Source organism: Erinaceus europaeus, chromosome 9, assembly GCF_950295315.1.
Source record: "Erinaceus europaeus chromosome 9, mEriEur2.1, whole genome shotgun sequence".
Lineage (NCBI taxonomy): Eukaryota > Metazoa > Chordata > Mammalia > Eulipotyphla > Erinaceidae > Erinaceus > Erinaceus europaeus.
In genome coordinates this window covers 103,693,966-103,837,208 of record NC_080170.1, presented here as the reverse complement: position 1 = coordinate 103,837,208, position 143,243 = coordinate 103,693,966, and the positions used below count along the sequence as shown (strand labels likewise).

Sequence of the window (143,243 nt, the reverse complement as noted above, 5' to 3'; positions counted from 1 at the left end):
TCACCAAGTCCTGTGACAAACTGTCATGGACCTGTGGCTTCAAACAACACAAATGGGCTAAGGAGGAGACAGAATAATGGTAATGTTGAGGGACAGGAAGTATCTGGAGGGTACTGCCTAAGAAAATGGAGTGGGGACTGGTGTAGCTTGGAAAAGTGACGGTGGGGCTTGAGTAGTATAGCGACACCTGTGGGCGCCACCCTGCCTAGGTCACCATGTGAGCAAGCTGTCTTTGGCTCTGGATCTCTCTCTGCTACTTGAGCCTCCTGTTGCGATGTGAGTAAGGGGCCTCTCTCTCTCTGTCTTTCTCTCTTCCTCTCTCTCTTGGCCTAATATGTGAATATTCTCAATTTTCATGAATTTAAATTTCATGAAAGTTTAAAAGTCCTGAAAATCGTGCTTTTTTCTCAATTCTTTGTTGAGATTTATGTGTCAAGGACTTTTAAATGTTGGGGAAATAGTTGGTCAATTCCCCCCCCAATACATACATTTATGTAAAAGATTTCTATGCCTGAAGCTCTGAGACCCCAGGTTCAATTCCCAGCGCCACCATAAATCAGAGATGAGCAGTGCTCTAGACTCTCTCTCTCCATATATATATATATATATATATATATATATATATATATATATATATATATGTCTTTCATTAAAATAGATATTTTTAAAAAGTGGGAGCTGGAGTAGCACAGGGGATTAAGCACACATGGCTCCTATAATTGCTTCTTTGATGGACATGGGTATTGACAGGTTGAGCCATAACCCTTGCCTGTTTCTATCTTTCCCTAGTGGGATAGGGGGTTGGGGAGGTAAGGTTCCAGGACACATTGGTGAGGTTGTCTGCCCAGGAAAGTCAGGTTGGCATCCTGGTAGCATCTGCAACTTAGTGGCTGAAAAGCACTAAGATATATAAAGCAGAACAAATTGTTCAGGAATCAGGAGCCAGAAGGTAAGACTATAACAGGTAAGGTTTGGGGTCTTTATGTGAGAAGAAGCTAGGAAGTCTATTTTAGGTATATTCCAAAGGGTCCATGACTTCACTAAATTTGCCTGAGCCTGACAGCTAACACGCTGGTGGGCTGATAGTATTGTTTGGGGAGATGGTATTCCTTTGTGCTTCTTCCAGCCAGGAGGAGAGCACTTGCCTGTCTCCAGAGTTGTCTCCAGGGCTCCATGTCTTTTAGACACCACAGTTTACTTTGTGAAAAACAACCAAACCTAGTAAAAAGGAAAGACAGCTAATCCTGGGGCCGCAGGGCAGCCCCAGGGCACCGTGGAAAGAGTTTAAACTCCACAGATGGCCAGACTGAAGTCTGGTCCCAATTCAGGAATTACCCCACTCTCCCAAGCCTGCTTCAAATGTAGAACAGGTCAAGGCCCTAGGCCTTAAGGGCCACTTGAGAGGAAATGACATCTTCAACCTCCAACAAACTCCATACTGGAGAACTGTAGTATGGTCAGTATTCCTCCAGGCCCCAAGGACCCAGCAGGAGACAAGACCAGGCCCTGACCATCCTCAGCATGCATGGTCATGACAAGGGTTAAGTGCCAGTTTCTGGAACACGGTAGAAGCTCAATTAACTGAAGGTGTCTCTGGGGGTGTTCAAGGCAGTAATTCTCAAGGAAATAGTCCTTTTTCATTGTTGAATGACTTATACAAGAATGCAATCAGAAGTACTGTCTCATTTGATAACCCTGAAAGATAAGTCCCACAGCAGTCCACTTCCTAATTCCTCCTGCAGCCCTGGTATGACCTGTGCTCAGGCAAACATCCCCAACCACACAGAGGAGGCCTGTCTCACATCCCTACTTCTCTTAGGCAGGAGATTGCTGAGAAGTAAAAATTTGATGATGATGATGACAACAACAATAATAAAAAGAACAGAACAGTTCTCTAGAGCTACAGATGCTGCAAAATACTTTAATGCCATGGTCTCACCTGGTATAAATATTTAATCAAAATTGAGGGCTCACCTTTCTCTCTTTCTTTCTCTCTTCCTTTCTCTCTCTCTCTCTCCTCCCTTCCTTCTTTTTCTGCATTCAGCATGCAAGTTTCCTTGGCCCTCACTCCTGCAGAGAGAGAACTCATCACCTAAGGGGCCAAAAAACCACAAGGTGCTTTGCAATTATTTAGAAGCCAGCAGGAAGACAATTGATAAGCCAGCCTCCTCTCCCACCCCTAGGCTTGGTGGAGCAGATCCCAGAGATTTTCCACTGGATCCTCAGGTAGGGAGCCTTTGCATGACAATCCTCTCTTAACTCTGTTGTTAGCCTCTGACTGGCAGGTGGGAGCTGCAGCCAGATGGCCGATGCACCCTGTTGAGGCAGGCTAGCCTACCTTCTAACCCCCATTGTTCCCTTGACTTGGCACGTGTCTCCCACACTCTGTGGGCCCTCCCCTTCTGCTGGCCCTCTCTCCCTCCCTCCATCACTTGCGAGATCTCCTGGCTCACCAGGCTCTGTGCCACCATTCTCCAGAAGAGTGAAAACATTCTAGGTTGGACAAGTCCAGCATCTTCGTGTCCATATTCGAAGCAATACCCATCTGGGGGGATCAAACTTTTTTTTATTTTTTATTTTTACTCTCTCCTCATTCAACCCAAAGTATGAAAACATTCTCAACATAGTTACCAGAAAAAGGATTTCTAAGGAGAAAAATGCCATCCATAGCCTGGGACTGCAGTGACTGAATGTAAAAAATTCCTAAAGTGAATGGGGTGGAGAAGACAAAAGGAAAGGGAGAGAAAAAAAAAAATCTCTTTAGTCAAATAGTTTGATTTTTTTTTTTTTCTTTTTGCCTCCAGGGTTATTTGGGGCTGTGCTATGGCTCCACTGCTCCTGGAGGCCATTTTTTTCCCATTTTGTTGTCCTTGTTGTTGTTATTGTTGCCAGTGCTGTTGTTGTTGCTGCTGGACAGGACAGAGAGAAATCCAGAGAGGAGGGGAAGACAGAGAAAGAGAAAGATTAGACACCTGCAGACCTGCTTTACTGCTTGTTGTTGTTGGACAGGACAGAGAGAAATCCAGAGAGGAGGGGAAGACAGAGAGAGAGAAAGAGAAAGATTAGACACCTGCAGACCTGCTTTACTGCTTGTGAAGCGACACCCCCCACACACACACACACCGCAGGTGGGGAGCTGGGGGCTCAAACTAGGATCCTTGCACTGGTTCTTGTGCTTTGCGCCATGTGTGCTTAACCCGGTGTGCTACCACCTGACCCCCAGTTTGCTCATTTTTAAGATTTATTCACTAATGAGAAAATGAGAGGCGCGTGAGGGAAGAAGGAAGAGAAGGAGGGAGGAAGAAAGGGAAGGAGAGTGAAACTAGAGTGCCACTCAGTTCTAGTGTACTGTGTGTGGTTCCTGGGAATTAATCTGCATGCAAGACTGGTGTTCTAACAGGCTGAGGTTTCTCCCCAGCCCTTATTTAGAATGTTAGCTCTAAAGTGACCTATGCATGAGCTTTTGTTCTAGTCTCAGGAAATGTATGTCCTGGTGTGTGTGTTTCATCATTCTCTGTTCTCTCTTCACAGAGGAGCTCAACAAATATAATTCCCTTGCCCAAGAAACAGGGCAAGGGGCCAGTATAAGCCTAAGTCCAGAGCTCAGAGACACTAGCTGAGAAAGGAGAGACAGAGCACTGGAGCATTCACACTCCATGGGTCTTGGACTAGCCAAGCATTCAAATGCTCTGCGTTGGAGAGAAAAGGAAAATCTAGAAGTCTTGCTCCTTGTGCTATCCTCTGGTCTACTCGTAGCATGAGGAGAATTGATGGAAGATGACTTGAGAAAAGCCCAAAGTGGGTGAGTTGTCTACATTATTCTAGATTTTAGCTTAAGGTGATTTCCACAAAGGTCAACTCTTCTCAGTCAGGTTGGGAAGATGATAGACACATAAGCCTGTTGCCACTGTCCCAAGGAAGATGGAGCTACACCCAAGAGAGAGGTGGAGGACTGAGCACCTAATCCAGGTGGTGAATGTAGCAAAGGTAATTTGAATGATTTTTTAAAAAATATTTTTATTGGGAGTTGGGTGGTAGTGCAGCAGGTTAAGCTCATGTGGTGCAAAGCACAAGGACCTGCATAAGGATCCCGTTTTGAACCCCTGGCTCCCCACCTGCAGGAGAGTCTCTTCACAGGAGGTGAAGCAGGTCTTCAGGTGTCTAGCTTTCTCTCCCCCTCTCTGTCTTCCCCTCCTCTCTCCATTTCTCTCTGTCCTATCCAACAATGACAACATCAGTAACAATAACAATAATAACTATGACAACAATAAAAAAACAATGGCAACAAAAGGGAAAATAAATAAATGCTAAATATATATGTATATACATATTATCTATGTATTATGAGATAGAAACAGAGAGACATTGAGAGGGGAGATGAAGAGGGAGAGAGACAGAGAGACACCTGCTGCCTTACTTCACCACTTGTGCTTTCCCCTGCATGTGGGGACCGGGGGCTCAAACCTTGGTCCTTGTGCACTGTAATGTGAACGTTTAACCAGGTGCACTACTGCCTGGCCCCTGAAATTTGAATGATTTGAAGGCAAAGGGAACTGGAGCTGGACAATGACTCACTCAGTAGAGCACACATATTAATTACCTTGTTGAAGGACCCTGGTTCAAGCTCCAGGTCCTCACCTGCAGGAGGGAAGCTTCACAAGAGTAGAACAGTGTTGCAGGTGTCTCCCTTCTCTCTATTTATCATCCTCTATACAAGGGGAGAAAGGAAAGAATGAAGGAAGGGAGGGAGGGAGGGGGGAGGAAAAAGGGAGGGGGAGGGAGGGAGAGAGAGAGGGCGGACCACTGGGAGCAATGGAGTCATTATGCAGGCATAACCCTGGAAAGAAAAGAAAAGAAAATGAAATTGCCCTTGATAAAAATAATCCACTCATCCATCCATCTCTCCACCCACCCATCCATTCATTCCTTCATTCATTCAACAATTGAGCATCTGTGGTGGACAAGGCCCCATATTAAATGGTGAGTCCCTTTAACCTTGAGTTAAACCATGTAACCCTAGAAAGAAGAGCCTGTGGGAAGATGGAGACAATTTGCTGGTTGACTATGGCAGGGCTGGGGTCCACATCTGGTACAAATTCCAGAGACAAGGGGTCCCCATCCAACTGTGGGTCTGTCAGGACAGTTTCAAAAGGAAAGCAAGGTTGGGGGGAGCCAGAAGAAAGGATCCCTTTAATACAGGACTATGGGGTGAGCCCACCTTGGCTTGAGGGAAGGGGAGAGGGACACTGAAGCGGAGCCCAGTGCCACCACCTTTATGCCTCCACCCGGAACAGTTGAATTTCGCCATTCTCCCCAGGTGCCTGCTAGAGCAACATGTGAGACGGATTTCTCTCCTGGGTTTTCTGTCTGCATCCAGCCTCCTGCAGCACAGAAACTGATCCTGGAGGGCAGCCACAGTGTAATGCCGGCTGACAGGCTTTAGAGAAGGGGAAACCAGGGAGACTGACCTGTGAGGGGGACATCTGACCCTAATCCTGCCCCTTGAAAGGAGAGCATGGAGACCCCAAGGCATTCAGCGGAAGGTGGTATAGGTTAAAGTCCATTCCACACCCCACACCACCTGCATCTCTCCCACCCCAGCTCCCACTAGACCACCCAGTTCTGCTCCATGCTGAACTGATTAGTCACTCCTAACACTTAAGTCATTAATTCAGGAAGGAAGCCACGCTAGCTGCCTCCTCTTCTCACCCAGGAGTTTGCTGCCATTGCAAAACAGATGAGTAATCAGACATTCCCAGAGGCCAGAGTGCTCGTTAAGCTCATTGCCAAGAGAGGTGTCTTGCAGCTCATTTGCTGGTGGGAAGCCACGCTGCTGGCCCTGAATCATGCTGGACCCAGGAAAGAAGAGCAAGGCCAAACTTGCCTGAGTACAGTATTACATCACCACATCACCAACCCAACCCATAGCTGCAGCTGGGGCTGACCCTCTGCGGGGTGCTCTGCTACCTCTGAGGTTTGGGGTGACTCTGGGGTTCATAGTTGGAAGTGCTGAGAGGGACACAAGATGCAGAGCCTAGAGTCTCTATTTGACAGAGAGACCTAAGGAAGCAGTAGTTCTTGCCCAAAGCCAAATTCTTGATACAGATTAGGGTAGACTGCTCTTGCACCATATGGCTACTCCGTGCTACAGATGTGCTAGCATGCTTGGGTGTTAAGAAAACTACATGAATGACAATGTAGTGAAAACCACCACCCAGTGTCCATCTCTGCACACGGGGTTTTCAAAAATCATGTGTACCGGCTGAGGAGCTAGCACAACGGTTATGCAAATGCACTCATACCTGAGACTTCAGAGCTCCCAGGTTTAGACCTTATCACCACTCTACGCTAGAGCTGAGCAGTGCTCCGGAAAAATGAAATAAACGAATGAAAGCAAATGTGTAGGGAGTCAGAGGCAGCGCAGTGGGTTAAGTGCACATTGCACCAAGCGCAAGGATCCCGGTGTAAGGATCCCGGTTGGAGCCCCCTCTCCTCCCTCCCCACCTGCAGGGGAGTCACTTCACAGGCGGTGAAGCAGGTCTGCAGGTGCCTATCTTTCTCTTCCCCTCTCTGTCTTCCCCTCCTCTCTACATTTCTCTCTGTCCTATCCAACAACGATGACACCAATAACAACAATAATAACTACAACAATAAAACAACAAGGGCAACAAAAAGAAATAAGTAAAAATAATTAGAAAAATTTTTTAAAAAAGAAAGAAAACAAATGTGTAGATTAAATAAAATGGAATCCTACGAAGACATTTAGAAACATTGGCATGAGTCTGCATTCTGACATGAAGCTAACACCACTGATAATTTTAAAAGCAAGATACAGAAGTAAGAGGGATAGTTTGTTACCATTTTGAAAAGAGGGAAGTGGGTTGTGTGTGTTTATATGTACATAGATTCTCTGAAAGATATACAAAAAAGTAGCAACGGATTCTGTGTCTGAGACAGAGTGTCATGAATTAGAGGCAAGGGGCTGACTTTACCCATTTCTCCTACACCTTGGATTGCTTGACATGGACCTGCACAGTCTATGTAAATACCTCGGAGATAATGGCAATGGTGCAACTGGTTGTGCATACAAATTACCATGTGCAAGGACCTAGACTCAAGCCCCCCAGTGAAGCCAGTGCTGCGAGTGTCTTTCCTTCTCTCTCCCTATCTTGCCTCCCCTCTCAATTTCTTTCAGTCCTATCAAGTAAAATAAATAAATATTAAAAATCTAAAAAGCAGAGCCAAAAGATAGTTCACCCAGCAGAGTGCACACCTTACCATATGCAAGAGCAGAGCTCTAGAGTTCTAGTCCCGACACAGGAGAACCTGCACGGGGGAAGCTTCACAAGTGGGTGGGTGGTGTTCTTTCTTCCACACCCCCACCCCCCATTGTACCAGTGCACTGCTCAGCTCTGGCTTGTGGTGGTATTGGGAACTGAACCTGAGAACTCAGTGAGTTGCTCCAGATGCACAGGAAAGTCTTTTGCATAACCACTGTGCCCAGACTCTCCCTGGCTTCTTCCCTTCTCCCTTTGTCTCTCTTCGTCCTCTCTATTTCACCCTTGATTTAGAAAAAAACAGTGATTCCACTGAAAGCAGTGGAATTATATAGGTACAGAGCCCAAGTGACAATCCTGGTGGCAGAAAATATATATATTTCACAGCTAACCTAGCCCAAAATTGAGAGTCAGGAATCCTGATCAATTGCCAACAAGTTGCAGCTTCTCAGGAAATGTGAGCTCAATAAACAATGAATTGGTGATTGGAAGATGCATGAATGAACAATAATGTCTTGTCTGTCTTTCCTCAGCTCCAGGATAATAATTCAAAACCCGGCATCACTTCTGGAAAAGAATGGAAACCTTGATCAAAGTGGCACACAAGAGCCAAAAGAAATGTAAGGGCCATTGTGGGCAACCTCTCCCTGGGCAGAGGGTAAGAGTGAGAATTTCGGCTCAAGTCCTTGCTAGTGAAAACCTCAGTTTCCTCATCAGCAAAATGGGAATAACGAGATTGCCCTCCTAGAAAGTTTCTGTGGAACAAATGAGATAATGAAAGAACATCATGATGTTCGGTGTTTGGAAAAGGCTGGAGATTATGGTTATTAATAATACTAGTCTTTTTTTTTTTTTCCAGAATATGCTGCCTCCAACCAGAGCCATTAGTCAAGTTTCCCAGAGCAACTCCAATTCATTGCCCCTGAGCCTGGCAAAACCTCATATCTGTCCTCTATTCCCTTCTTCCTCCCTGCAGGTCTGTGTTTGTCCCTGACATCTGCCACTTCAGTGCTCAGTGCCTCAGTCTCCACATGCCAGGGGAAAGCTCTGGGGGGTGCCCCCATGATGCCTCTGCCAGCCTGCTTCCTCAGGTGACAACCCTTCCCAGCCCACCCCATACACACAATTTGCTGTGGTCTAGGGAGATAGCATAATGGCTATGCAGAAAGGTCTTCAGGCTTGTGACACCAAAAGTTCCAGGTTCAAATCCCAGTACCAGCAGGAGCCAGAGTTTAACAGAGTTCTAGTAAGAAAAAACAAAACAACAACAACAACAAAAAAAATGTTATTGTGGTAACAAGAGACACAAGGGTAGCAAGGGAGGGAATGACCTTGCTTCTTCATGCCTTAGAAGCTTCCAGTCTTTGTGAGTTGTCAGGTCACATGCTGAGACCCTGAGGTAAACCACACTGTGAGTGGGACTAGAATGGGAACCACCTCATTAATGACTCGCATCCCTGGGAAGGGATTAACTGACATCCGGGAACTGCAAACTCTTAGGAAAGGACCTAGACACTGGCATGTGACTGCATTGGACAGTTCCCACTCTGGGACCAGAGAGGAAAGGCCATCTGAGCTCTGTTTGGCAGTCATATTGGAAGAATAGTTCCCCAGACACCAAGGCTGCAGGGAAGTCAAAAGGAAAGAAGGGACAGGAGAGGAGAGGCACACCTACTCAAGTGCACACATTGCAGTGGGAAAGAATCAGGTTTAAGCCTTCTGTCCGTGTGTGTGTGTGTGTGTGTGTGTGTGTGTGTGTGTGTGTGTGTCTGTGTGTGTCTGTGTGTGTGTGCTGGGGGAGGCGGTTAGAGGAGGAGGAGAAGGAGGAGGAAGAGGAAAGAAAATGGCCACCAGGAGTGGCAGCACCAAGTCCCAGCGATAACCCTGGTGGCTATAAAAAATTAAAGGAAAGAAAAAAGTCTTCCATCAGGAAGTCTCCCCACAGCTACCCGGAAAAGGGACCCCAGGAATCCCTACTATCTCTCTCACTCTCCTGTCATTGAGGAGCTGCCCTCTTTACCCTCCATCTGACCTCAGGTGAGCTTACCACCTTACAGATGAGACCTGAGGCACAGAGAGAAGGGATGTAAGTCTAGCTTTACAGCCAGTCTCCCGCCTGCACTGCAGCTACTTCCACTGCATCCCGAGCAAAATGGCACTTGGAAGTAGCAGCCATTCAGTCAGCCATGATGGTGCTTGGGACACCAGTCGCTTTAGGCATTACATGTTCGTGGTGTGGATGGAAGAATGTGTGGCAGTGCTGTGGAGCCACTAGCTAGCACTCAGTAAGAAAACGCAAGCAGAGTTTGGGGGAAGTAACCATGTACTATTTGTGGAACTAACATCCCATCAGGGTCACAAGAGATCCTGAGTTCTGTGCTCCCCTTAACCCTGTTTTTTTTTATATTTATTTATTCCCTTTTATTGCCCTTGTTGTTTTATTGTTGTAGTTATTATTGATGTCGTTGTTGTTGGATAGGACAGAGAGAAATGGAGAGAGGAGGGGAAGACAGATGGGGACAGAAAGACAGACACCTGCAGACCTGCTTCACCGCCTGTGAAGCGACTCCCCTGCAGGTGGGGAGCCGGGGGCTCGAACCAGGATCCTTATGCCGGTCCTTGGGCTTTGCGCCACATGCACTTAACCCGCTGCGCTACCGCCAACTCCCAACCCTGTTTTTCTTTAAACCTGTACACCCAGTTCTAATTTTCATGACTTCTTTCTCTCTTCCCTCTCCCCCATCTTTATCAGCACTGTCACTCTTTCCCTTCTTTTTTCTTCTTTTAATTTATTTTTATGCTGAGATTTTTTTATTGTCAAAGCTTACTGAGGCTTCATGCCTGTGTATTTCCATCACCTCCAGTGGACTCTTATCTTTTTCTCCAGGGTCATTATAGATAGAGGGTAAAAGACAAAGAAAGAGGGAAAGATGGAGAGAGAAGGAGGGGCATTGCAGCAGCTCTGTGTCAGTCATGCTTCTCCTTTGTACAGTGTTCCTCTGTAGTGGCCAGGGGCTCAAACCTGGGTCCTCATGAAAGTGTGCACTCTAGCTCATGAGCTATCTCCCAGCCCCTGCTTTCCCTTATTTTTCTCTTCAGTGTCACAAACCTCACTCCCAGCAGGAGCTGGTCTTGTCCTTCACACTGTAGCGATGTTCCCTGCAGGCACAGAGCTATCTTGTTGTTTGTTTGTTTGTTTTTTACTTTATACCAGAACACTGGTCAGCTCTGGCTTATGGTGGTGCTGGGGATTGAACCTTGACCTCAGAGCCTCAGGCATGAGGGACTTGTGCATGCCCATCATGCTGTCTCCCCAGTCAGGCAGACAACTTTCCTTCTGGGTGTGCATTGCTCATTTATTATTCACCCATCTAACATTTATCCACCACTTACATGTGGGCACCCCACCAGCACCCATTTGGGAGCGGGGGAAGGAAAACTTCTTCTTCTGCTGCTGCTTCTTTTTTTAGTACTTGTTGATGTTTATTTACCGAGTGAAATATTTCTTATTAAGTATTCATGCTTCATAGTTCAGAATCACTGACAAACTTCCTTGATGTCAACCGAAAAATTCTTTACCCTCCAGAATCATTTTGAACTCTAAAAGCTACCCACCTTCCCCATCTCCTCAAAAATCTTTCATGGAGGGGCCGGGTGGTGGCACACCAGGTTAAGTGCACATGTTACAGTGCACAAGGACCCGAGTTCAAGCCCCTGGTCCCTACATCGGGAAAGCTTTGCAAGTGGTGAAGCAGTGTTACAGGCATTTCTCTGTCTCTCTTTCTCTCTATCATTCCATTCCCTCTCCACTTCTGGCTGTTACTATCCAATAAATTTAAAAAAATTAAAAACAAATCTTTCATGGAATCATAATTTCTGTAGACATCTGCATATGACCTCTTTTTGGGTTTAGCCACAGCAAACTTACAGAATGTTGCAACCTCCAGAGATACAACGAAAGCTCCAGCAATGTCAAAGTCTAGTGGACACTTGGCCAGAAGGCCACGCATCTGAGTTTCTGCCAAAGCACGGGAAGCCACGGCTGTTACCCTCCTTGACAACAACATCCTTGCAGACTCGAAAACCATTCTTTAAAAAAAAAAAAAGGTTAAAATTGAGGTCTTTTCTAAGCAAACTAGGCTAGCTATAAGAAGCTTGAGCTGATGTAATAGCTACTTATTAATATAGTCCTGTGTTAAATTTCTCCACATTACCACAATAGCATCAATAAATGGGAACATTTTGCCCTGTGACATTCTTTTTTAATATTTATTTATTTATTCCCTTTTGTTGCCCTTGCTGTTTTATTGTTGTAGTTATTATTATTGTTGTTATTGATGTTGCTGTTGTTGGATAGGACAGAGAGAAATGGAGAGAGGAGGGGAAGACAGAGGGGGAGAGAAAGATGCCTGCAGACCTGCTTCACCACCTGTGAAGCGACTCCCCTGCAGGTGGGGAGCCGGGGTGTGTGTGTGCTGGACTGGGATCCTTGTGCTGGTCCTTGTGCTTTGCCCCACCTGCGTTTAACCCGCTGTGTTACCTCCCGACTCCTGCCCTGTGACATTCTTAAACCAGGCTACAAATGCCTGGAGCTTTTGATTTCATGTGCATTCATTTCTGGGTCTCGGTTTCTTTGTTTTGTTTTGTTTTTCTCCTCAATGCAGATAAATGAGTTTCTAAACTATGGATAATAAGGCTTAGCAGTGAAGTGCTTTTGAAAAAGTGAATCATTTTTCAGTTCTCCCTTTGCTAATCTCTCTTGGTAACATTAATTATGAGTTTGTGCAGTGTGCCCCAAGGCAAGCTCAGCTTTCCCAGGACAATTAAAGTTACTTAATTATTAAAAACTGTGTGTGCTGCTGCTGCCGGGAAAGAAAGAGGCAACCTGCCCAGCTCCCACAACCCCCAGGAGTGACCGGACATGCAGTGGGAGCTCAGCTCCCTTCCCTCACCATTGTCCTTCTCTGCATATTATCTCTGAAAACCCCCTCTGCTGAGTGGGACCTGCTGGCTCCTCACTGCCTCAGGGCTGGGCTTCAGCTTCTCCAAGCCAGCAGCCTAGGGCAGGGAGCCAGCCTGGGGATTCTCTCTGCATGAAGACCTGGGTCCTACATGGCTTTCTGTCCATTTTCATCTCAGGGGAGAGGGAGAAGTCACCCCACACCCTGCAAATGAGCAGGAGAAAGCCAAGGCTCCTTCTACAGACACTAGCAAAGAAAAAAAGAAAAGAAAAGTCATTTATGTAGGTTTTTTTAAAAGCATATTTCATTTTCTCTCTTTCTTTCTTTCTTTCTTTCTTTCTTTCTTTCTTTCTTTCTTTCTTTCTTTCTTTTTTAAACCAGAGCACAGCTCAGCTCTAGCTGATGGTGGTATGGGGTGTTGAATCTGGGACTCTGAAGTCTCAAGCATCATGAGGATCTCTTTGCATAACCACTATGCTATCTCCTCCAACCCTCATTTATTTTATTTTAATGAGAAATAGAGGGAAGGACCAGAGCACTACTCAGCTTTGGTGATACCAGGGATTGAACCTGTGACCTCTAGGTATTATTATCTGTCTAGCCCTAAAAGTCACTTACCTGTAACAGCCTGCTTTCTGGGTGGTTCTCTGGTTCTAGATTGAGGAAACCAAAGGTAGTTTCTGGGTTCTGCCATTAGCACCTGCCCCTAAAGTCTTAGGCAAGTCATTCTTGCATTTTGAGGCTTGGTGTCACAGTCTGAAGCACCCTCTCATCTCTAGAACCCCTCCCCCCAAGTCCTGACACCCTACTGGGTCTCACATGGGCCTTAAAAGAAAGACACAGATATTCCATTTCACACTTTGATTTATGCACTCCACTCTACTCTCTCTGGGCCAGGTACAGCTGCTGGGAGAGCACAGGGAGCAAGTCAGAGAAATCTTGGAGGCAACACTGGTTCTGGAGGCAACACAGGTTCTGGAATCTTCACAGAAAGAGACCCAGGCCTGGGAGAGAAGAGGTGGGACCTGAGGTCTCTCAGGCGAGGTGCAGTGCTCCTAATGGGCACAGAGGGTTCCTGTCAGCCCCATCCCTTGTGCCTGTCTCCCATCTGCTCTACTTTGCATCTGCCTGCCCTGCTCCCTCCCTAGGCTCCACAGTTCCAAAGCAGCACAGCCTAGCAGAAACATGCAGTCTGAAAATGTCAGCAACCTACCGCATTTCACACATTCCAGTAGGGGCCGGCTGGTGGCGCACCTGGTTGAGAGCACATTTTACAGTGCACAAGGACCTGGGTTTGAGTCCTCAGTCCCCACCTGCAGTGGGAAAGCTTTGCGAGTGGTGAAGCAGTGCAGCAGGTGTCTCTCTGTCTCTCTCCCTCTCTATCTCCCCCTTCCCTCTGGATTTCTGGTTATCTCTAGCCAATATATAGAGATAATACCAAAAAGATTTAATAAGAAATAAATACAACATTCCAGTAGCTGTATTTTTGAAGTCAAAAGTCTATATACAAACAGGTCAGCGAGCGGACTGACTCAGCAGATTCGGCTCATTCTTTGTATCCGTGACTCATGACTCACTGACACCATATGTGGCAGAATGGGTTGGTACTCTAGTCTCTCTCTCTCCATCTAAATAAATAAATAAATAAACAAACAAACAAATACCAAGGGGACAGCATAGTGGTTATGCAAAAACACTTTCATGCCTGAGGCTTCCAGGTACCAGGTTCAATCCCAAGCACCACCATAAACTAGAGCTGAGTAGTGCTCTGGCAACAATATAATAATAACCAATCTTTTTTTAAACATGGGAAGTATATTTCTTAAAATGTCTTTTATTGTTAATTTTTTAAATCTTTATTTTTTTACTGGATAGAGACAGCCAGAAATTGAGAGGGAAGAAGGTGATAGAGAGGGCGAGAGACAGAGAGACCCCTGCAACACTGCTTCACCACTCGCAGAGCTTTCCCCCTGCAGGTGGGGACCGGGGGCTTGACCTGGGTCCTTGCGCATTGCAACATGTGCTCTCAACCAGGTGCGCCAACACCTGGTCCCAAAATACCTTTTGTTTATTCATTATTGGATAGAGACAGAGAGAAACTGAGAGTGGGGGGGATACAGAAGAAGAGAGAAAGAGATACCTGCAACACTACTTCACCACTTGTGAAGCTTTCACCCTACAGGTGGAGACCAGAGGCTTGAACCTGAATATTTGCACACTATAACATGAAGTGACCCTGAGGAAAATGTATTTTAATGATATATTTTATTTAACTAATATATTAAAAAATTGTAGTTTCGACTTGTAATAAATATAAAGCATTCTAAAATTATGTGCATGTTTAAAGTGTAATCTTCAAAATCAAGGGAACACTTGACATTTGAAGTACAACTCTACTCAGCCAGCTTTACTTCCAGTTCTCAGTAGCCAGGGTGACTAGCAATGATTCTCCTGGGCAGCACCGTTCAAAGCCCCTCCGGTTCTGACTCTCCCTCACCCCTCAGCATGCAATGCGATGCAGTGCCATGCCATGCGGAAACAGAAGTGTGTTGTTCAGCTACACAATATGGTGGAAAGCTGGAGCACAGTCTTGGATGTGTCAGGCTTTGCCCTCAGTTCCCTGGCACTATGGAAAACTATACAGTCAAGATAAAAGTAAAGACACTATTTTTGTAGACATATGGGAAGTAAGCCAAGATACGATGCAAACCTAGATGGTACAACATACTACTTCCAAGCATCTATCACAGGCTACGGGGACCACAGTAGCATCTGAAGTTATAAATGCTTATTGTTAAATGATGTGTGACTAACTGCTTATCATTAAATGAGAAAAGCAAGGGGTCAGGTGGTGGATTATGCCATACAGCACACATTTTGCCATGCTCAAAGACCCAGGTTCAAGGTCCCGGTCCCCAACCTGCAGGGGGGATTTTTCACAAGCAGTGAAGCAGTGCTGCAAGTATCTTTCTATCTCCCTCTCCCTCTCTCTTTCTGTCTTATCAAATAAATAACTGAATAAGTAAATTAAAAATATTTAATGGAAGGAAAGAAGGAAGGAAGGAAGCTCCAGTGCTTACTCAGAGAAATGCCCGGAGCCTCAGTTCCTACAGAAAGCAGGGACTCCTGAGCCAGGCTGGAGCTGCTGGGGTGGGAAGGAAGGAGGGGGCTGACCTGAGCCCTGGGGGACATTCTGGCTGGTGGGCTGTCACCACTGCCTGGGCAAGCATCTCCATCTGTGGCTGACACAGACCACCCCAACGCCCCACCCTGCCCCCAAGGGAAGGCTCCTCACAGGGAGTGGTTGGGAGTCAGGGTGGAGCCCCTCTCCTGGCCTGTGAGCTCAGAATTCCTGGCCTGTGCAGCTCCTCTCAGTGGGATTTGAGAGCCATTCTCCTAATGAGAACTGTCAATTTTGCCTCAGGAAAAGGCTGGCTGCCCATCAGGAAAAATGCTCAGGGCCTGGCTGAACCAAGGGGGTCACCCCCTCTGAGCTTAGGAACCACAAAATCCACAGCCAGACTGGGACCAAGCTGGGTCCTCAGTCTTCTGAGCTCAGACCGGGCAATGCACATTTTAAAAGAGCTTCTAGGTGGTGATTCATCTTCAGTGTTGTGACCACTGGCCTAGAGACCCTCTGGGATCCTGTGACAGGGCGCGTGACTGGGAAGAAAGTCTTGAGGCTGAGATAAGCAGACTGGCTGTGTATTCCTTGCCTCCTGGGCATGAACTTGATAACAGCTTCTCCAGGCCAGCCGCCTTGGCCCGCACAGCTGGCTGTGTCTGGGAAGGGCAACGCCCGGCCAGGCCTCAGTGTGAATGTACAGCCCTCTCCCTGCAGCAGGCAGCCCTCAGTGCCAGCAGCTCAAGTTCTCCCTGGGCGGAGGGGCGTGGGGGGTGGGGGAAAGGCAGAAGGCAAACTCCGAGGTGGAAAGAGCACAGCTGTGGCTCTGCCAGGTGCACCCCAGTTGAAGACTCAGACAGGGGTTCAGCTGCTGCTCAAGCCTGGGAGCTGCCCTGGCTGAGGGCCTGGCTCCTTACCCCTTCTTATCCACAGCCTGGGTTTCTCCTCCCTCTCCAGGGCCTCCAACTTGTTTTCTTTCACTCCAGTTACTCACAGCCCTCAAGGATCACGCTGCCCACACCACATCGGTGGTGGCTTCTTAAGTTTCTAGGAAAACACTGAGGCCCCAGGCCCTGAAGGCTTAGCTCTCCTGTCATTACACAGTGAGATTCCTGGGTCAGAAACTGGGTCTGATGGGGCACCCTGCTCCCCCTGCCCAATACTTAGCACTCAGCACTCAGCGCTACCCTAGGCAAACAGCAGTTTGTGTGGGGGGGGGGGGGGCAGGAGGGGCAAAGAGGAAGGAAGATGGGGGAGGGAGGGAGGAACAGAGGAAGGAAGTTGGGCTGCAATAACTCTGCAATAAAACTCACTTCTTAATTGACCCCACCACATCGGAGCTCTCCCCAGGGCCTGTTTCAGGAAAGGTCCTCAGTCAAATCCAGTTCCGAATTACCTCCCTGCCTACCCCTCACTCCAGGAGGCCTCCTGCCAGGGGAGAGTGTGGACTTTATAAATGATTCTCCAGATGTAAGAAGACCCACCCACTGAGAAGGAGTAACAGGCTGATGTTGGAACCGTGACAAACTGGCCAGTCAATCGGATTGTTTTGAGAGACTTGGAGGTAGTCACCTCCCCAGTGAAGGCTTCCTGGATTTCTCCACCTGGAGGTAATGTCTCCCTCCTAGAAAGCTACACAGAGTGGCAGCCATTCTTCTTTGAGTAAACAGCTAGTTTCTTGCTTTGTAATTTGGTCATGCTGTGTACACAATGGGGTGCGGGGGGTGGGGCACAGGGGTGGGTGGGAGCTCTGCCATCAAGCTACCCCAAGTTCAAAAGCCACATGTACCTCTTATGAAATGGAGGAGGTACTCCTCACCTACTTCGTACAGAAAAATCAAGATAATAACTAGGTCCAGGTTTGCTGTAAGGGCAATCTGGTTGAAATCAAGAGCAACCCTATTCTTTCCTCATTGCCTTTCTGGGAGGCCCAAGGACAGATTATACTTCTCTACCCTGGGCTTGAAACTGGGTGTGGCAAAGACACCCTCTGATCAATGAAGCGTGAGCAGCAGTGGTGCCTGTAGTTTCAGCAGCTGGTGCGAGATTCTCCATGCACCCCTCCCCCTTGACTAGGACCCCACTCCCTGACTCCCTGCAGAAGTATGGCCTCATAAGATGGAGTGTACCCATTAGCTTGACAGTCATGAGCAGATTGCTTCCCTGGGAGTTGAACTGAGAATACAACCTCAGAAAGAAATAAGCCCACACTTCTCACAGTTCATGAGATGTGATGGGTGGCCTCTGGGACACATTCCTGCAAAGTCAGCCATGCAGCCATCCCTCCTTCCCAAAGCTACCAAATACTGTGCTATCATCTTGAACTGGGGTCCAGATAGGAGTTGGGTTCCTTAATCTAGGCGTTGTTTTGCTGTGGGAGATGCCACAGTAACCCTTGAGAATATTGTTGGGCAAAGCCACCCAAAAAGGCACACTGTTTCTGAGAGTAGAGCTTGAGGAAAGGGCATCATCAGGGAAGAAAGGGGAGGGGAGATAGCATAATGGTTATGTAAATAGGCTCTAATGCCTAAGGCTTCAAGGTCCCAAGTTCAGTCCCCCATACCACCATAAGTCAAAGCTGAGCAGATAATAAAAAAGAAAGGGGGTCAGGGAGACTTGTGTTCTCTAGCCTAAAAGCTGAGGTGCCTCTGGGAAGATCAGCTCAGCACAAATGGGACTCAGGCAACCGAAGACACACAGACCTGAGCACGGCGTACAGCACTTCACAGCTTGCCAAGTGTCTCCTCTCCCAGCAGCTGCTGAGCTCCAGATAGCAGCCTGGTGAAGTCAGTGAAGATTGGAAATGTTACTGTTCCCAGAAAAGAAAATTAAGGTTCACAGCAGGGAAATGGATATTTTGTGACACCCCAAAGCATTCCCTGCCTGCCCATTTCAGCCCTTTTTTAAATCACTGCCTGCAGTTTTATGCTGCACCTAGAATCAAACTCAGGACGGCCAGTGCACCAGGCTGGTGCTATAACACTGAGCTGCCTCCCCACCCCCACCCTCTCTTATTTCCTCTTGAAATTATTTTATTTATTTTGGGAGGAGGAAGGTGTGTGAGAATGGGGGGGAGGCCAGAAGGGAGGAGGGAGACACAGGAAAAAAGAGAGGGAGGGAAGGAGGGAGGCAAGGAAGGGGGGAGAGTTACAGAGTGCTACTCAGCCCCAGCATAAAGTGAGGGGGGGGATTGAACCTGCAGCCTCTGGGGCCTCAGACATGCAAGACAATGTTCTAATAAGCTGAACTAGCTCCCTTACTTATTTTTCCACATCATATTAAAACATTCTATTTATTTATTTATTTATTGTTTTGGATAGAAGCAGAGAGTCAGAGAGAATGAAAGAGACCACAGCACTGAAACCTCTTTCAATGCAGTAGGGGTCAGACTTGAACCTGGAAAAGCAGTGCACTAGCAAGGGAGCTATTTTGCCTGATTTGTTGATGTTGTTGCCCTTGCTGCTTTTATCACTGTTGTGGTTATTATTGTTGTTGTTATTGATGTCATTGTTGCCGGATAGGACAGAGAGAAATGGAGAAAGGAGGGGAAGACAGAGAGGGGGAGAGATAGATACCTGCAGACCTGCTTCACTGCTTGTGAAGCGACCCCCCTGCAGGTGGGGTGCCGGGGGCTAAGAACCAGGATCTTTATGCCTGTCCTGAACTTTCGAGCCATGTGGGCTTAAACCACTGCGCTATAGCCAGACCCCCAAGGCATTTTTTTAAATATTTGTTTGTTTGTTTGTTTGTTCGTTTATTTATTTTAACTGTCACCAGGGTTATTGCTCAGTGCCTGCACCATGAATCCACCATTCCCAGTGACCATTTTTTCCTTCTTTAATTCGACAGGACAGAGAGAAGTTGCGGGGGGGGGGGGGACACACAGAGGGAGGAAGGTAGACATCTGCAGACCTGCTTCACTACTTGTGAAGTGGAATCCCTGAAGACAGGGAGGAAGGCTGGACCCAGGTCCTTCTGCATGATGATTTGTGTGCACCACCACCTGGCCCCTTTAGGCATCTTTTTTCAAAAAAGGAAAAAGACAACCTTTTTTTTCCCTGCTGTTGGCTGCCACTTCTTGGATGAAGCTGATATTGAAGCATGTTCAGTCTCAGATACTCAGTTTGTTCCCCCACCCACAGCTTGAAAAAAGAAAACAGGAGGGATGGTGTCCTCGTCACTTCAGGTGAATGGGGAGAGGGCGCCCTCCCAGCCTCACTGTCAAGGTAGATGTGTGGGCACCACTGTCTGAGCAGAGGCACCGCTGTGCGGACTTGAGGCCAGAGAGCTAGGAAGTCACAAGGTCACATCCAAAAGTCAAGATAAGTGGAGCCCAGAGGGGGAAGGCCAAGTCAGGGGAGGGAACCGGTGGTGGTGCCAAGAATAGGCTCAGGAAACCCCAGGCAGGGGCTGCCAGTGGGTGTGTTTGTGTGGGCTGACTACAGGCGTGGTGGCAGCCCAGCAGGGCGGGGTGTTCCTGCCTGCAGTTTCTTTTTCTGGCTGATGAAGGGTTGAGCCGAGGTCCCTGTGCCTGCTCCAGCTCTCACACCATCTGCACCCGCCTGATCTGGGGGCTGGGTAACAGACATGTCCCGGGTGGATAAGCAAGCTCAGGTGCTGTCACTGTTCTGCATCCCTGTGGTCCTCAGGAATCAACATGGAGGACAGGTCACTCCTGTGAAACTGGTGGGGAAATGAGGCACTTTCTGAAGTATGGGTGGAGGCGCACAGATCTGAAACCAGACCAAACAGGCTGCCTTCTCCAGCTCTGTTAATGACCTGCCCCTAGGGACAAGCCCCTGGGGTGATTTTTTTTTTTTTTCTCTTGGCCACCAACTTCCATCAACAGAGCTGAAAGGGACCAGTGACAAGGGAAGGCTTGGTCTCTCTCATCTGTCCAGAAGAATACACAGTAGCACGGAGGGTGACGGTGTAGGAAGCCATTTGCTCCAAAGTCCTTGCCAGAGACAGACAGCTCTAACTTGCCAGTTTAGTTAAATATTAACTAAGCACCCAAGGATGCTGTCCCATACAAGTGAGATAAAGGCCTTGTGTTAGTTTCAGAGCTCAGAATTGAGCAAAAGGCAATACCCTCCCACATAACACACCCCATGCAGCTACCCTCACACAGAGGACCACCACTGCCTGGACAGCACCCCCCCTTCCCCCACCCTACAGCTGCATTAAGACACAGCCTTAGGGCCAGCAAAACACACACTCTACCAGGAGCCAGTACCCCAGGCCCTGGCACCACATGGGAGTACCTGCACAGGGAAGCCTTACAAAGCAGTGGAGCTATGTCGTAGTGTCTCTCCTTTCATCCAGAGAGAGGCGGTGGTGATGGGGGAGATGTCACCTGGAGCAGCAGTAGAATTGTATAGACACAGATCGCCAGCAAAATCCCTGGTAGCAAAAGAAGAAGAGGATGAGCAATTCCCTGACCTGCAACTCAGATTGTACCCTGTCCCTCCTCTGCTCCGGGCCACTCACTCTCCGGGACCTATGTCACAGCCAGGCTGAGTAAGGGACTCCTGGTTGCTTTGGCTGGAAGGCTACCTCTCGAAGCTTGCATCTGTGTCTTCTGCATCCTCACAGGCTCTCCTGACCTCTGTCCCTTGCACACTAGTGGTCACATTCCCATGAGCCTGTGAGCACTGTCAGTACAGACACAGCGGAATGACAGAGGCAAGCAGGACAGTAATGAACCTCAGTGGTGCTGAAGGAGGACTTTGGCCATTTCCCAACCACGCTGACATCCCAGTTCTCAGTGTTCATAGTGGCCATATCTTGCCCTCTGACTGGAAAAAAGAAATGCTCTATGTGGAAAACCTACTTCCCTCTCTCAACTAAAGTTAGGCTACTCAGTGTTAAGGACAAAACTTAGGACATGGGACCATGGTGTTGGCAATAAGAACAGATGAGGAATGAAAAAGAGCATCTTTCTCTCTTTCTCTCACAGTGTAGAGAAGACAATGACTTCCAGATTGATGACTCCCATCACAAGACTAGAACCTAAAAGCAGACAACGGGCACTGAAAAAGCAAACAAGCAGATGCCACTTGCCCATAGAGACTGGTCAAGTCACAGGGACCCTCTGCAAATTCACTGTTATTCTAATCATCCTTCCTAGACCCTGGGACTAATGATTACCTTCCAAATCCCCCAACTCTTCCATACCACCAACTTTCCACTTCCTGAAAGAGCCTTCTCTACCTTCTCTCTCTCTCCCCCTCATCCCAACAAAAGCCCAATACTACCCCCTCAACAGAGCCTCTCCCAACCTACCCAGCCATGAACTTTAAAATAGCCATACTTCCTATATCAGCTTCTATTTTCAGTGTAACTGTTTGACAGCACATTCTATTCTTTTTCCTCTCTTCCTTATCCTCTTCCTCCTTCTTCTCCTTATTTATTTATTTACCTGTTTTTTCCAGAACACTTCTCAGCTCTGATTTATAGTGGTGCTGAAGATTGAACCTGACAGCTCAAAACCTCAGGCTAAAAAGTCACTTGTATAGTCATTAGGCTGTCTCCCCAACCCAGCATTCTGTTCTAAACTCAGTTCTTTTAAAAAACAGAGTTGGGGGGGGGGGGAATCACAGCACTGCATGGTTGCGCCAAGACACAGGGTACCCTCCAGTGTTGTGGTCTCTCTCCCTCCCCGTCTGTCTGTGCCTGCCTGCCTGCCTGCCTGCCTGTCTGTCTGTTTATCTGAATGAAATAGCTGGCCCACGAGCAGTGAAAAACAGGCATAAATGAAGCCCTGGCTCAACAAAGAAACAACAACAACAAAAGTCAGACTTGTAATTCTGTAAATGGTTCCAAAGCAGAGAAGTGATTTTTGCAAATTCTAAACCTGTCTCTTACCAGCCACTCAGCAGATGTTTAGACAAAGCAACCTTACAATGGTAAGCTCTTTGTGTATCTGATCTTCACTGCACCCCTTGCTCAGGAAAGATTACTATCCCCATTCACCAGGGGAGAACTGGGACACCAGAGGCCCTCTCCATTTCATCAATGTTTACCATACACAAGTTTCAGTGGAGAGCAACTAGTGTTTCCCAAATATTAACTGCACATGAATCACCCCAGCCTTGAATGCAATAGACTCTGACTCAGGGGGTCTGGGTGGGACCTAAGATCCACTCCATACAGGCTCCTTGCACACACAGCCTACTGGGGCAAACACTACACTTAGCCACTCAGTAAAGCGGCAGAGAGAAAGAAAATGCCCAATTAGCCTGAGCTTGTAGCTCAAGAAGGCTAGACAGAAGCTTGCCCATCTGACAGACAGAGGCAGGGGCATCAAGAAACCAAGTGACTTCTTCAAATCCATTCTGTCACAGTACTGTGTGCTGGCTGAAAGCAGAGGTGGAGCCCAGGACAGGAGAAGGGAGCTGCCCCCAGTCTCAGGGACCCACAATTCAAAGGGTCAGGAGGCCAGAGGCCGATGAGCAGAGCCAGTCAGCTTTTACCCCCCAAGCACCTCATCTTGTTTCTGCCCACAGCCCAATTAGACTGCGGGTGGGGCCTTCTCCCATCCACCCAGTCAGTGTCTTTAAAAGGAAGGGGGGGAGGGGTGACCATGGCTGCAGGATTTTTCTTTTAAGGTCCCTGAACCTCTTCAGTGGAAAGCGCCGCCCTCCCGACCTATTGATGTAATTGCCATAATTGAAGATTCCAGGCCCCATGTGGGTGGACAGGGCCCCATTCAGCCATCGGGTCAGCCAAGTGGAAACCCACTGAGTCCTTCAGATGCCCCCGCCCGCCAGGGCTCCCTTTCCTCCGCCCCCCAGCCCTGCAGGCTGGGCTCCCCGCCTGGCAGGGGCAGCCAGGCCCAGCCGGACGCCGCCTAATTAAGGGGCCTGTTCTCATCTCCACGGCCGACTTAAGGCCTCCTGACAGTAATGAGAGCCACACGTGTGGGGGCTGGGGGCCAGGGAGAGACACCCCCCTGCTGGTTTTGCACCCTGTTAAGCAGCCAGTTTAACAGAGCGCGCAGGCAGGCACTCCTCCACCCCGCTCCTGGGCCCGAGCTCTGCAAGCTTCCTCCCCAATTTTGAAAGAGGAAGCAATCGGGGAGCAGAGATCACCTGGCCCTCCTCCACCCCCCAGGGCACTTGGTGAGTCACTGGACTCAGGTGTCCTGTTGCACCTCGGGGCACTGACTTCCCTTAGGAGGGTGGGGAGTCCACCTCTGCCTCCCGGGAATAGATAGAAGCGGGGTGGGGAGGTTGGGGGGGGGTGGAGACAGGCCCGCAGCCCGCCCGCATCTCACCTCACCCTGCTGGAGCAGCCGGTTTCCCAGAGGCCAGAGCAGGCCAGAAAGGAACGTTAGCAGGGTTGGGGGGTGCTGGTGGCTGGGGGACACCCTTTGATCTCACGACAAAGGCAACCTCAGTGGGGACTTTCATGGCTGCTGCTGACGGACCCAGACCTAATCCTTGCCCTGCTGGGCCTCCTAGTGTGAAAAGAAGACTGCTGTCTTGAAAGCGCGCTCCTGCATTCTTTGTGTCCCAGTCTCACCCCTACTCTGTCCTGCCTGCTACTCACTCCAGCCTCCCTCCTGTACTGCCCACAGCCCAACACCTATCAAACTGCTTTGCCACCCCTTCACTCTGTCTCATCAATAGGGGACACTGCGCAGTGCTTAATGCATACATAGCTCGTTCTCAGCAATAGTTACCATTTAAAGTTAATTAATTTATAACATGGGGAGACAGCATAATGGTTATGGAAAAGACTTTGATGCCTGAGGCTCTGAAGTCCCAGGTTTAGTCCCCATCACCACCATAAACCAGAACTGAGCAGTGCTCTGGTCCTTCCCATCTCTCAAAGAAAAGAAATACATATTTTTAATAAGATTAATTTATCAATGAGAGAGAGAGAGAAGGAGAGAAGAAAAAATAGAGCATTGCTCCAGTACAGGTGATGCTAGGGGTGTTGAATTCAGGCCTTCATGGGGTTCATTCCCTGATGTTATATTAAAAAAAGAAAAAAGAGTGGTCCCGGAGGTAGTGTAGTGGATACAGTGTTGGACTCTCAAGCATGAGGTCCTGAGTCCGGTCCCCGGCAACACATGTACTAGAGTGATGTCTGGTTCTTTCTCTCCTCCTATCACTCTCATTAAAAAAAAAAAAAAAAGCAACTGTTTCCATCTAATTATGATTGTTCCCACCTCCAGCACTGCTTTTGACTCTCAGATCAGATATGGCCAACTCAAACGCTGCCCCCTCCATGAAAACCCTGCCTCTTCGCTGAGTTTTTACAGCCTCATCCATAAAATGTCTTGAATTGTTCCCTGTCTTGCACGTGTTAGCAGTAGAACTCCAAGTTTACTTACTTGTGAGGAGTTACATAGCCTTCCCCTGATCCATAAAGGATATGCTCCAAGACCTCCCAGGAAGCCTGAAATAGCAGATAATACCCAACCCTATCCATAGGAAGTCTTCTGTGGTGGTTTAATTCATTAATTAATTAGGCACCGCAAAAAATGAACAAGAACTAATAGTAAACAGAACAACTATAATGACGCTCCAGTAAGTTTTGTGAATGTTGTCTCTTGCTTTCCAATCATATTACTCTGGGTCACATTTTCAGACCTCCCTTAACTGTGGGTAGCTGGAAAAACAGAGAGAAATAAGGGTAAGAAAGGCTGCTGTGCATCCTGGTGTGGAAGAGAGTGAGAAACCAGGAGTTCCCCCTCTCCCTCCCCCCCCTTTTTTTGGCTTGTTGCTGCTTGGATGAAATGAATTTCAAAGGATATGTGTTCAGGTGTATGGTTTCTAAATACGTTCTTTATTAGTCATACAAAGTAAAGTTAAGAAAAAGATTTGGATAAATTTCCTGAGGGTTTCTGGGCCCAAAAACCCAAGCTAAAACCTAATGTCAGTGACCAAGGCCCAAGACCCCACTTTGTCTAAGACCTTCCTCCTCTTCTTCTCCTTCTTCTTTTTCTTCTTCTTCTTCTTCTTCTACTTCTCCTCCTCCTCCTCCTCCTCCTCCTCCTCCTCCTCCTCCTCCTCCTCCTCCTCCTTCTCTTCCTTATTCTTCTTTTGCCTCCAGGTTATTGCTGGGGCTCAGTGCCTGCGCTATGAATCCACTGCTCCCGGAGACCATTTTTTCCCATTTTTGTTGCCCTTGTTGTTGCGCTTGTTGTAGTTGTTATTGTTCTGTTGTTATAGCTGTTGTTGTTGGAAAGGACAGAGAGAAATTGAGAGAGGAGGGGAAGACAGAGAGGAGAGAAAGATAGACACCTGCAGACCTGCTTCACTGCCTGTGAAGTGACCCCCCCCCCTACAGATGGGGAGCCGGGGGCTCAAACCGGGATCCCGACACGGATCCTTGCGCTTTGTGCCATGTGCGCTTAACCCTCTGCACTACCACCCAGCTCCTGGACCCTCTTCTTTTATAACCCTTCTTACATCACACTGGGGCCCAATGAAGTAAGCTCCCTGTTCACATAGTGAAAAAAAAAAAAAAGGAAAAGGGAATCCTTCACCAAGTGAGTCTGTGAAAACCAAATATGCTGGTGTGCATCCCAGTTCCATGTGTGCAAACCTTGTGAAAACAAAATGTACCCTCTAGGATGCTCTGTGTTCTGTATTTTCCCTCAACACTAGGATACAGAAATTCGGGTCACGTGCAAGTTAAATAAATACATCTGCAGGCAAGCTCAAGATACATGTTGGGGGCTTCGAGCCCTGGGCTCCCCACCTGTGGGGGGGGGGACACTTCATAAGCAGTGAGGCATGTCTGTAGGTGTATATTTTTCACTCTCCTTCTCTCTCTCTCTCTCTCAAAGTTCTCCATGCTTGAGGCACCAAAGGTCTCCTGTTTAGTCTTATTTTAAATTTTTGTTTATTTATTAGATAGAGACAGAGAAATTAATTGAGAGGGGAGCAAGAGATAGAAACGGAGAAAGACAGACACCTGCAGTTCTACTTCACCACTCATGAAGCTTTCCCCCTGCATGAGGGGATCAGGGACTTGAACCTGGACCTTGCACACTGTAATGTGTGCGCTTAACCAGGTGCACCACCACCTGACCCATTCTCTCTCCCTCTCTATCTCCCCCTCCTCTCTCAGTTTCTTTTTGTCTTATTCAATAAAATGGGAAAAAATGGCTGCCAGAAGCAGTAGACTCATAGTGCTATAACCAGGCCCCAGCAATAACCATGAAGAAGGAGGAGGAGGAGGAGGAGGAGGAGGAGGAGGAGGAGGAGGAGGAGGAGGAGGAAGGGGAGGTGGGGGAGGGGAGGGGGAGGGGGAGGAGGAGGAGGAGGAGAAGAAAGATACATGTGGGGCCATACTCAGAAATATCACCCAGGGAGGAAAGGTTGAACTGGTGACTGGAGCCAAGTATACATGAGGTGACTGTCCTCCTTTTTCACTTCTGTCTTTCTGTAGAGGTTTCATTCTCAGCCCACAAGGCAGAGGGTTGCTGTGGGAGCAGCTCACTTTCCATTGCTGGGGAGGGAGCAGCTTTGAAATGGAGATGCCATGTTTTCCAGGTGAGGGTCACAGCCCCAAGGTCACTGTGCTTGAATAAGTGGAGTCAGCACCTGTTTGACAGGATAAGTGGAGTCCCAAAGTCTGCTTGGGGAGGGAGCAGGAAGCCCCACCCAATGCCCAGCACCAGGGCTAACAGAGAGCCTGGCCTTTGCAAGTTGATGTACCTGCTGAGCTGACACTCTGTGCCTCTGGCAAGTGGTCCTATAGCCTGTTCTCAATCACCTCACCCCCCCCCAAAAAAAAAAAAAAGAGAAGAGGGTGGGAAGTAGGTGTAGAGAGAACTCTTTATTTCTCTTGTGCACAAAGGAGAACGGTGGGTCTCTTAGCAGTCTAAGCATCATCATGTGATTTTAAAAATATGGGAAACATGCTTCATAGAAGAATATGTTCTTATAAGAGGGACATTGACTAGCACAGTAAGTGAGGTCTTCAATGAGCAGTTAGCAGAAGATGCCAAAAAAAAAAAGTGATTTTTGCTTTGTATTGTAATAACCCATCATAAAATTTAAGGGCATAGTACTAATTTTTAATTCAGTATAAAGGAACTAAATGAACATAATTTAAATCTATTTCTTAGTGTTGACCTTATCAGATACATTCATACATAGTTCATTTTCTCCCTTATTTTTTTGGTAGAAGATAAACAGGAAATATGTTAGAATTAAACTTCTACACTCCCATATGGAAGTAAAACCAAAAATTACTCTTTGAAAAACTGTGCATGTTGAGAGTCTTGATGATACTTTCCTCTATTATGTCAATGTCTGAGAATTTAACCTTATGAAAAAAGATGTCTTCAAGTTATATGCTCCAAATATATTGAGTAAATGATGATGAAATCTGTTGTCATTTGAAATGCTTATGTTGCTATGCTGTTAAACAAACAAGCAAAAAAAGCAGATTCTAAAATTGTGTATAAGACCAGTTCAGCAGATAGGGTATCTGCACTGCCACAAGCATGACCAGGCTTTGAGCCTCAGCACCACATGGGAGATACTATAGCCGCGGTGGAAGTTTCAGTGTGGTGGTCTCTCTCTTTCTCTCTCTCTCTCTCTTTCTCTCTCTCTCTCTCTGTCTGTCTGTCTCTCCCTCTCCTTCTCCCTCTCCCTCTCCCTCTCCCTCTCCCTCTCTCTCAAGAAAAAAGTGGCCAAGAGTGGTAAAATTGTACATGCACAAGATGCTGGTTTCCATATAAATAAATAAATAAATAAATAAATAAATAGATAAAGTTGTAAGTATGCAATGGCCATAGCCATTAACATTATAAATGAAAAGTAGCAAGGCAGGTTGGGCAGTGTCACACCTGGTTAGTGCATTTATTACCATGCACAGAGACCTGGGTTCAAGCCCCTGTCCCCCCCTGCATGGGGGGACACTTCATGAGCAGTGAAGCAGATCTGCATGTGTCTATATCTCTCCCTCTATCTCACCCCCCCCCAATATCTTTCTATCCTGTCAAATAAAATAGAAAGGGGAGGAGGGGAAAAGTGGATTCTGGGAGAAGTAGATTTGTCATGTAGGCACCAAGTCCCAGCAATAACCCTGGTAGGAAAAACAAACAAACAAAAACCACAGTTAGAAAAAGGAAGAAAAGTAGCAAGTAATGAAAGTGGCTATCTTCTTTGAACACTTTTTTCTTTTTTGTTTTTTTCAGTGAATAAATATTGTAGTGCAAAATAAAATTACAGGGGGTTGCATGGTGATGCAGCCAGCTAAGTGCATATATCATCATGCACAAGGACCTAGGTTCTAGGCCCCGCTCCTGACTTGCAGGGGGAAGGAAGCTTCTCAAGCAGTGAAGCAGGTCTGTAAGTGTCTCTGTTTTCTCTCCCTCTATCTTCCCCTCCCCTCTCAAATTTCCCACTGTCCTGTCAAGAATAATAGAAAGAAAAAAAGGGCCACCTGGAATGGTGAATTCGTAGTGCAGGCACCAAACCTCAGTGATAAATCTTGTGGCAAAAAATAAATAAATAAATAAATAAATAAATAAATAAATAAATAAATATAAAAAAGAAAATTAAATGAACTTTACTTTCATAGATAATATAAATCACATATATGAAAAGTAGTGATAAACATATACTATGTAATAATGTATATATAATAATGAACACATACTTAATATAAATTATATATATATATAAAATGAACATTATATACATATATTTGTGTATCTAGACTTTGTGTGTGTGTTACTCTGTACCATTCTAGCAGCTGGCAGCACTGGAATTCTACTATAAAAACGCAGAGATGTTTTTACTGTTTCACACAACAGCATCCCACTTGCACTGTTGATAATGGGAAGGGCTTGCCTTTTCCTAAAATGAGCTTTGGAGGTGACTGGGTACTAGGTGGCTAGCCCAGTGCAGCTATAAACTTCCTGGAGGCAACACAGATTTCCTTACTTCTCTTTTGTCCTCAGGGCTGCCCTTTCTGCTGCCCTGTCTGTGCTGTTTATTGAGAGCTAAGGAGCCTGAGGTGTAGAGCCTTCCCCCAGGGAAAAAAGACAGAATAATGGCAGGTTGTTACCTACTTGGAGATCAGTAAGTTCCTAGACAGGCGCTGATCCCGTCAACTGTATAGATCATGTATTAAGGACGGACAGGCACAGGCTGTGCTCGCTGCTGGCAGCTCTGATTTAACCTGACTGGGAAGCACTGCAAGAATGAATAACTCCTGTGTTTGCTTCTAGGTGCAGCTCAGGGGTCCCTGCATGGCCACTCTGTCTTTGCTATACCCCCTCCACCCCTCCCACAACCCCTTGTGGCCTGGCAGAGGCCGTGCTGGCACACCTGAGGCTTTACCTCAGCCTCCATGTGACTGTCTACTCACCTGGCTGCCTCACTTAGCTCTAAGCTCCTTGGTAAAAAAAGCCTTTCCTTTCCTTTCCTTTCCTTTCCTTTCCTTTCCTTTCCTTTCCTTTCCTTTCCTTTCCTTTCCTTTCCTTTCCTTTCCTTTCCTTTCCTTCCCTTCCCTTCCCTTCCCTTCCCTTCCCTTCCCTTCCCTTCCCTTCCCTTCCCTTCCCTTCCCTTCCCTTCCCTTCCCTTTCCTTTTCTCTCTTCTTAGTATTTTTCTTTCCATTTGTCTTTATCTGCCTCTGAGGCTATTAGCACAGAGTACACAATCTACTCGATGTGGCACATTGGAGGCTAACAAATGTTTACAAGTGAAAGCATAAAGGGGCACAGGATAAGGGTGTCTGTCTCCAGTACCTGTGAGGCCTCCAGCCTAGGCTCATGCAGTCTCTGAGGGCCTGGAAGAACACAGAGAGCCCGACTGACTCTCAAGTTGCTACAGTCCAACATTCCCTCACAGACTGTAAACACCATGAGAACAGGGTGTACCTGGCACAGTACCATGAAAGGGACTCCACAGGCTTCCATGGAAGGAGGAAAAGGATGACAACAGTAGCCCCATTTCAGGTGCAGCTTCCTCCAGCTGTGCTCACTTCCAAGTCCAGCTGTGCTAGGCAGCCTGCCTCTCTGCTGCCCTGTCTGTACTGTTTATTGAGAGCTAAGGAGCCAGAGGTGTGGAGCCTTCCCCCAGAGACTGAGGAGAGAGTAATGACAGGCACCTTACAAAAGGAGCCTCAGAGGCTGTCACTCCTCCCCAGGCAGGTACCAGTAGCAGATACCAGAACTATCTACTTATGTCTTCAGACCTCCTTAATGCAAAGGACAGAGAAACAATGAATGAAATTCCCCAGAGCTTTGAGGCAAATCAGTGACAGGACATCTTGCTAAGAGACAGCGTAGACTGCCCTCCTTTAGTTTTGCATGAGTTGAGGTCTCAGTCATAAGTGTCTCTATACATATATGGAGTTCTGGGCCTCTTCCCTGGACTGTCTCCCAGGCTCCCCTGGTTTTGTATGCATTGGCTGTCTCCCTCTTTTACCAGGAATCCTGGTGATAGAGCAGCCTACAGTGTGCTAAAGCAGATGTGGTATCCCTCACTGACTCCAGAGAAGCTAGCTGTGTAGGTTTGTGCTGGGAACCTGGAGCCTGCATTTTGAGTAACCTCCTCTGGGTAATTCTGTGGTAGAGTACCTAAAGGCATATACTGAAGGGGGGGGTGTTAAACAATTATTTATTTATTAGTAGCTAAATTTTATATGTGTAAATTTTATTTTAATTTATTGTTTTTTATTTATATAGCGAAACAGAAAATGAAGGGGGGAGATAGGGAGACAGAGAGACACCTATAACACTGCTACAGTGCTCATGAAGTTTACCCTCTGCAGGTGTGAACCAGCGTTTTGAGCCTGGGTCTTCGCACATGGCAATGTGTGCTCTGCCACCCAGCCCCTGATTGATTGATTGACTGATTTTTGCCTCCGGGGTTATTGCCAGGACTGGGTGCCGGCACTATGAATCTGCTGCTTCTGGCAGCCATTTTTTCCATTTGATTAGATAGGACAGAGAGACACCTGTAGACCTGTTTCACAGCTTGTTTGAAGCCCTGCAGGAGGGGGGGGGGGGGTTTACTATGTACTATGTGTGCTCAATCAGCTATGCCACCACCCAGCCCCAGTTTATTTATTTTTATGAGGGTGACAGAGAACCAGAGCATTACTCTCTTGTCCAGGATCAAACTCAGGACCTTATGTGTGAGAGTCCAGTGTTTTATCCATTGTGCCAGCTCCTGGGCCACTCAGTTCTATCTCCAGTACCACACATACCAGAGAGTGCTCTACACCCCCCTTCCTCCCTTTCTCACATGTAGTTAATAAAATAACTTAAAAGAAAACTACAGGGGGATGGGCGGTGGTGCAACAAGTTAAGTGCACGTGACGCAAAGCACAAGGAACTGCTTAAGGATCCCAGTTTGAGACCCCGGATCCCGACCTGCAGGGAAGTCGCTTCACAGGCAGTGAGGCAGGTCTGCAGGTGTCTATCTTTCTCTCCCCCCTCTGTCTTCCCCTCCTCTCTCCATTTCTCTCTGTCCTATCCAACAACAGACGACATCAACAATAACAATAATAACCACAACAAGGCTACAACACCAAGGACAACAAAAGGAGTTAAAATGGCCTCCAAGAGTAGTGGATTCATGGTGCAGACACTGAGCCCCAGCAACAACCCCGGAAGCAAAGAAAAGAAAAGAAAAGAAAAGAAAAGAAAAGAAAAGAAAAGAAAAGAAAAGAAAACTACAATATACCCCTAGTTCCTTTTCCATTCATAGTTTCTGCTGTTGAGCCTGAAAAAGGCAACCCCTTTCCCTGTGCAAGTCACCGTCCGCTGCTGGCTGGTGCTCACCCCTACTGTATGTACAATGACCACGATCAGGCTAGGTGGCTAGAACAGTAGGCATGCAAGTGGGGGCTGGTGATGAAAGAGTCGCTGACAGACACTGCAAGGCGACACCATGGGAACAGCCTGAGCTGTGAGGTCATTTGGTCCAACAGGTAGGCCAGTGTGTTTTCTTAGCTCTGACATCCGATGCCCCGCCAGTTATTCAATAACCAGAAGCGAGGCGGGTCTCACACATTCCTGAGTCTCCTTGGGGATAGAGCAGGAAGGACTGTGTTCCTTGATCAAGGGCAGTGAGGAGAAGCCCTGGCTGGAGAGCTGCCCTTGGGAGGGTGGGCTGATGAAACAAGGGTGTGTGTGTGTTTGTGTGTCTCTGTGTGTGAGTGTGTGTGTCTGTGTGTGTGAGTGTGTGTGTGTGTGTGTGTGTGTGTGTGTGAGAGAGAGAGAGAGAGAGAGAGAGAGAGAGAGAGGCAACATTTGTACAGGGAGAGGAGCAAGGTCCCCAGTGCACTCTGACATAATTTCACTCCCTCCCAGAGGAAAAAGGAAAATGATTGGTCCCCAGACAGAATAAGCCTGCAGACACTAAAGTCAAAGGAAGCATCTAGTTCTCAGCAAATATGTTTTAAAGGAATAGGTAGGAGCTATTTGTTTGTGGGGGAGGTTGATTTACTTACTATCCAATTATTACCACGAATGTGACTCAGCATACAAAGAGTTTACAGCTTTGTTTGTGTGTTTATTTACTTTTATTGCCAGCAGGATTGTCTGTCACTGGGGCTTGGTGCCTGCAGGTCCTTGAACATGGTAATGTGTGTGCCCTACTCGGCCCCCTTCATAGCTTTAAATACATGAAATTTGGGGGTGAGGGCTGGGGAGAAAGCATAATGGCTAATGCTCCCTCCCTCCTTCCCTCCCTTCCTTCCCTTGCTTTACAGCTGCTCAACTCCAATCTTCTCTACCTTATCTCTCTACGTCTCTCCCTTTCTTCTTCTAAAGACACCAGTCACAATGGATTAGGGACTAGTAACCCATAGTGTGTATTAGCTACTTAGGGTTTTAAGTCTTTTCTTCTTTTATCTAATTTTTTTTTATTCCAGAGTTATTGCTAGGGCTTATTGCCAGCACTATGAATCCACTGCTCCTGGTGGCTATTTTTTTCTGTTTTATTGGATAGAAGAGAGAGAAAATGAGAGGGGAGGGGAGGATAGAGAGGTTGGGGAGAAAGATAGACACCTGCAGACCTGCTTCAGCTCTTGTGAAGCAACCCCTTGCAGATGGGAAGCCAGGGCCTCGAACATTGATCTTTATGCCAGTCCTTGAGCTTTGTATTATGTGTGCTTAATGCAGTGTGCCACCACCCAACCCCTTTTATCTATTTCTTTTTTAAAAAATATTTATTTATTCCCTTTTGTTGCCCTTGGTGTTTTTTTTACTGTTATAGTTATTGCTATTGTTGTTACTGATGTCAACATTGTTGGATAGGACAGAGAGAAATGGAGAGAAGAGGGGAAGACAGAGAGGGGGAGAGAAAGACACCTGCAGACCTGCTTCACCACTTGTGAAGCTACTCCCCTGCAGGTGGGGAGCCGGGGGATCGAACCGGGATCTTTATGCTGGTCCTTGCACTTTGTGCCACATGTGCTTAACCTGCTGCACTACCATCCGACTCCCAAAAAAGATCTTTTTTAATTTTTACAATATAGTATTTCAATTTTTTCTTTTTTTTAAAACCTTTAAGAAATTATCTTTATTTATTGGCTAGAGATAGCCAGAGATCGAGAGGGTAGGAGGAGACAGAGGGAGAAAAAGGAAGACACCTGTAGCACTGCTTCACCGCTCACAAAGCTTTCCCCTTGCAGGTGAGGACCAGCAGCTCAAACTGGGGTCCTTATGCATTATAATATGTGTGTTCAAACAGGTGTGCCACCACCTGGCCCCTCAATATTTTTTTTCAACAACACAGTGCATAAACAGTCAGTCCACCTCACAGAAGCAAAGTAAAGAGCCTGTGGAGCTCACAAGAGCTCCTGAGCTTCAGATGCACCTGTGGTCCCTCCCAGAGACTGGCACAGGCCATTCACTGGTCAGTTTTCTCACCCAATGTTTACTAAGCACCTCCGAAGTCCTGCATGTGCTGAGTGTGGGTGAGAGAAACAAGACAGGGTCCCAGCTACTGAAGAAGAACCTTGGACGTGAACTGCTGCATGGCTTTACAATGCTCTGTGCACTCAACCAGGTAAGCCACCATCAGGCACCTCTTCTTATATCTAATCACTCATGGTCTTTTGGCTAAGATCAAGTGAAAGGCCTCATCATGCTTGGAGGCCCAATGTTTTATTCACTGCTGCACCACTTCCAGGCCACCCTAATTCTGATTTCACTAACTCTCCTCTTTGAAGGCAAGAGCTCCCATTCATTCATCCATTCATTTCTATAGTCAGAGTGGTTGTTGAGTACCTACTATGGGCTTGACTCTGCTGCAGATACAGGGTGGAGAAAAGTTCATTCCAGTCCCCCTTTTTAAAATACTATTTTAAATATTATTTAAATAAAATACATTTTATTGATTTTATTTGAGGGGTATGAGGAGAGAGAAATACAGAAAGACCAGACAGAGCACTGCTCAGATCTGGTTTATGGTAGTGCTAGGGATTGAATCTGGGACTTTAGAGCCTCAGGTATGAGAGTCTTTTGCATAACCATTATGCTGTCTCCCCAGTCTGCCATTCCCCCTTTTTTTTCTTTAAAATATTTATTTATTTTCCCTTTTGTTGCCCTTGTTGTTTTATTGTTGTAGTTATTAATGTCCTTGTAGTTGGATAGGACAGAGAGAAATGTAGAGAGGAGGTGAAGACAGAGAGGGGGAGAGAAAGACACACACCTGCAGACCTGCTTCACTGCCTGTGAAGCGACTCCCCTCCAGGTGGGGAGCCAGGGGCTCGAACCATGATCCTTACTTGGGTCCTTGCACCTCGTGCGCTTAACCCACTGGGCTACCGCCCGACTCCCCATTCCTCATTTCTAAAGGGTAAGTGATCAATGCCTCTATTTGTGGACTATGGTTTTCCAATTGCCAGCAAAGACATCAAAATGTGAGATAGGATGGAAAATGTAAGGTCTAATCACATTGTGTATTTCTGTGTGGCGGTAGTGGGGTGTGTGTGTGGGAGGGGACATAAATTAGAGAAGGAGGCCTGGGGAGATAAAGGACATACCGAGGAAAATCCTTGTCCCCTGCAGAGGGACACCATGTCTGCTGAGCCTTGTCCAGATTCTTAGCGGCCTGGCCCTCACAGCTCAATTTCCTCCCCCTGTGCACTGCTCTGCACTGACCCTGCACCTCACAGGTTCCAAAGGCTCCAGAAACCTTTGCTGAAATCACGTGAGCAAACCAACAAGTATAAGGAGGAGGCAGGTTCAAACACAATCAGGGCATCTGCCTCAAGTAGCCTGGGGGATGGTGGCAGAGTCTGGGTCTGCATTCTGAGGTCTGGAATCCACATACCCAATGTCCTCCATCCCATTTAGAGGAGAGGAGTTACTGGAGATTTTGCTAGATTGAGACAAAAAAAGCTAAGGGTGGACTTAGCAGGGGCGTTGTTTCACAAGTGGTGAAGCAGGTCTGCAGGTGTCTGTCTTTCTCTCACCCTCTCTGTCTTCCCCTCCTCTCTCCATTTCTCTCTGTCCTATCTAATAATGATGACATCAATAACAACAACAATAACTACAACAACAATAAAAAAGGGCAACAAAAGGGAAAATATATAACTATTAAAAATATATAGTAAAGATAAATAAAAAGAAAAGGAGTAAGGGGAAGGACCTCTTTCCCATGAGTTTATTTCGCCCCCGTCCCAACAGATGAGTATCCTCTCCTGCTCTTTGCTGATGACCTCAAATGTCCTGGGCTGGGCCTCCCTCTGAGTGCGGCATGGAAGCCCTTTGGGCCTAGTGGAAACTTCATGCTGCCCAGAAGCCTCCTGACAGCTTCCTCCCACACCACTCACACAAGAGAGAAGGAGCAGGCGCGCTGGTGTCCCCTGCCACCCGTGCTCCCCAGCAGCGGTCAGAGGAACGCCTCACCCAACCCTTGTCCCCCATGCTTTTCTTCCTCTAAGCTTCTTCTTGTGATAAAAGCTGAAGCAAATTGAAATTGGCAGCTCCATGGTCTTGGAGCAATAGGAAAAGTACTAGAGATCATGTGAACCACAGTTTGGAAAACTTAAAAAAAAAAATCTAATCTTGCCTCAATAAATATGCCATCATGTCAGTACAATCAGCAGGGGGAAGGCGGGAGGGCTGCTGGCAGTCGCCCAGCGGAGTTCAGGGGCTCCTCGGGCTGGGCTGGATTCCCACGGGAAAGGTAAAGAGAGTGCTGATTTCAGGTGCACCGTGAGGTCCCATGAGGAGTGGGGAGGCACCATAAAGCTCCCCGTGAAAGTGCCTTCTAATCTCTGCTCTGCACTGCTGTAATCACAGCTGGCCCAGGCTCCCCACCCCTTCTCCCACCTGCCTCTCTTTCTGGTGGTGCTTTTGGCTGCGCTCCTCCCTCTGGCTGACAGGCCTGGAGAGAGAGGCATCAACCAACCTGAGAAATCTCTTGATGACAACAAATCGCCCTGTGAGAGCACAGAGCCAGAGCCAAAGAGGGTGGGACCACATGCCCTGACTCCACTCGAGGGCGGTGTCTTGGAAGACTCGCCCCTATGTGGTCTGTGCCAAAGATAACAGGAAAAATGACAGGTTGGCCACGCCGTAGCCAGACAGTCTGCAGGGGTGTAGGGGGTGGGGAGCTGCCCGAGTTCAGGCAAGGGCGTGGCTGGGGGCTGATGTGCACGGTGCCTCAGTTTCCCTTCAACTGCTTGTCACTGTCTACTGTAGTCATGCTCCTATGCAATCTCTGGAATGGCTGCATATGATTCTAGTAAGTGGCCCAGGAGGTGGTACAGTGACTATAGTTTTGGACTTAAAGGCTCAGGGTCCTGAGTATGATCCCTGGCATTACACGTGTCAGTGATACTTTGGATCTCTCTCTCATGTATTAATACATTTAAAAAATTTTGGGGGTGGGGCAGATAGCATAATGGTTATGCAAAGAGATTCTCATGCCTGAGGGTCCAAAGTCCTAGGTTCAATCCCCCCATATCACCATAAACCAGAGCTGAGCAGTGCTCTGGTAAAAAAAAAAAAAAAAAGTTAAGAATGAGATAAAAGTGACTGCTTTCTGGGACAGGACTTTGAGGGGTGGTAACACATGGAAAAGTGATTTCTCTGGGTCTGTGTAGCTAGGAAATTGTGAATCAACCCACAGAGACAGAAATCCACTAGCAGCAAATAACTCCTCAGTGACCTCTGCTTCTCCTTCTCTCCACACCCCCACCCCACTGGCTCCTCAAACTGGGGTACATAGCCCTTCCCCATGGACAGAGTGGCCCAACAAGAGGAAATCTGGAATGTTCGATGTGAAACATACTGGGATGAGGAAGAAGCAACTTAATATTTTCTTACAAGAGGCCATATACCAACTACCCAACCATAGGACTAATGGGGCAAGCAGGGGCCAGTGGTCAAATGTAAGGGGCCCTGAAGCCACACAGGTGTGTGAGGTTGGGTTTGTCTCTGGGGGCAGCACATGGTAAAGTAAAGCCTAGTCAGTATGCCTGGCTGGTTGAATGGAGTGGGGTACCCTAGACTGAAGCATTAAGCAGTGGGGGACTGAGTGACATGTTAGCCTGAGCAGGGGATTGGTCCTGGGGCAGAGAGAAGTGGGTGGTTTAGAGCAGAGAAAAGTGAACCCAGATGAACAAAGGCTCTGTCCAAGGCCCACAGAGCTCAGAGTCAGAACGGCAGCAATTACTTCTCAGGGTAGTCCCAGAAGCCACACTTCCAGGCGGGGGAGAAAGGGTTACACTCAGAGGTTTAGAAGGTGCTGAAAGCTACTGACCAGAAAGGAGTTTTATATATATATATATATATATATATATTTTATTATTTATTTCTTCCCTTTTGTTGCCCTTGTTGTTTTATTATTATAGTTATTATTATTGTTGTTATTGATGTAGTCATTGTTGGATAGGACAGAGAGAAATGGAGAGAGGAGGTGAAGACAGAGAGGAGGAGAGATAGACACCTGCAGACATGCTTCACCGCTTGTGGGGTGACCCACTGCAGGTGAGGAGCCAGGGTCTCAAACCGGGATCCTTACTCTGGTCCTTGCGCTTTGCGCCACCTGCACTTAACCCCTCTGCACTATTGCCGGACTCCCCCCTTGTTTTTGTTTTTGTTTGTTTTTTGTTTGTTTTATGGTAGTGCTAGGAACTAAACTTAGGACATACAAGTCTCAAGCATGAAAGCCTTTTTGCATAACCATTATGTTCTCTCTCCAGCCCAAGGAGCCCTTTTTTAGCTGTGCTATTTCTACCTTGAAAATCCTATCTGGGGGCCAGGTAGCGGGGCACCTGCCTGAGCGCACATGTTACAATATACAAGGACCCAGGTTTGAGACCCCAGTCCCCACCTGCAAGGGGGAAGCTTCACTAGTGGTGAAGCAAGGCTGCAGATGTCTCTCTGTCTCTCTCCCTCTCTATCTCCCCTTTACCTCTCAATTTCTGGCTGTCTCTACCCAATAAATCAATTAAAATAATAATAAAAAAGAACTTTAAAAAAATCACATCCAAAGGCTGGTGAGCAAGCATAGTGGTTCTTAAAAGACTCTCATGCCTGAGGCTCTAAGGTCCCAGGTTTGATCCCTAACACCAGAATGAGCAGTGCTCTGGTCTTCCCTCTCTCTCTCTCTCTCTCTCTCTCATTCGCTGATGCTCACTGTGTCTCTCCTTTATTAAAATAAAATGTAAAAATCACATCCAAATTTCAAGCATCTCTTTGTTTCTGAAGAATGGACCTGCACAAGATGTTTAGAACAGCCTTTCCCAGAATATCACTTTGGTATGTGAATTATTTAGAGCTAAGGCACTACAACTCAGGCTAAAGTTCTAGCATTCATGTATATTCTCCACCCATAGTTAAATCAAAGCTTTTCTCTTGCTGATTTGTCTGATGCAGTCTTGATTATTCCCTCAGTCCTAGAAGAACCTAGAGGGGGCCGGGTGATGGTGCACCCGGCTGAGTGCACATGTTACAATGTGCAAGGACCCAGGTTCGCGTCCTCAGTCCCCACCTGCAGGAGGAAAGCTTTGCAAGTGGTGAAGCAGTGCTGCAGGTGTCTATGTCTCTCCTTCTCTATCACCCCCTCCCTCTCAATTTCTGGCTGTCTCTATCCAATAAATAAATAAAGATAATTAAAAAAATAATAATAAAATATTTTTTTTTAAAAAAAGAACCTAGGAAAATGGGAAATTTCTCCTCTGCCCTTAAACTACCAGTCTGGTCCAAAGCCACATTTACTACCTCTTACTGGTCTTAAATTCATGGCTTCTTAACAACTGGCCTTTTGCCTCCAACTTCACCTCCCACAGAGGAGCCAAGGTGAGCTGTTACCAATCTGAAGCATTCAGTGGCCCTTTGCTCAAAACCCTATGATGTCCCCTACCTCCCTCAGACTAACAGCCTGAAAGAAAGAAGAACTCTCAAGGTCATTGTCAAAAGTAGAATTGGGAAAAGGAGTCTATGTGGTTAGTTATTCCAGTGGCAAATACCAGTGTCATCTTTTGACTCCTCCTATCCCACTGTTTTCCAATCAGTCACCAAGGCTGTCAGGTGTCTTAACCTCTTGAGTCAAGTCTGCCCTCAAGTCTACCAGCCCCCTTTAACAAGAGCAATGCCCACCCTTCTCCTCTGGATGATGACCCAGCCACCTCCTTGAGACAGGTGCAAACAGAACAGAGTAGCTAGCTAGTCAGGCTCTGGGGATAGGTACCCCTATGAACCCCAACAGAGATAATAGAAAGAAAACAAATGAATGTGACATAGAAACCAAGGGGTGGGGGTTCCTTCAATCCGGTCAGCAAATGGAAGGAAATATTTGTAATATTTGTGCTTGTCTGGCACAGCCTTGACTCTGGGAGAGAAAGCAGTGGGTCTCATGTAAGGCATCAAAGACCAAGCGTCCCTGTTATCTCTGGTTCTTAGTCAAAGAACTCCACACATTTGGGTGTTTTTTACTTTTTTTTTCCTTCTAAATCCCCCCTTCCATTTATTGTCTCGGGGTAAACACTGGTGATTCATAAATGCCTTCAGAGTGAATCAGTTTTCTCCTGTTTAAACCAGCAGAGGCCACATCAAACAATAGCCCACAAGGTGTTATTAATCATTAAGTAGACACATAGGAGAACATTCAGGCAAGGGAGTAATTTTTTCTTTTCCTTCTTTCTTTCTTTCTTTTTTTTTTTTCTTCTTCTTTTTAAGGAAATTAACAAAGATCAAAACTTGACTTTGACCTATTCAGAAAAAAAAAAGTGTATGTGTATGTGACAGAGAGATTTAGTCAAACCCAACACTAAGAGGGCAAATATTTCAGATGGTGAAAAGCATCATCTTTGGGTGGGAGGGTTTTCCTCAATCATTTAAACAGTGACCTGGGCATCATTAGAGTGCTTGCTTTCCCCACATTCACCTGCCCCAGAAACATCAACATTCTCAGCCCTGGTGAGTGAGACAGGCATCTATGACAAAACTTCTGTAGCTGCAACTTGACTGTGAATGTGTCCATGGAATCACACAGATGCACCTGTCATGCAACACCAAAGACACCTGGAGCTCAACCCTCCATCCATCCAGGGGCCCTCCTTTGGCCCCTTTCCCCTCCTCTGCACATTGAGCAGTGGCCCAGGTCAGAACTCCTCTCTTTATCAGATCAATATCATTACCTTCCACAGGTAGAGATGCGCTAACACAACAGTGACACTAAGACAAGAGTTATCCTATTTCCTCTTAGGGCAGTTCTGATGAAAAGACAGTTCTGATGAGAAGACAAGTGGGGAATCTGGCACATGCCGTGTTAGCTTGAGGGAGGCTGTGTGCTCATGTTATGCCACTGGTCCTGACATAAGTGTGTGTGTGTGTGTGTGTACGTTTTAGTACTTTGTTGCTTGTTTATTTATTGGAGACAGAGAAATTGAAAGGGAAGGGGAGAAGGAGACATCTGCAGCACTGTTTCATAGATCACGAAGCTTCTTCCCTGAAGGTGGAGACCAGTGGCTAGAACCCAGGGCCTTGCACACTGTAACATATGCATTCAACTATGTGCGCCACTGCCTGGCCCCTTTGACAAAACTGTTAACAGCATGAACTTTCATTCTCAAAAGAGTCCTGAGAGGGACTGGGGCTGGGACTGGGGCTGGGACCAGGGTGGTGAGGAGGGAGGCAGTGGTGGAGCACACTCTTCCCTGTTGAAGTCCTAGGTTCAGTCCCCAGTGCTGCAGATCATGGAGCAACACTCTTTGTTCTCTCTCCTTCTTGAAAAAAAAAATTTATTGCCACCAGGGTTATTGCCAGGACTTGGTGCCTACACAATAAACCCACTGCTCCCAGCAGCCATTTTCCCCTTTTTTAAAAAATTAATTTTGGGGGTCGGGTGGTAGCTCAGTGGGTTAAGCACACATGGCGTGAAGCTCAAGGACCAGCCTTAAGAATCCCGGTTCCAGCCCCCAGCTCCCCACCTGCAGAGGGGTCACTTCACAAGCGGTGAAGCAGGTCTGCAGGTGTCTATCTTTCTCTCCCCCTCTGTCTACCCCACCTCTCTCCATTTCTCTCTGTCCTATCCAACAACAACATCAACAACAACAATAATAACCACAACAATGATAAAACAACAAGGCAACAAAAGAGAAAAAAATTAATTTTTATTTGATAGAATAGACAGAAACTGAAAGGGGAGGGAAGAGGGAGATAGAGAGGGGGAGGGGAAGAGAGAAGGAAAGGGAGAAAGAGATGCAGACTCGCTTCACTGCTAGTGAAGCGTCTAGTTTACAAGTGGGAACCAGGGGCTCAAACTCAGGTCCCCACTCTTGATAATGTGTACACTCAGCCAGGTGTGCCACCGCCAGGCCCCCTTTTCTTTTTCTGATGGTCCCAGGAACTGAACCGAGTGCTTCATGCATGCGAAGCCTTCACTCTAGCACTGAGCTACACATCTCCTGCCCTAGCCATGCTGATGCTTGCATCTATCCCTCCCAGGGTAAATGTAGCTCTCCCAGACCTTCTGAAGGACTGATGGTGGTGGTGGTGGTGAGGGTTGTAGGGATTAGCCACCCACCTACAGGCCAGGCCCATACCGATGCCACCTAGAACCTGCCTTTCCATTGGCCTGGAGCTCACAAACTCCTCTAGGCAGAGTCACAGCAAGTTCTGTATCTGCCTCAAACTAAACCGCCAGCCTTGGTGCTTGGATGGCAGAGACGCTGCTCTTGGGAAAAGGGGGAAGGAGCCAGGTAGTGACTTGGATTTCTCCTGGCCCCACAATCTGTGACTCATAGACAACTGACTGCAGCGGTTGCTCTATCATGTGCACGCATCGGCTGGTTTACCTCAGTGCCATCCATCCATCCCTTTCTCTGACAATATCAATTGCTTGGGATTATTTTTATTGTGGAGGAGACACACCAGAGCGCTGCTCACCAGTGTTGATATTCTGGAGGCTTCTGTCCTTCTTGTTCATATGCAGTGCAGGTGAGTGGGCTCAGGCCCTTCTGCACATAAGGCCTGCACTTCACCACTGTACCCTTCCCTGGCCTGTTGTAATTTATTTTTTTAACCAGACCACAGCTTAGCTCTGGTTTATGGAGGTGTGGGGGATTGAACCTAGGAATTTAGAACTTCAGACATGAGAGTCTATTTGCATAACCATTATGCTATCTATCTCCCCTGCCCGCATTGTGACTTTCTTATATTTATTAGATTAATGAGGGTACATATCTTGCATAGATAGTACCAACGACAAGAGCAGCTGAGAGCTTATACCATACTCACAATGCACCAGACACTGTGCTAAGCACACTATATATACAAGTCTTCATACACTCTCATGAGATAACTATGCACGTGTCCTCATACACAGGTAAGGAAACTGAGGCACAGAAAGGTCATGCCACAAGGCTAGGGCATGAACAAGCTAGAACAAGCCCCTGGACAGCCTGATTCCAGAGTCAGTGCTTTCTAACCATGTTGCCATGATTTCCCCCGGACATATCCAAAGCCATGTGCCTCACTTTCCTCACAGAAATAATCACCAGTCAGTCACATCTCAGCTGTAAAACACTTGAAGTTCACAGCGGAAGGTGCTATTTAAATCTCAGAGGCCATTTCACCTTGGATTTATAGCCCCCGTTATCAATATTACTTAGCATAATAAAACAACAGGTGTGCTGGGGAGCTAAAAAATATATATATACAGGTGTTTTTAGCGTGCTCTGTTTACAATTATTTAAGCTGGTGTGTCCAGGTATGATCACTATGTACTTCTGGGTGCTACAGACTCTTCTGGAAGGGACTGCAGTGAAAAGAGAGGACAGCAGGAACAGAGGGAATGAAGAGAACCACTTATGAACTGGCAACCACCTGACCACCTTCCCAAGGAGTCCTCTTTCTCATAGTCCCCCCATGTCTTCCAGAAAGAACTGAGGTCTCTTTCCCTCTTTCTATCTGCTGCCCCCATGGTGGAACCTGCCTGCTCAAATCTTACTTATTAACTATACATAGATATGGAAGGCTGCGATTGCAGGAGAATGGTTTGGGAGCTCAGTATCTCTCTTCTTCCCACGTACCTTACCCTGGCAATTGCTTTGTACTTTCCTATTGCCATGTGTTGGTGTGTCTTTAATAACCATCAATAAAGATAGGCCTGGGAAAACATGGACAGCCACAGACTCCTTTAAATTCACCAGATAGCGACAGAGTAGTGGTGTCTATAGGGACAGCCCAGCTGTCCACAGGAGGACAGCAGAGGTGGTCAGAGGAAACCCACCCCTCTGATCCACCACCCCAAGAAAACTTGGAGATATGCTCACAGGGTAGAGATTCCATTGAGTTGCCAATAAATCCCATTTCCTTAAGTCAAAGTTCAATCCTGTTTATTCTCCAAGTATCAGAGGATGCCTACTCTGTAAAAAGCGTATCAAGCACTGTAAGGAGACATAAGCTCCTTTATCAGAGAGGAAGAATGGATGGGTGACAGGCAGGGATAGAAATAACTGCCAAGATAGGTAAGAAATTCTGCCTTACACACAGCAAGTGTGAAAAACATACACTGAGGTGCCAGATGGTGGTGCAAAAAGCTGTCATGTGCAAGGACTGAGGTTCAAGGCCCTGGTCCCCACCTATAGGGCGGAGGCTTCACAAGTGGTGAAGCCAAGCTGCAGGTATCTCTCTTTCTCTTTAGCTATCTCCACTCCCCTTCTCAATTTTTCTCTTTCCTATCAAAGAAAATAAAATTATAAACATTTTTTAAAAATTAAAAAAAATTGCTCACTTTTTATTACTATCTTTTTATTTATCGGATAGAGACAGAAATGGAGAGGGTGAGGGGAGGTAGGGAGGGAGAGAGACAGAGAGATAACTGCAGACCTACTTCACCACTTATACAGCTTTCCCCCTGTAGGTGGGGGCCAGGGGCTCAAAGGTGAGTCCTTGAACATTGTAACATGTGTGCTCAACCAAGTGCTCCACCACCCAGCCCCTAAAATTGTAAATATTTTTTTTTTTAAAATAAATTAAGCTGAATTATAGGAAATGAGTGATTGGACGTGGGATGTCTTTGAATTCTAGCTGCATTGCTTGACTATCAACACAGGTTCATCCAACACAAACTGAACCAACTAGGACTCCAGTTTCTGTCTGGATGACAGGTAGTTCTAGCTATCAAGTCTAGATCTGTCTGAGGCATTAGGACATTAGAGGGTTGGGGAGGAGAGGATAGATGCTTTAGCAGTCACCCAGGACACGAAGATCAAATATGTGAACTCTACTATTCCATGACCACAGGGGCCTGGCGGGATAAATGCCAGAGCTGGTTACATGTGTGGTACACACACAACTTGGCGAGCTCCCTTGAGACCCAGCTAAGTTCCAGTTCCAGGGAAGAGATTTCCCTGGGTCAGGAATGCCTGCTGACCAGCAGTGTGTTACAGCTGAGATTTTCCTCCCTGGATCCTCTCAGATTTCAGTCCAGACTTTCTGATGGTCTAGTCATGCAAGAGAGAGGTTCCTTTTCCCTTCTTTACATAATGCCCACATGCAGAGTGGGACCCAGGAAACCAGAACTTACCACATTGCCTGAGGGTTTGTCCACAGTAGTCAAGGAGATAGAGAGAATGCACATTGCTTTGGCTCTTTCCCTGGTATTCCCAGGACTCCATGTCTTGCCTCCCTCTTTGTTCTGAGTCCCCCCACCACATCCTCTGCAGGGCCATCACCCCCAGGCTACTATAGGCTATAGCCTCCCCATTTCTCCAATTTCCTGCCAACAAGTTCAGTGTTTTCCTATGACAGTCATAGGCCCCTAGGAACATACCTAAAATAGACTTCGTCACTTCTTTCCATCCTAAGATCCCTATTCTTATCTGCTCTAGTTCTACTTTTTGGTTCCAGTTCTTAATCATTTTGACCTGCTTTATATCTTACTGCCTTTCAGTCACCAAGTTGCAGATGCTATGATGATTCTATCCTGACTTCCCTGGGCAGATGACCTCACCAATGTGTCCCAGAACCTCACCTCTTCAGAGCCCTACTTGACAAGGGAAAGACAGAATCAGGCTGGGGGTATGAATTGACTTTGCCAATGCCCATATCTAAAGGAGAAACAATTTCAGAAGGCAGAAGCTCCACCTCCTGCATCCTTCAAAAATTTTCGGTCCATATTCACAGATGCAGAGAAATGTTAGGGGGGGAAATAACCACAGAGCTCTGAACTCCAAGTCTGTCAGGACCCGGAGAGAGAAGAGGAAAAAGGAAGAACATTTATAGTAATAGGTGTAGGTGTGACTTGGAAAGGAAGAGAAGAGAGGACCATGAGGAAAAAGGGGCAAACATATACAAATATAGACGGATAGTTGTAGAAGTAATAGTTAACCCATACCTGCAACTTTAGGAGAACTGCTGTAGCTTCCAGTGTAAGAAATGGCAATACAGAACTCTGGTGGTGGGAGTGCTGTGGAATTATATCCCTGGTATCTTATACATTTGTAAATCGATATTAATCACTAATAAAATAAAATAAAATGAAAATGTTAGAGTTTTCCTGTCAGTGGGATTCTAGGTTATGTCTACAGCTCTATAGACAACACAAAACGGAACTACTAAAGCAAAGTGGTGTGAGTGCCAGACTTCTACACAGGTCGTCAGTCCCATATTGATCTCAGAAATCCTCTCAGAAGCCAAATTAATTAATTACTGCTAAATTAAGCAGCTCTAGTTTGAGCTCAGAGGAGACTCCTTTGCAGAACCACCCAGTCACTCACTGAGCATGGTTCCTTCCCCGCTGTCTTTCTTCTTCCTGATTTCTCTATAGGAAAAGACCTTTTTATCTTTGATCCAGAGATGTGTCCTCTGGATTGCTGACATTTTACACCAGATCATCAGATATCTCCCTTCTCCCCCTCTATAGAAGTTTCTAGGCATGTAATTCTTGCACATGACAGAAAAATTAAACATGGTTCTCTCCTGATGCCTAAGTTCCTAGCCTTGCCTAGTCTCTCTAGAGGAAGCATTTTCTAGAAAGCAGCCTCTGTCTTCTGCCCCTGTGATTCCACAGCCCAGGCAAATAGCTCCTACACTGAGCTCCTACATTCTCTCTCCTCCTCTGGGTCTTTCACAAAGACCTTCCAGTTTAGATGAAAAGCTATAGATGAGATTTGAATGCTGCAATGGACTAGAAAGTATCTTTTCAACTGTCAAGTATTACAAGGCAGAAAAAAAATGTACATCTGATTCTATTCAAGAAACTAGAAGGTCCCAATTGTACTAGAACACACTGGTCTTCAGCTGAGCTTGTGGCAACTGCCTGGACTCTCTTGTTCCTTAAACCTGGTAGCAAAAAAAGGAAATACAGATTTGCAAATATACCAATCAACTAACTGGAAAGTCCATTTTCCCCCCTCACTTCTTCCTCTGCTAAATATTGGTTTGTTGGAAAAAATCATGTTGTACTTTTCTATGTGTGTCTATGCAAAAATGTGTCATGACTTTTCCTACACCTCAGTCTGAGCCCAGGTGCCTGCCTTCCTGTTCTCTCACCTTCACTATTTTCCCAGCATCTGCTTCTCTGGTCCTGATCCACAGTCTAATATCAACAGAGTATAGATCAGGGGCTGGAAACAGCCTCTCTTCCAATCTTCGTTTTAGAACACAAATAATGGAAATACATTTGCAACTATAAAGACAGGATGCCATGTGACTTGGCTTGACTTGGCTTGGTTGACTGAGAGGTAGGTTGACTACTATGTGTGGTCCTGAAAGTGTTCTCCTGGCTGTGGGAACTCAGAGGTGACAAGGAGAGGGAATAAGAATGCAGAAAGCCTGGGATGGACCCATGCTCTGTGCTGGACACATTCAAATCACAACACCACCGAAGTCACCACCAGCAGGTACCTGAGGTTTACAACTGGAAAACTCAACTTTGGTAGTCGTGGAAATCACCCTGATAGGTGGCATTTCAAAGTGTTCTTCTGACACAAAGATCTAATCAGGAAGGTTTCTAGAGGGGTGACCAGAAAACCTGAGCCTATTCTGGCTTTGCTATTCCTTCTCTTGGGAAGTTGTTAAATCCTGAGCAAATCACTTGGCCCTGGGCACAATTTTCCCCTCTATTCAGGAAGTAAGAATGAGATAGTCTATGACTTACTTCTCTGGTCACTCCTTTCTCTGCCTGCTTTTTACCCCTTTGCTAGGTATCAGCTGAGAGATGATGCAAGGGTAGTAATGATGGCAGTTATAATTTAAAAGCTGTTCTAGGGGCTGGGCAGTGACAGACCTGGTTGAGTTCACATGTCACCCTATACAAGGACCCCACCTGTAGGAAGAAAGCCTCATGAGTGGTAAAGCAGGTCTGCAGGTGCCTTTTTAATTCTCTCCTTCTCTATCTTCCCCTCCCCTCTCAATTTCAACTTTTATAATGAGAGAGAGAGAGAGAGAGAGAGAGACTGCCACTAGGAGTGGTGGATTTGTCATACAGACACCAAGCCCCAGCCAAAACCCTGGTGGCAATAACATAAATAAATAAATAATCTGTTATATGCATGTGTCCCCTATCACTCTTGGGCCCTAAACTCCACCTAATTTAAAAAAAAATTGTTTTTCCTTCCTGGCTAGCTGAGTGTGGATTTTGATTTTCTGAGAAATCCAATCCGATGTCACAAGGTAAGCAAGTCAAACTAGAGCAATATCCTGTCTTTAGAGAACTAGACTTTGCCTCACCTCCTTGAACTTTCCAGGGGCCCTGGGCCTGTCCCCACCTGTACCAGCACCCACAGGGTTCTGAACCTCTCATGCACAGAGCAGCCCTGAGGAACACTCTGCCTTGCCCTTGGGCTTGTAGGCTGCCTTCGTGTAGCCCTTCCCCGGGATGCAAGGTCAGCTAAGAGCACATTTAGAGCCTTCCCAGCACCAGGGACACTGCTGTGGGCCAGGCGAGTGTGGGAAGCAAGGCCTCAGGCGAGCCCTGCCCCCACTCCTCTGGGAAAGGCTTTTTTGGCAGCCCTCCTTCCAGGACCCATTAGGAAAGTGCATTCCCTTGGTCTCAGCAGTCTCTAGCTAAGTTTTCCAGGGGGTGGGGTGGCAGGCTGCTAAGGGTCTGTGCAGAAAGCTTCTGTTTCCCACTGCCCCTACCCACAGTGTGCAGTTCCAGGTCCTGGCTTGGCCCAGGACCAAGCAGTTCTGTTCCAAAGCGGCTCTTTATTTTATGGGAGATGGAAGGCAGTGCTGAGGCTGTAGCAATGTCCCAGAGTGGCTTTTTCTCTCAGCAGACACTGGTCCTTCTGCACCCCAAATGGGGGCTGCCCAGTGCTTTAGACTTAAGGGGGAAAAAAAAGTTCTGGAAATTCAATATATTTTTCACAATGTGACTATTTTAAAACGCAGGCTTAGTGGCTGTGGTGGTGGTAGGGGGGGAAGTATCACAACTCTATAAACCCCAATTTAAATGTGCCCAAGGGCTAGAGCACTGTAGTTACTTAGGTACAAAGAGCTCCAAAGAGGCCTCTGCTATGTGCCCCACCTTAGTTCACTGGAGGTCTTTGAGCCAGTGTTTGTCCTCTCTGGAGTTTAGAGCACCCACTCATACGTAGAGAGCTCCGAAATCATTTCCTTCTGCCATTATGGCCAAGAAAGGGCTTTGAGAGTCTGCTGCAAGTTAGGGATCCTTTCTTCAAGGGAATGAAAAGAAAGAAAGAGCAACTGATGCACATAGCATTCACTCAAAAACACTCAGTAAGCTTATACTATTGTAAATGCATGTGTGCAAACAGGATTTTTGAATTCCACTTCAGGTGTTCTGTAGGCTCTTGTGTCCCCGGAGGTAGGATGTCTGGGTTACGGCGGTTGGGGAGATGGCTCATCTGGTAGGACACTGGGTCTCTAGGTGCCTGAGGTTCCTACTTTGACCTCCAGTACCAGGCATGATCTCCGGCACATAAAAGGTTAATGCTCTGGTACCACCCCCTCTCTGAGGGAACACACTCTCAAAGATAACAAAGAAAATGAGTCTTTAAAGAGCAAAACAAAATGTGAATTCTGTTGTGACGAGCAGATATGAACTCTTATCTAGACAGACCATAATCATGATACCAGTAAAGATCACAAAACAACTAGCAGGGGGCAGGTGGTGGCACACCTGGATAAGTGCACATGTTGCCGTGAACAAAATGACCTGGGTTCAATCCCCTTCTCTCCACCTGTAGGAGGGAAGCTTCATAAGCAGTGAAACAAGTACCACAAGTGCCTCTGTCTCTCTCCCTCTCTATCTCCTCCTCCCCTTTCAACTTCTGTCTTATCAAATAAAGAAAAATTAATTAATTAACTAATTAAAATTAGCCAGGCAGATGCCCAAGGACAGAGGCAGGAAGGCAGTCATGAAGGTGATCCTTGGCCATCCCCTCACCTCACCCCCACCATGCCACAAGCTGGCACACTTGCAGACAAACATGTGTGTACACCTGGCCTGGAATGTGCCATTTTTGGGCACCTGGGCAGCAGGGAGCTGGTTGCATCCGGGAGAGATGACAAACATTTCTTCTCCCCTCGACTTTATTTTTCTCACGGTCCCTGAAAGGGCAGCAATCAGGTGATCCATGAGGCTGCTCTCTGTGCAGGTGCGGAGCAGGTACCCAGGTAGGAGGAGCCACCGCCTGCGCTTACTCAAGGCTCTCTCAATGGCCCTCCCAGGCTGGCTCTTGGCAGGGCAGTCACTGCATCTCTGGCAGGCTGCAGGGAATCTGAGTGTGAGAAAGTCAGTCAAGTGAAGGGAATGGGGGGAGAGAAAACCCTCACGTCCTCAGGCAAAATACCTTTTTTTCGGTTTCACTTGCTCTCTCTCCATAGTCACCCTGATACCTTGGGACAAAGGAGAGAGTCTCTCTGGAGATGTTGTTATTTGTTTTATGGTTTCAAAGCAAACAGGTCATGCAATAAAAGTGAGAAAAAAAAAATCACCTTTCCTGGGGGTGGGTAGGGAATGGAAACCGGCAACAGGGCCTTGGCTGTAAGGCCTGGGCAAGATACAGTGGAAATGATTCCTTGTTTCCTGCTTTTGCAGTGGGATCAAAGCTGTGCCCTCCAATGACCAGGATTTGAGTTTTTCTTCAATTTGGGGTGGGGTGGAGGGATGACTGAGACATAATGGCTGTTTCTCGCAAAGAAGAGCTTTTCAAGTCCAGCCTTCTCTTGAACCTGGGAGTTCAGTCCCTCCTGAATGAGATGGTGTACAATGTACTGACTTGGTGTGCTTCTGAAAACAATATTGCTCAGGACAAAATACTGAAAAACAGTCTATGAGGACATCTGCAAGAAACTTCTTTCTTGAATGCTAAGGGGTAGAGACTTCACAGGTTGTGGATTTTCTTGCATGAGTGGGAGAGGGGCGCACGCAGCAATCCATGTCAAACTAGTTACCTGACTTCTCTAACAGTACATATATGTTCAGGTTATTTGCTCACCCACCTCCACTGCTAAAGCAGTCAGAGATGGGCTGCTGAAGAACTCTCCAGCATGAAGACCCCAATATGACTGCAACCATTTAGGTGCTCCATCCTCGGGAGATGACAGAGACAGAGAACAAGTCTCTGAGACTAGAAGGGGCAGGGCTAGGATATCAGGCACACAGTTAATTAGAGCCCAGTGACAGCAGAACTGAGCTGTGCTCATACAAAAAGTGTGTTTAGCACGCTTCCCTGGGAAGGGTTTTTATTCTCTGGAAGAATCTGGGTCAGCGTGTTTATGCAGCATTTGAAAACTAGGATGCTGAGCAGAAGCATTTGCTTGCTTGCTCCAGAGAAGAGGAACTCCGCAGGTTCATCACCTTTTCCTGGGAGGATTTCAGACTCACGAGACACCCCCCCACCCACCTTGTTCAAAAGCAACAGACAATTTTCTGTCATCACCTCTTCCCCATCTGTTTCAAATAAGAGAAGTCCTACTCGCCTGGCCCAGGTTAGGGATCAACAAAGGAGGCATTGTCCATCATTTCTTTAGAACTCCAGAGCACAGCCTACTCTACAGTGTGTTAAGAAAACATATTCCCCCCTCCCCCCCCCAAAAAAAAATCCAGAGTAGCCTGAGGGGCATGAGTGAGTAAGCAGCCAAGCCTGCGATGTGGTAAAGGTTTGGCTGCAGACTTCAGGGCTGTCCTGGAAGGTGGAAATAAAGCTTGGAAGGTAAGTAGAGTCAGTCACAATCATCTCTTAGGGAGGCAGCAGATCAGTGAGAAGTATTGCATCAAAAGATGGGCAGGTTTCTACTAAGCTTGGATCACTGGACAGTGTGCCATCAATGTCCAGGTGAGCCGGTTCTGGGTAGGTGCTTCCAGGTGCTGGGTGCCAGTCCACACCTGTCTCTCACGCTCCTCCTTTACTGTCTTGAACCTTCAACCTCTCTGCCTGCAAAGCCTGCAGTCCTCCCCTTCTCTTCCCACACTCCTTCTAGTGTTGCTTTTTAAAAGGCAAGTTGTGACATCTTATCTTTTAAGTTCTTGGATTGCCATTTAGTAAAACGTTTCAGGGTCTTCTGACCTGACTTCAAATCCACTTCTTCAATGTCTTAGGCTCCGGCCTGTAACAACACTCTGGGCTCCAAACTATGGTATCTTGGCTTCCAACTCTAGGACTTTAATGCCATGAGGACCCCTTATCTCCCTAAACCCAAAAACCTTTGCCATGCACATCCCGGTACTACCCATAATTCCAGATGTGAAGCACAGGTCACTGCCACCAAGATAGCCCAACTTGTGCTGTGATTGAATTATCCTAAACCTCACTGAATTTACTTAGACCTAGACACAGAACACTCTCTGCTGAACATGGGACCTACCAGAGTAATAGGCTGGAAATAGATGTCAGCTGTGCTCATGAATAGTCTCTCTGGCTGAGACAGACAAGCAATACGGGTGCCCAGACAGGCGTGGTTTCACGTCGTCTTCAGGTTCCCCTGATCTCTCAGGCCATCAGTTAAGCCCTAAGAGAAGAATAATAGAGGCAGGCCCAGTCATCAGACAGGAAAGCAGGGAGGGTCTGTCTGCTGACTGCAAACTCCTCGCAGGCTGCCACTGTATCTCGTCTTGGTAATCCCAGGGTTTAGCACAGTGTCTGACACGAGTGTGCGTTCCACAAACAGAGAAAGGGGCTTGGCCAGGGTCACCCAAGTCGGCAACACCGACTCTCTCAGCCTAGAGATCTGGTGAAATCATTTACAACATTATCTCAGTGGGGAGCTGGGAAGGGTGTGTGTGTTGGGAGGTTGGGGGATGAAGTGTCTGAGAAATGAGTGCCAGGCCTCCCTGCGGCCTCTGAGACTCAAAGGAAGGTTGGGAAGGCAGGTTGGGGGGGCGACATCAAACAAGAGGCTCGGCTCCTGGGCGGCCCCCGCCCCGCCAGAACAGGGTGGCGGGAAGAGCAGAAGAGGTGGGGGCGCTGGGGGGGAGGGGCGGCGATCTGGGGAGGAAGGGAGGCAGGCAGGTGGGCGGGGGCGGCCTGCAGGCCGGGGCAGCTCTCCTCGCCCGCCCCGCGCGGCAAATCCCCCAGGGAGGCCGCCGCCAGAGCCCTGGCGCTCCCAGCCCGGCGCCCGCCACGTGGCACCCGGCGGCGGCTGCGGCTCCTCCCGGCGCGCGGCCCGGCCAGCCGGCAGCACGCAGCCGCCCGCGCCGCCCGCCTCCTCCCTGCCGCCCGCCGCGGGCCTCGCGGGCGCAGCGAGGGGGAGCTGCCCGATCGCCCGGGACCCGCGGAAGGGGCGGGCAGCGCGCAACCGCTGTAACCGCAGCCGCCGAGCGGAGGCAGGAGGCTGACCCCGCCGCTTCCTAAGTGCGGTCAGGCAGCTCGTGACCGCGGCGGGCGCCGGGGAGCGCTCGGGGAGGGGCAGGTGAAGAGAAGGGTGGGGGCCAGGCGCAAAGGCGAGGGCCCCCACCCCTGCTCTGGGCTGCAGCCTCGGAGCTAAAGTCCCAGAGAGGTGAGGGGGGGTGGCTTGCAGGAAAAATCCCCCACTCTGGTCTGACCTTGGCGGGGGGGAGGGAGCTGGGCTGGGTGGGTAAGTGCCGGGGCTCGGCTCCCAGCCCGCCGCCCCCTCGGATTCCTGGCCCGGAGGGGGCCGGAGGAGACCTCACCACCCCCCCGCACACACACACCCCACACGCAGCGCGCGCCAATGAGCCCTGGCCAGGCGCAGGGGGCGGGGTTTTCCCAGGCTCGAGCACAGCAGCTGCTATTTACCTTCTTGGCTTCTCCCGGGGACCAGGAACCAGCCCCCGCGCTCCGCCGCCCGCCGCCGGCCCCCGCCTCCCTGCCCCCGGGGCGCGCACACACACTCACACACGCACGCACACACACATCCTCCCGGCCCTGGCCGCAGCCGCGGCGGCAATAAAACATCCTGGCACGTGCTCCGGCTCCAGGCGCGCCCTCGCCGGCCGGCTGATGTCAAACTGCAGCTCGGCTGGTGGAGCTCTTAAAGGGCCCGCGCACGCCGGGTGCCGAGGCGGCCCCAGCCACCCGCAGGGCGAAGAGGAGAGGCCAGGCTGCCGCTCCCCGTCCGCTACCTCTTGGAGCTGCAGAACTGAGAGCCAGCGGTTGGAAAGGAGAAGGGTGGCGAGGGCGCGCGCGAGCCCGTGAGGCATTCTCATCAAAGCCCCCCTTGTTCATCCTTCATTTGAAATTCCATTTCCTTTCAGCCCCAGCTGGAATTATTCTGATTGTTTCCTGGGGAAAGCGCGGGGATCTAAGGCATCCCCCAACCCCCCAACTCCAGAAGAGGAATGAGGAGCGGGCGGATGGGGACCGGGATCAAAAAGCACCTTGCTCTGAAAACCTGCAAATGTAAGCTGGGAAGAAAGCTTCTTATCTTTTCTTTTTCTGCATGCAAAACGCCACTTTTCGTCATTTTTCTGCATAATCGACTTTTCCATCCTCTCCCCAAATGTCGGGTGTGGGGGGGTCAATTAGATGGCACAGTGATTTACACCCCCGCGCTCGTCCCCGCACACCTCCCACCCCAGCTACTGCTAGCGTGATGCATATCCCCATTTTTTTAAACCTTCAAAATACATATTTCAAATTAATTTCTTACTGGTGCCAAAACATCTTCTGTATAACACGTATGAGAGGAAATGAAGAGTAAGGACCCTAGAACCAACAGAAATGCGCCAGTCAAGAACAAATTCAATGCGTAAAGAAAAAAAAAAATCTCTAAAGCAAAGCCCAGCAGGGAGAGTACCAAAGGGTTAAAATCCTTTTGATTGACGTTGTAGCCTCCGGTGCCCCAGGCTCAGGCGCGCGCCATTGGCCGCCAGGCACAAGGCCTGGCGGCCAATGGGGGGGCGCGGTCCTCGAGCGGTGCCGCGTGTCTCCTCCTCCCATTGGCTGAAAGTTACTGTGGGAAAGAAAGTTTGGGAAGTTTCACACGAGCCGTTCGCGTGCAGTCCCAGATATATATAGAGGCCGCCAGGGTCCGGGGATCACACAGGATCCGGAGCTGGTGCTGATAACAGCGGAATCCCCTATCTACCTCTCTCCTTGGTCCTGGAATAGCGCTAAGACTTCCAAGTAGCCAAAAGATATTATTGTAAGCCCTCAGCACTTGCTCAGTAGTCTTGTGGAAGATCTCAAGTAAAAAGGGATATAAACAACCGGGAAAAAAAATCGTGTGAAGAACGACAAAAAATAAAATTCTCTAGGGAGTAGACAAGAAAAAGACAGAAAAATGCCAGCTGATATAATGGAGAAAAACTCCTCGTCTCCGGTGGCTGCAACCCCAGCCAGTGTCAACACGACACCGGATAAACCAAAGACCGCATCTGAGCACAGAAAGGTAAGGACGCTACCTGTGTCTTTCTGCAGCCCCAAGAAACTGATGGGGGGGGGCGGAAGTTGGGAGGGACATTTTTCTCCCTTAAAACCCCAGGGTGAAATGGCAAATCCTGTGGGAACTCAGGGCTCTATTTTTTTTTAATTTCTTTACAGTCATCAAAACCTATCATGGAGAAAAGGAGAAGAGCAAGAATCAATGAAAGTCTCAGCCAGCTGAAGACACTGATTTTGGATGCTCTTAAGAAAGATGTAAGTGGACGCTTTTTAAATTTCTTTAAAAAATTAAATAGTCAAGCTATTAAGAATGAGCCCCTGTCCCCTTCTCCGCCCCGCAAGCTTTACCCCCCCCCCAGCACTGTGTTCTGGAGGCGGGAGGGCCGGTCCTCTCTAGCCGGGGTCAGGGCATGTGGCGCCATGGGCTGTGGGGGAGACCCCCAGTCGACCCGAGGCCACTGGCCGGGGTTTTGATTTTCTCCTTTGCCTCTTGTGTGCAGAGCTCGCGGCATTCCAAGCTGGAGAAGGCGGACATTCTGGAGATGACAGTGAAGCACCTCCGCAACCTGCAGCGAGCGCAGATGACGGGTAAGGGCGGCTGGCCATGTCCCCTCCGCGGGCGCCCCTGTCGCCCCGCGGTGATTTCTTCCAGACTTCCGCCCCGCGGTAGTGAGAGGCATTCAGCTACATTTTACTGCCTTGGCTCACCCTGGCGTTCCCACGGTCTGGGGCTTATTTATAGCCACAACTCCAAGTTGTTACTGTTCCGGAAAGGGAGGGAGAGAGGTTGTAGCAGCGAGGGCAGCAAGCGGCTTGGCGGTGTGTGTGTTGGGGGTGGGGGTGGGGGGGTAGAGCGGATGGAGGGGTGAACGACCTGAGCACTGCGGTGGTTTGGAGCTGCGTGGAGCCCGGGGGGGGGGGGGTTCATCTGGCTTAGCACGCGCCCCTCCCCCATGGCAAAGGGAAAATGGGGCGCCCCAGGGGGGAGGACATTACCCAAGGTCACTTCGCGCGTAGAGTTGGGAGGCCGGGGTAGGGGGGTAGGGTGCCGGCGGTGCCGTGGGGTGAACCGAGGCTGCGCTCGATTTAAATGAAGCGATCCGGCTTGTTCCGCCCAACTAGTCTAGAGAGGACTGGTCTTCCAAAACCCACCTCTCCTTGCTAGAGGCAGTTCCTGAGTGGAGGGCGAGGGAGGCACCTCACGGAGATCTCCCACGGTGGGAAGAGGTGACCTCCTGTCCCAAGCCATTCTGTAATCGCTCTGTCTCCTCCGTCCCTGCAGCCGCACTGAGCACAGACCCTAGCGTGTTGGGGAAGTACCGTGCCGGCTTCAGCGAGTGCATGAACGAGGTGACCCGCTTCCTGTCCACGTGCGAGGGCGTGAACACCGAGGTGCGCACCCGGCTGCTTGGCCACCTGGCCAACTGCATGACCCAGATCAACGCCATGACCTACCAGGGGCAGCCGCACCCCGCCTTGCAGGCGCCGCCGCCACCCCCGCCCGGACCCGGAGGCCCACAGCACGCGCCTTTCGCACCGCCACCGCCGCTGGTGCCCATCCCCGGGGGCGCGGCGCCCCCTCCCGGCGGCGCGCCCTGCAAACTGGGCAGCCCTGCTGGAGAGGCCGCCAAGGTGTTCGGCGGCTTCCAGGTGGTGCCGGCGCCTGATGGCCAGTTTGCTTTCCTCATCCCCAACGGGGCCTTCGCTCACAGCGGCCCTGTCATCCCCGTCTACACCAGCAACAGCGGCTCCTCCGTGGGCCCCAACGCAGTGTCGCCTTCCAGCGGCCCCTCGCTCACGGCGGACTCCATGTGGAGGCCGTGGCGGAACTGAGGGGTTCAGACCACTATGGGGCCCCTTGGGCCCCCAAACACTTTCTTCCCTTGGGACACTAAGCAAAACTGTGGGAGAGGAGAGGACTATTGTGATTCAATGATTACTTTTTTTTTTATTTCTAAAGTTACTTTTTTTGTAGAGTTGTATTAAGTGACTGACCATGCACTATATTTGTATATATTTTATATGTTCATATTGGATTGCGCCTTTGTATTATAAAAGTTGGGATGACATTTCGTTTTTTACACGAGATTCCTTTTTTTATGTGATGCCAAAGACGTTTGAAAAATGCTCTTAAAAGCTTCCTTTGGGGAAGTTTGAGAAAATATAATAAAAGAAAAAAGTAAACATGTTTATGTCTCTGAAATAATTATTTCAGAATATGTAAAAACCTTGGCTGAATTTGAATTACAATTCAGGAATTGGTTCTTTTGTTATTGAAAGAACACTAAAAAAAAAAAAATTTACGGGACACCCCCCTAGAACCAAATGCCATGTGATTTGCAAAAGCTCATCTAAGGGGACTTGCCTGGTCAATTTATATGTCAATCCCCTAAATTAGGGTTTCAGTTTTTCCTTAGGTTGGTTGGGAGGCAATTCCCTCCTGAGAAAGGTGGAATGAGAAGCCACTGCACACACTCCACCCCCCAGCACCCAGCTCAGCAGCTTCCAAAGCCAGAGCTCTAAGCAGCTGCATCTTCCAGCCTTCCAAATGTTTGGAGTCATCATTTAATTAGCCAATCCTTGGGAGCAGTTAAATGTTCCCTTGCACCAGCATCCAACATTTTGAAATGCCTCTCTGCACCCTCTTCAAGCAAGCTGAGAAGGTCAACAGATTCCTTCTGCCAAGGGACAGCTAGTTAGACTCCCAAGTGGAGCCCTAGGCCAGATGATTAACACCAGACATATGTTTTTGATAAGTTTCTGTGTTTGGCTCTAATAGAGAAAGCATGTGGGGGCCTTGCTGGCAGGCACACAGGCCATCTTCCCCTTTTAATACAAACAGCAAGCGACCCCTCCGCTTGGTCATGCCCCATTTCCAGGCAAGATGTGGGCTCCAGATAGAAGCAAAAAGGGTTGTCTCGGGTTTCAGCTCACATAACCCTCCTTAACAAGTCCTAACTCAAAGCGGACAGCTTTAAACTGTGCCAGGATCTGCAGGGAATTTCTTCCAAATCCCATCACAAAGGCTTGTCAGATTTTGTCAGATTTGGCCAGGTGTTTGACTGCATCCAGGTGTTGGGGAAATGAAAACCACGAGCCCTGCGAGACCAGACACATCAGCCGCGCTGTGGGTCTGGCCGGCGCTCCCTCCTCCCCCACGGCCGGCCAGTCCTCCCCGGCCGGCCCCTCCCGCCAGCCTCCTCTAGGCTCTCCCCCCCCACCCCCCTCCTTCTTTTAGACCGGCTTCTGGGAGGAGAAGGATGAGGCGGGAGAGATCAATCTTTGAAGCCTTCCTAACAAAGATAAAGCCAACGATTTTCTGTCTTGTTTCAAAAGCTTTACCTCTCCCCCGCCTCGCGCTGGCCTTTCCCACAGGGCCAGTGAGGCTCGGGCTCTATCACAGGAATGATCTAGCAGACCGCACTCAGCTTTCTACTCAAATACCTCCAGACCCCAGGAGGCAAGGTTTAAAAAGATGCTTTTTTAAATTTGGCTCCTGCTTGCCTCATTTTGTGTAGTGAAAGGTGTTCCAACCCACCCAACCACCACCAAGTGTATACACACACATGCACCCCTCTTTATCAACACTTTCCTATTTTATCCCTCCATTTAAATACAAACTTACTAACACGTCTTCTATTAAGATACCACCTCAATTGCAACTGTCCTTATAGAAATAATCAGGGTTCATGCGTTTGCTTTTCAGGGACTTTCAAACACACATACACACATACACACTAGCTGCATCAACTTAAAAATCAAATCTCTTTGCCTTTCCCAATTTGAAGAGGGACACCTGAAAATAAAAAGTTGTATTAATACCCTTCAAAGATACCCATAGCTGGGGGTTGGTAACGGAATAAAGGAAAAGCAGTAAACACTTGCTATTGTGAAAGTCACTGGTAGATTGGCAATGATTCTTTCTCCTGATATTTGGGTTTGGCTTATTAGATGAGGAAGCATTAGTTGGCCTACAATATGGGAGAAAGACGTAAGTTCTATTGGGAATGTTCGAGTTCTTGCCCCAACTGTGCCACTAAACTCACGGTGTCACTTTGGATGAGTCATTTCCCTTCTCTGGAAGATTTCCAAGTCTGTAAAGTGAGTGGGGGCTACTTCTAAGGCCCCGCGCCATCCTACATCCCGGCTGTTCCTGGCGTAATTAGTTGGAGGGGAGAGAAGCTTCAAAAGCTTTCCATCAAGTCCTGCTCCGCTCTCCTTCCCCACCGGGCTCTCCGGGGCTTGGGTTCATTATACGGCCTTGGGGCGCACTGTGCACCCCCTCTCCCGCCGAGGGCCTCAGGGAGATGAGCCCCAACTCCTACCTCCCCGTCCGGCCACCCCCCGCGTATTAGCTTCACAATGGAGACCCTCAGGGGTCCCGGCCCCCATTTGCATCCGGCGCGGGAAGGGAACCCAAGGCACAGGGGGTGCTCTGGCGTGCAAACAGAAGACTCCTCTCGGTGGTGGCGACCTAGTGCGACGCGGAAGCCTGCCCCCTCCCCTCCTCATGCCTCTTTGCACCCCACGTGTTTCTGGAATGGGGGCCCAGGGGATCAAATGGAGCCCAACCCCTCCCGCCGCCCCCGTTACCACCGTCCCGGGAAACCTGTCATTAAAGTCAATTAACTTTTCCCACACCCCGTGGCCAGCAGCAGCCCGCCGCGAGCTTCCTCCCCGGCCCCTAAGTGCAACCAGATGGGCGGCCGAGCTGCCCCCGCCGCGCGCCCCCGGGGCGGCCCGGACTCCGGGGAGGCCGCGGGGCGGGCGGCCGGGCGGGAGCAGGTCGGGGCGGCCGCGCGGGCCAACCCCGGAGGCCCTGCGGCCAAGGTGGTTTGCTTAGCAGGCCCGGCTGCTTTCTGGCAGGAAATGAATAGCTCCCAGATGAGCTCAGGCAACCTGAGAGGTCGTGAGAACGGCTCGAACCCCCGCCTGTGCTGCCGGCAGCCTGCCAGGCCGCGGGGGGAGCGGCGGCGGGGGCGGAGGCGGGAGGCCGGGAGGCCCGGCGGGCGGGCGGACTGGGGGCGGCGGAGAACCGCTGACACACGAGCCCGCGCCCGCTCCCGCTGACAAGCCGGCAGCCGCCCGCGCCCGGCCGCCTCCCCCGCTCCCCCCGCCCCAGGCCCTCAGCGCCTCCCAAGCAGCAGGCCCGAGCCACAGAAGCGCGGCCGCCCGGCCCGCCCGCCGGGGCCTGGGGGCGGGGCCGCCTGCCAGTGTTTTTCCAGTTCCCGGGGCAGCTCGCCGCGTTGCTCACAAGAGGGGAAGCTGGGCCCAGGCCAGTGTCAGGGCACCAGAGGCCCCGGCGGCCTGCGGGGCTGCCAAGCGCAGGGCCCGGCCAGGGCAGAGGTGGGCGAGGAGGTAGGGAAGCCGCAGGGGCATCAGCCCAGAGCCCAGAGTCCTTAAAAAAAAAAAAAAATAGAAAGCTAGAACCAGGGGACTTTTATTTTTATTTATTTTAATTTCTTTATTGGGGGGGTTAATGGTTTACAGTTGACGGCAAAACACAATAGTTTGTACATGTATAACATTTCCCAGTTTTCCACATAATACAAGCCCCACTAGGTCCTCCTCTGCCATCATATTCCAGGACCTGAACCCTCCCCCTCGCTCCCACCCCAGAGTCTTTTACTTTGCTAAAGTACACCAACTCCAGTCCAAGTTCTGCTTAGTGTTTTCCCTTCTGATCTTGTTTTTCAACTTCTGTCTATGAGTGAGGTCATCCCATATTCATCCTTTTGTTTCTGACTGAGGAAGAAACATTTTTAATCATTTTACTTACTTATTGGATAGAGACGGATAGAGAGGGAAGGGAAAGGTGGAGAGAGAACTGGCGCACTCCAGTACTCCACTTCCCTCCAGCAGTGACCAGGCTTGAACCCAAGTCATTGCCCATGGTAACATGTGCGTTGAGCCAGGACCATCCCCCACCCCCCAAAAAACTTTTTTTTTTTTTTTACCAGAGCACTGCTCAGCTCTGGTTTATGGTGGTGCAGGGGATTGAACCTGCGACTTTGGAGCCTCAGGCATGAGAGTCTCTTTGCATAACCATCATGCTATCTACCCCTGCCCCCAAGAACTATTTTTTAAAGCACTAATTCCCACACAGCCCCTGACCTGGAAGAGCTCTCAGTTAAGCTAGGGAGCTGCCTGCTCAAGCGACTCAGTCCAGGCATGTGTTAAGTGCAAAATTAAAAAAAAAAAGTTTCAACAATGGGCACCTGAAAAGCGAGAGATTCATTCTGATCTGAGAGGAAGCCAGCTATGTTTTTCATAGTTGGCACTGGAAGTCAGGAGGTGAAAGATGAGTTCAACAGGAAGAGGTAGAAAAAGGAAGGTGAAGACAAGCATGGTGGTGGGTAAATATGTAGGTCCAGTTTGGAGAGATTTCAGGAAGTTCACCATGGTTGCATTTGAGCTTCCAGACAAAATGTCGGGGGGGGGGGGGCGGAGAGAGAGAGATAGAGAGAGAGATTTCAACTCTCATCATCCTGCAGTGTAGCCCATGGGTGAGAATGCATTATCAATCACTTCACTTCTTGCAGGCTCAGGAGGTGACACAGTGGGTGAAGAGTTGAACTCTCAAGCATAAGTTTGATCCTTAGCATGACATGGGTCAGAGTGATGCTCTGGTTCTATTCCTCCCCCTCTCTCATTACTACATACATAATTTAAAAAGTTATTTAATATCTGCATCTCTGTTTTCTGTTTTCATTTGTAAGCGAGTACTCACTCGGTAGTACTTTAGGTGAGGGTGAAATGAATAGATTTGTTTAAAACAAGAAATGGGCAGCAAGGTAGCTTACCTGAATAGTGTGCCTGATTTGCCAGGTTTAAGCACACTGCACTGGGGGGAGCTTGGGTGATGTGGTATCTTTCCCTCTCTCCTTCAGTTTCTCTGTCTCATTCTGTTGAGCAGCTTGGGAGGTAGCATTGTGGTTAGAGCTTCAAACTTAAAAGTGTGAGATCCTGAGTTTGAACCCTGGCATCCAGGTGCCAGAGTGATACTCTGATTCTTTCTTTACCACTTTTCTCTCTCCATTGTTATTTTTTTTTTAAATTGTTTTGGTTCAGGAAAATAGCATAAAGTTTATGTAAAAGACTTTCATACCTGAGGCCCCAAAGTCCCAGGTTCAAGTCGACGCAGAGCTGTGAAACTCCAGTGATTAAAAAAAAAAGGTGTATGTGTGTGGGGTAGGCAGTGGTGCACCTGGTTAAGTGCACACATTACAGTGAGCAAGGACCCAGGTTCAAACCCTGTTCCCTAGCTTCAGGGGAAAAGCTTCACAAGTGGTGAAGTAGAGCTGCAGGTGTCTCTCTGTCTCTCTCCCCCTTAATCTCCCCTCCTCCCTCAATTTCTCTATCTCTAGCCAATAATAAATAAATAAGTAAATAGAATCAGTTACAATGTCTTGGTATATCCATAAAGCCTGATCACTTATTTAAAAGATATCAAGAACAGTGTTTTTTGGGGCCAGGTGGTGGTGCACCTGGTTGAGCTCATGTGTGTGCAAGGACCCAGGTTCGAGCCCCCAGGCCCTACCTGCGGGGGGGGGAAAGCTTTGCAAGTGGTGAAGCAGTGCTGTAGGTATCTCTCTCTCTCTCCCTCTCTGTCATCCCCCTTCTCTCTTGATTTCTAGCTGTTTCTATCCAATAAATAAAATTTAAAAATATTTTAAAGTAAATAAAATAAATAAACAAAGAACAGTGCTTTGTTTTGTCGTCCAGAGCATTGCTTAGTTCTGACTCATGGTGGAACAGAGGATTGAACTTGGGTCTTTGGAGCTTCAGGCATAAAAGTCTTTTGTATAGGCATTATGCTATCTCTCCCACCCCAGAACAGTGTTTGAGACAGAAGCCCTCAGTGCATGCCATCTATCCTAAAGAAGTGATATACACTAAGCAAAAACACCAGTTCTGGTTCTGCGCAGTCATTTCAGAATCTGCTTGTGGTTGTACCCCACATGCAAGGACTCCCATTTTTTCCTTAGTTGCTGAACTTCATGTATTCATTCAGTACTAAAGAAGGTAACTTTTTGGTCTTTCAAATTAAGATTAGCCTTTTTTCCCCCCAATCATGGAAATTGCTAGCACAGTAAATTGACAATCAAATTTCACTTAAGAAAAGTTACTGTGAAATGGTTCTTTTCAAGATTAATCATCTGATGTGATTAATATTTTCTGAGCAAGCTGTCACCTTGCTGTGATCAGAGAACTAGCTGAGGAGTGAGGGAATTCTGCTTCCAATACTGGTTACAGCCTGGCTGAGCAAGTTCCATTAAGTCCTGAGGAGGTCAGTTTCCTTAGAGGCACAGCCAGTGAGATTAGACGAGAAGTCTCTGTCCTTTTCAACTTGTGGTCTGTGTGTCTCCTCAGCAGGCTTCTAAGGCTCTTTTCCAGTTTCAGACATGCTCTGTATCTCTAAGAATGAGACTGTGCATATTTCAAAATTTTGAACCTAAAGGGTCATCTTTATGACCCACTATTTTCATCTGCTGATCAAGATGTGGAAACCAGCCTGAAGGTGAAGCACTGTGGTTCTACTGTTAGATGCAAACAAGCCATGCATGGGATTCTTGGAGATCTGCTCTGTGAGTGACAGTCCTGTGTACTATGTGACATCAAAGGCAGACTGCATCAGAAGCATCTGATCACAGCTTTGCCACTCAGACCCTCTCCTGTCTTGTTAGCTTACTCGGAAGGGAAAATAACGAGTTAGAAATGCCACTACCTTCCCTCTTTACCCTACAGTTTTTTAAAAAGCAAATGCAATCTGTTAGTTATCAGAACTTCTTTCTATTTAGAAAACATATTTTCCTCAACTAGCTAGGAGTAATTCCACTACTTCATGTTCTGAATTAAGTAAACTTAGCTGACTTCATCTCATTAAACAAGAACGTCAGCTGGAACTAGTGAAAAAAAAATCTGAATCTTAAATATCCAAGTGGAAAGGTAGTGAATTTACAAAGACATATAGTCTCTTTGCAAAAGCGCTGCTTTCATAAAACTAATTCCTTAAACTCATTTTAATAATGTATTCTCTTAAGCAGGTTAAACATAGTTCTTGCAGTATTATTTATACTACAAATATTTCTTTATAGTAAGAACAAGAGGAGCTCTGAGTGCAGCACAAGTGAATAGAGTTTAAATTAATAATAAGACATGACAGTAGCTATTTTTTCTAGTCCAGATATGTTTCCCCTTCTAATTTGTCTTTTGTCAAGCAAGATCAATACTTTTTTTTTTCCTTTTAGAACTGCAAGTATCGCTTACTGGTACCAGTGCTATTTAAGGGACAGAATAGTAACCATTTTGTTTTTCACAAATGTGGTCTATTTTCATGTTAAACTAGCTTCACAACTTTTTCATAAATGTGAGATATGAGATTTATAAATTCAGCTTACAAAAAACCTACAGCTGAGAGAATTACTGCAATTGATAAACAATTCCACCCCAAACTTCACATCTTCTACTATGTAATTTCTCTTCTGTCACTTTCTTCTCTTAGCTATAGCACCTGTTTCTAAGACATCAAAATGTAAAACAGGAATATTATTCCTTAATAGGGTGAGAAGAAGGCAAAAGGCAATGTCAGACTACTTTTAGAAGCAAACACTGAATTTATCATTTAGGAGTCAAAGTCAGTAGAAAAGTGCTGAAGGCTTTTCTTTTAATTCGTATATAGTTATTTGTTTTTATAAGTGATTTAATAATGATTTATAATTTTATAGGGGCTAGTTCCACACCATGCCCATGCACCAAAGTTCTATGCACATCCATAGCCCCACGAAAGTATTCCGTCATTCCAGTGACAACTCAGTTGATAACTGGAGTCCAGAATGGGATACAAAACTTAAAAGAAGGTTTCCCACACCCTAGACCTGTGGTAAACAAATACTTTTGAGTACAGAGAGTTATTCTTTTTAAAAATATGTGTTTTATTTGTTTATTTTAATAATAAAGATACCGAGAGAAAGATGTAGAGAGATGAGAGCAACTCAGCTCTGACTTATGGTCATGCTGGGGATTGAACCTGGGATCTGGTGCCTCAAGCATGAAATAGCCTTTTTTTTTTTTTTTTCAAGAACCACTGTTGTCTTCCTAGCCCCACAAAGTTATTCTTTCCTGAGTCCCGTAATATTGTTAGGGCCTATAAAATTAGTTTCATACAGATCGAATTGAGCAGAACCAGATAGATAGTTGCCTGAGTACATGATAAAGTAATTATGGAATGGACTATTAGTGCTTGAAAGAAGAAAATAAGCCTCTAAAACTTTCAGAAACCAAAGACTTAGTTGTGTTTTTCTCTTTAGCTGGAGTTTGGAGTGGGGGAGAGCATGATGGGGTGGCCAGGTTGGAGAGGAAGCATAAAATATGACAAGCTCCAGAACTCTATAGACTACTCTGATGTGAGTTGTTAAGGATTTCCATTTAAGTGCAAAGCAGGGAGTATTTCTCTGAAGAAGAAGCAACATTTTGAAACAGTTTAATGCTGGGAAGAATTTTAGAAAGAGAACTGAAAATGTTCTTGCCTCAAATATCCACACAGTTCCTTTATCAAACATCTCAGAGTCTGAGGTTATATTTATACATACCTACAGGTTTAGAAATAGACTTTTGGTTTCAAACAATCAATCATCTTAAGATAATATAGCAAACCAGCTTCCAGTCTGATGTTGGACTGGGTTCAACTGGAACTTCAATAAGTTAAGTTTTTGTGTTTAGCCTACAACCTCCAGCCAGGGGTCCAGATCTCAACTCTGAGCTTTCCCTCATCTGATGGGTCACTTCCTAGCCTTGCCACTACACCAGTCTGGAGACTTACTCTACTCTGTCCTAAATCAATGTCATTTTAGCTGTAGTCTCTGAGCCTTTTCATTGCCTGGTCTCCCTTTCTGCCTTTCTTTGAACCTGTTGGATTGGTGTCACTTCATTTTCCCATCCCAGATGTAAATGGAGAGGGGAACAGGTGGGAGGATAAAGTTGAGGGCTTCCTGTACTGGGAAATATGACACAGTGAACTGGGGTGTACATCTGACTGGGGATCATGGGTGTTGTGTCTAGGAACTGCTGGGGACTGAGGACAGTCTCTGCCTTACCACACCTTGCCAAACTATGGGTCCTCTTTCCTTACAAAAAAAACCTTTCATGTTCTCAGTGTCATCCTGCCAACTCTTTAGTCTCCCAATCCCTGTCATTCCCTGCCCTCTCCACTCAGCCTTCCCTGAACCTGGCTCTAGTCTTCTTTTCCCAGGGACAATATGGCCTAGGTCCTAGCCCATTAAACCCTCACCCCCACCCACACCTCCCCAAAACTATTTTTGCTTTTTTTTTATTATTTCAAAGAGTTTTTGAAAAATATTTATTTATTTATTTATTTAATTTGATAGGACAGAGAGAAATCAAGAGGGGCTGGGGGATGGGTGGGAAGAGAGACATCTACAATCTGCTTCACTGCTCTTGAAGCTTCCCTTCTGCAGAGGGAGACCAGAGGATTGAACCTGCTACTTTCTGGCCCTTATTCTTTTTTATAAATAATAATTTATTTATTTCCTTTTTGTTGCTCTTGTTGTTTTTATTGATGTCGTTGTTGTTGGATAGGACAGAGAGAAATGTCAAGAGGAGGGGAAGACAGAGATGAGGAGAGAAAGATAGACACCTGCAGACCTGCTTCACCGCCCGTGAAGCGACTTACCTGCAGGTGGGGAGCCGGGGGGCTCGAACCGGGATCCTTATGCCGGTCCCTGCGCTTTGCACCACCTAGGCTTAACCCGCTGTGCTACCACCCAACTCCCATGGTCCTTATTCTTTTTTTTAAAATTTATGTATCATAATGAGAGAGAGACACAGAGAGAAAGACACAGCTCTAACTTATGTTGGTTCTGGGGATTGAACCTCGGACCTCAGGGCTTCAGGCATGAAAGCCTTTTGCATAATCATTATATTGTCTCCCCAGCCACTCCTTTCTTTTTAAAAATTTTTTAAAATTTATTTTCCCTTTTGTTGCCCTTGTTTTTTATTGTTGTTGTGGTTATTGTTGTTATTGATGTCATCATTGTTGGATAGGACAGAGAGAAATGGAGAGAGGAGGGGAAGACAGAGAGGGGGAGAGAAAGATAGACACCTGCAGACCTGCTTCACCACCTGTGAAGCAACTCCTCTGCAGGTGGAGAGCTGGGGGCTCCAGCTGGGATCCTTCTGCTGGTCCTTGCGCTTTGCACCACGTGTGCTTAACCTGCTGTGCTACCACCCAACTCCCTACTCCTTTCTTATTCAACCCTTATCTGTTGTGCCATGCTGTCATTGGCAGTTGTGACATCATCTCTCCCATCACACAAGCCCATGAGCTGTCCTCCATGTCTGCATTCATCTGCATGCCCGTTACAATGTCCACTACCCAGTAGGTGTTCAGTCAAGCTCTGCTGGACAAGAAGAACAATGCTTGCAATTACATTACGCATGCAGCCTCCCACCCTGCATCCCAAGCAAGCTCTGTCTGTGTTTGTACTCCATCCTCCCTCTTTTCTCTCCATCCTTTCCTGTTCTGCCTGCAGGTACCACCTCAGAAACCCATGTAGAGACTCATTTGCCACACAGTACCAGGAGGTTATTCACACTGCCCTTTCCATCGTCTATGATCATGACTCTGCTTTTCCCAGCTGGGAAGTCAGTCCTCTGCTGACAAGGTAATAGTCAGCTCCGCAAAGCCCTTGTTTCTGAGCGGCTTCCTAAGTCCACTCATAGAGCAAGGCTGGGAGAGGACACACAGGAACCACAGAGCATCTGCATTAGAGCAGGAAACTGTGTGTGTGTTCTCATTCTCTAAATGCTCTGTAATGTGATTAGGTACCCCCCACCCGCCTCCCTGACACTGGGGATTGGTGTCTACATAGCTCCACCATTCTTTTTTTTTTTTTTTTTTAGTATTTATTTATTTCATTTTGTTGCCCTTGTTGTATTGTTGTTGTTTTTGTTGATGTTGTCGTTGTTGGATAGGACAGAGAGAAATGAAGAGAGGACGGGAAGACAGCGAGGGGGAGAGAAAGACAAGACACCTGCAGACCTGTTTCACCACCTGTGAAGCGACTCCCCTGCAGATGGGGAGCCAGGGGCTTGAACCGAGATCCTTATGCTGGTCCTTCCAAGCTCCACCATTCTTGGTGGTCCTTTTTTTTTTTTTTTTTTTTTTTTTTTCCTATGGCTGAGATCGAGAGGAAGAGAGAGATGAGGAAGAGACACCTGTATCATTGCATCAGGCTCTGGCTTCAATTCCTACCATCATATGAGAGCACCAAATACAGCACCGAGAGAACTCCATGAATGATGGAAGGGTGCTTTGATATCTCTCCTTCTCCTCTTCTCTTTTTATAGGTATAGAATAATAATAATAAGATGAGTTGCATATATGAAAAGACTGGGTCCATCCCCTCGCAGTGCGTCTTTAAACAGATTGTTAAAGACAATACTGAAATGCAGAATTCTGGAGATAGCACAGTGGTTCTGCAAATGACTTTCATGCCTGAAACTCCAAGATTATAGATTTAATCTTGATAACCACTATAATTCAGAGTCAATTAGTACTCTGATATCTCTCTCTCTTTCCCTCTGTACATTTCATTACATTAAAATAACATACATTTAATAGAAAAAAAATTGGAATGAGAGAGAGAGGCAGGCCCTGGCATGCCATCCCAGCCTCCCAGCTGAATCCAGCCTTCCAGCCATCACTGCCAAGACTCAGAACCTGAATGGAGCCATCTTGGATGTTGCCATTAGAGAAGTCCCACCTCCACAGCAGCACAGTCAACGAACCGCAGAAGAGCTGAAGAGCTGACCTTGGAGCCCAGACAATCCACAGAATGATGAGATGTAATAGGCTGGATATTGTTTGAAGTCTATCAATTATGGCTCCAGTAAAACCAACACAACCAGCTGATAAGACAAAGCTGGGTTTACTGTTTGCCAAAGTAAAAGAGAATAGCATGGGGCAGGGTGTCAGTGTCTCCAATGGGTGTGATGGTCATAATTCATTGATAACTGGCAGCTTGGTTTAAGATAGTCTCAAAAAAAAAAAAAAGATAGTCTCTCAGGGGCTGGGTAGCACACGGCTAGTAGAGCACACACATTACAGTACACAGGGACCTAGGTTCAAGCTCCTGATCTCCATCTGTCCGAGGAAACTTTAAGAGAGGTGAAGCAGGTTCCTCTCTCTTTCTCCCTCTCTGTCTCCTCCTTTCCTCTCAGTTCCTCTCTGCCTCTCTATATAAAATAATGATAAAGGACTTCTCTAAAACGTTCTGGTACTTTGGTTATGGCCTTGTAACAATATCTGCCATCTTTGAAGTATGGCTGAAGGCCATTCCTCTTGTTTTTCTTTATCCTTTGGTTGAAACATCTAAGTGACTGAATGTGCAAACTTTGCAGGCCACATGCAAAAAGGACTAGCCATTCAACAGTCACGTGATACCTGCGTGCCAGCGCGTGTCACACAGTTGTTCTTGTCTATTCATGGCTCTCAGAGAGTCACTCCAAAATTAGATTGGAAATGAACTGAGTCACATCTTGTTATTGAAAGAAGCTGATGCTTGCGTTTCTGGAAAGTAATTTCAAAGGTAAGGGGTTCATGAACCTGTTTCAGCTGGAGTCCCCTTTCCCCAAGGCAAGTCCACCCACTAACTTGATTTGACTTGATTTTAATTTGGCTTGGAAGCCGACCGCAGTCCTTTGCATGTATCTGAGTATAAATGAAGGTCTAATAACAAACATCTCTCGCTCATCTAACAGAACCATAAAAGTACTTCTCCTGTCGGGCCATGGGCTTTCAGACTGCACAGAGAAAAACCACTGAGAAACTTCTCAAAACACAGGGTTTCCCAGACTGCTAGAGTTCCAGGCACCATCTCCCCACCCCCCATCCCCCACTTGCTCTCACCAGTCAACTCTTACTGAGCATTATTGAGGAACAGAAGTCTGTTATCTCCCCAAATATATCTCCGACAAAGTGATTTTTCATGGGGGGGGGGGGCAGAGACAGAGTGGAGAATACTTTCGATATGAAGTTTTCTAGAGAGGTAGAGAGAGAGGATCTGGTGTATGACAAAGGCAGAACTTAAGTCTACATGTCTTTGCTTTTATAAAACCCCTGTTAGCTATCTTATCCTCCCTTTCTTTCTTTCTTTCTTTCTTTCTTTCTTTCTTTCTTTCTTCCTTTTTAATAACTTTTTTGTTGTTTTTGTTTTGTTTCTTAATTTTTTAAAAAATATTTTATTTATTTATTTATTCCCTTTTGTTGCCCTTGTTGTTTTATTGTTGTAGTTATTATTGTTGTTGTTGTTGTTGGATAGGACAGAGAGAAATGGAGAGAGGAGGGGAAGACAGAGAGGGGGAGAGAAAGATAGACACCTGCAGACCTGCTTCACCGCCTGTGAAGCGACTCCCCTGCAGGTGGGGAGCCGGGGTTCGAACCGGGATCCTTATGCCGGTCCTTGTGCTTTGTGCCACCTGCGCTTAACCTGCTGCGCTACAGCCCGACTCCCTGTTTCTTAATTTTTTTATCATCTTTATTTATTGGATAGTGATAGCCAGAAATCGAGAGAGAAGTGGGTGATAGAGAAGATGACAGACAGACAGACAGCTGCAATTGTGCTTCACCACTTGCAAAGCTTTGCCCTTGCAGGTGGGGACTGGGGGCTCGAACCTGAGTCTTTGTGCACTGTAACATGTGCCCTCAACCAGTTGTGCCATCACCCAGGCCTCCCCTTCGTTATTTCTTTAAAAAAAATGGGGGGTGGTGGTGGTTAATGGATTACAGTTGTTAACACATAGATAGAATTTCTTGTTTCCCCATGATAGCTGTCTGCAAAGCATTCTCACTGCCAACTTGGTCCTTTTCTACCATCATGTACCACATCCCAGAGCCCCTATTCTAACCTCTTCCTGCCCTCCTTCTCCAGAGTTTCATGTTTAAAGGTAATTGACGCTTCCTTTCTTTCCCCTAAAGTCCTTTGAGTTAACTGAGCTCTTTGAAAAAGATGTTGAAGGAAGTCAGGCGGTAGTGCAGTGGCTTCAGTGCAGGCAGCACGAGGTGCAAGGATCACTGTAAAGGCCCAGTTTTGAGCCCCCGGCCCCTGCCTGCAGGGTGTCCTTCACAAGTGGTGAAGCAGGTCTGCCTGTAGGTGTCTTTCTCTCCCCACCTCTGTCTTCTCCTCCTCTCTCCATTTCTCTCTGTCCTATCCAATAACAATGACATCAATAACAACAACAATAATCACTACAATACAACAAGGGCAACAAAAAGGAATAAATAAATAAATATAAAAAAAGATGTTGAAATAGCAGGATAGCTCACCTGATGGTGTGTGTGTGTCTGCTTTGCCGGACCAGCCCCTATCACAGTGGAAGAAGCTTCAGTGCTGTGGTGTCTTTTGCATGCTCTTTCTCTCTGTGTCTCTCTCTCTTCATGTCTGAAAAAGTCATCTGAGAGCGGTAAAAGCCTTGTGATGACCACATAAATATAATAAAATGGTGCCTGGAGGTGGTGCACCCAGCTAAAGGCACATAGTACTAAGCGCAAGGACCAGGGTTTGAGCCCCTGCTCCCTACCTGCAGTGGGGAACGCTTCATAAGTGGTGAAGCACTTCTGCAGGTGTCTATATTTCTCTCCCTCTATCTACCCCTCCCCTCTCAATTTCTTTTCTTTTCTTTTTTTGTTTTTTTGCCTCCAGAGTTATCTCTGGAGGAGCTCGGTGTCTTCACTATGAATCCACTGCTCCTGGAGGCCAATTTTTTCCTTTCTGTTGCCCTTGTTGTTGTTATTGCCATCGTTGTTGTTGGATAGGACAGAAAGAAATGGAAAGAGGAGGGGAAGTCAGAGAGAGGGAGAGAAAGGTAGACAACTGCAGACTTGTTTCACCGCCTGTGAAGTGACCTCCTGCAGGTAGGGAGCCAGGAGCTCGAACCTGGATCCTTGCGCCAGTCCTTGTGCTTCGTGTCATGTGTGTTTACCCTACTGTGCTACTACCTGGCCCCACCCTCTCAATTACTCTCTGTCCTATCAAATGAAAATGCAAAAAAAAAAAAGAAAGAAAGAAAAAGATGGATACCAGTAGTGGTGGTGGATTCTAGTGCCTGCACTAAGCCCCAGTGACTGGAGGAAAATAAATAAATAAAATAAAGTAAAATAAAATAAAATAAACCGAAGTTGTATGTGATGACTGACTCAGAATTTTCTGGGTCTCTTATGTGTAAGAGGCATACATATTCTTAATCGTTAATTTTTCTTTAACCAAGCTGCCTCATGCTTGATAGAAGCTTTCTCCAGCTTCTAAGGAGCCTAGGACATGTCTTATCATGCCAGTCTCTCTCTGTGGTTTGAATATCTGTCAACCAAAGTACCAAAAAAGAGAGAGAGAGAGAAAGAAAAAAAAATAAATTGGCTTTCTAAGGTGATTCAAGTAGTCTGAGTAAATGAGTGTTTCCAAAAAACAAAACAAAAAACAAACCAGTGGTGGGGGTAGTGGTGGTATCAAGCAGCTAGGTGGATCAGAGAGTCCCTGGAGAGGTGAGGAGAGAGGTTAGAAGAGGCTGTGGGAGTGTAGGTGGGGGCTGGGTTTGTTTACAGGGAGGCCCCAGAGGTCGGGTGGAACTGGTTCCCTGTGCTAGTGTGTCCTGGCCCTCACCCAGTCCTGGAGCAGGAAAGCTCCCTCTTACTACCCGCAAGCCAGGACCAGAGCCTGACCTGGAGAGGCTACTGTACTCCTATTCACCTGACCTTGGCAATGTCTCTCCATCTCATTTAATCCCAGTTTCTGTATCTGCAGGGGACCTCCAGTTAGGAGACCAGCATCCTTGTGCCCAGAGTCTTAACCCTTGAAGGTAGTGTGACCAGACAATGTAAACTGAGGCATGGGCTAGGCAGAGGCTGTCCTTAGAGCTAGGTGGTCGTGATTCAAGAGTTACAAGCATACATTCTCTGCTCTGACGCAGACCCCTCCCTTCAATCATTCATTCACCTCCGTTTGTCTTCAATTTCTACCCACTCTCAATTCCTACCTCCTTAGTCACCCTCCCCTTTTTGTGTGTTTCTGGTTTTAATCACTCCTCTACTCAGCAAATGTGTTTAGGGCATCCTCTGTACTAGGTGCTCACCATCCTTCTCTGTACCCCACCCACTGTGGAGAACTTTCTTAGTGGAAAGGTGGGTGGAGGAAAGGTTCTCAGTCTGCTGCTGCCCAGGAGATCAGCTGCCGCTCTATGGGTGGCAGTCCTGCGTGCCTGTGCCCCACTGCGTCCACTACTGTTCTGAATTTTTGTCATATTTCCTGGACTGGAGTGTGAGGGGCTAGAGTCCAGGGGTCTCCCACCATGCTTCTGATATGCATTTTAGAATGGAGCTCTGGATCCCTCACTCCACAACACTCCTGCCTCCCTCCCTTGAAACCACTTGACTCCTTACACTCAGGCTTACTTGAGTGAACTGATGTGCCCACAGAGGAGGCAGTGACCCCGGGAAGCAAAAGGGCAAGTGGTGTGCCCTGGAGGTAGAGGGGGTGGCAGTGGGAGGAAGCAGTGTGCTCTGGGAAGCAGCAGTGCTGGGGCTGGTTGGAGAGAGGCCTGGGCAGAACCACACCAATCTGTGGGTGAGTAGCCTGGGTTTCAGGGCTCAGGTTACCTGGCATTTCTCCACCACCTCTGAGTCACCGTCTCTCTCTTTTCGGTAGCTCCTTATCTGCTTTGAATTGAGAGAGGTTCAGAGTTGGGGGCCACAGACCTTCCAGGGTCCAAGGGCAGAGCAGCTAGACTGGCCTTCTGTGGAGTCCAGCCCCCCACCCCCGAGAGGAGCAACTCCTCTCCTGGTCTTTAGGCCTTTGTGTGTCCATGACTTACCCCAATTCTCTACCCTAAAAAGTATTCATATTTGGGGCCAGGTGATGGTGCACCCCATTGAGTATACAGGTAACCATGAGCAAAGACCTGGGTTCAAGCCCCCAACCCACACCTGTGCATGGGGGGTGGGGGGGGGAGCCTTCATGAGTGGTGAAACAGTACTGCAGGTGTCTCCATCCCCTTTCTCAATTTATTTCTGTCCTAAAAAATTTTTAAATTAAATTTAAAAAGAGTGTTCATATGTAATGAAGGAGGTGGTAGAGGTTGAGATGAGGTTCAACAGGACTATCCAAAACTGTTATAAACATCCAAATGAAAGAAGAAGAAATTCTCTGAAATGGGATGGGGAGGTTGGTTTAAACACATCAGTCAATTAGGGTGAAAGAGTGAAACAGTGAGCTAAGGAGTGAGGGCTGGTGGGGACCTGAGACTGATTTATAATAATCTTTTTTGGGGGCTGGGGAGACAGCATAATGGTTATGCAAAAGACTCTCATGTCTGAGGCTCTGAGATCTCAGGTTCAATCGCCGGCACCACCATAATCCAGAGCTGAGCAGTGCTCTAAGTTTTGTCTCTCTCTGTCTTTCTCTGTATCTCTCTCTCTCTTTCTCTCTCATTAAAATAAAGTAAACAAAGTATTTAAAAATAATCTTTTTCTTATTAAATGGGGAAAGCAAAGTCTCTTCAACAAATGGTGTTGGAAACAATGGGTTGAAACTTGCAGAAGAATGAAACTGAACCACTATATTTCACCAAATACAAAAGTAAATTCCAAGTGGATCAAAGACTTGGATGTTAGACCAGAAACTATGAGATACTTAGGGGAAAATATTCACAGAACTCTTTCCTCATAAATTTTAAAGACATCTTCAATGAAACAAGTCCAATTACAAAGAAGACTAAGGCAAGTATAATACATCTATGGTACTACATCAAATTAAAAGCTTCTGCACAGCAAAAGAAACCACTACCCAAACTAAGAGACCCCTCACAGAAGATCTTTGCATGCCATACGTCAGACAAAAGTTTAATAACCAAAATATATAAAGAGCTTGCCAAACTCAACCACAAATAACCCCATCCAAAAATGGGGAGAGGTCATGGACAGAATATTCACCACAGAAGAAATCCAAAAGGTTGAGAAACACGTGAAAAGATGCTCCAAGTCTTTGACTGTCAGAAAAATGCAAATAAAGACAACAATGAGATACCATTTCAGTCCTTTTTCAGTCCTGAATGTCATACATCAGAAAAGGTAACAGCAGCAAATGCTGGAGACGTTGTGGGGTCAAAGGAATCCTCCCACACTGCTGATGGGAATGTCAATTGGTCCAACCTCTGTAGAGAACAGTCTGGAGAACTCTCAGAAGGCTAGAAATGGACCTACCCTATGACCCTGCAATTCCTCTCCTGGGGATATATCCTAAGGAACCCAACAGACCTATCCAAAAAGATCTGTGTACACGTATGTTCTTAGCAGCACAATTTGTAATAGCCAAAACCTGGAAACAACCCAGGTGTCCAACAGCAGATGAGTGGCTTAACAAGTTGTGGTATATATGTACAATGGAATACTACTCAGCTATTAAAAATGGTGACTTCACTGTTTTCAGCCTATCTTGGATGGAGCTTGAAAAATTCATGTTAAGTTAAATAAGTCAGAAACAGAAGGATGAATATGGGATGATCTCCTTCTTAGGCAGAAGTTGAAAAACAAGATCAGAAGAGAAAATACAAGTAGAACCTGAACTGGAGTTGGTGTATTGCACCAAAGTAAAAGACTCTGGGGGGTGGGGGAGAATACAGGTCCAAAAAGGATGACAGAGGACCTAGTGGGGGTTGTATTGTTTGTTATATGGGAAACTGGGGAATGTTATGCATGTACAAACTATAGTATTTACTGTCAAATGTAAAACATTAATTCCCCAATAAAGAATTTAAAAAAAAATAATCTTTTTCTAAAAAGATTTATCCACTTTTTTTAAAAGTGTAATTTCACTGTACCTTTAAAAATAGACTTATTTATTTAATTTAATGAGCTAGAGAGGTCAGAGCACTGCTCAGCCCCAGCACTGTGGAGAGCTGATATCAGACCTGGGACTTCTCACAGGCATTAGTGCTACATAGTCCTAGGCACCACTTACTAATTAATCTGCGGAGTTTTGAAGGCGATAGCAAAGTACTGCTCATATCTGGCATGTGGAAGGACTAGGGACTGAGCCTGGGGCTTCTGAGTCCTCAAGCATGAAAATTCCATGCTCTAATACTGAGTGGTTTCCCCAGCCCTGGCTTACAGTATTGTGAGAGCAGCTCGACTCCCTCCTCTCTCTCTTATTCATCCATCTCCCCACCCCCTCCATGCACCTTTCTCTCCCCCCAGCTCTGTTCAGCTCCGCTTTATGGTGATGTCTTCAACTTGGAACCTCTGGTACCTCAGGTATAAAACTCTGTTTTGCTGCCACTCAGCCCCCACCCCCTTTTGCTTCTGTGGTCACATCTTTTCCAGGCTCCAGAAAATGGCACGTTGCTTAGTCCCAGATGTAAGTCTTGCCCCCACTCCAGGAACTGCACAGATCACTTTGAGCAGGGCCCTCCTCACCACAGAAGGCATACAGCTTCTGCTCAATCTCTGGGTCTTGAAGCTGAGCCTGGGAAAGACCCTGCCTGGTGCTGGACACTGACACCACCTGCCTCTCTGACTCTCTGTCCCACAGAGTAGCCCTACTAGGTGAACGCTGGGGCTAGTGGGAAACTGAAAGTTCAAGGTCAGGCTTTGCTCTTGGCCCCCTACCTCAGGTGAGGCAATAGGAGGTGGGGCCCATAGCACAGGGTTTCTCCCAGGAGACCAGCCAGGTCACTTGCCAGCACTGATAGATAGTTCAGCCTTACAGACTTCCCTTTCCCTGTTTTAAAATAGATCAAAAATTCCTTCTCTAAATTCAGAAAAAAACTGCATAGGAAAAGACCAATTTGTTTTGAGTGCTGGGTTTCTAGAGAGGAGCCCAAGGTTCTCAGTAGGTCCCTCTGTCCAGTTTAGAAGGTATGAACATGTGTGTGCAAGGCACATGTGTGTGTGAGGAAGATCCCCTGGCTGTGGCCTTTATAGGATGGGCTGCAGGACCAGGGGCAGTGAGACTGTTGTGTGCACTGCTGGGTGTCCACAACGGAGGGCTTGAAATATTCCAATGCCCAGTGAACATTTTCCCAGTGGATGTGCTCAGCATTCAGGGACAGCCCTGGCCCCCATGCTGCCTGCTGTCTGAGAGGGGAAGGAGCTGGTGAAGAAATCCAGCCCATTAGAACGCTTGATTTTAGAGGATGAGTGGTGGTACACTGGCTTAAGCACACACACTGCCATGCACAGGGATCTGGGTTCAAGCTCCCCATTCCCACCTGCAGGGGGAGCTTCACAAGTGGTGGAGCAGTGCTGCAAGCGTCTCTCTATCTCTTTCTCTCCCCTCCATTTCTCTCTGTCCTATCAAATTAAGTAACAACAGCAAACAATGTTTGCTTTGTTGTCATGAGGGCTTCACTGCTCCAGGTCAGTTTTTTTTAGATAGAGGCAGAGACAGAGAGACAGAGGGGGAGAGGGCAAGAGCACAGCACAGGATGGTGGGGCCAAACCTGAGCCAGTATACAGTGTGAGTGGAAGCCAGGAGAGAAAAAGGATATAAGATACTTAGAGACTCAAAAGACTAAGAACAGGGGGGTGGGTGCTGGCACACTCCTTAATTAAGCACACACAGCATTGTGTACAAGGACCCAGTTTCAGGCTCCTACTCCTCACCTGCAGGAAGGCGCTTCACAAGTGATGAAGCAGGTCTGCAGGTGTCTCTCTTTCTCTCTCCATCTCTCCTTCTACTCTCAATTTCTTTTCTTTTCTTCTCTCTTCTCTTCTTTTCTCTTTTTTCACCTTTTTTTTGCCTCCAGGGTTATTGCTGGGGCCCAGTTCCTGCACCATGAATCCACCGCTCCTATAGGCAATTTTTTCCCCCTCTTGTTGCCCTGCTTGTTTTATCACTGTTGTGGTTATTATTGTTGTTGTTATTGATGTCATTGTTGTTGGATAGGACAGAGAGAAATTGAGAGAGGAAGGGAAGACAAAGAGGGGAGAGAAAGATAGACACCTGCAGACCTGCTTCACCGCTCGTCAAGTGACCCTCACTTGGAGGTGGGAAGCCGGAGGCTCAAACCAGGATCCTTAAGTTGGTACTTGCGCTTTTATGCCATGTGTGCTTAACCCACTGCTCTACCACCTGACACACCCCCCTTAATTTCCATCTGTATCAAAAGTAAAATAGAAAGAAAAGGAAAAAAAAAAAAGAAAAAATGGCCACTGAGAGTGGTGGATTTGTACTGCTTGCATTAAGCCCCAATGATAACCCTGGAGGGGGGAAAAAAACTGTGAAGAAGCTCAGATCCACCTCCTGGGGAAGTGAGGGGACAGGGGAGTTGAAGTTGCAGTATTGAAAGGATCAGTGGGTGCAAATTTATCGGATAGACAATGGAGGAGGGTGGAGTGAGTGTGTGTGCGCGCGCAAGCGTGTGTGTGTGTGATGTGGGAGTGGGGGTAGTATGTTCCAGCAGAGGGAAAATGTGCTCCAAAGCGCAGAACCTCAACCAGCACAGGGTAGCACCACACATTGTCCCTGGGACTGGACCAGCAAGAGGAAGGGGAGATATCCGGAGACTCAGAGGGAAAAAACCAGGTCCTCTAGGTCATTCTGTCCAACATTTTCAAGTCAGTCCTATATTTGACTTCAATATTCTTTTCAGACCCCTAAGCTAGAGCAATCTAACCTTCCTCTCTGCTGACTGAGAAAGTATAGACACTTTCTACACATGGAAAATAAACTATACAAGAATAAATAGACAACCCAGTAATTGGGAAAGAGGTATTTCCACATCACACAACTGGCAAGAAATTGATATCAAACATTTACAAAGAGATTATATAGCTTAACACGAGAAAAATAAAACAATAAAAAAAGTGAAGGTGGTGGTGCACCTGGTTGAGCACATGTTACAATACACAAGGACCTGGGTTTGAGCCCCTGGTCCCCATCTGCAGGGAGAAAGATTTTCAAGTGGTGAAGCAGTATTGCAGGTGTCTCTCTGTCTTTTTTCCTGTCTATCATCCTCATTCCCTCTCTATTTCTGGCTATCTCCAACCAATAAATAAATAAAGATTAAAAAAATTGAAGGGGGCTGGATGGTAGTGCACTGGGTTAAACACACATAGTATAAAGCATAAGGACTGACACAAGGATCCCAGTTTGAACCCCCAACTCCCTAACTTCAGGGAGGTTGCTTCAAAAGAATGTACAACAAAATAAATAGAAATAAAATAAACAGAAGTAATCAAACTGTCTCTAAGACTTTGTGAGAACTATGGTGGTTATCATGGGGAGGGTGGACCCCCACCCTCCAAAAGCACAGAAATTTGGTGATGTGGAACTATATCCTATAATCTCAGAATCTTGTAAATCACTAATAATCACAAATTGGGAGGGGGAACGACTTAGAGAAACTATCAGTAGATAAGCTTGTCGGCTTTCACAGACTCCACCTGCCCTTCCCATAGTAACTCTAAGAGCAACTCATAGTTGCTCTCTTCCCATGAGTGTCTTCACTCTGGGGCCCACATATAGGAAAGCTCTACTTGTGGTGACCATATAACTTCTTATGCCAACTGGTTTATTTTGGAAAAGCAGAAGTGGTCACTGTGAATAGTTGCATGGCAACAAGAACTAGAATTATGTTGGGCTGCTCTGTAGGGTTTCAGAGAGTCAACAGTGCATTCAGCTTTTGCATCCTCTGAGTTATTCACTCACCCTCATTTCTTCACAGAACCCTGAGAGTAAGTGAACATGGTGGTTTAGCTGACCTTGGAGGCCTATCCAGCTTCAGCGTTCTCAGAACCTCTCTTGGTAGGTATTTGAAGAGTTAAATGGGCTGAGTAAAATGTAACCAAGGAAGTTTGGGGGTGTGGACTGTAATTCAACCTAGACCATGAAGATCCATACCAATATCCTGTGTTTTTAGTTGAAATCCAATACAAGTACCCAAGAAAAACACTCCCAAGGAACTCCACTTATCCACCCAGCTAGGAAGGGAAAGATGATGCCCAAGAAAACATTTCACTGGAATCAAGGTCTTGCTGCCTATCACCCTTTCTCACAGGTCCTAAGCCTCTTTCCCTCTCCTCCTCCTCTTCTTCCTCTTCTTTGCTCCAGTAATGAGCAGGTAAGATATGATTGGATATGTAAAAGAATGTGAGCATGAAATGGTCAATTTAGTGTTGTTGGGTCAGTCCCTTAACCAAAGCCTTTATGGTTTCTCCTTGCCTACAGAATTAAGCACAATCCTCATGCTCCAATTTAAGACACTCCACAATATGAAGACAACTCACCTTTTCAACTTTGTCTCCCATTTCATTCTTCATGAACTTTTTTTTTTTTTTGCAATCTATTTGGAAGTCATGCTGAACATGTTTTGTTTGTTTGTTTGTTTCTAGAACACTGCTCAGCCCTGGCTTATGTGAGTGAAGGGGACTAAACCTTGGATGTTGGAACCCCAGAATAAAGTCTTTTTGCATTAGTCTCCTCTGTCTGAATATGCTTTATATTATTCTTTTAATGCAATACTTGTCAGAATCCTTCCAATAAATTTCTCTCTTTCCCTTGAAGCTTGTTTTTCCTTTGTTCTTTTTGTCAAGTGAAAAAAAAAAAGCACTCACCTTTCAAAATTTTTTTCCCTTTCTTTCTTTCCTTCTTCTTCCTTCTTTGTTCCTTTCCTTCTTCCTTCCTTTCTTCAGTTTAATGAAAGAGATACAGAGCAAAAAATAGATAGATAGATATATAGACAGACAGCACACTGCTCAGCTCTGGCTTATGGTGGTCCACGCTGGAGGTTGGACCTGCAACCTCAGAGCCCTGGGCATGAAAGTCTTTTGCAGAACCATTATGCTATATCTCTAGTCTCTCCAAATGCTTCTTTTTCACGTAATAATTTCCTTTTTAAAATTTCTTTTAAATTATTTTAATTTTTTTCTCCTTTTGTTGCCTTTGTTTATAGTCGTCGTTGTTATTGCTGTTGTTGGATAGGCACAGAGAAATTGAGAGAGGACAGGAAGCCAGAGAGGGCAAGAGAAAGATAGACCCCTGTAGACCTGCTTCACCGCCTGTGAAATGAACCCCCTGAAGGTGGGGAACCAGGGGCTCGAACCAGGGAGCCAGAGGCTCAAACCAGGGAGCCAGAGGCTCGAACTGGGATCCTTAAGCAGGTCCTTGGGCTTCATGCCATGTGTGCTTAACCCGCTACACCACTGCCAGGCTCCCTAATTTCATTTGTTTTTGAATTAGCCTTGGTTTACAAGAATACAAATGTTTTAGAAGTACGATTGCACACCTCTTCAAAATGTGTTGTGGGTGGGAGAGATAGCATAATGGTTATGCAAAGAGACTCTCTCGCCTGAGGCTAGGAAGACCCAGATTCAATTGCTCACACCACCATAAGCCAGAGCTGAGCAGTGCTCTGGGAAAAAAAAAAAAATCAAAATATGTTGCAACAGCATACCAAAATGTGAACATCCCTTCACCAAAGCCCTTGGGATACCTACCACTTTTGCAAACCCTCTTCTCACCCCTCCTATCCCAATATAAAAACATAATGTAAAATAAAAACTAAATGTTAAGAAAAGAGATCAATTGCAAAATGGGCAGAAGATTTAAACTTTTTTTTTCTGGAATATAGAGAACAAATAAGCACATGAGAAGATAAAATTCCTTAGTCATTAGAGAACAGCAAATTAATATCACAAAGGCACAGGCACTCACCATGTAGCTGCTAAAACCTGGCTAAAACTAAAAAGACTAACCACAACAAGTATTGAGAAAGATGTAAAGTAACCAGCATGCTCACACACCGTTAGGAAGGGTACAAAATGTTACAACCACATTTGGAAAACAGTCTCTTTAAAGGTCAACATAACATCTGCTTTCTTCCATTCCACTCCTGAGTATTTATTTACCCAAGAGAAGCATCATATATCCATACAAAGACTTACTGGTGAATATTCAAAACACGTTTATTTGCAGTAGCCCCAAAGTGAAACATTACAAACATCTTTCAACAAGTAACCGAATAAGCAAACTGTGGTCTAGCAACCCGATATGTTACCTTTCAACAATCAACTAGAATAAATTACGGATCTGTACAGCAAAACTGAAGAGCCTCAAACATAATCATGCTTTGTGAAGGAAACCAGAGTCTATCCTCTATGTGTCTTTAGTGACCTGACAGTAGGTGGTTGCCTAGAGACGCGGAGTGGGAGGGGGCAGGTGGGGTGCTGGGAAAAGTGAGAATCACACTGCACTGAGAGATTGGGAGACTGGGGTGGGGTGTAGTTACTGCCTTCAGTGCACTGGCAGCTTCTGAGTGCTGGCACAGGTCAAAACTGCAAACTGTAGACTAAAAATGTATGTGGTTTACTTTCTGTCAGTTAAAAATAGTCTGTTAGCAAGGAGTTCAGAATCATGGTCTCAATGCTGAGCAACCATTCAAGAAAGGGAATTTTGTTGTGGTGGTGGTGGTGCTTGTCTAGTTTGCTTTACAGTCCTTCAGTTCAGCTGGTTTTCTCTCTCTTTTCACATTTATTTATTTATTATTGGATAGAGGCAGAGAGAAATTGAGAGGGGGGAGCGGGTGATATAGCGGGAAAGAGGCAGAGAGACACCTGCATTCCTCCTTTACCACTTGTGAAGCTTTCCCCCTGCAGGTGGGGACCAGGGCCATGAACCCAGGTCCTTGCGCATTGTAATGTGAGTGCTCAGTCAGGTGCACCACCACCCGGCCCGGCCCCCAGAATTCTCTATAATCACTCAACCCTAGACCTCACCAGTGTTCAAGGTACAACTGTTTCCATTAAGTAGCTACACCTGTCTCCTGACCCCCAGGGGTGGGGGGCTCTCTGAGTCAGATTTCTTTCTTGTTCTTTTAAATATATATATATATATATATATATATATATTTATAGTTTTATTTTATTTTAGTCTCCAGGGTTATTGCTGGGGCTAGGTGCCTACACTACAAATCCACTGCTCCTGGAAGCTATTTTTTTACCTTTTGTTGCCCTTTTTTTTTTTTATCGTTGTTGTTATTACTGCTGCTGTTGTTGTTGGATAGGACAGAGAGAATTGGAGAGAGGAGGGGAAGACAGGGGGAGAGAAAGACAGACATCTGCAGACCTGCTTCACTGCCTGTGAAGCAACCACCCTGTAGGTGGGGAGCGGGAGGCTCGAACAGGTATACTTATACCAGTTCTTGCGTCTCACATCATGTGCACTTAACCCACTGCGATACTGCCCGCACCCTAAGATATATATATTTTTAATTCCTTTAATTTTTTTGTTTGATTTGATAGGACACAGAAGTTGAAGAAGAAGGGGCAGAGAGGCAAGGAGAAAGAAAGACACGTGTAGCACTCTTTCACTACTCATAAAGCTTTCCCCCTGGAGGTGAGGACTGGAGGCTTACACCTGGGTCACTCATGGTCACATACGTGCTCAACTTGGTATGCCGCCGTCGGCACCCCCTAGAGTCAGGTTTCTTTAGACTTGCACCATATTGCTTCTGAACCACTAAGTGGTTCTCAGGGGTAGACTTGAAAAACAGGTCTTTGGACCTGTGGGGTGAGGGGCTTTGAGGTCTTTTGCCCTCTACACTGCGCAGTGCTGGAATCCCTCTACTGTGGAATAACTGGTAACTAGTTCTAATGGTGTCCCAGAGATGGGAACCCCCACTTCTCACTCTCTATAAATCAATAAGAATCTATACATTCCCATGGGAAGAAGCCAGAGCAGGACACCAGGCAGTGGGAGAACTGCCCTGGATTGACCAGGAGTCTCAGCCTTCCTTTCAATATGGGTTCTGAGCAAGTCAATGTGCAATTAATAGACAAGCCTATTGCCCTTGGCATGTGACTGAGGAGGGATAAGAAGCAGTAGATGGGTGGATTTGATAATTTCATAAATTTAAATAATTAAATAAATTTGATACAATTTGAGTTTCAAAAAAGAAAGAAAAATAAAAAGACCTGGAATGATAACACACAGAGAGTCCCATTGGGTTGAGTCCCAGCACCACATGGAAGATGCCAGGGCACTGGAGGCAACTCTGATAATGTGCCCTCTCTCTATGTATATATGTCTTTATTTCTGTCTTTCTATCTGAGTGATAAAGCTGCCCAGAATGATGAAATCACACAGATGTGTGCCCCAGGTTCCACTAAAGTGAGAGAAAGAGAAAGGGGGAGACAGAGAGAGAGGAGAGATCAATCTTTAGGGATAAGAAGATAGTTCTATCTGTTAAAGTACCAACTTGCATGCTTGAGGCCCCGGAAGTAACAGGTTCAATCACCAGGACCACCTTATGCCAGTGCTGAGCAGTCCTTTGATCCTTTCTCTCTGATGTTTTCTAATGAAATAAATCTTTCAAAAATTAAAATAATAGCTGCACTTCTGAGTGAATGGGTTGCTTCTGTTGAGTCAAAGTAGTTTATGTGTTAGTTAGCTCTAAGTCCAAGCAGGCCTCTGTGCATTGTCTTTGCTCCCCGAATTCTGTGCAGTAGGAGCCTGGCCGCCTGGTTCCTGGTCAGGAACAAGGCTGGTAGAACTTCTGGGATCAAGCAGAGCAAAGACTGTGTCGAAAAGCCAGGGCTGTAGCATTTCTACTAGGCATCTTTTCAAGTTTGGTGATTTTTGGCTACTTCTCTGAAGGGAATAATCTTTTAAGCCCTCTATCCAATCTGCTCTCAGACAAAAGTTTAAACTCTCCCCCTCAAGGTTTATCAGACAGATCTACAGAGACTTTTCCGGGAGGATGTTTACAAGGCCAAGAAAAGGAGTAGCTGGGAAGATAGAGTTTCTGATGGACAGTTTCAGAGGCAGTGAGCTTTAAACATGAAAGGACCTTTTTTTCTCTTCCTGACAGGTTGCCCAAAACTCCAGTGGTGGGCAGAGATATTTGGCACAGGGCAAAGGGGGTCCCAGCCTGACGGGGCTACTCATAAACCCTTCAGCTGGTGGAGTTTGTCTCTTAGGCTAGTTCTGTTTTCATTGCAGAACTGAAATCATTCCAGAGATTAAAGCCGTTAGTTCCACCCACCCCTCTCCCACTCTGCTTCCTTTTACAGTCACTTTATTTCTCAGAAGGATCTCAAAAGTAATGATTGTGGGGGCTGGGCGGTAGCGCACTGGGTTAAGCACACATAGTACAAAGCTCAAGGACCAGCACCAGAATCCCAGTTCAAGTCCCAGCTCCCCATCTACAGGGTTAGGGTCTGCGGGTCTGCAGGTGTCTATCTTTCTCTCCCCCTCTCTGTTTTCCCCTCCTCACTCAATTTCTCTCTGTCTTATCCAACAACAGCAGCAGCAGCAGCAACAACAACAGTGGAGAAAAAGATGGTCTCCAGGAGCCGTGAAGTCGTACAACTGGCATTGAGCCCCAGAAGTAACCCTGGAGGCAATATATACATTATATATACTTATAAAACATATATATATATTCTTTTTTTTAAAAAAAAAAAGATGTGATCTCTTGCTTAGCAACATTATTAAAGCCACAGGACTGTGTAGCAGTTGCCATGCAAAAATAAATTCATCTCCTCTGGGGAAGGAAGATGACACTCATCGTAGCTAATACATCATGTAATATAGGCATAAAGTACTTTGAGTATGATTTCAGTAATTACCAGAATTTTCTTTTCGGTTTTTATTGGTGGATTAATGTTTTACAGTTGACAGTAAATATAATACTTTGTACATGTATAACATTTCCCAGTTTTCCACATAACAATACAACCCCCACTAGGTCCTCTGCCATCCTGTTCCAGGCCCCAGAGTTTTCTACTTTGGTGCAATACACTAACTCCATTAATTACCAGAATTTTTTTTTTTTACTGGGGATTCATCATTAATTGTTTTCTTCATTATCTTCCCTTTCCTTCCTTCTTTTCTTTCTTTCTTCCATTTATGTATTTGTTTATTTTATTTATTTATTGATAGATGGTGAGAGACAGAGGGGGAGAGAGAGGCAGAAAGAAAAGGAGCTTGTAGCACTGACTGCTCATTAAGCTACTCCCCCCTAAATTGTGGGTAATGGGGGCTTGAACTCAGGTCCTCACACATGGTAATGTATGTGCTCTACCAGGTGAGACACTACTCCTAGAATTATTTAGAAATTATGGACCATGGCATACCTGGTTAAGCACATGCTACAGTGCTCAAGGACCTGGGTTTGAGCCCCTGGTCCCCACCTGCAGGGGGGAAGCTTTGCAAGTGGTGAAGCAGTACTGCAGGTGTCTCTCTTTCTTTATCTCCCCTACCCTCTTGATTTCTGGCTGTCTATATCCAATAAACAAATATAATAATTTTTTAAAATTATGGACTTGTCAGGCAGGGGTAGATAGCACAATGGTTATGCAAAAAAGCTCCCATGCCTGAGGCTCCAAAGTCTCAAGTTCAGTGCCCTACACCACCATAAGCCAGAGCTGAACAGTGCTCTGGGGGTTGGTGGTGGTGGGATTTGTTAAGGTATTCACAACTCTGAAAGTCCTCACTGTAGACATCTAAATGTATTTGGCTTAAATTTGGATTCTTATGTGAGAAATCCCCTCCCTCAATGTAACACCTCTATATAGAGAACAACTTCATTTACTGGATCACTTTAGTGATTTTATTGTTATTTTTATACCATACTTTTTTGTTATTAGTGACTTAATAATGACTGATAAGTTTGTGGGATATGAGGGGTACAGTTCTGTCAGGCTAGCTTCGCGGGCGGGAGAGAGAGACTACCAGGGACTCATGGCTGAGTGGTAAGCAGTTCAATCTTCATTCATGTGGAACACAGGGCAGTCTAAGCTATCTCTAATCACAATCCTGTCCTTATATATCCTGAGGTGGAAGAGTCAGGTCCAAAGAGGAGGGATGTAGGATAGGGGGTGGGGAGAAGGAAAAAGCATTCGAAACAGTGAGGATTAAACCAGTGCCCTGGAGGCAGGGCGGTGCTTAGTTAACAGTGGTTATGTAAATAGAATACTGTGTTAAGCAGGGGGGATTAAACCAATGAAACAGAAGGGGTCTTAGAAGCAGAATTTAGAAGCATACCAACACAGTTCCCATCACCAGAGTTCCATATCCCCTACCCTCCATTGGAAGTTTCCCTATTCTTTATCCCTCTGGGAGCATGGACCCAGGGTCATTGTGGGATGCAGAAGGTGGAAGGTCTGTCTCCTGAATTGCTTCTCCGCTGGACATGGGCATTGACAGGTTGATCCATACTCCCAGCCTGTTTCTGTCTTTCCCCAGTGGGGCAGGGCTCTGGGAAGGTGGGGTTCCAAGATACATTATTGAGTTTGTCTGCCCAGGGAAGTCAGGTTGGCATCATGGTAGCATCTGGAAACTGGTGGCCGAAAAGCACTAAGATATAAACCAGAACAAATTGTTTAATAAACAGGAACCTAGAGGTAAGAATATTGCAGATGAGATTTGGGGTCTCCATTTTGGAAATGGCTAGTAGGTCTATATTAGGTATATTCCAAGGGGCCCATGACTTTACTAATTTTTTACCTGCTTCTGACAGCTAGCATGCAGATGGACTAGAGCTATTGTCTGGGGAGATGGTGTCAGAACTAGAAAGCTGGATCAGGGCAGAGAGTAGCTCCCAAATATGAGAAAAATATATAAATACCATTAACTGTAAACCCCATTGATCTCACCCAGTGCCTATGTCTATTCATATTTAGCACTGGAGTCTGTGTAACCTCTGCATGCCTGTCATTCTGAGCTCGCATTCCATGGTCATAGCCAGGAACATTCTAGGCTGCACTCATTTCAGGACCTGTCTTCCTCGAGTGGCTAAACCAAAACTTTCCATACTCAACTTTGGGAAACCCCTTTTTTTTTCCCCTGCTGATAGGCTGACTTAATTTCATCTCAGTAAAAGGTAGGTTTTCATCATTATAATCAAGCAGGAGAGACTTGGCCCAAGTGCGCTGCATGCCAAGTTGTACAATTGTACCTCATTTTAATCAACAAGCACCATCTCTGAATTGTTAATCTCCACTCCATTAGTTGGAGAGGAGACTAAATCTAGATGGATTTCAACAATGGATTTTGCCCTCCCCCTTCTTAGAATGATTACATTCCAAGTATCTTTGTACAGAAGAAAATGAATGTATCCCATTTGTCATAAAGCTAAATCTTTCACTGTAGGGAGAGAGGGTCTCTTCTTATTCATGCTAGCACCCTTGTGTGATGGAAAAGAAAATCTGAAAGAGCCCTTCTAAGGAGCCACTGAAAAGCAAGTGAGTGAAGGGGCTCTGTGCTGGGCAGGAGAGGACTATGGTCTGGTGAGTGGGTAAGCAGATAGTTCCCACAGAGGTGCCATCAACAGGGAAATCATCACACTTGCGCTGAATCTCCAAGCTGCAAGTCATGCAACATATTCCGTGAAGGAAAGTTGGGAGCAGGATTTTAAGTTTTATAGCACTATTTTAATTTCAATAAAATGCAGCACAACACAACACAGTGACACAACACAGCACAACACACACACTTTTAAAAGAAGAAATCTGTGTTCTGTTTATTTATAGACAGTAAAAAATTGACCAACAGGGAGTCCGGCAGTAGTGCAATGGGTTAAGCGCAGATGGCGCAAAGTGCAAGGACTGGCGTAAGGATGCTGGTTCAAGCCCCAGGCTCCCCACCTGCAGGGGAGTCCTGCAGGTGTCTATCTTTCTCCCTCTCTGTCTTCCCCTCCTCTCTCCATTTCTGTCCGTCCTACCCAACAACAATGACATCATCAACAACAACAATAATAACTACAACAATAAAACAACAAGGGCAACAAAAGGGAATAAATAAATAAACATTAAAAAATTGACCAACATATTTGGAGATATGTACCTACTATAGACCATGCAAAAACTGTCTTCATTACTATGAGGAAGTATTATTATTTTTAAATTTTAATTCATTTTTACTGCTACCAGCATTATCGCTGGAGTTTAGTGGCTACACAATGAATCCATTGCTCCTAGCAACTCTTTTCTTCCTTAGGTAGGATAGAGAGAAATTAAGAAAGGAGGGAGGATAGAGAAAGAGAAAGAAAGATACCTGCAGCACTGCTTCACCACTCGTGAAACTTTCCCCTCTGCAAGTGGGGACTGGAGGGCTTGAACTTGGGTCTTTGTGACTGATAACATGGGCACTCAGCTGAGTGTGCCACAGCCCAGCCCTTTATCGGGGAGTGTTTATTTTATTTTTAAAATATTTTTATTAATGACTTAATGATTAACAAGATTGTAAGATAACAGGGGTACAATTCTACACAGTTCCCTCTAACGTAATTCTGTGTCCCATCCCCTCTATTAAAAGCTTCCCTATTCTTTATCCTTCTGGGAGTATGGACCAAAATTCTTTATGAGGTGCAAAAGGTGGAAGGTCTGGCTTCTGTAATTGCTTCCCTGCCAGACAGGAATCAGGGACTATTTAAATAAGAATTTTGCCAGATTTCTTATCTTGTGCAAAAGGTAAGTATGAACTTGCAAAAAGTTCACTATTTTCCAAATAGATTAAAGACTAGCAAAATGTTTCATTTAAGGCAGCTTATTCAGACACATGCATTATTACTTTTTTTTTTTTAAGAACTGTTTTTAGGTTCACAGTAATTTTTATTTTTTTTTTATTGGGGAATTAATGTTTTACATTCAACAGTAAATACAATAGTTTGTACGTGCATTTTTTTTTTCAAGTAAAACCATGTTCCTCAGAAGCATTAGGAAGGACCTCCAGAAACAAAGGATAGCAATAAAATGACTGGAGAATTAAGCACAATCCTGCAATGGACTTAATCCATAAGTACATCCACCCAGCACTGGGAGGCTGTGTGATTGGGTCCCTCATTCCCAGGTAAACCATCCTCAGCTCTCCTGCATCCTCCGTTATAGGTCATGGATGTCACATCTGTGTGTGTGTGTGTGTGTGTGTGTGTGTGTGTGTGTGTGTGTGTGTGTGTCTGTCTGTCTTTTGAATCACAAGAATGCTGGTCTGACTGGCTGGGATCTGCTGCCATGATGACAGGGTGTTGCTCTTCCCTTTTCAATCAACGCTTGTCCATAGAGGACACAGAGTTGGCGTTGAAAGAGGTCACCAAGGGCCACGTGGCTGACTCTCTGGCCCTGGGCTTGTTTTATGACACCAAGAGGTATGCGGAGCCAGCCCAACGGAGTGAAAGCAAAGTCTCCCAATTAAATTTTAATCGTGCACACATGTCCACTTTACCGCCTAATGAAAACCAAAAACACTGCCACCGCTTGGTGTAACTTTTCATCACCTGGCACCCCTCTGAGCTACACGTTTTGAAATATTTTACCTACCTGCGTGCTGCTTTTATTGAACAGTAACTCAAGATCTCTTTTCCTTTTGATCAAAGCTACTAATGTGAACAGCTATGGACTGACCCCAGCAGCTCTGCCAGACAGACATTACTGTCCTCATGTTGCAGCATTGAGCAGCTCTGTCCGTGTCCTCCAGCTTGGAAATGGGTGAGCACTGGCTTGACCCCCAGTCTGGCTGCTGTCAAAACCCATATGATTCATAGTCATTTTGTGTGGCTCAGCAGACTCTGGTATACATGAGCTCATTCCTGGTGGAGCCACACAGCCAAAGCTAGGGATGTCTCCATAAGGCTGTAACCCACGTCCAGGCAAACAAGGATTTCCATCAGGCTCTTTGAAATATTGAAAATGGGCTTACAGACCTCCTCTCAGTTTCTGACCCAAGACCACCTCAAACTCCTGTCTGTGCTCTGAGATGGAGTCATTTGCTATATCCCCTTCCCAGTGGTTTACAGGGGTGGAGTGGGAAGGATACGGAGTGGTCATATGTACGGATACAGGGGAAAGGTGTCTCCCAGCTACACTCTGCCTGTTGGGGAAACTTTAGAGGGGAGAGACAGCGTGGGAGCTCAGAAAGGCCATTCCTGCTGGTTTTCTTCTCTGCAACACCGCTTTCTTCAGTTCCTCACTCACTGTTAGAGCAGTCAAGGCTTTGGGCTAGAAGAACAAGAGTTTTATTGCTAGTTTTGTAATTCCTCCAGGGGCTGAATGCTCCCGGAGTGTGACAGAGTGGCTCTAAGATTTCAGAGCTACCCCACACTGGCTGCTTCTGGCCATTTTGAAACAATCCGGCATCTTTGAAACCTGCGGGCCAAGGAATACAAAGAGTGAGCCAGACCATCAATCATCAGGGCAGAGGGAGTGGTTCTCACACTCAGAGGTGGGTGTGGGGTGGGGCTGGGGGGGGGCAGCTACAAACAGGCCTTACTGGGATTTACAGAAACATCTTTGAGACTAGCTGAGTGGATGTTGAAAATGGCATTTAAGGAGAGAGGCGAACTTTGCTTCTCTTACAGGGGAAGGGTCTTAGGAGCTTGTGTTTCTGTGGCCTGTGAGGTGCCAGGAACCTGGCATGGGTCTGCACATCTCTGTAGCTCCAGGGTGCTGAGACACCTCATACTGTGTTTTTATTTTATTTTGGAAAGAGACAGAAAATGGAAAGAGAGAGGGAGAAGGAGAGGGAGAGGGAGAGGGAGAGGGAGAGAGAGAGAGAGAGAGAGAGGCTACAGCAACCAAGCTTTCTTCAAGGTGGTGAAGGCTAGTCTCAAATGTGGGTCACACTATCCAAATGAGTGAGGATGATGCTTCGTCTGACAGGGTGGCCCCTAGGTCTTCCTAGTGGGGGCTGGAGGGATGGCAGAGGCAGCTTTAGAAAAAAGAAAAAAGGCGCTGAGTGGTTTTGCACCCAGATGAGCACACATTCTACCATGCATAAGGACCTGGGTTTGAGCCCCCACTCCCTCCCTGCAGGGGTGAGGGAGCACACGGTGAGTGGGGGAAGCTTCATGAGTAGTAAGGCAGGTCTTGAGGTGTCTCTATTTCTCTCCTTTGCTATCTCCCCCTCTTCTCAATTTCTCTCTGTCCCATCGAATAAAATAGAAAAGAAAGAAAGAAATAGAGAGAGAGAGAGAGATGGCTACCAGGAGAGGTGGATTCATAGTGTGGGCACCCAGCCCCAGCAATAATCCTGGTAGCAATAAAAAACAAAAAAGAAAGAAGAGAAAGAGAGAGTGAGAAAGAAAGAATGAAAAGAAGAGAAAAGAAAAAGAAGGGAAGAGAAAACAAAAGAGAAAAAGATTCTGGGGCCTAGCTAGGCAGCTCAGCAACAGAGCACAGGATTTTCACACACGAGGCCCCAGGTTGATCTCTGTCCCCACGTACACCCAGGCGGTGCTCTAGTCTGTTTTTCGTAATATAACTACACCTTGACCATGAAGTTACCTGAGCCTGCTAGAGCACCAACTTGCATACCTGAGGCCCCAGAGGCTGCAGGTTCAATCCCTGATATCACCTGTGCCAGACTTGGGTAGTGCTATCTCTCGCTATCTCTCTTCTCATATTTCTCATAAAAAATTTTAAAAAATAAATAAATAGGGGGGTTGGGCAGTAGCACACCGGACTAAGCACACACAGTACGAAGCACAAGGATCCCTGTTCGAGCCCCCAGTTCCCCGTCTACAGAGGGGTTACTTTACAAATGGTGAAGTAGGTCTGCAGGTGCCTATCTCTTCTCCTCCTCTCCTCTCTTCTCAATTTCTCCCTGTCCTATCCAACAACAACAGCAGCAGCAACAACAATGGGGAAAAAAGATGACCACCAGAGCAGTGGATTCGTGGTACAGGTGAGCCCCAGCCATAACCCTGGAGGTAAAAACAAACAAACAAACAAACAAATATAAATAAATCTAAGTACAACATAAAACAAAATTCCAGTAGCCTGGGAGATGGCAGTTGGAGGAAGTGTTGGACTGTGTGCCAGAGTGATACTGTTGTTGTCTCTCCTTTTCTCTCTCATTAATGAGTAGATAAATCAATTTTACTTTTCTTCTTCCAGGGTTATTGCTGGGGCTCAGTGCTGGCACTAAGAATCCTCTGCTCTTGGTGGCCATTTTATTGGATAAGACAGAGATAGATGTAAAGAAGAGGGGGAGATAGAGAGGGAGAAATATAGACACCTGCAGACCTGTTTCACCGCCTGTGAAGGGACCCCCCCTTACAGGGGTGGGGGGAGCTGGGGGCTTGAACCCAGGTCCTTGTGTATGATGATATGTATGCTTAACCAGGTGCACCACCACCTGGCCCCATGAATAGATAAATCTAAAAACAAAACACCACCATTACCAATAGAAACCTCCACCAACAGCCTTGAGAACTTGGCTTTAAACCAAGCTTGGCATATCAGCAGCTGGCAGCTCACTCTGGACATTACTCCCTTGTGTGGCAGGGAATGAAGAGGCTACCTTAGCCCCTAGAGCTCTCCATGTCTGATGGCAAAAGACTTTCTATCCAAGAGACTCAGAAATTCTATAAGTTTCACATTTACATCTGTATTTTTTTAATATTTATTTATTCCCTTTTGTTGCCCTAGTTGTTTTATTGTTGTAGTTATTATTGTTGTCGTTGTTGTTGGATAGGACAGAGAGAAATGGAGAGAGGAGGGGAAGACAGAGAGAGGGAGAGAAAGATAGACACCTACAGACCTGCTTCACCACCTGTGAAGCGATGCCCCTGCAGGTGGGGAGCCAGGGGCTTGAACCGGGATCCTTAGCCGGTCCTTGCGCTTTGCGCCACGTGCACTTAACCCGCTGCGCTACCGCCTGACTCCCTACATCTGTATTTTTAATACAGAGTTAGAAGGATTTCTTTAACAGAATAATTCCTTAAGACAAGAAATAAGCTTCACACTCAACTGACTTAGACTAATGTTAACTTCTCAGCAACCACTAGCAGAACTATAACTTGTTCCCCACCTGCAAGAGAACCTTCACGAGTGGAGAAGCAGGGCTACAGGTTTTTCTCTGTCTCCCCCTTTCTGTCTCCCACTGCCCTCTAAATGTCTCTCTGTCTCTATCCAGTAATAAATAAATAAAAAGATTTCTTAAAAATTGTAACTTGTTTCCAGCTTGAGGTCTCTATGTAGACATTCATAGCAGCCTATGACAGTAGTGCCAAAGTCAGATTTACGTTCCCATCTGCAGCCAGACAATGATTCAACAAAACGAATTGCACAAGTTTATCAAGTGCCAAGTCTGATAAGACAGTAACTGCCACCATGCTCTCCAATGTCAAAATTTAGGGTTAATCAAAACACACAGCCTTTTACTGAGTTTATGTAAGGATCACACATTTGGGCATACAGAATAGATTTATACCAGCTCAGTGCCACTCTTATTGGTCTTATATGTTGGAATTCACATTCCTTTCAAAATATTCATTTTGTTTCATATATATATATATATAGATATAGATATTCACTTTATTTATTTCATATGTGTGTGTGAGAAAGAGAGGAGGGGTGCTCATGAAAGAGAGAAAGAACCAGGTTGTGGTCCACCTGGTTAAGTGTACAAGTTATAATGTGCAAGGACATGGGTTCAAGCCCCTGGTCTCCACTTGCAGGGCGAAAGCCTCATGAGTAGTAAAGCAGTTGTGCAGAAGTCTTTTTTTCTCTATGTCTCTCTCTACCTCCCCCTCCCCCACTGATTTCTCTCTGTACCTATCCAATAAATACATAAAGGATGTTTTATAATAAAGAAGAGAGGGAGACGGGAAAGAGCCAGGGAAATACCCCAGTGCATGCAATATCATAGATAAAACACAGAGCCTCACTCATGCAAGCCCTGTACTCTACCAACTCAATTTCATTTATTTTTTCTTTTCTTTATTGGGGGATTAATGGCTTACAGTCAACAGCAAAATACAATAGTTTGTATATGCATAACATTTCCACATAATAATACAACCCCTACTAGGTCCTCCTCTGCCATCATGTTTTAGAACTTGAACCCTACCCACCACCCCAAAGTTTTTTTACTTTGGTGCAATACACCAACTCCAGTTCAAGATCTGCTTAGTGTGTTCCCTTCTGAACTTGTTTTTCAACTTTTTTTCACATTTTTTTCCTTTATTGGTGGATTAATGTTTCACATTTGACAATGAATACAATAGTTTGTACATGCATAATATTTCTCATTTTTCCACACAACAATTCAACACCCTCCTAGGTCCTCCTCTGCCATCATGTTCCAGGACCTGAACCTCCTCCCCCCACCACCCCAGAGTCCTTTACCTTGGTACAATACACCAGACCCAGTCCAAGTTTTGTTCTGTGTTTATTGTTCAACTTTTTTTTTGTAATTGGATTCATTTAATTGAAAATGCCTTAAAAATTTATATGGAAAAGATTTCTGCCAATGTTTTCCTCTAAGTATTTGATGGTTTCTGGTCTAACATCCAAGGGGGTGTTGAAATCCCCTACTATTACTGTGTTGTTGTTAATACACTGATGTAGTCCTTTCAGTAGATATTTGATGTATTTAGATGACTTCTCATTGGGTGCATAGAGGTTAATAATAGTTAGGACCTCATGGTTGACTGATCCTCTGGATCCTCTGAGAATGAAGTAATGTCCACCCCTATCTTTTTAAATTTTATTTATTTTAAGGTCTATTGTGTCGGATTGAGAACAGCTGTTCCTGCCCTTTTTTATGGTCCATTGGCTTGTATGGTAGTTTTCCATCCTTTCACTTTGAGTCTGTGTTTGTCTTGTTGAGTTAGGTGGGATTCCTGCAGAAAACATATGGTTGGGTTGTGTTTTCTGAATTCAGGCCATTGATATTTATTGATATCATAGATTGAAGATATTTTGACGCCATTATTTTTAGAGTGTTCTGATGTATGGCATATTTATGGTGGTTTGACAGTTTATAGGAGACCTTTCAGAACTTCATGCAGGACAGGCTTGGTGATAGTTGAGTCCTTCAACTGTTGCTTCTCTGAGAAGGTTTTAATGGCTCCATCTAGTTTTAATGACAGTCTAGCAGGATACAGTAGTCTTGGTTGAAAACCTTTCTCATTGAGAGCTTGATATATATCTTGCCATTCATTTCTGGCCTTTAGTGTTTGCGTGGAGAAATCTGCTGATAATCTTTTGGTTTTTTCCTCTGTAGGTGACTCTGTTTTTCTCTTTCAGCATTCAAGATCATTTCTTTATCCTTATTAATTTCATTCTAAATATGATGTGTCTTGGTGTCTTTAAGTCTGAGTTAATTTTGTTTGGGACCCTCTGAGCTTCTTGAGCATTTATGTCTTTTGTGTTGTCTAGAGTAGGGAAGTTCTCAGCTATTTTTTTGTTTTCCTCCAGGGTTATTGCTGGGTTCGGTGCCTGCACCATGAATCCACCGCTCCTGGAGGCCATTTTCCCCCCCTTTTGTTGCCCTTGTTGTTGTAGCCTCGTTGTGGTTATTATTATTGCCATTGTTGATGTTGTTCATTGTTGGATAGGACAGAGAGAAATGGAGAGAGGAGGGGAAGACAGAGAGGGGGAGAGAAAGATAGACACCTGCAGACCTGCTTCACCGCCTGTGAAGCGACTCCCCTGCAGGTGGGGAGCCGGGGGCTCGAACTGGGATCTTTACGCCGATCCCTGCACTTTGCGCCACATGCACTTAACCCACTGTGCCACTGCCCGACTCCTGGTTCTCAGCTATTATGTCCTGGAGAATGCTTTCTTCCTCTCTCTCTGTTTCTTCCTCTGGCAAGCCAATAATGCGTATATTATTTCTTTCCAAGTCATCCCTTATGTCTCTGTTGTTTTTTTCAGTATCTCTTAATATCATTTTGTGATCTTACTTCTTAGTTTTCTCTAATTTGTCCTCAATCTTCCTAATTCTGTTTTCTGCCTCATTTATTTTATTTTCTCTCCACTCTGTTGTTTTCTGTAGCTCAGCTATTTTGTTACCTTGTTCTGATACTGTTTTAGCTTGTTCAGCTAGTTGTGCTCTTAGCTCTAACTCAAGAGAGTGTTTTCTTTTGGATTATTGCTTGCTGTTTCTCCATTTCTGGTGATATTACTTTTAAACTCTTTCCTCATTTCTGTGCCTAATGCCTCAATTAGTGTTTAGATCTTGCCCTCATTCTTATGTGCTTCTACCTTTTTTGGGGGGTAGGGGTGATCTAGGCTTTTTTCCTGGTTCATTTCTCTAATGTTTCTTCTTGGTTTAACCATTGTATATGGTGTGTTATGAGGTTCCTCTCTCAGTACTGTTCAGTCCTCTAATCACACTTGCCTGCATTGACTTGTGATAAGTAAGGTACTTAAAGAGTGTACAGTTATGGAAATTAACAGTTGGTTCAATGTTGGTGGCTATTAAAGCCTTTTTTGTTCATCTTCCCTCTAGGATATGGGAACCTGCAGACTTTTTAACTATAAGTAGATTTTTTTTTTGGCCTAATTACTCACTGATAACCTAGAGATAAAACAGGGTGGGGGAGTGATTATGCAAAGAGAGTCCCATGCTCCAGGGATCCAAAGCCCCAGGCCTAATTCAACTTCTCTGACAGCAGCCAGGACCAAGCTGTGTGGCAGTACTTGGCCCTGTGAGTTTCTAAACAAATCCTGTCTGTACTCTGTGGATTCTGAGGCAATTATTCAGTGTGCCTCCTAATTCATTAGGGCAACTATGTGGAAAGGCTTCCACTATACAGCCCCTTTTCCAGACCACTGGGAGTGTGTATGTCTTCTCCTGCCCGGTCAGTTCTCTGTCCCCAATGTCAGCACAGGGCCTCCCCACTGCTGCTCCAGCCTCTAGGGACAGTAGCAGTGGAGACTCACAGTTGCATTTGGTGAGCAGTTTATTTGTTGGTAAAACTCAGACCTGAGGTGATGCCTCAACTGGCAAACCGCCAGACTGTTACCAGTCATTCCTTAGTAGATACGGGCTTTCAGCCCCAAGAATCTCTCCTTAGGCTCCTCCTCTCTGTCCATGAGCCACATGTGTTTGCACTCATCTGTGACTTGGTGGGTTCTCAAAGTATTCTGAGTCTTGTCTTGTGTTCTTAGGCTATCTTCATTACTATCCTTAGTTGACCATGGAGAGGAGAGAGACACAGCTGCTGCTACTTTCTAACCCCGCCTCCAGAAGTTCTCAATTTCATTTCTTAGCCAGACTTCTGAGTGCCAAAAAATGTGAGTGGGGGGCTGGTTGGTGGCACACCTGGTTAAGTGTATGTATTACCCTGCACGGGGACCCAGGTTGAAGCCCCTGGTCCCAATCTGCAGGGAGGAAAGCTTCACAAGTGATGAAGCAGGTCTGCAGGTCTCTGTCTTTCTCTCCCTATCTTCCCTCCCTCTCAAATTTTCTCTGTTCTATCAGATAAAATAGAGTACTAATATTAAATAGTAGAAAAAGAAGCGAGATGGAAGGAAGGGAAGAAAGAAAGAGAGAGAGAGAAGAAAAAAATGAGTGGTCTAGGATGTAGTGCAATGGATAAAACTTTGGACTCTTGAGCATGAGGTCACAAGAGTTGGGTTTCCAGCACCACATGTACCAGTTGATGCTCTGGTTCTCTTTCTCTCTTTTTCTTCCTTCCAGCTCTCTCATTAATCAAGCAATAAAATAAAATATCTTTTTTTAAAACAACATTTCCTTTCTTCTTTCTTTCTTCTTCTTATTTTTTTTTTAACCAGGGCACTGCACAGCTCTGGCTTATGGTGACACAGGGGACTGAACCTGGGACTATGGAGCCTCAGGCATGAAAGCCTCTTTGCATAACCATTATGCTATCTACCCCCCCACCAGCCAATATCTTTTTTAAAAAGAATGTGAAAATTCCTCCATAGACCCTTAAAGGGAAGTTTAGCCTTTTCACTTGTGCCCAATGCATGTTTACATTTCATGTTTCTCAGGATTCTGAAACCCTCCACACAAACACACACACACACACACACACACACACACACACACACACACACACACACAGTTACCCTTGCAGGATGGGAGAGGAAGACCAGGTTTCAACACCTGGCATCCCATGAAGACACTGAAGCTAGACTGTTGTGAGGGTTGGAGGGGTGGGAAGGAGAGGATGCTCCTGCTTCCAAGGTCTCAGTCCATGCTTAGTAAACGCATCCCTTCAGTCTCACTCCCACTTCTTTCACACACAGGTAGAAGAGCCAGCCTTCTGCTAAAGCTAAAGGGTGCCATAGGGTGGAGCCACTACATAGACACCGAGAAGGGCAGTCATGCAAAAAACTTGGGAGGGGTTGTTGTTGTTGTTGTTTTCACAAGGCAACAATGATTGTGATACCCTTGCACACGAGCGCTAAACACCCGTTCCAAGTGACCTCGACCAAGCCTGTATTTATTATTTGCAGTTTCCAAGGCCAAGAGAGAGGGAAGGTAGGTGACTCAGTCAAGGTCACACCATACATGACACTTGCCTTGGCGTCTCTTGTCTTTCCAGAGTACTCCACCCCTCACTGATGGTGACACTCAGCTGGGAGGCAAGAGGGTGAGCCTTCATTCTGTGAGATGTTAATAGTGATTTATGGGTTTTACTGTGGCTAATGGTAGGAATAAAATGATAATGAGAAAGCAACACATGCTTTCAAAGGGCCCGAGCACCAGAGAGAGCATTACGTCTGATTTGATCACACCCATTAGACATTTCAACTGAGCATTATCCAGGTGTTTCTTGGGGATTTGGCTGATGGATGTGGCAGGGACAGTGACTGGAGATAAAGAACCATCTCTGGAATGTCCGACTCGACGAAATCGTATCAATTACAGGTGTAAGAAATCAAAATGCTCCCCGTAAATCAAATCACTTCCAAGGCAGAGCTGCTATTTTTTAAAATTTACTTTTTTTAATGTAAGCAGTTTTATCTTTATTGGCCTATTTTAAAAGTAAAAGGATATTTGGGGAGGGTGGATTTTATTTATGAATCCTTTCATTAAAGTGAAAGACACTGATAATGGAGAGCTTTACGTCTGAAAGGTGTCTTAGAGATTATCTGGTTCAAGCCCTTCCCTACCCAAATGAGGCAATTTAGTTCCAGAGAGGGGAAGTGAGCGTCCCAAGGTCACACGGCAATCAGCCTGAGAGATAGGCCTATGACAGCGCCTCCAGGTCAAGGACAAGGCTCTCTGTCTGATTAACAATCGAGCTATTATGAGTTGCCAGCACAGAATCACAGCACTGAAAATACAAAGCAGCCCAGTTCATTTCATTTACCAGTCTTTAAAAATTTTTTTTCCCTTTTGCTTTTAAAAATAAAAAACAAAGCCAATAAAAGGGAATAAACAAATAAATATTTAAAAAAATATTGGGGAAGGAAAAAAATGTTGGGGAAGAAGGGCATGGAAAAGTGTGTGTGTAGGGGGGGATGTTAGGGTCCTGGTTCATAGTGGTGGAAAAGGACCTATGTCTGAGACTGAGTGTGTTTTGTAGACACCTATCATAGGGAGATGAGAAATTATACCCTCGTACCAACAACTATACTATGAACCAATGACACCCCAATAAAATGATAAATACATATATATATATATATATATATCTGTGTATTTACTAAATTGCAATTCTTTTTAAACAACATGCAATAAGATACTTGGGTCAAGCATGAAAGAAAAAAGGAGATATAGGAAGGGAGGCATGTATATAGAGGTGTGTGTGTGTATGTACACGTGCACGCGCACATGAGTGAGCACATGTGGTCTGGGAAGATAAGTCAAATAATACACATTTTTATGACACAAAAAATTAATATTTTATGACACAAAAACTTAATATTTTTTATTTATTATTGGGTAGAATCAGAGAAATTGAGAAGGGGGAGATAGAGAGGGAAAGCGACAGACACCTGCAGCTCTGCTTCACCACTCATGAAACTTTCCTCCTGCAGGTGGGGACCAGGGGCTTGAACCTGGAACCTTGTGCACTGTAATGTGAGTGCTTAACCAGATGTGCCACCACCTGGCCCAACACCAAAACTTCTCATAGGAATGGTTACTAAAATTAAGATGTGAGTTTCCTGCCAGTAAAGTTTTAATTTGCTTGCTTATTCCCAGAAGCTCTTTCATGGAATAGTAGCAAGAGTGTCTGTCTCCCTATTCAACCCTAGTAGCACCACAGCCTCTCCCCGGCCCCACCACAGCCTGGGTGGCAGGACTACACTCTGTAATCTGTAAGCAGAATTACACTCGGTCCAGCCCTCTAACTGACAGGAAGCCCCAGAAAGGGATTCATTTGTCACAGTAAAGATTGAGACCAAGAAAAGTTCCAGAGGTGGGTGTGGGACCCGAAGAGGTGCTGGACACCTCATATCTGAGTTTCAGTGGTGTTAATGATTAAAATATTTTTCTTCTGTGTCTGTTTTTTACAAATAGTCCCCGTTGCATAGAAACAGACAGCACTCGGGGCCCCTTTACACACCTTCCCCCAAAACCTAGAGCTCAAGGGTTCCACAGTGTCCAGGCTGTTTTACTAGGTACAAAGTCCTGTGGATCCTGCTATGTCAGCTGTGGAAGCACAGCTGAGAGGGAACTGGGCCCTGGAGAGTCAGCCAGAAGGCAGTGCTGCCAGTGAGTCAGGGCTGACTGCAAATCAGGCTCCCAAAGGCAGACTCGGTCTTTCTTTTCCCTGCTGCAGCCTCTTCTGTGTCTCCTAATCTCTCACCCTCTACACAAAGATGGCTGTCAGGAATGGTGAAGCTGCACAGGCACTGAGCCCTAGGAGCAACCCTGGTGGCGAAACTAAAAGGGTGGGGGAGAGGAGGATATACACATATATGCATACGCACATTTTTTTTTTAAGGTAAATGATTCCAGAGTTTTTGGTCAGGAAATGACTCACTTGGTAGAGTGCACTCTTTACCAGATATGAAGGCCCTAGTTCAAGCCTCCAGCTCCCACATGGGATCATCTGTGGGAAGGAAGCTTTGTGAGTGGTGGAATAGTCTCTCTCCTCTCCCTATGCTTTTCTCCTCTTATTTAGAATTTTTAAAATTTTACTTAATTTAGTATTGGATAGAGACAGATAGAGAAATTGAGAGGAGGGAGAGAGATACCTACAGCTCTACTTCACCACTCATGAAGATTTCCCCTCTACAGGTAGGGACCAGGGGCTTGAACCTAGGTCCTCATACACTGTAGTGTGTGCTCTTAACCAGGTGTGCCACTGCCTGACCCTCTTTTTCTCCCCTCTACCTCCCACCTTCTACCTGAAAATAAGCAGTCCACTGAGAGCAGAGGAATCGTTCAGGTATAGAGAGCCCCAGTGATAACCCATAAATAAGTAAGTCCAAGGACTTTGTGTTTGAGACGCTCTGTAAATATCAGGGTCACTCAGGGGCTCCTGGCATTAGGCTACCATTACTCACAGTGCAAAGAAATTAAGGAAATCTCCAAAGCTGGATTCATGGGGTCTCTATAGAGCAAGACCAGAGGAAATAGAGGGAGAGGTATAGCAATCGCCAAGCATGGGGAAATGATTTCCTCTGTACTTGGGAGTCCAGACTCTGGGAATGAGCTTTAAAGTTAAGAATGATGACAATAATAATCAGCTGGCTGATTCTAGCGGGAAAAGCCAGGGTCTGCAGGCAGCCTTGTGTGGTGAGGCACTCATCTGCATAGGGCATCCCCAGAAACACTGCTCCAGATGGATTTAGGATAACTGGAAGCAGAGAGAGAGAGAGAGAGAGAGAGAGACCAGCTAGGGTGTAAGCCCCTGCCCCTCACAATTAATTGAATTGGCAATGCTGGTGGTTACAAAAAGTGTCTCCATCTTGTAAACACAGCAAATTTGATCTGGAAGTCATTGAGAAAACATAAACATGAAGCCTCATGTGGTCATGGCTACACTATTCCTGCCTGGGTGAAAGATGAGCCCATTATGAAAGGACTGTCCTTCTTCCCTTCCTTCCATTCCTTCACTCCCTCCCTCTCTCCCTCCCTTCATTCTTTTCTTGCACTGTTCTTTTCAAAATGAAAATCCCAAGAAGCACACATGACCATGAAGCTCAGAGCTCAATCCACATTGACCTGGCCTGTTCTAGAATTCTGCAGAAACTCAGCATTTGTTTTCCTGAAGTAGAAAAGATCAGTATTGGAACAATTTCTAAACTCTATTCCCTTAGTGCATAGAGAGTCTGCATGATGATTTCTGGTTTCCCAAATGTACTGCCAATGTGTAATAATATGGACCAGGAGTGAAACCCAGTTCCCGTTACTAATCTAAGAAAAAAAAAATGTAGGTACAGATGGGAAAGTGACTTCCTGTCACAGAGCTTGTTTAGTGCCAGAGGCAAAAATAGGACAGCAACTTCCCAAGCTCTCCTGCCCCTTTCAGGAAAGGCTTTTTCCAGGTGTTGCTGTTTCTCTAACTTTTTTTTTAAATTTTTTTAATCCAGGAGTGTTTACTAAGGACTATATTCAGTGTAGAGCTGGTAATGGACTTTATTCCACAAACATGGGCATGATTTTTTTCTCAAAGCAAGTTACTGATGACTAAGAACACCCATTTGCTGGGTGAGTGGAGAAATTCAGCAATTTAGTCCTGAACAGACAGGTTCAACCTGGAATTGGCCTCACCTAAAGGGAGGGGGCCAGGGGGGTTGGACGGGGACAATAGTATGGAGTTGGAAGAGCCAAAAATATTGCTGAATAATGTTTTCACAGTCCAAGACTGCAGGAGTTTAGCAGCTCCCCTACTTCTGGAGTCAAGCCCTTTGCAGGAAGTAGAGGTCTTTGGTCCACTATGCAGCCTCTTCACACCAGGGCTGTGGGTGGGAAGAACTCCAAAGCACTTCCTCTTTAGGTCTAGAGAACTCCACAACCCGCTATTCCTCTAGTCGCCTGATTCTCTTCCCACTTGCTTGCCTACCTCCTCCTGTTCTCTTTCTCCAACCCAGCCAGACAGGAAGAGAGGACAACTTTGAAGAACTTCAGTTTTCAAGATAAAGCCAAGGGCTCATCTACCTGAAACCCAAGGGGCCAGGTGGTGGCATACACGATTAATCGCACATATTATAGTGCACAGGGACGCAGGTTCAAGCCCCTGGTCCCCGCCTGCAGGGAAAGGACTGCAGGTGTCTCTTTGTCTTTTTCTCTTCTCTATCTCTTCCTCTCCTCTCAATATCTCTCTGTCTCTATCCAATAATAAAGGAAAAGAAGAAGGAGAAGGAGAAGGAGAAGGAGAAGAGAAGGAGATGAACACACTCCAGATAGCCATCTCTTCGAGTTCAGTGTAGATTCTTTCCTCAGGAAAGCAGTGACGCACCTAAATTGTACCCAGTATACTTAGAGACCTGTGAACTCACTTTGTCCTCAAACACTGCCTAGGAGATCTAAGTTACCCTTCTTTTGCAGATGAGAGGCATTTGTGGTTCCCGGTTCTAAGCAGAGGGTAGCAAACCATGCATGTCAAATGCCCTCCGAACTTGGCTGAACTCTCAGTTTAAGCCACTCTTGTCAGCGCCCCTGCCTGATGTATTACCTCCTTCACTTCTGAGCTTCATCATGAACTTGGGGAAAACCACCAAACGCCACTCTCAACATTCTTTCCAGTCGAACGCCATTGTTTGTGTTCAGTCAACTTCAAGGTTTTAAAAAAATGACCATAGATCATAAACAATCCTTTGTTGTTGTTCCTCTTCAGCATCTGGTGACGTCTCGTCACCCAATCTGGTCCCCTACGCCTACACTGAACTTCTCTGTTCCAGACTCTTGGAAACAGAGCTGGCAGTCAGCTGAGGTAAAGAACAAACACCTCATCACAGACCCCTGCAAGCGTCCACCCGGCTTTGACCTAGCACGTTATGATTGGGCCCTCCTCAATCGCTATCGAACAGGCCATGGCCGGTGCGCCGCTATGTTCCATCGCTGGGGAGCCAGAGACGACCCCAACTGCCCCTGTGGCTACAGACAGACTATGACCCACATAGTCAACGACTGCCAACTCTCCAGATTCAAAGGAGGTCTCGAAACTTTACATCAGGCTCAACCTGACGCTGTTGACTGGCTACAGAAGAAGGGCAAACGCTAGAAGAAGCATCTGGAAGTTTTGGAAAGAAAGTCAATGAATGATGGGAACAGTTGTTTAAATGCTAGAGGGTTATTGGTCCTAAGTCTTTGTACCTTGATGCCCGAGATACTGTCCTCAGCCGATAGCTCCACATCGCCCACTAATTTATATTTCCAGTGGGATTGTGCCACTGACAGATATTAACTGCTTTATCACCTCAGACACACAGGTTGCAAACTATAAAAGCTTCCTGGGAAATTTGTGTGTGACTTTTTTTTTCAACCCCTATTCATATGTTAAACCCTCACCACCAACATGATAGGGGGTGAAGGTAGGGCATTTAGAGATGGTTAAGTCATGAGGGCGGGGCGCTCAGGAATGGGATGGGTACCTTTATACAATGGGCCTTAGAGAGCACCCTCACCATAGCTCCTTCTGAGGGAGAAGACAGTCATCTATAAAACAGGAAGCAGGACTCCCTCGATACCAGCCCTGCGTACTCTTCAGGTTCCAGAACTGTGTGAAATACATTTCTGTAGTTCATTAACTACTCAGTCTGTGACACAGGTCATTCGCACTTAGTGACTATAAATTGAAGGTGATAAATTGGTGTGGATTTACACTGTCTGGGGTCCCCAGATGTATCTGCAACAATAAACCACATCAAGTTCACAGGGGTGGAGATGGGTGGAGGTGGTATAAACTTACTTTTGGACCCAACCCCAACTTTTGATTCCTTAGGCCAGGAAGTTCCTGGCTAGGGCTGGTAAATGTTAGGTCATGTTAGGTCCTCATTGGACTTGAATGACTTTTGAAATCGCTTCCTGCTCAGAGACAGTCAGGGGCAACACCTAAAAGAGGTTATGATAGGAGTCAGGCTATGGTAGTCCTGGTAGAGCTCACATATTACCATGAGCAAGGACCTGGGTTCAAGCCTCCAGTTTCCACCTGCAGAGGGAAAACTTTATTAATGGCGGAGCAACACTACTATCTCTTCTCTTCTTCATCTCTCTTTCTCTTTGTCTCTCATCCTCTATCAACAAGAAAGAAAGAAGAAAAGAAAGGAAGAAAGGAAGGAAGGAAGAAAGAAAGAAAGAAAGAAAGAAAGAAAGAAAGAAAGAAAGAAAGAAAGGAGTCCAGAAATGTTGGAGCTGTCCAGGCATTGATCTCTAGTGATAACCCTAATAGCAACAACAATTCAATGTGCCCAGGGAAGTTGCTCAGGGGATGGAACACATTACTCGGATGTGTGAAGTGTGATCTAGCCTCACTCTCAGAGAGTAAATAAATATGTATGAAGGAAAAAATTAATTTTTGCTTTATTCAATTTTTGGATAGAGACAGAGAAACTGAGAGGAAAGGGATATATATATGGCAAGAGAGAGAGATAAAAGGAGACACCTGCAGCCCAGCTTTACCACCTGTGAAACTTTCCCCTTGCAAGTAGCAACAGAGGCTTGAATCCTGTTCCTTGCACATGGTAACATGTACCACCCCCCAAGTGCACCATACCCTGGCCAAGAAAACAATTGTTTTGAAGTCATTTGAAAATGGAACTTTTTCCCTTTCTTTCTCTTTCTCTTTCTTTCTTTCTTTCTTTCTTTCTTTCTTTCTTTCTTTCTTTCTTTCTTTCTCCCTTCCTTCCTTCCTTCCTTCCTTCCTTTCCCCCCTCTCTCCTTCTGATCCCCCCCCCCCCTTCTTTCTTTTTCTCTTTTTTCCAGAGCATTGCTCAACTCTGGCTTATGGTGGTAGGGGTACTGAACCTGGGATTTTGAAGCCTCAGGTTTGAGAATCTCTTGGCATAATCACTGTACTGTCTTTTCTACCCTGAACTCTCTTTTAAATGACATGGAAAAGGAGGGCAGCTCAGAGATTTAAAAAACATTTCACAGAAAATCATGCTTCTGATAAGAACGACAACTGACAGCAAGAGAATTGAAAATCCTAATTAAATTAATGATTCCCTTCATCCTCAACTCCTCACATCTAATCTGCAGGCGACGTGAGAGGGACAGGGCAAGTGGGAGTCTCCCTCTGCCAGACATGCTCTGAAGTGATTTATCTCGGGGGTCACCACAGCCTCTGTTTGGGCCTGTTACAGTTCGCTAAGCTCCACTAAGCTTAGGTATTAGGGGATCCTTCACCGAGACATTTGTGTTGAAGAAAGGAGGAGGGGAGGAGGAGGAGGAAGGGAGGAAGGGGATTTTTTTCCCCTTTTACTCTGGAGCTGCCTGAGGCCCAGTCTGTGTCTTGGGCAGGGATTCTGTTTGCTTCCTTTTCTATTCACATTGATAGTATTTGGGGCACTCTGCCCCATTGCTCTGTGTTTGTTTATGGCAACGAAGTAGAAAATTGTAATGTCTGTAATTGTGATGGGTTTTCTGACTGTGTGACCACCTGGTTTGCTGGAGCCAGGACAAAAGGCAGTAAATCCCCCTCTTTAAAGCTGAGACTGTGTACTTAAAAGGAGGAAGAGGAGAAGGGGATGCTTGGGTGTCTTTTGTGTCTGTATTTTGATTTGTACAGAATCGTTTAAAGTTGAAATCATGTTAATTAAAACAATGATACATGCTAAATACACTTTTCAGAACATAGCTTTGTACTAGAGACCTTCCTTCTTGTCCTCATCTTCCTCCTCCTCATTCTCCTCCTTCTTCTTGGTAATAAAATGCCCTAAAAAACTGAGGAATCCCTCAATAAACAATTTCATACTTGACTTGCCATGTATGGACTTGAATGAGTAGTTTCCAGATGTTTCCCCAAAGATCCTTTTCCCTGAGCTTCCCTGCCCTGCTCTGGCCTACAGAGACCCCACAGCTGCTTTAGTAGAAAATCATTTTCTTTCCATTTCATACAATGCCATGTTTCAACATGCACCTTTTATCCCGAGAAGCTGCTAAGATGTTCAAAGGATTCAGAATCGCCAGCTCACCCCCTGACCTCTGGAGTCATATATAGAAAGTAACATTGGTACCTCCCTACCACCCCTACACTTTAGAGTTTGAAGGAAGATGTGTTTCTTACTCCAAATTGCCAAAGGTAATTCCCGAGTGCAGTTCAATCATCTAGGTTGTCTAGAACATCACTATATACCAGACCTAGAGGTCAGACTCTAGTGCACATAATTTCATTTGATGCTTACAGCAGCATTAACAGGTGGGGATCATGACCCAGGAGGGTTGCACAGGGGTGAGCACACTGGACTCTCAAGCTTGAGGGTCCTAGTTCAACCCCCAGCATTACATGTACTAGAATGATGCTCTGATTCTTTCCCTTGTTAACAAATATTGATAAAATAGTTTTTTTTAATTATCTTTATTTATTTATTGGACAGAGACAGGTAAAGAGGGAAGGAGATGATAGGGAGGAAGAGAGGCAGAGAGACACCTGCAGACCTGCTTCACCACTTTTGAAGCTTTCCCCCTGCAGGTAGGAACCAGGGGATTGAACCTGGGTCCTTGCACATTGTAACATGTGCACTCAACCAGGTGTGCCACCACCTGTCCTTGATAAAATAGTTTTTAAAGGTATTGATAGTGTGAGGGTGATAGCATAATGGTTATGCAAAGAGACACTAATGCCTGAGGTTTTGTGGTTGCAGGTTCAATTCCCCACAACACCCATTTCCAGAGCTGAGCAGTCATCTGAATATATACATTTAAAAAGCTATTGATAGATGGAGATTGTTATTACTCCTATTTTATATAGAACAAAAAGTTTTCCAGGCTCAGATAATTTGGGTGTTTAGTCAAAGATCACAAAGATACCAAGTCAAAATTTGAACCCAGATCTGTCCAGTGTGAAATGTCACTGTGGAATGGCAAGGTGTTGGTGGAGGAAGTGACCCATCCCTCAAGTGGGCCTGCAAGTCACTTTGGAAGGAAGACAGGGCATAAGCTAAGAGAGATGCAGGGATACATCTCATGCGAAATGCCCATGACAACTTAATTCTCTCTCTCTTTTTGCCTCTGAGGTTATCGCTGGTGCTCAGTGCTGGCACTACAAATTCACTGCTCCTGATGGCCATCTTGTCCATTTTATTTGACAGGACAGAGAGAAACTGAGGGGGGGAGATAGCGAGGAAGAGAGACACCTGCAGACCAGCTTGAGCTTGTGAAGCGCCTCCCCTTGCCAGGGGAGCCAGGGGCTCGAACTCCAATCCTTGTACAGGTTCTTGTGATTTATACTCTGTGCGTCTAACTGGGTACACCACCGTCCAGCTCTCACAAATTAATTCTCAAAGGAGGCAAGTGCTTGTGGGATGGAGACTCAGTGACTGCAGCACTTGAAAGAGTTCATTCAGTTTCATGAAGATGACCACGATGTTAGCAGTCAGTAGTGGCTTTGTTTTGGTGTCAGACATCCTGGCTCTGCTTCAGTTGCTGAAACTGAATTTACAGGAAGAGACAGCTTATCGAGATGCATTACCTCAGCACCTCATGAGGGATCTGCAACATCTTTGCATGTTCAGTTAATGCTAAACTGAGAGATGTATGCCTTCATTTGGACAAAGAAATGCGACTTCAGGACAAACCTATAGCCACAGAATTCCTGGAAACACAGAGTGTCTACACAGACCTGTCCCATTCTTTCCCTGCCTCCTCTAGGACAAGAAACCTGTGTTGGGGCCGGGTGGTGGCACACCTGGTTAAGTGCACATATTATAGTATGCAAGGACCCAGGTTCAAGCCCCCAGCCCTCACCTGCAGGGAAAATGCTTCTGGAGTGGTGAAGCAGGGATGAGGGTGTCTCTCTGGCTCTTTCCCTCTCTATCTCCTCCCTCCTCTCAGTTGCTGGCTGTCTATATCTAATAAATAAAGCTATTAAATAATAATAATAATAATCTGAATTAAGGCAGTCCGGGAGGTTGCACAATGGATAAGTCATTGACCTCTCAAGCATGAGGTCCCGAGTTCAGTCCCTGGTAGCACACATACCAGTCATGTCTGATTCTTTCTCTTTCTCCTCCTATATTTCTCATTAATAAATTAAAAAAATCCTTTGAAAAAGAACTGAATTGAGGGCAGGAGGTAGGTAGCATAATGGTTATGCAAAGAACTGTCATGCTTGAGTTGTCCAGAGTTCAATTCCCCACATCACCATAAGCCAAAGCTGAGCAGTGCTCCGGTAAAAAAAAGAAAAAAAAAAAAGAACCCTGTGTTCTCCTGAGTGTAGGGCTTCCATGTCCATCTGCCAATCACAGTGCTGCCTTGTTCTAGCCATGTGACATAGGACAAGAAATGCTACTCCTGTCTGCCTCCATTTCCTGTGTGTAAGGAGGCACAATACAGGGGAAGGTGGAGTGTGCAAACACCTACCACAGAGGATAAAAAAACTGTATAGGGTGGGGGTAGATAGCATAATGGTTATGCAATGAGACTCTCATGTCTGAGGCTCCAAAGTCCCAGGTTTAACTCCCTGCACCACCATAAACCAGAGCTGAGCAGTGCTTTGGTTAAAACAAACAAAACAAAAAAAACTACACATGTGACAGTAACAGTCTTTCTCCCAGTAAAGTGATGTAATAAAAAAAATAAAATAAATAAATAAGAAGGAAACAATAGGACCCACCTCACCAGAGGATCGCAATGCTTGGCAATTACACAGGAACCCTGAGTGTGGAGTTCAACAAAGGGACAGTTCCAGTCCATTTAGTCGTTATTATGATTCCATTTTATTTTTAATAGTAAGAGCCGATTTGTTGAATAAATGCAGGTGGAGATCCTACCAGTGCTCTGCCCCAACCTTCACCCCTTTCTAGAAGGTCTAATTAGTTCGTTATCAATGAAAGAGAAGTAAGAGAAAGCCAGACGATTACTCTAGTGCTTGTGAAGCCAGAGATCAAGCTTCAGACCTCGGGCTCTGCAGAGGCAGCACCTCCCAGGCCCCAAGGACATTTTCATTTTACAATCAAAAAAAGTCTTGAAACCTTCAGGCTTGGGTAGAGAGACTGCCTAATAGCGGCAGTCAGACTGGAGACCTCCCGGGATGAGTAAACCAGGCCTAGCCGCAGGGTGTGGGCTGTGCATCAGTGTTGGCTGGCTGTGTTGTGAGTGTTTGTTGGGTGTTCCTGCAGCCTCAGCTCTCCTCCAGGAGGCCTGAGTCACAATGTTTCCTCACCAGGCCCCTGGAGACGCCCTGGTCTCCATGAACTCCTATCAGCCCTGCATCTGGGCAACGTCGATTCTCTCTGACCTTTCCTTTCAAAGCTGTGTTTAAGCTTGCAGGCGAGCCAGACCACAACACTCCCAGCTGGCAAGAGACAACGGCATTTCCAGGGACAGCTGGCTTTCTGCATGTCTCAACACACTGGCATGATCCGAGAGCTCTCATGGTCTGCAATTGGACCGAAAGCTCAGCAAAAATAAACTTTCCAGGAAACTTCTGGCACACCCAGTTTTCAAACCCATCACTTCAGGCATGGTATCCAAGAAGTGGCCTCTTTGCCCCCACTTCTGACTCCATCTCCCAGTTGGGCACAGTTTGGTTTCAGAACAGACAAAATGCACGTGGACAAATGAAAGGAAACTAGAAGGCCATGCCGAGTGTGGGGCTTGATGTTAGTTTTGGGCAAGTCCATGATCTCATTTAGACACCATTAATATTATAAAAGAATATCTTAAGAGCCAGCAAAATAACATACTTGGATAGTAGGCCTACTCTGCCACGTTCATAACCCAGGTTTGAACCCCACCTCGACTGCACTGGAAGAAGCTTTGATGCTATGATGCCCTCTCTTTGCCTTTCGATCCCTTCCCTTCCCTTCCCTTCCCTTCCCTTCCCTTCCCTTCCCTTCCCTTCCCTTCCCTTCCCTTCCCTTCCCTTCCCTTCCCTTCCCTTCCCTTCCCTTTCCTTCTTCTTTTTTTTTTTTAATCTTTATTCATTGGACAGAGACAGCCAGATGTAGAGAGGGAAGAGGGAGATAGGGAGAGAGACAGAGAGACACCTGCATCCCTGCGTCTCCACTTGCAAAGCTTTCCCCCTACAGGTGGGGACTGGGGGCTCAAATCCATATCCTTATATATTGTAACATGTGCTGTCAACCAGGTGTGCCACCACCTGGCCCTTACTCTCTGTTTCTATCTGAAAAAGTCAGCATGGTGTGGTGAAGACCTTCATGATAATGAAGGAACAAAAAAGAAAAAGAAAAAAGAAGAAGAAGAAGGAAGAAGGAAGAAGGAGGAGGAGGAGAGGAGAAAAAGAAGGAGGAGGAGGAGAAGGAAAAGAAGAAGAAGAAGATCCTAAATGTGAGGAACATCAGCTCCTGGTCACTGGGGTTCAAAGAGGCACATTTAGAAATAGGAAAGCAGAATCTTTGAGTCTGTTGTTCATGTAGACAACAACACAACAGTCTCCACTTTCTATTTCTCAGGGAGCAGAACAATCAAATCTTCCTTAAGAGACAAACACAGATCAGCTATATCCTTCAGATCGATTCACAGATGTTGATGAATGGACCGTTGTCCGGTACGTGCTCCAGAAAGGATTGCAAGTCTCTTCACCACAGAAAACACAGCTCAGAAGGGAGAGAGATCTATGTAGCATATTAGTCAGGGCCTGTCCTGCTTTTTTACTGCTGTTTAATAACTCACTTGAATCTTAACAGTTTTAAACATGTATTCCTGCATTCATTTGTTCATTCATTCTAGATAGAGTCAAAGAGGCACAGAGAGAAAGTAAAAGGAAAAAAAAAAAGAGAGGAGGTGAAGGAAAAAAGGCGCTGTAGTTGGGACTGGGCTGGAACCTGGGGTATGCAGGCAAAGCAACACACTATAATTTTTTTTTAACACTGAATAACACACTTATTAAGTAATGACTTATATGACTTGCTAATTATTTCTTTTTGTTTCTTACAGTGTTTTTTTTCCACTTTCTTGGGGGGGTTAATGGCTTATAATACAGTTGGGGACACATAAGCATAACCTCACATCTCCCCAAACTTACTTTCTTTAAAAAAATTTTTATTTTAACTCGGGTGAGACCTTTCCTTTCATAGGATTCTCTAATTCCATTCCAGGCAGTTCACTTCCTAACAAAGTCCCAAAACCTAGATATAGACCAGGTCCCCTGAGATAGAGCGTATGTTCACACGTATCCATAAACTAGGGCAAAATATATACCTGAAAGCAAAAGTACACAATAGTCTGCAGTGAGTACCACCCCACCCCCAACACTTCATCTGCACTATTCCAGCCTTCAGGTCCATGATTGCTCAACAGCTTGTTTGGCTTTGTATGCTAACTCTCTTTTCAGCCACCAGGTTCCAGATGCTAACATGATGCCGACCAGACTTCCCTGGACAGATGACCCGACCAATATGTCCTGGAGCTCCGATTCCCAGAGCCCCACGCTACTAGGGAAAGAGAGAGACAGGCTGGGAGTATGGATCGACCAGTCAACGCCCATGTTCAGTGGGGAAGCAATTATAGAAGCCTGACCTCCCACCTTCTGCAACCCACAATGACCTTGGGTCCATGCTTCCAGAGGGAGAAAAAATAGGAAATCTATCAGGGAAGGGGATGGGATATGGATATCTGGTGGTGGGAATTGTGTGGAGTTGTACCCCTCTTATCCTACAGTTTTGTTAATGTCTCCTTTTTTAAATAAATAAAACAATTAAAAATATTTTAATGAAAGAGAAAGATACACAGAAAGACCAGATCACTGATAACTTTTTAAAAGTTTTTTTCTTTTTCTTTCTTTCTCTCTCTTTTTTTTTTGATAGGAAAGAAATTGAGAGGGGAGAGGGAGCTGAAGAGAAAGAAATAGAAATACCTGTAGCACTGTTCACTGCTCATGAAGCTTCCCCCTGCAGGTGGAGACCAGGGGCTTGAACCCCAGTTGAACCTCAGCTCAAAATAATGTATGTGCGCAGCCAAGTGTGTCTTACAGTTTTAAACTTAAACTTACAGTTTTAAAAGATAGCTATTTCTTCTATATCTTCATACCATCTGTGGGGCAGAAATTCAGGAAGGACTCATGGGCCAATTCTGGTTCTAGTTTCTCCGGTATTGTAGTCAGATGAGGTGGAGGGGCCCCTGAAAGAGGGGGGTTGACCAGTAGCCTCAATCTTCCTTCATGGCATTTCAGAGCCTCTCTATGTCTCCCTGTGGACCCATGGATGCATATAGCAGGGAGGCCTCAAGATCACTCCAACTTGTCTGTGTGGGTCAGCCTGGATATTGTGATCTTAGGAAAAATTGTTTCCATGACAGCTCAGAGTTCTAAGAAGTGAGTGAGAATCAAACAGAATTATGGCATGTTTAATGACAGTGCAGAAGTCACAGTGTCACTTCCTCCTGGAGGGAAATCATTAGTCACATTAGAAGAAGAGAGCAGTCATATGGGAGGTGTTGCTTGAACCGTTTTTGTAAAGTAAGATTGTTAACAGGGTATTAATAGAAAATAGATGCCACGTCCGGATTAGGGAAATCCGTGGAGTTTTAGCAAAGTCACTAGTTAAGGAGATGTAGGCAGGACACAGGGAAGCAAAGGCACTTGGGAAAGTCAAAGTGACCTGGTTGTCCTCTGCATTCTGCACACATGCCACTTCCCTGAGGATTTTAATGAGAGAGAGAGAAAGAGAGAGAGAACACTGCTCAGCTCTTGTTTATGGTGGTGTGGGAGACTAAATCTGGGGCTTTAAAGCCTTGGGCAGTTCTTTTTTAAATACTTACTATTTATTTATTTATTCCCTTTTGTTGCCCTTGTTGTTTTATTGCTGTAGTTATTGTTGTTGTTATTGATGTCGTTGTTGTTGGATAGGACAAAGACAAATGGAGAGAGAAGGGGATACAGAGAGGGGGAGAGAAAGATAGACACCTACAGACCTGCTTCATCACCTTTGAAGCGACTCCCCTGCAGTTGGGGAGCTGGGGCTTGAACCGGGTTCCTTACGCTGGTCCTTGTGCTTTGCGTAAGTTCTTTTTCATAACCATTGTGTTATCTCCCCCGCCCCAACCACAGATTTTGTACACATTAAATCTAATATTTAGTATTTCTTTTTTAAAGATTTCCTCTGGTGGTGAGGGAAATAGCTCAATGGGTAAAGCACAGCACTTTCAAGCCTGAGGCTCTTGGTTGGAACACACGTATGGCTTGTATCAGAGCAGAGAACAGTACTTCTCGTTCTCTCTCTTTCTTCCTCTCATGGAAAACACTCTCTGTCTAACTCATATAAAATAAATAAAAGCAAACCTTAAGACTTCCTGTAGCCTTCTAAGCCTATAGGGTCATCACAAATGATCTCATTCAGCCATTAAGGCTGGCCTTGGTTACTATTTCAGTTTGGTCCCTTGCTGCTAATACTGTGTGGAACTGCCTTCTTGGCTCTCTGTACCCAGCTGTGACACACACCCATCCTGGGTGCAGTGAGTGATGAGATCAAGCCCCAGATGTTTGAAGAGGAGAGGAAGGGCCTGGGGCAGAAGGAAATTCCTGGCATGTCTGTTGAAGGTGGAGGTGGGAAAGGGAATAAGAATATAATAGTTAATCTTACAAAAAAAAAATCATCTGTACCCATTCAAATAAAGAACCACATGTTTTCCTAAGACATGTTTGAATTACCTTATTTTGGAAGAAAGGGAGGGGAGGCTTCAAAAAAGAAGAACAGATTTGGGTAAGCTCTCAGATGGGTGATGCTTCAGGTTGCTCTCCTAGGACAAAGCAGGCGAGTTTCTTCCTCCTGTGAGACTCAAAGTTTGAGGGAATGCTTGGAAGGAGAGCAGAACTTACACATCCTTCAGAGAGGGAAAGGAGAGAAGCTGAGGGGCTAGAGAATGGAGGAGTCATAACTAATCAAATTGCTTTTTCTTCCCTGACTCTCTAACCCTATTAAATAAACGTAGATAATCTTCATAAAATACATTTTGACTGGTCTTGTGGTGTCCTGTCATGAGTAATGGCTCAGGATGCCCAGGGTTCAATTCCAGGTGGGCCTCTATCTCTCTAGGTCATTTTGAGTAATCCTCTTTTAGGATCCCCAACTCCGCTATTTAGATAACCAGGCAGTTGTCTTCATTTGTTTAAGTTCCTGGATACTCTAATCTATAGTCTGTCAATTTTAAACTCCTCAGATATCTCCCCCTCTATTTATCCACCTCTGAATTTTTCTTCTGGAATAACCTCAGCTCTCAGCTTCTCTCTATTTTTTCTTCTCATTCTATCTGTGCAGTTGAGCAAGGCACAGCCCTTTTCTGGCTGGGATCCAGACTCTTGACTTGGGTTTACAGAGACAGTTCTGCCCACTGAATCTACTCAGGGTTGGAGATCTTGGCTAGAATTCCAGCAGTCAATAGACCTTGGAAACTGCACTGTTAAGGACCCTAGCTGAAAGGAGACAAAATCTGGGAACCAGAGGCAGGAGATGTCAGAAGTTACACTGTTACCAAACTGTAGTGTCCTCTCTAAGGGAACACAAATCTGCCATGTCAAAATGTATCACTGACAAAGGGATTAATTGCATGGTAGAGCCCTTGGGGGAAGATGAAGGTCGCCTTTAAGATCAAGACTTCTGGGGGAGGATCATTCAGCTTAGTGGAGAGGGTGGAATTTAAGTGTTTGCCTCTACTGTATCCCGTTTGGATTAACATTCCTATTTACCTGACCTCCTTTCTTCTCCAAAGTCTGTTAGGAAGATATCTGAGCTATTGTCTAAATCGATGTGGGCTAATCGGATGTTCTACCTCTCTTGCATGTGTATAAGAAGTTTGCATAACACTGTTAAGTGTTTCTCCACTTTTGCTGTTAATTTGCTTCATGTTCATAACCAGAAAAATAGCTCAGGTGACCAAGTACAGTTCTTACAAGCCTGAGGTCCTGACACTGTGTGCCAGAGAGGTGCTCTGATGTCTCTTTCATATGCTTTGAATAAAAAAGAAACATGGGGGCATGGGGGCAGGTGGTGGCACACCTGATTGAGCACACACGTTAGTTACAGTGTGCAAGGACCTGGGTTCGAGCCCCAGGTCCCCACCTGCAGGGTGAAAGTTTTGCAAGTGATAAAGCAGTGCTGCAAATGTCTCTCTCCCTTTCTATCACCTCCTTCCCTCTTGATTTCTGGCTGTCTTTATCTAATAAATAAATAAAGATAATAAAAATTTATAAAAATATTTTAAATGTTTGTTTTATGCTTCACTTTTTGTTCAGTGTTGCAAGCCCCAGAGAGATAGGGGGATTATTTTTATTTATTTACTTTATTGCCACCGACGCTTGAACCTGGACTCTTTCACATCATCTGGGCAATATTTCTTGATTATCTGTTATATGCCAGGCCCTGTGCTCATGTTCAGATGCATAGGACACAAAACAAAACTGTAGAATACAGTCCTAATCTGGGAGGACTCATGGCCTAGTCAGGGAAAAAACTGCACACAAGCAATGGTACATAATGAGATGTATGAGGGGGAGAAAAAGTGGGATGCGACCTCAATCCAGTAAGAAATCAAAGAGAATGATTTGGCTTTCTCAATAAATCATGGATGGTTATTGTCAGGAGGGACTATACAGGTGATCTGTCCACACTTTCTCATTTGACAAGCATTGAGCCAGAGGGGTAAAATGCTCACACAGTTTTAAAGCTGGGCCAGTTGATAATAAATTCTTTCTCTTTTCCTGACTGCCGACTTTTTGTCAAGTTCCTCAAGCAGAAGTAGATGGAATGAAATCATAAATAAACCACTGAAAGAAACCCATTTGATTTTCCAACAAAAAACACATACAAGATAAATCTCATCAATATCTGTTAAGCAGGGAGATGAGTGTTCTGCCATTACTATAGTCAGTAAGCTGTCATTTTCCTTCTGTGTATTTTAATAAGGTGGGGGTTTTTTTGTTTGTTTCTTAGTGGAGGTATGCTCAGCTCTGGCTTATGGTGGTGTGGGAGACTAAACCTGAGACCTTAGAGGCTTAGGCATGAGAGTGTTTTTGTCGTTCACCAGTGGTGGCCCTGACCACTGAGCAGTTGTGATGGCTAACCTGTCACAGAAATGGAAGACCAGAGTTCCTTTTCAGAAGTACCTGGTGGGTGAAAGTCCTAGAATAGTGCTCATTGTAAAACCACTAAGTGGATCTTCCTGAGTGAGTTTCTATTTAGCTTATTATCAAGAGTGGTTATATAGACAGAGGCCCAAAGGACAGTTTATGTGATGTTTAAAACCTAGAATTCCAGGGGTTGGGCAGTGGCACAACCGGTTAAGCGCAGGTGTCATCATGCGCCAAGGACCCGGGTTTGAGGCCCCGGTTCCCATCTGCAGGGAGTGTGCTTCATAAGCAATGAAGCAAGTCTGTAGATGTCTATCTTTCTCTACCTCTCTCTATCTTCTTTCTCCTCTCAAGTTCTTTCTGTCCAGTCAAATAAAAATAGAAAGAAAAAGAAAATAATGGCTACTGGAAACAGTGGATTCATAGTGCAGGCATCAAGTCCCAGTGATAACCCTGGTGGCAAAAGAACAAAACAAGTAAACAAAACCTGGGACTTCAGGGGACCAAAAGATAGCTCATCTGGTAGAGCACATTCTTTACCAGCTGCTAGGACCAGGGTTTGAGCCCCTGGCTACCACAGCAGGGCACTAGCATGGGGAAGCAGTGCTGTGAAGTCTTTCCTTCTGCCTTTTTCTCTCCCTCCTTCTCACCCTCACTCTCACCCTGTAACAAAGCCAAGAAACAAACAAACAAAAAGGCTTCTGGGAGCTGTGGAATCATACAGGCATAGAGCCATAGCAACAATCCAGGAAGCAAAAAGAAATACATCAATCAATCTTGGGGCTCCACAGATGAGGCTATTGGGATGTTGAAAAATAACCAAGGAGTACTCACAGGATGGTCACCAGGCTGGAGCAGAGAGATTTCTCTTACCCTTTACAAAAAACAAATATACACACACACACACACACACACACAAACAAACAAATATAGAGTTGTAGGGCTGACCTTTAGATTCCAAAGGTGCTCTGACTCACTAGGGATACTTTTGCATCTGAAAGTCCTCCTCTGTCTTCTTTCATGCTCATATTTGGCAGCTGGGGAGGTGGTTCAGTGAACAGAGCAGTGGGTTTGTATGAGAGAGACCCCAAGGTTCTATCTCTGACACTGCATATGAAGAAAGAGTGCTCTGGTCCCTCTCACGATTTGAATAGACAAATCTTCTCTTAAATCTTAAATTCATATTCACAGATTGCTGCCATTTCAATGCTGTTAGGTAGATAGCTACAGAGACTCAGGAATGCTAGTGGGTAGCTTGTTAACGAAAATTAAATGACAGAATCTAAGAGAGTTTTCCTAAAGCAAAGTACTGATCCACTCCCTCACTTGGAATCTGTGTGGCTACAAGCTGTGGAAGCTGGGCGAGGTTTACAAAACTGAAAAGGCATGAGATGAAATTGCTGCCCTTACGTTCACTCTTTTCTCCTGGGGCCAAAGGAACCGCAACCCAGAGAGGGCTATGAAGCAGGGTTTTGAGAGCCCCAGGGGAGGCGGGTGGGGGACCATCTCTGCACAGTGAGAAAGAGGTTCAGGTGCTTTAGTAAGTGCCCTGGAGGTGAGGACCAAGCAGGACCCTCACAACTGAGGATGAAGCCATGTGTCACAAAGAGGAAGTGGAAACCAGCTGAGTGCAGAGAGCATCCTGTGCAAAGGGACTGTTCAGGAAGTGTTGTGGTCATGAATTCGGAGGGCCTTGGACACCAGGCCACTTTATTCTAATACTCATACAAAATGCCTTCATTTTAATACCAACCTCCATCTTTCTATAAATGGGCTGGATGATTCTTTAAAAAAAATTTATGTATATACTGGGAGCTGGGTGGTAGCACAGCGGGTTAAGTGCACAAGGCACAAAGCTCAAGGGCTGGCGTAAGGATCCCGGTTCCAGCCCCCAGCTCCCCACCTGCAGAGGGTCACTTCGCAAGTGCTGAAGCAGGTCAAGTGTCTATCTTTCCTCCTCTCTGTCTTCCCCTCCTCTCTCGATTTCTCTCTGTCCGATCTAACAACAACAACAGCTATGACAACAAAACAACAACAAGAAGCACACCAACAAGGGCAACAAAAATGGGAAAAATGTGAGCCCCTGGCTCCCCACCTGCAGGGGATTCGCTTCACAAGTGGTAAAGCAGGTCTGCAGGTGTCTTTCTCTCCCCATCTCTCTTCATTTCTTTCTGTCCTATCCAACAATGATGACATCAATAGCAATAATAACTAAAACAATAAAAAACAAGGGCAACAAAAGGGAATAAATATTTAAAAAAAAAAAAAAAGGGAAAAATGGCCTCCAGGAGCAGTGGATTGGTGATGCAGGCACTGAGCCCCAGAGATAACCCTGGAGGCAAAAAAAACAACAACAACACAACAACTTAGTTTATTGTTTCTTAATTTGATAAGACAGAGAGAAATTGAAAGGAAAGGGATAGGAGAGAGGGAGAGAGAAAAGACACCTGCAGCACTACTTCACTATTTGGGAAACTTCCCCTGTGCACCTGGGGAAGAAGGGGCTTTAACCTTAGTCCTTGTGTGTGCGTGATAATGTGTACGCTCACACGGGAACACCACCACCCCACCACCCAGCCTCCCTTTTCAGTCTTTTTAAAAAGATTATTTATTTACTAATGATGGAGGAGAGAGGGGATCAGAGTATATTACTCTGGCATGCTTGATACCAGGATTGAATTTGGGAGCCTCATGCCTGCTTATATGTCTGGAGTTCAGGTCACTTGCCACCCAGGCTAAACACAAACAAACAAAAAACCCCAACCAAACAAAAATATCCTTTAAAATATTTTACAGTATTTTATTCTTACTTATTTTTTTCCCTGTCATCAGGGTTATTGCTGGGGCTCAGTGCCTGCATACAAATCCACTGCTCCTGGAGACCATTATTTTTTTCTTATTTACATGTTTATTTATGATAGAGACAGCGTGAAACTGGGAGGATGGGGGCGGGTAGGGCAGGAGGTGGTGCACCTGGTTAAATGCACACATTACAGTGTGCAAGGACCTGTGTTCGAGCCCCTGATTCCCACCTGCAGGGAAAAGCTTTACAACTGGTCAAGTACTATTGCAGGTATCTCTTTGCCTCTTTCCCTCTCTTTTTCCCCCTCACTTCTCAATTTATCTCTGTCTCTATTTAATAAATAAATAGATAATAGCTCTCTTAAAGGGGGGGGGAGAGAAAGAGAGATAGCTACAGCACTGCTTCACCACCTGACCGCCTGTGAAGCTTTCTCCCATACGTGGGAACTGGAATCTTGAACCCAGGTCCTTGTGCATATATGCTCTACTAGGTATACCATCACCTAGCCTCTTCTATCTCTCTCTCTCCTTCCTTCCTCCCTTCCTCCCTCCCTCCCTTCTCTCTCTCTCTCCTTGCCATTACTGAGCTTCACCACTCCACGCTGACTATTTCATATAGAAAGAGAGAAACAGCAGCAGAGATATAGTGAGAGACACCACATCACCTAAACTTCCTTCACTGCAGTGAAGACTGGGCTCAAACCCGAGTCACATACACAGCAAAGCAGGTGCTCCAGGCAGATTAACTCTTTACCCCACCTGTGGACTTGATTTAGGAAGGAAACCTTTCCACCAAATTAGGTATACTTCCCAGAAGAGATCATTTTGGCAATAGAGTAAGTCGATAATTATTCCTTCCCAAAAGATTGGATGGATATTTTCTGGGACATATTTCTGATTTCTCTTGGAAACCATGGGCTTCAGAAAGTCCTTTTGGCCCCAGATGTTAGAGTGAAGACAGGAATTGAACTGCTCATGGGAGGAACAACCTATTCATAGCCTCCGAACTAACTCAACAAATGGAGTGACTTCAACTCTTCAAAGCCAGCAAAAAGATCATCTGGAGGTTCCAAACTCCTGCTGAACAGGGGCAGAACTCACATCCTTCAGTTATCTCATCTGCTCCTTTAGACATTCTCTAGAACAGTGGAAGGTAAAGTCAGCAGACAGCTCTTTCATAACATAGAGGAAAGAATTTTCTTCATAACTTTTCTGGCCAAATACAGTAACCAGAAGTCAGAAAATGTACTTTTTTTTTTCTCTTGAGCATGGAGAGGAGGTGAAACAAAGACTTGAACTCAGAAAAAAAAGGAAGAGGAGAAGAAGGAGAAGAAATGCATTTATGTGCTTGCGTAAGCACAAGTGTTCATGTCAAATTGGACTTAATTTCCATCTCTTGAGGTGGAACTTTAATCTTATTGAAATTACAGAGACAAAGCCAAGATCCCATTACACTGTGCTGAATCTGCCAGTGATGTGTGGCCCTTGGAAATTCAGTATTTAAGCAATCTTTGACCGTTGAAAATTTATGATCAGAATAGCTTTCTCATTCAAGAGGCAACACGACCTGTTGGGAATGAGACTGTTTATTTTTCTTTTGATCTCAGGGCCTGGGTGAGGCTGGGGACCTGGGGTACAGACTATCTTCAAGAGGTGGGACAGCAACAACCCTGAGGATCTTCTTTGAGTCTCTGTTTTAGCTGTCCCACTGTGCTGCCTTTCCTATGGCCTTTCTCTAAAGTCAATACATTCGCAGTGATTGTTGTAGCTACACTCAAAAGAAAGAGAGCAAAGTAAATCACTTGTCCTTCATCTCTGTTTTCTCTTCTGTTACAAGGAGTTGAAGGTAAAGGTGAAATGGGCAACTAAGCAATTCCTGAGACTCTTAATATTTTCTGGTTTAATAGATCTGGAAAGAGGACTCCCTGTACCATTTTGGTATTTGGATTATTAGAGGGGAGGCATGAGGACTGTGATTCCTTGGGTCCTTCGGTGGGGGGACCACCATGATTATGGGGGAGGGAGAGTAAACCTGGTAGCTGTCAGAGATTGCAGGCCAGAGATCATGAGCTGTTTTCCAAAAATCCAATGTCACAAATATCCAGTGTGTGCAATGGCCTGGCAGTGGAAGAAGCACAAGACACAACAGAAGCTGTAGGTGAGAACTCAGCCACTAAGCTAACTCTACTAGCTTGTGATCAGGGTACACACTCATCTTAACTAGTGGGGAGAAGGGGAGTGCTGACCCAAATCAGTCATGACTCCTGCTATCTCTTTCTCCTTAAGAACAGATAGGACAGCTCGGCTCCCCACCTGCAGGGGAATCGTTTCACAAGCAGTGAAGCAGGTCTGCAGGTGTCTACCTTTTTCTCCCCCTCTGTGTCTTCACCTCCTTTCTCCATTTCTTTCTGTCCTATTGAACAACGACGACATCAATAGCAACAGCAACAATAACTACAACAACAATAAAAACAAGGGCAACAAAAGGGAAAATAAATAAATAAATATAAAAAAAATTTTAAAAAAAGAGCAGATAGGACTTGTGACTTGTTTGTGACCAATAGAATATGGCATGCCACACCCATGAATACGTGTCATAAGATCCTAACACCGTCTCAGGAAGAGATTCTTTAGTCACTAACTCCTTTGCTGGTTTTGATAAAGATTCCACAAAGTGAGGCCCAAATGGCAAGGCACTGGGAGTGACCTCTTGTTGATGTCCCCCAGAAAGCCCTCAGTCCAGCCACCCTCAAGGAATGGAATCCTGTCAGCACCTACATAAGTTCCACATGTGTCCCTCTCCTGTTGAGTTTCAGATGAGAGTCCAACCCTGGCTGACAGCTATGAAAGATGCTAAAGCAGGGGACACAACTAATTTGTGCCTAGACTCCTGGCCCACAGAAACAATGAGGTAAGGATGAATACTTAGTAACTTTGTGATAAAGGAACAGATAATACAATAAATCAGCTGAAACCTCTCATACCTAGATCCTGGGAGAAAGAAAATTATATTCCTATGCTAACAGCATTCATACACACAGATACAATGACTGCATTGACTGCACAAACATATCATATGCTGCAGTCATTGCAACTGGCTGAGAATAATTTCTTTTCCTAGAACTCCTAGGGTATGTGTTCTATATTTAGAGTCTCATTTAATCAAGCCTCATTTCCAGGCGCCTGACTGCTGATTGCAAACACTGTCCTCACATGCTTGGGCCCACATACATGCACACAAGTCCAGCATCACATTGAATTGAATTAGGGCTTAAACAGAAACGGCTCCAGCGGTGCAGAGAACTCCTGTGAGGTGGACTCCAAGGACATGCAGCAGGAGGATTTAGTGTCATTATTTTGACATTGCTGGTTCTGAGAGAAAGGGTAAAAGAGAAGGATCTGCCAAAACAAATTAAAACCAAGGAAGAATTAACCCAGCAGGAGATCCCCATTTCTGCACTAAAAATATATGGCCACTCGTATGTTAAGAGCAGCTAAGGATGTCGGGCTGTTCTTAGAGTATAGATTTGCTCAGGCATGAAAGCCCCTCACTCAGCTGCGTACGACTTGACGCATTTTGTTTCTTCCTAAGATTGTGCTTCTGGAATAGAATCCAGACATCCTCAACAAGTAAAACTGCTTCGTTTTGGACATGAGAGGAATCAAGTCTTAATTACACTGGTGTCTGAGGTGGTGGTTGTGGGATTCTAGGGACGCTGAGAAAATAGGAGAAAGAGCAAGTCTCTGCTTCTAGCAAAATCCCTAGGTTGGTGGGGGCAGGGATTGGGGTGGAAGCCCGGCTCCCAAGCTCCTAGGAGAGTATGGCCATAGTCTCTCCCTCCCTCTCTCTCTCTTTCTCTCTCATTTTATTTTATTTTGCCTCCAGGGTTATTGCTGGGGCTTGGTGCTGGCACTATGAATCCACTGCTCCTGGCGGCCAATCCTCCCCTCCTCATTTTATTGGATAGGACATTGAGAGGAAAGGGAAGAGAGAGGGGATGAGAAAGATAGATACCCACAGACCTGTTTCACTGCTTGTGAAGCGACCCCCCTGCTGGTGGGGAGCCTGGGACTCATAGCAGGATCCTTGCTGGAGTCCTTGTGCTTACTTTATACTACGTGTGTGCCACCACCGGACTCCTGACAATAATTTTTCTCTTGTTTTTGTCATCTATGGGGCTTCAGCACTCTGGGCTAATTTTTTAAAAAAGAAATAGAGAGGCAGATAGGAGAGAAAGCACAATGGTTATGCAAAAAGACATTTATTCCTGATGCTCCAAGGTCTCATGTTCAATCCCCAGCACCACCATAAACCAGAGCTGAGCAGTGCTCTTTTTTCTTTCTCTGGCTCTCCCATTAAAATAAAATAAACAGAACAATCGGGGGGGGGGGGGAGTAGAGAGAAAGAAGGGGAAAGAAAGGCAACACAAGGTGTAAGCTTCACCTAGGGTGATGGGGGGGGGTGGCTTGGCACTCAGATCAAGATAGGCTTACTATCCAGGTGAGCTATTTGGTAAGCCAGTAGCTTGATAGATGATGGGAGTTCCAGGAGGTGAAAATGTGTGAAATTAGTATAAGGCTAATGAGCAGAGCTTCTTAAATATTTTGGAATGAACGAATGAAACAATGTTCCTGCCCTAAGACAACTGGCAACTACTTTTCCAGGTTTTTGTTTTGTTTTGTTTTGTTTTGCTTTGTTTTCCCCAGCACTTCTGCTTTGGCATCAAAGGAAGAATAAGTTTCACTATGTTCAAAGGAACATAGAACAGGAAGGCAAGATCCAGGGAATGACAAATCATAACTCAATAAAAACAAAGGAATTGCCAGCTCATTTGGGGGAGGGGGAGTTGGAGAATTTGGGGAAACTTCAGGAAAGGGTAATTTCTGGTGATCTTCTAAAATTATACATACAGATTAGTTATTCAGGAGTCTATCTGCCTTCCTCCTTCCCATCCCTTTCTATGATATTTAACCAGAGCAGAGGGAGAGAGTGACTTGAACCTGGGACCTCTGTTGTCTCAGGCATGAGAAAGTCTTTGGCACTACTGGTGGTGCTATATGCCAAGCCTTCATCAACAGACTTTCAAAGCTTAACACATTCAGCAAGAAATACCCAGAGGGTGGGGGAAATAGCACACTCGTTACGTAACAGACTTTTGTGCCTGAAACTCCAAGGTCTCTTTTCAGTCTTTTTTTCTTGGGGAAGACTCTGGCAGAGAGAGGTCTTTTTTCTTTTTCACCAGCCAGAAGCCAGGGTTGAGCAGTATTCTGGCTAAAACATAAACAAATAAACAAGCAAGTAAGTGAACAAATAAATAAGTCTTTGCTTTTGAAGGCTTCTTTCGAAGGTTGTGTCCTGCACTCAGTTCCTGCTTAGGCCAACAGCCAGCAGAGACTGGTGTTTCCTTTTTCTCTTTTCTTTTCAGGCATGAATGGATGAATGAATGATATCTCCATTGGAGCCTGGAGCAGCTGACCCAGCCTGGGATATAGGGGTGCAGGCTCTGCAAGGACCAGGTCCCTTTGCAGAGGGCCTGGTGGTGCTCTGTCTTGGGCAGAGCGATGCGCCCCACTGCACACAGCCTTCTGCAGCCATCACCCCTGCTGCGGCGCCATACCTGGCTTTTTGTCACCAGCTGCCAAGGAATTCAGAAAATCACATTTATTTCCCGATTGCTGCCTGAGTGCCCTTCTGTGCAGCAAGGCCTCTTTAACCGTTGACATTCCAGCAGACATTGTGAAGGCCTTTATGGTGCCAAAGAAAAACCTCCCCACTTTTTGCCCCACCCTGCTCCTCTGAATCCAGCCACTGTGGGAACACAGGAGCCTGGGGTTTCTCTCAATAAAAAAAAAACACTAACAAGCCCCAGACAGTGGGCTCTCGGGTGTGCTGCCTATTAGAGGGAATAAATCAATAGGCATTGAGCTTTGGAGAAGGGTGTGGTGTCTCCTTTTTCCCTTTTTCTTTTCAGGGATGAATGGATGAATGAATGATATCTCCACTTCTTATAACCCAGCACCTTCCCCAACTGGCTCAGAGAGTTCAGTTTCAACCATTCCAGCTCTTCTCTTTGTAAGAGTCTTCCCCAAGCTGCAAACACCTCTCTCAGGCCAGATTCTGGTAATATCAATAAACCTCGGTCACCTGAAGACAGAAGATATTATCATGGACCTGGAGAAAGAGCTCACTTGGATAGTGCACCTGCTTTGCCACGTATAGGACCCAGGTTCGAATCCAGCACCTACCACACTGAAGGAAGCTTTGTTGCAGTGGTCTCTTTCACTCTATCTGCCTCTATTTTTCTGTATCAATAAGTCAATCAATCACATCATTATTCCCCTTGGCTGGGTTGATACTTCCTAATATGAATATAGAATATTGCCTCATCAAGAGCCAACTCCTTTCCTTTCTCTCTTTCAGTGATTGTGTAGGGAAACACATATTTAAAAAACAAACAAAAATAGGGGGCCGAGCACAGCAGGTTAAGCACACATGGCCAGCATAAAGATCCTGGTTTGAGCCCCCAGCTGCCCACTTGCAAGGGGGTCGCTTCACAAGCGGTGAAGCAGATCTGCAGGTGTCTATCTTTCTCTCCCCCACTCTCTCTTCCCCTCCTCTCTCAATTTCTTTCTGTCCTATCCAACAACAGCAGCAACAATAACAATAACAAGGGCAATAAAAATAGAAAAAATGATTTCCAGGAGTAGTAGACTCATAGTGCAGGCACTGAGCTTCAGAGATAACCCTGGAGGCAAAAAAGAAAAAGAAAAAGAAAGAAAGACCAGCAGAGGAGATGACATAATGGTTATGCAAAAAGGATTTCATACCTGAGGCTTCAAGGCCTTGGGTTCAGTTCCTAGCACCACCGTAAGCTAGAACTGAGCAGCCCTCTAGTAAGGAAGAAAGAAAGGAAAGAAGGAAGAAAGAAAGGTAGGAAGGAAGGAGGGGAGACCAATAAAAACTGAAAGGGAGTCTAGAGAAGGCATGTGCTTATAACACATGCTACAGCAAGATAGATAGGCCCAGCTCTACCAACATCCTCACATCTGTCCAGTACTCATGCTGGAGAACAAAGACCACCTCCATGTGTACTCTCAATATAAAAGAATTGGTACTGCCATCATTTGAATTAGATAAACATGGATCAAAAACACCCTTATTAGGAAAATTCGGCCCATTAATCATAAATGATGTACATCATAAAGCTTTTGCCAACTCATAAAAATAGTAGAAATCACACTTGGGCAAGAAGGTTCCTTCTTCCTCTACCTTAGTTATGTATTCATTTGAACTGTGAGAATTTGGAGATACCTCTCAGTTGTTCTGTGATGGAAGAAAGTAATGATAAATCAGTACCTCAATCGCCAAGAAGCAGCATTCCTTTACCCACATCTGTGTGTCTTTTTACATGTATCTATGGACACACACACACACACACACACACACACACACACACACACACACACACCAAGCTCTTGGACTACTCAGCTTCCTCATAATTCCACAAAAGAGAGACTCTAATGTTTTCTACTTCTCAGGGAGCCTGTGTGCATGGCAGTACATTGGATACCTACACGAGAGAGGGCCTGAGAGGCCTAATCAAATAAGGGGACCACTTGAACTGAGCTCCCAGCAGGAGTAGGAGGGAGGCCTGCAGAGGTTACAGGTATTTTTCATCCAGCCTCACAGGAAAGCACCAACTTCCCGCTGCTAGAAATTTGTCTGCAAATTTCCTCCTCATTCAGACTCAGAGCCAGGTCCAGGAGACAGTGGGCTGATATGATAACTTGATTAAGGTTGGGCAGATGACATGGGAGCAGTGAGCAGGCTGAAAGGAATCTGTGCTCCCCTCTTTAACCTCTCCTCAGGAGCCTACAAATTATATCTATGAACGCCTCAGCCCCCTGGCATGGCACAAACACGAGAATGCTTAAGTGTGTGTCAATCACTCCCAGGGGGCTTTGTGGGACTCCCACCACATTTTTCGTTTCCTCTTCTCCCTTAAAAAAGGAAAGTTTGACTTGTCGGGTCTTTCAAACACAGATTCCTAGCCAGCCTCCTCCTGCTGAAGCCATTTCAGTAGTATAGTCGAGTTCATTAGAAAGGGCGGATTGATTACCCTTTAAATGGGCCTTGGACCGCTGGAACGCATCCAAGAAAAGGGACGCTATAAGGAGGAAGAGTTTGGAAACCATGTCCAGTGAAGCATGATGGAAAACTGGGGATTAGTCTGGAGTGGAGGGAACACTGTGAGAGCAAAGCTCTGAAGAAGTGCTGAAAGACAGACCTGTGTTTTCTTTGAGTCCAAGGAGAGCCTAGGGAGAGACAGGCATGCTGGAAATGCCGGCAAGGCACTGGCTTGAGAAACGGGCCAGGTAACGTCCAGGGGGAAAGTCACAACCATTTCTCCCCCCACCAGATCAGTCAGCCATTAAAAGGCCTCAAGCATTGTGTATAGGAGCTGTAACTAAAGGTTAACTTAACAAATAATGCTCCTCATCTGCACGGGGAAAGCTTCACGAGTGGTAAAGTAGCATTGCTGATGTCTGTCTCTCTGTTTCTCTCCCTCTCTACTTCCTCCTCCCCTCTCAATTTCTCTGTCTCTATCCAATAATAAATAAATATTACACAAGGAAATAATGCAACATGCAGATTTTTAAGTTTGATGAACTGTGGCAAATCTGTGTAGCTATCCCTAGTCAAGATGTAGAACATTTCCAGTGGCCCCCAAACTTCCCCTCTGATCTTTTTCCAGTCAAACCAACTCCTCCCTTCACCCATTATCCCCCCCGCCCCCCCACCCCGTAATCGCTGTTCTGATTGCTATCACTCCAGATTACTTCTGTCTGTTTCAGAACTGCGTTGAAATGGAATTGTTCATCTGTCTTGTGTCTGCCTTCTTCCACTTTGCCTGCCTTGAAGGTTCATCACGACAGTTTGCTTCTTTATTGCTCAGCAGTGTTTCCTAGTAAGGATAAAACACATTCTGTTTGCTCATTCTCCTGCTGCTTGATGCTGGATTGTTCCCACTTTGAGGCGATTATGATATAGCTGCTTTAAACAGCTTTCTTCATGCAATTTTTATTGCTAGGTCATGGATATACACATATATTTCTTTTCTTTTCTTTTCCTTCCTTCCTTCCTTCCTTCCTTCCTTCCTTCCTTCCTTTCTTTTTTTTTTTTTTTGCCACCAGAGTTATCACTGGGGTTTAGTGCCTGCATGATGAATCCAGACTTCTTTTTTTTTCATTTGACCGGACAGAGAAAAATTGAGGAGGGTGATAAAGAGGGAGAAAGGCAGAATTTGACACCTGCAGCACAAGCTTTACCTTACGTCCTGCAGATGGAAACTGGGGACTTGAACCAGGGTCCTTGCACATGGTAATGTGTGTGTTCAACTGGGTGTGCCACTGCCTGCCTCCCAGAAGGTGTATAATAGGTGCATTTATTTAAACGCCTTTTCAAAGGAGAGGAGACAATGCCAAATACCTGAGGCCATGAAAGGCGTGCCTTTATTTATTTAATACTTTAAAAATATGTATTTATTCCCTTTTGGTGCCCTTGTTGTTTTATTGTTGTAGTTATTATTGTTATTGATGTCATCATTGTTGGATAGGACAGAGAGAAATTGAGAGAGAAGGGGAAGACAGAGGGGGAGAGAAAGACACCTGCAGACCTGCTTCACCACTTGTGAAGCGACTCCCCTGAAGGTGGGAAGATGGGGGCTGGAACTGGGATCCTTACACAGGTCTTGAGCTTTGTGCCACCTGCGCTTAACCCACTGTGTGCTACTGCCAGACTCCAGAAAGGCATGCCTTTAGTCAAAACAGGGAATAGTTACTGGGATTTGATAGCTCTTCGCCTTCTGCTTCTTTCCCCCCAAACACAAGCCAGCCCCCATTCCTCCTGCTGGCAGTAGGACTCACACATCAGGAGTGGACTAGAGTGCCTGGGCTCTTGCCCTAGCAAGATTATTCCTCTCAGAAACTTGAGTCCTGGCTATTATCCAGGACTAATCAAAACATCTGAACTGAAACCTGCAGAGGTCCTACTATGTGAGAGTGGAGTTTGATGGGGCTCTGCCTGAGAAAAAGTGCTGGCAGTCTAAAAGCAGATGAAGGTTAAATTATGAATCTATAGCTCAGTGTTCCACAGACACTGTTGGTCAGTTGTGTTGAGGGGGCGGGGAGAGGGCAGCCAGCAAAGGGAAGCGGGAAGCCAGTGGTGTTCAATTCACCACCATTCCCACTGCCTCCCTAAGAAACAGAAAACATTAGTCACTCTTATGTGAAATTATGAGGAAACTGAGTAATCCACTGAGTAGTCCGCCTTGTTATGCATGTTGTGTGTTTCCATAGTTACATGTGAGCAGACACAAAGATGGGTGGACAACCAGCAGTAGAAAGGGACCCACCCCCTGGGAAAATGAGTCCTAGTGAGAGAAGAGCAAATCAGGCAGAGGGACAATTCAGTTTTGACTTGAAAAATATTGAAGCCTAGCCCTTGTGCCTATGCTCTGCAGGACTGGGTCCTTATCTTGCTCTAGGCGGTTCTGAGGATGGCTTTAGCACTGAGATTTGAAGGCCACATTCAAGCCACCCAAACACTTAGAATTTACACCATCCCAAGGACAAATCTGGAAACTACAGCTCATGCTCGGGCTCTTTCTCAGTGTTGCAGGTCCAAAATGTTTTCACTCCCAGAAAACTTAGGACTCCATTGTGTTAGTCTGCCACTGACTATAAAAATTTACAACCAGACAGAGACCTATTTCTAGGGTTGGCATTTGAGGGATGAGATTAGCACATATTTTCAGCAGGTTCTCTAGCTGGACTTTGCCAACAAGCAGCTGTTAAGTTAGGGAAAATGTGTTTTATTACAGAAGTCATCACTACTGTGTGATACAGACAGACAGTAGGTCATGTGATGACAAGACTCCATGTGGACCTGACTTGTTGGTTTTCTATACAGACTTGTTTACTTTTCTAATTATTTGATTTGGGCTTTATTTTCCCATTGCTTTCTCTTTTTAAGATCAATTAATTATTGATAGAAACTGAGGAACTGAGAGGGGAAGGGGAGAGAGAGGGAGAGGGAAAGAGAGACACCTGCAGCTGTACGTCACCATTTTGAAGCTTTCCCCCTGCAGGTGGGGACCACTGGGTTGAACCCGGGTCCTTGAGCACTACAGTGGGTTCACTTTACCAGGTGTGCCATTGGGCTGGCCCCCTCATTGCTTCTTCTATGTACACATATGACAGTGTTGTCATCAGAGGATCTTGTATAAATACTTTTGTTTGTTTATTTCCTGTAGAGTAAAACTTTTTTTTTTTACTCTAGCCAACTCACTCACCTTTCAAGAGAAAAACAAAAAAACAAGACAAAACAAAGGAATAAGAACAAAAAAAAAGAAAGAAAGAAAGAAAGAAAAGGAAAGGAAAGAGATAAAAGAAAAGAAAAAGAGGGGGCTGGTGGTAGCACAGCGGGTTAAGAGCAGGTCAAGCACTGGCATAAGGATCCCAGTTCGAGCCCCCAGCTCCCCACCTGCAGGGGAGTCTCTTCACAAGCGGTGAAGCAGGCCTGCAGGTGTCTGTCTTTCTCTCCCCCTCTCTGTCTTCCCCTCCTCTCTCCATTTCTCTCTGTCCTATTCAGCAATGACAACAATAACAACAAGGGCAACAAAATGGGAAATAATGGCCCCTAGGACCAATGGATTCATAGTGCAGGCACTGAGCCCCAGTGATAACCCTGGAGGCAAAAAAAAGAAAGAAAGAAAGAAAGAAAGAAAGAAAGGAAGAAAGAGAAAGAAAGTAAGCGAGTAGAGGCATATAACATAATGGTTATGCAAGGAGACTCTAATGCCTAAGGCTCTAGAGTTCTAGGTTCAATCCCCTGCAGCACCATAAGCCAGAGCTGAGCAGTGCTCTGGTAAAATAAATAATAAATAAAAACAAATCATTAAAAAAAAGAAAAAGAAAGTAAGCAAACCACTGATGGGCACTGTATCACTACAAGGTGGAAAAGGCAATATAATGAATTCCCATGCCATCCTCCATAAGTTGGGAAACTTATCTCCTGTAGGTAAAGGCCAGGGGCCTGAGCCTCATACACACTAATGCGTACACTCTACTGAGTGAGTTACCTCTTTATCTCTTATTTTTATCCATTTAAAGAAATTTTTTAACTTATGGAGGATTGCATGTGTCTCTGATTCTCCCTCTCTCTTCCTTTCTATCTCTCATTCTTGATCCAAAATAAATATATGGGAAGGGAGGGGAATGGTTGTTGGGAATGGTAGAGTGGGGCAGGCACCAACCCCCAGTGATAACCCTGCTGACCAAAAAAAAAAAAAGGTGGGTGAGGGGAAATAAAAGGACAAAAAAATGATGAGTTTCTGTGGAGCAGGAATTCATTCAGAATTCATTTGCAAATCCCAGGGAACAAAGAAAACAATGCTTGTGACTCCTACTTATTTAAAAAAGTACTATCAAAATTACAAAGTAAATTCTGCCTGAGTAATGCTTTAAAATTTTCAAGGTATCAGGGGCTAGGTGTTGGTGCATCCAGTTCAGTGCACACGGTGTTATGAACAAGAACCTGGGATTGAACCTGTGCTCTGCTTACCACCTGCGGGGGTTGGGGCGCGATGCTTCATAAAAGTGAAGCAAGCCTGCGGGTCTCTCTCTTTCTCTCTCTGTCTTTGTTATCACTGGGGCTCAGTACCAGCACTGTGAATCCACTGCTCCTGGTGGCCATTTTTTCCCCGTTGTATTGGATAGGACATAGAAAAATTGAGAGAGGAGGGGAAGATAGGGAGAGAGAAAGATTGACACCTGCAGACCTGCTTCACTGCTCATGAAGCACTCGCCCCCTGCAAGTGGCGAGTGGGAGCTTGAAACTAGGTCCTTGCACTGGTCCTTCTGCATAGTACTATGTGTGCATAACCAGGTGTGCCACTACTCATCCTACCCCAGTCTCCCTCTCTACCTCTCCCTCCCCCCTCAATTTCTCTCTGTCCTACCAAGTAGAACAGAAAGAACATTAACAAAAGGAAACCATGTCCACTGGGAGTAGCGGATTCGCAGTGCCAGCACCAAGCCCCAGGGATAAACCGAGTGGCAATAAAAAAATTTTTTTTCAAGATATCTTCAGATCTATTCTGAGCTAGGACTCCTAACAAATGGTCAAGGCTCATGACACCTTCTTTTACAGATCAAGAAAACAGAGACCAGGGGTAAATAAATGACTTGCTCTTGTTTACAGAGATGGTAGGTCCACCATGGCTTCTTCTACACTGCTGGTAGTCCACACAGCAATGCAAAGCCACATAATAACCCACCCTGCACTGAAATGAAGCACAGGGAACACCACAATGAACAGAGTAGTTTTTTTCAAGTTACTCCTCAGAGCTGTGACCACTGGAAATCAATTTAATTATGTAGTAACCATTTCTAGATTATTCTCACCAGAAACAGAGAGCTACCCACTACATAGTTTGTGGGAGCCAGTGCAAAATGAAAGCAGAGAACCCCTTGTTTCAAAAGTAGGGAAAAGTTGCCATTAAAAGTCTTGGAATAGAGGGGCTAGGTGGTGGTGGTACCCCTGGTTGAGCACATATGTTACAATGCACAAGGACTGGAGTTCAAGCCCCCAGTCCCTACCTGCTGGGGGAAAACTCATAAGCAATGAAGCAGTGCTGCAGATGTCCCTCTGTATCTCTCCCTCTGCATTCTCCCCCCTTCTCTCAATTCTGGTGGTTTCTACCAAATAAATAAAGATAATTAAAAAAAAATGAAAAGTCTTATAATAGAAAGCTTTTTTCTTTTCTTCTGTGGTCTCTCTCTTGAGTTGTAGTGGTGATTTTTAGTCACAATTTAGCATCTTTGTAAGCAAAGAGGATTTTACAAAAAGAAAAAAAGCTTTAAAAAACCCTTTATTTTATTTGATAGGACAGAGAAAAATTGAAAGGGAAAGGGTATGGGGAGAGAGGAGAGACAGAGACATCTGCAGCACTGTTTCACAGCTCATGAAGCCTTTCCCCTTCAGGTGGGGGCTGAGAAATTGAGCCCAGGTCCTTGTGTGTTAACATATGTGGTTAGTCAGGTGTGCTACCAGCCAGCCCCTTAAGAAATTAAAATTTTTGAATATTTTGTTTATTTTATATTATTGAGAAAACACAGATAGGCACAGAGAGAGGGACCAGAGCACTGCTTAGTTCTGACTTATGATGGTGCTGGGGACTGAGCCCAAGACTTCAGAGCTTCAGGCATGAATGTCTTTTGCATAACCATGGTGCTATCTCCCCAGCCCCCAAATTTTTGATAATTAGCATGAGTTATACTTTCATCTTTAGCTTGTACAGTGCCTATTTATTTGTTTAGATTCCTATATTTATTCAAGGAGAGAGAGGAGAGGGAGAAACAGAGAGATACACACCAACCTCTGGCCATATAAGGTGCCAAGGATCAAACCCAAGGCCTCACATTTACCATGCATATGTCGTTAACTCTATAGAGTTACCTCACTGTTTGCACAACACCTGCTTTCAAGAGGAATTTAAGAGCATTTAACTGGACACAAGTCACCCAAATTTTTGAATTTGTATTTGGTAGCCTGTGCATGAATATTTTTGTTGTTGTTGTTCCCAGAACAGTGGGAGTGAAGCACCTGTTTTCATTTCACTTAGCAATTCACATGCATTCTCTGCATTCTTTGTCTTTGGTCTCCCAATGAGATTACTCTGGATTTCTGACTGCCTCCTCTTCTCTCTCCCTCTGCAACCATCATCATTTTCAGTGTAAATAATTGCCCAATATGGGGAAGTCATATGAGCAAGAAAAGACTCATGATTCTTAGAAAGCGCCTTTCGTGGTCTGCATGTTTCTGGTGTGAACAGGAACCCTGGTCTCTGAAGATCCTGGTGTTCCACTTCCTCAGTGGCAGATGGGACACGTGGAGCTCACTGTGGGTCTCAATGAAGTCCCGTAAATTGTGGGCTCACCAGAGTTCTATATGCTCCCAGGACATGGAGAATGCTCTGTGTGAACAAGGTTGCAAAGAGTTGTATAAACATGCATATACATGTAGCTCTCTTATATCTCATTGAACTTCACTTGCAAAACAGAAGTTCTGAGGTGAAACTGTCATATGTTAAGACAGTGAAGGCAGAGCCTTCAATCAGGTGGACGGTCTTTCCGAGCAAAGTCCCATGTGACTGCACAGGTCACATGCCCTTGTGGTGATGTAATATGTGGGTGACTGGCCAGCCCTGGTCAGAGATCTATTAACTTTGATTATTTCTAGTCTGGGCTTTCAGGCTACAGGGCACAGATGTGTTTCTTGGGCCTGAATTGTCCTAAGATTTCTAGTTCCAGGGAAACCCCTTCCCTCATCTTCACAGCATCCCTGGAAGTGATGAGGTTTAGAGTCGCACCATGCTATAGGGGTAGTGGGATATCCAGTCTACCAGATATCTCTCTACCAGACAGCCATCTGCCTGTAGCTGGGTGAGTTGGGGTGTGGAAGGAAGAGGGAATGGGTACAGGCTAGCTGGGCACAGTAGAGATAGGCACAAGAGGAAGTCTTGTCAAGGAAATGCTATTCTGATCAGCACTTATGGGAAAATACAAAATGCTACCATGATCTACTGATGAGCTTCTTATCTGTCCCCTCCCCAGCAGTCTTCTCTGGAAACTCACCCCTGAAGACACCACGCCCCCGCCACACACACATGACTGTCATGCCTGGAACAGTGTGATAGTGAAAATTCAAGGGGCTCTAAGCTCTCATCACAGATCTGATTGTCTCTTGACTTATGACCCCTGGGCAGGTCACCTAGCTTCTCCAACATCAGTTTGTCATCTGTGGAATGAGAATCACAGTTCTAAGATTTCTCACTCAGAGGGAGCGCATGTGAGAGGATTTCCCAAAAGAATGTGTACAGACAGACGGACGGTAAACTGGACACCAGGAGTACATGCACGTGAAGGTGGGCACATGGGTGGGCACACAGGGATGGGTATGGAGATGCTCTAGGTAACATCCGGGCCCCATTAGGAGATTTCACTCTGGGGCAGAGTGATTTACAAAGCCCGCTCAGAAGTGGAGTCAATTAAGGTCAGCTTTCTATGTTGCTAAACAACGGGGGATTCTGGGTTCAGTAACGTTGAAAGGCAGGCCCAACACACCCCTTGAAACTGGGCTTTTGAGAGGGTTCAAAGGAAGGCGAAACAAAAGCCTCTCTTTGTGATGTTTTCACTCTTCCTTCATTGTCCCCTTTCACCCTCCAAGGGCCTTCATGTAAAGAAAGGGGCTGCTAATGTGGCGAGTGGGAGTTTAAAATTGTCCAGGCCAACAATGTTGGCACATTCTGCCAGGCCTCATTACAGAATCATCTGAAATGCTTGAGAAGTGTTTCCCACTCATTAGCATAAATAGCAGAAAAACTCTTTCACAAACAAAGCAGGTTCCATCTGCCCCCAGTATGTCCTCACCTTGACTTCAAATGGCCAGTCCCTCCCCCAGCACAATACCAGGGGCACCGGCCTCCGAGGCCCCAAGCACCCCACTTCAGAAGGGCATTCAGTGAAATATCAACATGGGAACCTGCATGTTTATTCATTGGCCAACCCCCTCCTTTTAATGGAGTCCCTTCTCCATTGTGGCCACTTGATTCTTTCACAGACCTAAAAGGGAGAGGCAGGGAGAGGCTTCCTTTCCAAGCCGCTGGGGTCCTTAGCAACCCACACCTTGTGAGTGGGTTCCCTGGGCTAATTAGGTTTGTTCTGCCTTTTTGGCCCTGGCGGACTTTGTCAGGTATTCTGCTGCAGGATTAAAGAGTCATTAATCACCCGGGCCTGACACTGACAAGGTGGCTTTTACAATGGAATCCACTTCCCCTGGTGTTGGTGGGAGTCAGGGTCGGATCTGCTTTGCATTACACTGCAGAAGAATCTCAGGGCTCCTTTCCAGTGACCTCAGAGGACACTGACTAAGGAGCCCTGGAGGCAGTGAGTGCCAGGGGCAGAGAAAGCATCTGACTTAGGCAGGCAGCACCCAGGGCAGAGGGACAAAGAACAGAAGCCATTCTTATTTACCAAGTGCTACAAAAGTCTAAGCATGGGACATGAGATTTTTGCATATAAATCATCTCGTTTGATTTCATTTAAATGTCATTTTAATGGCACAACAGGTGAAAGTGCTCAGCCACTATTAGTTCTAGCTCCACACAGTCATTTCCCGAGGTGGGTACAATCAACCCTATTTTCCTGTGGCCAGAGAAACCAACCAGTGGAAAGTTGAAGCAACATTCACAGCCCATATTCTTTTCCCCAGCACCAGACTACTTTTCTAGAAGCTGAGAGGAGGTTATTGAACCCAGGTGTTCCTGGGAACATTCATTAGTAGGTGTGTAAATCATAAATTAAAAGTTTAGGTCAGTCATTTAAAACATCAGACCATCAGGATTTATTATTTCTCTTTGATCACTTAGATTTGTGATAGCTTTTTCTCTGCTGATGTTTTGCCTTCCTCTCTTCCTCTGGCCTCTTATTAATTTAAAAACATGTACTGAGGGGCAGAGAGGAGATAGCATAATGTTTATGTAAAGAGTCGCTGATGCGTAAGTCTCAAAGTCCCTGGTTCAATCCCCCACACCACCATAAACCAGAGTTGAACAGTGCTGTGGTCAAGGAAAAAGAAAAAGAAAAAGAAAAAGAAAAAGAAAAAGAAAAAAAACTACTGAGCATCTTTGAAGCTGAGAGCTAGGAGTGCAGAGACTAAGGTCTGGTTATGTGTCCCCTCTCCCCTGACCATGAAGTTCCTGGAAGAAGCTCCTTACATAGAAGAGAGTAATGGAGGAAGAGGAAGATGAAGGGTGTAGGAAACAAGAGATCCCACCCAAAAGAGAACAGAAGGAACTGTGGGAAGCTGGAGGGAGGTTTAAGGAAGACAGCTGACAGGTGTGGGCAGTCCATGGAGTGACCAGAGCATCAGGCCACAGGTCCTCACAGTCATAGGCTAGAGCTCATGGAGTGGTTGATGCAGAAAGATGCATTTGGTAGAAGACCTGATCATCCAGATACCTGTGGAGGGGGTTAAGGTCCTTGGAAAAAGCTTGACTTTATGCAAAGGAAACTCAGCAAATGAAACAAGACCATTTCTAGCTCCATAGTCAAAGTTTACTGGAGGGACTCCATAATAAGTTTGTAATTTACATTTTTGTAATGTGAACATGGTATTTTGAGTAAATGGCTTTAGCAGACAGCAGTATCTGGGGGTGAGGACAGGATAGGAAAGGCAGAAGCTGAACTCATCTTTCATAGTAGAAATCAGAACGTTGACGCTTATAATGGAGAAAACCCAGACAGAGAACAAAGGTGTTAGCAAGAATCCTTGCAGAACTGTTTGACTTGCCAACATATGTGCATGTGATAACATTGATGCATTTGAGAAGTACAAAAGCTATGATTAAAAAGTCACTGATTAAAACAATGATGGCAAAAGAAGGAGGAGGAGGAGAAGGAGGAGAAAGAAGAGGAAGAGGAGAGGAAGAAGGAGGAGGAAGAGGAGGAGAGAAAGAGGAGGAGGAGGAGGAAGAGGAGGAGGAGAGACAGAAAGAGGAAGAAGAGAAAGAGGAGGAAGAGAGGAAGGAGGAGGAGAAGGAAGAAAAGGAGGAGAAGCAGCAGCATTATGTGCTGGTGGCTCAGGGGTTAGTGACATCACTGAGAGCCTGTTAGGGAAAGAAATGCCTTCTGGGGATTGGGGACAGTTACCCAGGACATGCTGCCTGTCCTTCTGGAGGGGAAGAGGGAGGGAAAGGAGTTTTCAGGGCTGGTGTAGAACAGCGACCTGAGTGGGTGCAGCTGGGAAAAGGGAAAGGACCCTAAGAAAGCCTCTGTATGAGCAGTGACAGTTGGAGAGCAGAGGAAAGTCGTGTTAGAGAGAGAGACTCCTCAGTCAGGTGAGGTGCATGGATGAAGACCTGGGTTCAGGATGACTCCTGGCCTTACAGGCTATGTTACTTCAGACACTCGACTTCCCTCCCTGAGTCTCATTTCCCCTTGAGTCTCTCAAGGGGAAAACAGTATCACCCACGCAGGACTGTCTTTAGGGTTGTTGGTTCAGACACGTTTACTAAACACTTCACACATACCCAACATGACGTAAGTGCTCGTCCTCAAACACGGTATCGGCAACCCCTACAAGGTCAAGACTTTTTACTTTTTGTTTCCAAGTGCAGAAAATGTATGCAGAGAGGACCTATCTAGATCTGCAGAGTTAGACACCTGTATCTCAGTTTATTACTCCTGCCAAGGGCTCGATTCCTGAGTAAAATTTCCTGGGTCTGACTTTCAGATTTTGAAAGACTAGTCAAATCCTATGTTCACTTGTTAAGAAAATATTTTTAATTAATTAAGTTTTATATTGTTTATTATTATTATTATTTATTATTATTATTATTACCACCACAGCACTGTTCAGCTCTGGCTTAGGTTGTTCAGGGGACTGAACTTGGGACTTTGGAGCCTCACGCATGAGAGTCACTTTGCATAATCATTATGCTACCTACCCCTGCCCTAAATTTTATTTAGGATAAAGATAGAGAAATCGAGAGGGGAGGGGAAGAGTGTGAAAAAGAGGCTGCTCCAGCACTAGTGAAGCGTACCCCCTGCATTCAGGACCATGGGCTTAGACCCAGGTCTTTGTACATAGTTACAGCTGCACCCAATCAGGTGCACCAGTGCCTGGCCCTGCTCACTTTCTTTCCCCTTGGCAAGTATTTTCTTAGTTTAAACATTCCAAAAACTACACAGGTAGCACACTTTGTTTCACTTATTATTATTATTTTTTAATTTATTATTGGATAGAGACAGAAAGAAATAGAGAAGGGAGGAGGAGATAGAGAGGGACAGAGAAAGAGAGAGAGAGGGAGGGAGAGAGAGGAAGAGAAAGAGCGAGAGAGAGAGACTTGCAGCACTGCTTCATCACTCATAAAGCTTTCCCCCTGCAGGTGGGGTCCAGGGATGGGCATGAACCCAGGTCCTTGCACACTTATGTGAGCACTTACCCAAGTGCACCGCCACCTGACCCACTTTTTTTTCTTTAAGATCAAATTATTTAGAAGGTCTGGGAGGTGATGCACCAAGTAGAACACACATGTTACCATGTGCAAGGGTCAAGGTTCAAGCCCCTCATCCCCACCAGCAATGGAGGGAAGCTTCATGAGTGTTGAAGAAGCACTGCAAGTGTCTTTCTCTTTTCCTTTCCATTTCTACCTTCCCTCTCAATATCTCTCTGTCACTGTTGAAAACAAACAAACAAACAAACAAACAAACAAATAAGAGAGAGAAGAGCCTCAGACCACATAGTCCAGTGATCAAACCCTTGACGGATGCCTGCAAGTCCCGTGTTGCCCTTTGAACAGGCTGCCTCCCTGACTGCTGCCTCATCCTGGTTCCTCCTGTTTGCTCATGCTGTGCATCTCCTTCTGTCCCCAGGCCCAGAGATGTTCCTTTCTTTCCCTCCTTTCTCAGGTTTCATCCCCTCTGTCCAACCTCATCAACAGGAACCTGGCTGCCACCCTTCGCACAAACACAACCCACATGCATGGCTGTCCCAATGACCGGAGGCTGTTTTCTTCAGAAAGGTTTAGTATTTCCATAACAAATGAAAATCTGACTTATCCTGAGTAATAATATAATCAGAGGCTGGCTGCCCAGACTTTCTGGGGGTGGGAAAGAAGTCCCTAGAGGGCAGATTTAAAAAAAAATCAATGTAAATGCAATTTACTTATAATAATTTGGAGAGGAAAAGGGAAGAAAAAAATCTGTGTGAACAAGAGAGTTGTAATTCAGAAACTGCCACACAGTGAGCAGGAGCGTCCAAGTGGGGGAGATCATCATTCTTTATGGGTTTGATAAGAATGTTGAGGGGAGAAGTCAGGACCAGACTTGCACCTGCTCTTCAAGAAGCGTGAAGACATGGCTGGCCTCACCAAGCCCTGGGCGCAGTCTGGGGAAGCTGGGGAGGGCTCAGCACCCCTATGAAAACCTCCATCCATAAAGCCTTGCTATATAAAGCACTCAGCTAGGAGAAAGTAAGAGGTAACATCACATCTTCTAGTCATTGCTAACATCAGGCACTGTTGCAAATGTAGCTGATAATGATTGAGCACCTGACAGGCAGCCAACACTGCGCTAAGTAGTTGGCATGCAGCCCATATTCAGTCCTTACGATCATTCCATGAGACACTACTCTGTGACCATCTTGAATTTAGAGATGAGAAAAATGAGGCTTACTGAGGTGTTGTTGGACGTGGGTAAAGCCAAGGCTTGGTGACATGTCGGTTTTTCCCTGATTGTAAGGCCTGCTTTTATTTTTAAGTTATTTATTAATTTTTATTAGCGATTCAATATTAATTTTCAAAATCACAAGATAACAGGGGTGCAATCATTTCCATTACCAGAGTTCTGAATCCCCAGTCCCTCCACTGGAGAAGCTACAGTAGTTCTCTTAAGATTGTAAATACGGAAGTAGGGCACCAAAGTAAAAACCCAGTGGTGAGGGGTAGACATGTAGCTTCCTGGGCCAGTGGGGGGTGGGAGTGGGCGGGAGGGATGGGTCACAGTCCTTTGGTGGTGGGAATGGTGTTTATGTACACTCCTAGCAAAATGTAGACATATAAATCAGTAGTTAATTAATATGAGGGGGGAAGTCAATTGTATGTCTCAAAGTTTCTCAAAAGACAAACTGAATCTTTTTAATATATAGGCTACGTATTTGAAATGCGGACTCTCTCAAAAGCCTAGACCAAGTAGATTAGAAGCTTCCAATAGCACAGCTATATACAAGATACTGGGTACTGTACAGCAAACCATAACAAAGGGACTTTTCAAAGTTAACCCAATTAACAAATAATGTGATAATAATATTAACTATTGATTGTCTTTTTGAACCCTAAGACTGCAGGAACCTCACATCTTCACTATAGAGCCCCTACTTCCCCCAGTCCTGGCAC

At 45.8% G+C, this 143,243-nt stretch overlaps 1 protein-coding gene and 3 long non-coding RNA genes across 7 annotated transcripts; 2 read left to right on the top strand and 2 right to left on the bottom strand.

Moving 5' to 3' along the window:
* Positions 1–26,820: 26,820 nt before the first annotated feature.
* LOC132540476 (uncharacterized) lies at positions 26,821–54,123 on the bottom strand. The gene is made up of 3 exons (XR_009551676.1): positions 53,989–54,123; positions 52,598–52,741; positions 26,821–28,418 (listed from the first exon to the last, which is right to left on the bottom strand). It is a non-coding gene; the product is annotated as an uncharacterized LOC132540476 (long non-coding RNA).
* A 95-nt stretch (positions 54,124–54,218) lies between these two features.
* On the top strand, positions 54,219–57,759 carry HES1 (hes family bHLH transcription factor 1). 2 transcript variants are annotated; one of them, XM_060198487.1, is made up of 6 exons: positions 54,219–54,344; positions 54,447–54,591; positions 55,449–55,582; positions 55,735–55,830; positions 56,076–56,163; positions 56,858–57,759. In XM_060198487.1, exons 2-6 carry the CDS (start codon positions 54,531–54,533, stop codon positions 57,406–57,408), a joined length of 930 nt encoding a protein of 309 aa, XP_060054470.1. In that variant the 5' UTR covers positions 54,219–54,344; positions 54,447–54,530; the 3' UTR covers positions 57,409–57,759. The 2 variants fall into 2 exon arrangements, with proteins under 2 accessions (XP_060054470.1, XP_007517478.1); XM_007517416.3 differs by lacking the exons at positions 54,219–54,344; positions 54,447–54,591 and having other exon boundaries at positions 55,215–55,582.
* LOC132540477 (uncharacterized) lies at positions 55,862–56,862 on the bottom strand. Its single transcript, XR_009551677.1, has 2 exons — positions 56,728–56,862; positions 55,862–56,336 (listed from the first exon to the last, which is right to left on the bottom strand). It is a non-coding gene; the product is annotated as an uncharacterized LOC132540477 (long non-coding RNA).
* A 2,985-nt stretch (positions 57,760–60,744) lies between the features above and the next one.
* Positions 60,745–113,869, top strand: LOC132540475 (uncharacterized). Of its 3 annotated transcripts, none has more exons than XR_009551675.1 (3): positions 60,745–60,933; positions 80,308–80,387; positions 113,695–113,869. It is a non-coding gene; the product is annotated as an uncharacterized LOC132540475 (long non-coding RNA). The 3 variants fall into 3 exon arrangements; XR_009551673.1 differs by lacking the exon at positions 113,695–113,869 and adding an exon at positions 80,975–81,124; XR_009551674.1 differs by lacking the exon at positions 113,695–113,869 and adding an exon at positions 80,503–80,641.
* The last annotated feature ends 29,374 nt before the right edge of the window (positions 113,870–143,243 follow it).

What these genes read in the sequence shown, in the direction of transcription:
- HES1 (XM_060198487.1), top strand. Translation starts at nt 54,531, where the DNA reads ATGAGGAGCGGGCGGATGGGGACCGGGATCAAAAAGCACCTTGCTCTG. An exon ending in TGCTCTGAAAACCTGCAAAT is followed by an intron (nt 54,592 to 55,448) that starts GTAAGCTGGGAA and finishes AAAATTCTCTAG; the next exon opens with GGAGTAGACAAGAAAAAGAC. An exon ending in GCAGCGAGCGCAGATGACGG is followed by an intron (nt 56,164 to 56,857) that starts GTAAGGGCGGCT and finishes CCGTCCCTGCAG; the next exon opens with CCGCACTGAGCACAGACCCT.